Here is a 127,740-nt window from a genome sequence, read left to right on the forward strand (position 1 = left end):
AGTTCACTTGTCGATCATACTTGCATTACACAAACAGAGGCAATTCTAATTGATTGATCATCCCTTGGCTATAATCAATCAACATAACTTTTTAGAACCAATGGTAACATATTGATCAATCAATCCACAGTTCAATAAGTCACATCCTAACACAAAAAGAGTCATTATGATCGATTGATCGATCATTCACTGTATAGTGATCAATCAATCAATGGTCTGATTTTTGAAAATGAGCAAAAAATAGGTAGTTTAGATTGGGGAAGTTATAAATACTCCACCAAACCATGTATTGAAAAGTTAATGAGTATTTATTGGCAAAACCTTTGAGATTTTATCATCAAACTTGAAAAATTTGTCAAAAGTGCTTTAGAGTGAAAGAGTGAGCCTTAGCCTTGAAAAAGCACTACTCTTTCCATTCTTTTCCTTGCATTGCATACGAGACAATATCTCTCACTCCAAATTGTGCACTAAAAATGATACGAACCACGTCAACACGTGATGAAACCCAATACCAAAAATTGAAATCGACCCCAAGACCTTTCAAATTTGATGGAAACCGTGACCTGTTGCTTAGAATAGCAAGAACCTTGGTATGGTGAAAACGCTACAAACAAGTGTGGAACATCCGTTTGATAAGTCGATTTTGAACACCACAAGGAGCCCTTAATAAGTTCGAAAAAGTGAATAACTCACAATATGAATAAACATAAAAAAAATTGCCTTCCATAATCTCACGTTAGCCTTAAATAGCCGAAATTACAATGAAAATTTTGAATTTTAAAATTCCTAAAAATCCTAGAAAATATTCCTAAAATTACCTCTAAAATCCTTGGAAGGAATCCCATTTTGACTCAAGATTTCCTTCCTCCTAATCACATTTATAATGGAACTAAAATTCAAATTTTAAACTAAAACTTAAAACTAAAAAATAGGATTACAAAGAAATCAAATCTTGATCAGATCTTCTAAGCTTCTTGAATCTTGAAACCATAATCTTAGCGTAAATCTTCACCAGATCTTCTAGAAAATGTACTCTTGACTTGATTCTTATTTGAACAACACGCCCTCATTAGTTGGCAACCCCCCTTCATGTGTATCCTGGAATGGACATGCAAGTTGGCCATGCAATGGCTCAATGGACGTGTATGACTGATTGGCTCACTTTCGGACCCACTGGAACTTGAATTGGTTAATGAGTATGCCTTGATGTCCTCATCGTTCCCCCCCTCTTGAGAAGGATTTGTCCTCAAATCATCACCTACATCAAAAGACATCAAAAGGATATTCAGTCTCATTCTTTTGCTCTTTCAAGTTCTTTTGATCTCTCGGTTTCTTGTGTTCACTCAATTATTGCAACCTCACTTGATCCTCATAGACTTGTTTTGGTGTCATCTGAACTAGAGTGATTGTCCATTGATTGTGTGTGAATGAGTATTTTTTGGTGAAGCTGGCATGCTGCACACGTCGGTCAAATTGCCACGGTCTTCCTAAGAGGAGATGTCCAACTTGCATTGGTACCACATTGCACAATACCACATCCTAATATTTACCGATTCAAAATGGTACAACAACCTCCTTCGTAACCCTTACTTCACCACTATCATTCAACCATTGCAGCTTGTATGGACGAGGGTGCGTAAATGTTGTGAAACCTAGTTTTTTAACCATGGAAGTACTAGCAACATTAGTGCAACAACCGCCATCTATAATAACACTGCATACCTTGTCTTTCATGTGACAGTGAGTGTGAAAGATATTTTGCTGCTATACTTCTTTTTCTTCTTCTTTAGCTTGAACGCTTAAAGCTCACCATGCAACTAGTCGAAGCATCTCACCATGATCTGCCCCAAACTCTTCATCTCCTATGGGGGCATCCTCCAATGGTGGCATGTCATCTAGATCAATTTCGTCTAAGGAATCAATTTCACCATTTCCCCGGATCACCATAACTCGCTTGTTTAGACATTGGCTAGCTATGTATCCTCTCCCCTGAGATTTGAAACATTTAATTTTGCTAGAATGAGTCGAAATATGGGCTGATTTACCTTGAGAATCTATGGTTGTGGTGGCTGTTTTGGGTTTTGTACTTGAAGGTGGACGGATTTTCTTCTTTCGTTGGGTAGTTTGACCTCTAAGGTGCTGCACTCAAATTCTTTGGTCTTGGCCATGTACCATCCCTCTTGGGTTGCCTCTCAACTTTGGTGGCCATATGCACCAAATCCTCCAATTCCTCGATTGTGTTAGCAATCTCTAGATTTAAACCATTCAAAAATCTGGCCATTGTCTCCTCCCGATCCTCCTCCACATTGGCTCTAATCATAGCCATCTCCATTTCTTTATAATACTCATCAACGCTCCGGTTACCTTGATGGAGACCTTGCAACTTGAGGTATAGATCCCGGTAGTAGTGACTTGGTACAAATTGTCGTCTCATTACTCTCTTCATCTCTTTCCAATTTTCAATAGGACATTCTCCATTTCGCCTCCTATTGATGCACAACTAGTCCCACCACATAATAGCATAATCAGTAAATTCGATTGCAGCGTATTTTACCTTCTTTAATTCGGAGTAGTTGTGACAATCAAAAACCAACTCCATCTTCTTTTCCTACTCGAGGTATGCTTAGGGGATCACCTTTTCCTTAAAACGCAGGAATTTTCATCTTGATACTTCCCAAGTTGTTATCTATCTGGCTCCTAACTTCTCTATTCCGGCCATATCTCCTATGGCTGCCCACTGACATCCTATCAGACTCCTCCTCTAAATTGTCACCTGCAAATTCTCCCATATCCTCAACTTCCCTTCGGTGCAACCTGTTCCGCCTTGAGGTGTTCAGAACAAATAGTGGTTGCCCCCATTGTGGTCCCTCTTCTACCCTATCCAACCTCCCATGTATATCTTCTAACTCCACCCTCATCATCCGTCACATCTCCCCCATTAATGCTTGCATTTGTAGATTCAGAACAACGGGTGATGGACTTTCTTCGTTTGTGTTTTTCTCTTGATTATACGACTTGATTTTGAAATCTGCACACAAGGTTAGAATAATATGCAAAAGGAACCTCACCACACTCCCTCATGTGTTTCACTTGGAAAAACAAATAATTTCACTCCAAACCACTCGTGTTTCACTCAATCTAATTTGGCTTGTACCCTCTAATATGAGCTCACACACTCTGCCTTTTCCACTTGTATTCTTCTTGTAGTTCTTTCAAAACTAATCCAACAATAATAAGAAGGATTCAAGTAGCAAATCAAGACGAAAAACAAACCAAACGAATCAAATTTTGTCCATAGATTGTGATGATTTTTGACACTCAAGCGTGGGGTTTTGTCAAAAAGGAATCTAGAACATGAGCAAGAAGATTAAAAAAAAATTAAAAATGGTTCCCAAACTTGTTTTTTTCTTTTTCGGATCCTCTACTTTTTCTTTTGGCTTATTTTCTTTTCTTTTCGTTGATGTCACAGTAACGAGTATCAAGGAACAAGAAACAAGTGAATTCAGATTTTTAGAAACACTAGAACCCTAAATTCACGTTTCTAGGGTTCATAAACATAGTGGAATCAAACACTAATATCGAAAAAGGATAGAAATCAAGACCCAATCAGGAACGAAAAATCAAAATCAAGATTCAACTAAGAACGACAAAAGGCAACAATCTGATCAATTTTTTTTTTTTTGTTGGTCAAATTGAAAACTTAGACCTAAACGCACGACTTTGACAAGGAAGCAAAATAAACAATAAAGGGATATGAAAACCTGATGAACCAAAGCTCTAATACCAACTGATACGAACCACGTCAACACGTGATGAAACAGGATAACAAATATGGAAATCGACCCCAAGACATTTCAAGTTTGATGGAAACCACGACCCATTTCTTAGCAAAGCAAGAACCTTGGTATGGTGAATACACCACAAACGGGTGTGGAAATTCCGTTTTATAAGTCGATTTTGAACACCACAAGGAACCTTTGATAAGTTCGAAAAAGTGAATAACTCACAATATGAATAAACATAAAAAGTGTCTTCCATAATCTCACGTCAGCCTTAAATAGCTGAAATTCCAATGGAAAATTTGAATTTTAAAATTCCTAAAAATCCTCGAAAATTTTCCTAAAATCACGCCTAAAAATCCTAGGAAGGAATCCGATTTTGACTCAAGATATCCTTCCTCCTAACTAAAAAAATAGGATTACAAAGAAATCAAATTTTGATCGGATCTTCAAAGCTTCTTGAATCTTGAAAATGTAATCTTGACATAAATCATCATCCGATCTTCTAGAAAACGTAATCTTGACTTGATTCTTTGCTTGACAACATGCCCTCAATAGTTGGCAACCCCCTTGTAGGTGTATCCCAGAATGGACATGCAAGTTGTCCATGCAATGGCTCAATGGACGTGTATAGCCGATTGGCTCTCTTCCGAACCCTCTGGAACTTGAATTGGTTCATGATGTCCTCATAAAAAAAATTGGAATCTTCGATCAATCAAGGAGAAGGAACTCTCCATGTAAATGATGTAATTTTTTCCTTTCTTTAATTTCAATTTATGAAAGGTTCAACTCGAACCTATTCAATCTTAGATAGAAAGGGCCAGCTCGAGTTATACTGTAGCCAATCTCTAGGAGATATTGTTATTGTAAAAAGTGTGTATTAAACTACACGTGGCTTAAAGAGAGCCGAAATATCTTTGTGTAAATTCCAGTTATTAGAACTCAAAAATAGTAGAATTTTGAAAACATGGGTTCTTGGGAGTGAATACCAAAAGGGGAACATCGATAACATAAATTTCCATTGTCTCATTGTGTGTGAATGTTTATTTATCATTTAAATTGCGAACTTGCATGACTCTTTATTTATGTGCCTTAAATAGTTTTTAATTTGAAATACTCAATTCACCCCCTCTTGAGAAGTCACCATGGCCAACAATTAGTATCATACTAGGTCAAGCCTTTGATTGAAATCAAAATCCACTTGATTTTGGAAAAGATTAAATAAATTGTTCCTTTCTAAAGGACAATCTACCAACCGTCCACCTTTATTCAATGGAACAAATTTTGAATATTGGAAGGTAAGACTGAAATTCTTCCTTCAATCCATGGATTGAGATATATGGCATTTAACCAAGAATGACCATTTTGAGCCTCAAAAGCTTGAGAATGGCATTGTGGTTACAAAAGAATTTAGTGAACCGACTAGGGAAGATAAAGAACAGGTCAAGACAAATTCTAAGGCAATAAACTTCTTGTTATGTGCCTTAGGACCGAATGAGTTCAGTAGGGTCTCCACATGTTAGATTGCAAAGGACACTTGGGGAAAATCAGAGATCACACATGAGGGAACTACAAGAATTAAAGACTCTATACTTAGTTCATTGATTGCTCAATATGACGAATTCAAAATAAAATAGAGCGAGTCAATATCTGAGATGAACTCGAGGTTTACTCATATTATAAATGAGTTAAATATCCTAGGAGAAGAGATTTCTTTGTATGGAAAAAATGATAAGTTTGTCAAGGTACTTCCAAAGTCATGGGATATGAGGAAGACCGCTGATGTAGAATTTTAGTTACATCGGCTTTAATACCTCGCAAGCGTACGAATCGTTCATGTAATCTAGTAGTAAGCGAGGGTCATATCCACAGGGAGGATTGAATTTTTTTGTATTCTTCAGTCAACTAGCCTAACCAAATATGATGAATTAATCTGAACTAAATACTAATTATATCCTAAATTATCAAGCAATAATTTAATTAACTACTTCCTAAATTATCAAGCAATAATTTAATTAACTACTTACACAACAGGAAACGTCAACACTTGATTTTATCGTGATTCGTGCCTCTCTCGAGCGCCACGTAACCACGAATCCGGATTCTCAATCCTTGCGTCTAGCCCCTCTCGGGCGCCTAGAGTTAATGACAAAGATCAGATTAAAATACCAAAATCCAACCTCAATTATAATCTTACCCTAATTAGCTAATTTAATCAAATATCAAGAAAACAAATCTTAAATAAACCTTAATTATCAAATCAGATTCAATTAACATTCAAAACCTAAGTTCAAACCATATAAAAAATCAAATTCAATAATGACGAATTACTCCCCTTCTTCCTCCTCTCGCTCGGGCAGCAACTTGTTCTCACGGGTGCTGCGATTTCCGGAAATTGGTGGCGTCGGGTAGCAATAGTGAGTGGCCAGAGGTAGAGACGACGCCGGCGACGACGGTTAGAAGCCGACGGCCGGAGGTAATGTCCGGCGAAGAGCGAAACAGAGCTGACGTTCTCTAACCGGCTCTCTCGAGTCTCGGTTAGAGTCGGAATGGCTCCGGGACTGATCGGAATATGTAAACGACGCCGGAGGATGGTCTGAAAACGGAAGTGGCGCCGGAGAAGCCCTCTCGGATCCCCTCCCGGCCTGGCGAGCAAAGAATGGCAGCGTCGAACTCGCCGCGACGAAGACTCTCTCGAGCTCTCCTCGGGTCTGTTCTCGGTTGCCTAATGGTGGTGGACGACGGTGGACGACGGTGGCGAAAGGTCTTGGCCGGCGAACAGCGGTGGGGAACTCCTCTCGGGTCCTCCCCTGTTTCCGGTCAAAGTCCTCCCTTTTGGTCTCTACTCCTCTTCTCTTTACGCTCCCCTCTCTTCACGCCCTTCTTCTTCTTTAAATATGATTTTCTTATTTTAAAACGATTTGCCCTAGAAATTACCTCCATTTCACTAAGGGCATTTTGGTAAATATCTTCTTCTCCACCCAAATTCTCCTGAAATTCCATAATTGAATCTATAAAAAGCATTTCAGGAAGAAATAAGACTAAAAATAATGAAATATAATTCAGGAGAGAGAAATATGCAATATCGACAGTGATTAATGCCAAATTCAATAAATGCTCATTTCATTTGAAAACCGATAAGTAACTACCTATAATACAATTATAAAGGTTATTCTATTATAATTAACCTAGTTCTCATGTCAAAATATGGCATCTATCACACCCCCAAACCTAAATCTTTGCTAGTCCCTAGCAAAACAACAATCGAACCAAAATTAAGCCTAGGAAAACAAAATGCCACTTTCGTAGGGAGCACGATTGCATTTAGCGTATGCAACAAGCCGTTAAACCCCTACTCTGCAGTAGTGGACGAGTTATGTCTCGTGAGGGTTTGCATGGAATTTACCCACAAAATTCATCTAAATCAATAATATAAAAAGAAAAAAAACTGAAGAAAATTTACTCCTCATTAGCATATGACTAACACTTAGTATCGTAAAATATCTGAAATTCATATGAGATCTTGCGAAATATTAAAACCTGTGTAAAAGATAGCCTATTATCAATCCAAATACACTCATTGTTACTCCACCTGAACCAATGTGACCCATAAGCTATTACTTCAACAGAACAAAGAGGCAGCAAATAACAATAAAATCCTGGTCACATCACAATTAAGAGAAAATAGTAAAGTAAGCCTGTTGTCTTACAATCTCACCAAAGAAATATACCAATTTCAATCTTGACTTGTAACTTCTTTCAAATTACAATTCATCATCAAAGTTAAGGAAACTCATTGCTTCCAGATTTAAAACCATTTTTCGCTATTACCAGCGCACTTTTGCTATTACCAGCGTAATTTTTGTTTTTTTTTTTTTTTTGTTTTCTTCACTGAATACTTTTGGTATTACCACCATTTTGTATTCGTCTTCACTGCATATGCACTTATTTTTAATTAACCCACTGTTCCGGTGCATGTCCCTGGGTTTGCCCAGGCTGTTTCTGAAGTTATCTGTCTTTTGCAAGCAAGAGCATTTCCATTTGCATTTATACATTACAACAAGGAATTTTACTGAGGTATGAGTTCAAACAGGCATACAAGACTATTCAGACTAACATAGATCAACACTAGATTTACATGTTCTCTTTTGCAACTAAGTTCCAAGTCTAATGCAATAGGAAGCTATCCCACTGAATTCTCATGAATCACAACAAATGATATCGGATTTCTAATAGGCATATTCTACACAAATTTACGAAAATTTTTGAAAAACATTTGAGCAACTTATTTTAACTCTACTAATGTTAACCACATACTAAGAGGAGTAATTTGAAAACCACGAACAAAAATCGAACGAAAATTATTGCTAAGACATAAAAGAGTCGTTCCCCCCCCCCAAACCTAAACCTGACATTGTCCTCAATGGGGAAAAGTTAAAACACTATAACGACTACAAAAAAAATAAATAATAAAGACCCCCAGGAATGATACATAGTCTCCCTCGAAGAAGGTTTACTCGTATCAGCCGTACCCGTAGGTAATCATCCGTAGATGAAACCGCTATCCCACATCACACTTTGAAGAAATCTCCGTGTGACTGGCCACTGAAGGCAGCAGGAATCACGCACTGAACACAAGTCCTTAAGTTACTCACCATAAGGTTTTCATTCAATACTTCAAGATCGAACTGGTCAATCCCAGAACGGTTGTTTGAGTACAGACCTCTCAAACTAGGGACCAAAAGTCTGGTCATCGACTATCGGAACCATTTATGCTCTCAGCCGGTAAGAGAGTATGAATAAACCAAAAAATAAAATAAAAATAAAAATAAAAATAAAACTGTAATGTACAAAGGGATAGAAACGTGGGGATTGCCCACAGTGTGCTAAGTTTATAGTCGTAAGCAAGACTCTGACGCATTCAAGATAAAATGACAGGTTCCTCCAAGAAAATCACCATCACCTCCTCTGGTGTGGGGACATTCTCAAGATACGGTTTGAGCCTCTGACTGTTAACTTTGAAGATCGACCCATCTCCGTGATTGCGGATCTCAATAGCGCCATGAGGAAACACCTGTGTAACTTCAAATGGACCGGACCACCTGGATCTTAGCTTCCCTGGAAACAAATGCAATCGTGAGTTATAAAGTAAAACATTCTGCCCAACAGTAAAAGACTTGCGAAAATAGATTTATCATGTAAAAGCTTTGTTCGCTCCTTATACAGTTTGGCATTCTCATAAGCATCATGATGTATCTCTTCCAACTCATTCAATTGCAACTTTCTCTCCTCACCCGCTTGAGTTAAATCAAAATTTAAAGCCTTAATGGCCCAATAAGCTCTATGCTCAAGCTCAACAGGTAGATGACATGCTTTGCCGAATACTAGGCGAAATGGAGATATCCCAATAGGAGTCTTATAAGCGGTTCGATAGGCCCATAAGGCATCATCCAATCGAGTGGACCAATCTTTCCTATCAAAGCGAACCGTCTTCTCCAAAATCCGTTTGATCTCTCTATTAGAGATTTCCACTTGACCACAAGTTTGCGGGTGGTATGGAGTGGACACCCGATGAGTGATGGAATATTTCTTCAATAAGGCCTCAAATGCTCTGTTACAAAAATGAGATCCCCCATCACTGATGATCGCTCTCAGGGTACCAAATCGATTAAAGATATTTTCTTTTAAAAACTTTACCACCACTTTGTGATCGTTTGTCTTACATGATATAGCTTCAATCCATTTAGAGACATATTCAACAGCAACAAGGATGTATTGATAGCCGAACGAGACAGGAAAAGGACCCATGAAGTCAATACCCCACACATCAAACAATTCAACAATAAGAATGGGGTTAAGAGGCATCATGTTCTTCCTAGACAAACAACCAGTTCGTTGGCATTTATCACACACCTGACAAAACTCATGGGCATCTCTAAATAATGAAGGCCAATAGAAACCACATTGCAAGACTTTAGCCGCGGTCTTTCTAGCACCAAAATGTCCACCACATGCGTGGGAATGACAGAATTCAAGAATGTTGGCAAAGTCTTGCTCATGTACACAACGCCTAATGACTTGGTCAGAACACACCTTGAACAAATAAGGGTCATCCCAAAAAAAATGTTTGACTTGGGAAAAGAATTTCAATCTATCTTGTTTACTCCAATAATCAGGAATCTTATGAGTTACAAGATAGTTGACTATATCAGCAAACCAAGGCAACTGGGATACTTGGAGAAGTTGTTCATCAGGGAAGGAATCATTTAAAGGAAGGAATCCTTCCTGAGGTACTACACATATCCTAGATAGATGATCAGCAACAACATTCTCACAACCCTTCTTATCTCGAATCTCAAGGTCAAATTCTTGCAATTGCAAGATCCATCTAATCAAGCGAGGTTTAGTGTCCTTGATGGATAATAAATACTTCAAAGCAGAATGATCAGTGAACACTATAACCTTTGACCCTAACAGATATGATCTGAATTTGTTCAAGGCAAACACAACAGCTAGCAACTCCTTCTCAGTAGTAGTATAATTCAATTGAGCATCATGAAGAGTTCGGCTAGCATATTGAATGACACAGGGCATTTTATCTGTCTTTTGCCCCAAAACAACCCCCAATGCATAGTCAGAGGCATCACACATCAACTCAAAAGGCAAAGACCAAATAGGGGGTTGGACAATGGGTGCAGTGGACAAACATTTCTTCAGTGTCTCAAAAGCATGAATACAGGCATCATCAAAGGCAAAAGCAACATCTTGAGCAAGTAAATTCGTCAAAGGACGAGAAATTTTGCTAAAGTCTTTAATGAAACGCCTATAGAACCCAGCATGGCCAAGGAAAGAACGCACTCCCTTCACAGAAGTAGGTGGTGACAGATTGGTAATTAGGTCAACCTTGGCTTTGTCCACTTCTACACCCCTCTCAGACACTACATGTCCTAACACAATTCCTTCTTTCACCATGAAGTGGCATTTCTCCCAATTCAAGACTAAATTGGACTTAATGCAACGGGACAATACGAGTGAAAGATTGTACAGACATGTATCAAAACTAGAGCCAAACACAGAAAAGTCATCCATAAAGACCTCTAAAAATTCACCAATCATGACAGAAAAAATACTCATCATGCACCGTTGGAAAGTGGCGGGTGCATTGCATAAACCAAAAGGCATGCGTCTGTAAGCATGGTGCCAAACGGACACGTGAATGTGGTCTTTTCCTGGTCTTCTGGAGCAATGGGAATTTGATTGTAGCCGGAGTATCCATCTAAGAAGCAATAAAAATTGTGGCCAGCCAATCGCTCTAGTACCTGATCAATGAAAGGTAGTGGGAAGTGATCCTTCCTAGTGACGGAATTAAGTTTTCTATAGTCAATGCAGACACGCCACTTGGTGGTAGTTCTTGTGGGAATCAATTCACCACTCTCATTTTTCATTATTGTTATCCCCCCTTTCTTAGGGACAACTTGAATTGGACTCACCCAGGTGCTATCGGAAATAGGGTAAATGATTCCTGTCACAAGCAACCTAATGACTTCTTCTCTCACAACCTCCAGCATATGGGGATTTAACCTACGTTGCATCTCACGTGAGGCTTTAGTCCCCTCCTCCAAATGAATACGATGCATGCATATGGAGGGGCTAATCCCTTTTAAGGCATCAAGAGTCCACCCCAATGCCTCTCTGTGTGCTTGTAAAACTTCAGTCAATTGTTCCTCCTGCTCAATACTCAAATCAGAGGAAATAATGACTGGTAATGAGTTCATGGGTCCCAAGAACGCATACTTCAACGTGGAAGGAAGTGGCTTAAGATCTAGCTTGGAAGTTTCGAGAGGTTTGTCTAAGTCAAGAGGAAGATCCTGTGGATGATCAGTTGTGATAACCTCATAAGCTTCCTCCAACAGAGGTACAGAATTGAGTAAAGAATTAACCTCTCGGAAATATGTTGCAAGACTCAAAAGATTCAAGAGTGGATTCGTTATCAAGCATAACAGTTTCTATATTAAATGCAGGACTCAGATCATCAGACTCAAGTGGGTGGTGCCCGGCATTAAATACATTCAATGAGACCTTAAAATTTCCAAAAGACAACTCCAACTCACCACTTTTACAATGAATGATAGCATTAGATGTGGCTAAGAAGGGACGTCCTAGGATGACAGGAATTTGGTTGGTCACATTGAATACTGGTTCTGTATCAAGAACAATGAAATCAACCGGGAATAAAAATTTGTCCACTTTTATCAAAACATCTTCAACTATTCCTCGTGGTATCTTGACAGAACGGTCAGCTAGTTGAAGTGTGATGGGGGTAGGCTTCAATTCCCCCAAACCTAATTGCTGGTACACAAAGAAAGGAAGCAAATTCACACTTGCTCCTAAGTCAAGAAGAGCTCTCTGGATGGTATGTTCACCAATGACACATGAAATTGTGGGACATCCAGGATCTTTAACTTTAGGAGGAGTGTTGTGCTTCAGAATTGAGCTTACATTCTCAGTAAGAAAGACCTTTTTGTTAACATGTTGTTTTCTCTTCTGTGTACAAAGGTCTTTCAAAAATCGGGCATAGGCAGGGACTTGCCTAATAGCATCAAGAAGTGGAATGTTAATGTGAACCTTACTAAACAGTTCCAACGTTTCATGCATGCTATCTTCTTTCCTAGGTGGGCCCGATAACCTCTGCGGATAAGGAGCTAGTGGGACTTGGTTAGGGATCTGCTTGGTTGTTGGTGGAGAACTTGGAGGTTCGTCACTCAATGATGTGTCCCCATTGTCATCCTTTGACTCCTTAGACTTAGTGGTCCCTACCCCATTGTTCAACTCACGACCACTCCTAAGGGTGGTTATGGCTTTTGCTTGCTCATGGTGGGGTTTGGAACTCAACTCACTCTCATGTGTGATTTTGGGGTTAGGAATGGTTTGACTCGGGAGTCTATTTTGTGCTTGTTCACTCATGTGGCTGGCCAACTGACTCACTTGCATTTCAAGTTTGGCAATGGAGGACTGTGTATTCTGCATGAATAATTGAAGTGTATCCTCAAGTGAAGGTTTTTGTGGAATCAATGGTTGTTGGGTGAAGTGTGGGCGCGGAGCTTGGGGTTGAGTAAACCCTGGAGGACCCCCAACCTGTGGGCCCTTGGACCATGAGAAATTTGGGTGCCTAGCCCAACCCGGATTATATGTTTCTGAAAAAGGATCGTTCCGGTTTGGTCTATGAAAATTCTGGACTGCATTCAAGTCCTCAATGAGCTCTGGGTAGGATGAACTAGATGGACACATTTGTGTGGGATGAGATGAACCAGAGCATATGGCACAGACAGTAGATGGGTTAGGAGCAGGTGAACTCTTGGACACCATAAGGGCATCAATATTTCTAGTCAACCCCTCAATCTTGGCCATGAGCATAGGTGTTTCACTAACCTCGTAGAGACCCCCTCTTTTGGTTTCGTGGGATCTCCTATCAACATTAAATGACGAACCCCATTGCTGAGATTGATCACTCAACGTTTCAAAGAAGTCCCACGCCTCACTAGCACTCTTACCCATCAAACTCCCACCACTCGTTGCATCTACCATGGATCTAACCTGGGGTGTAAGACCTTGATAAAAGTATTGCACTAAATGCCATTTCTCAAACCCATGATGCGGACACCTACGAATCAAATCCTTCCATTTCTCCCAAGCCTCATAAAAGTGTTCACCCTCCTGCTGCATAAAGTTGGAGATTTCTCTCCTGAGGGCTGTAGTTCTCTGAATGGGAAAGTACTTGGACAAAAATTTTGTGCTAACGTGTCCCATGAAGTAATGCTGCCCACCTCCAAGGAATTAAGCCAAGACTTGGCCTTATCCTTAAGTGAAAATGGAAAAAGTCTTAACTGGATAGAGTCATCTGAGAAATTCTGGAATTTAAAAGTTGCACAAATATCTAAGAATTCCTTGATGTGGTAATATGGGTCCTCCTTATCCAACCCATAGAATGTAGGGAGGAGTTGGATCACACCCGGTTTCAACTCATAACTGGCGGCAGTAGTGGGTGGCAATATAATGCAAGAAGGTGATGTGAAGTGGGATGGGATAGAATAATCCCTCAGGGCTCTACGGTCACCTGCTGCAGGTAACTGTAATGGTTCGCCCTGATTGGCCATGGTAGCTCCTAACTTGACTTCGGGTATTTTCCTACAAATATGTTCTACCTCTTCAACAAAGGGAGCTAATGGTCCACCTAGGGAGCGGCGCCCGTGCATAAAAACACAAAAAGAAACAAAATGAACTATCAAATTAAGCTAACAAACTCGCTACTAAAAATATGAACTAACTAGAAGAAATAAAAATAATTTCATAAAAAATACCAAACTAAAATTAAGAAAGCAAAAAAAAATAATAAAAAATAAAAAATAAAAACAAAAATAAAATAAAATAAAATCTAACCTAAGACTATGGAGAACAAAGATATACGCTTAATACGTGCCTCCCCGGCAACGGCGCCAAAAACTTGATGTAGAATTTTAGTTACATCGGCTTTAATACCTCGCAAGCGTACGAATCGTTCATGTAATCTAGCAGTAAGCGAGGGTCATATCCACAGGGAGGATTGAATTGTTTTGTATTCTTCAGTCAACTAGCCTAACCAAATATGATGAATTAATCTGAACTAAATACTAATTATATCCTAAATTATCAAGCAATAATTTAATTAACTACTTCCTAAATTATCAAGCAATAATTTAATTAACTACTTACACAACAGGAAACGTCAACACTTGATTTTATCGTGATTCGTGCCTCTCTCAAGCGCCACGTAACCACGAATCCGGATTCTCAATCCTTGCGTCTAGCCCCTCTCGGGCGCCTAGAGTTAATGACAAAGATCGGATTAAAATACCAAAATCCAACCTCAATTATAATCTTACCCTAATTAGCTAATTTAATCAAATATCAAGAAAACAAATCTTAAATAAACCTTAATTATCAAATCAGATTCAATTAACATTCAAAACCTAAGTTCAAACCATATAAAAAATCAAATTCAATAATGACGAATTACTCCCCTTCTTCCTCCTCTCGCTCGGGCAGCAACTCATTCTCACGGGTGCTGCGATTTCCGGAAATTGGTGGCGTCGGGTAGCAATAGTGAGTGGCCGGAGGTAGAGACGACGCCGGCGACGACGGTTAGAAGCCGACGGCCGAAGGTAATGTCCGGCGAAGAGCGAAACAGAGCTGACGTTCTCTAACCGGCTCTCTCGAGTCTCGGTTAGAGTCGGAATGGCTCCGGGAATGATACATATTCCCAAAAAAACCTTTAAATAAAATCTTATTACTATTAGTGACTTATTAGAAAATTACTAGAAATATTTTAAAATTTTCTTAGGAAAGTTAAATGGACCTTTTATTGTCTATTCTAGGGAAATAAATAAAAATTAATAATCAATCTAATATATTTTTAATTAAATAAAATATCAAACACAAAATTACAATGAAAATTTCTTCATGCTAAAAGTATTACAGCATCAACTGTTAAATACTTATTCAAAAATTTTCTATACAGTTTTCTACCCCATCTTGGTACAAAAATCTTACTTAGAAAATTATATGATTTTTAATAAAAAATTTCAATTAGAAAAATATTTTTAAAAAATAAGACACTAATATTTTATAGAAACTTATTTCTATAAATTTTTTTTTTAATTTTTTCGAGAGGAAAAAAAAAGTTTTTTTACTTTATGATCTCGCACGTGCGAGATCATCTTCGCACGGGGGTGGGGGGAGATTATTTCTCCCCTGAAGTTAGGTTCTGCTTTTCTACCGAGACGATGCGGAGGGAAGGGGGTTACAGTGCCGTGGAGGACCTGTTGTCGGGGATGATGGCTGCGACGGAAGCGACGGTGACGGAAACAGAGGCGACGGCGAGGAGAGGAAGAAATCGAACCGACGGGCACAGAGACGGCCGGTGAACAGCTGCGACGACGGTAGAGGCGGCGACAAACAGCCGACGGGAGGGGCTCGACGGTGACTAGGGGAGGAAAAAATATCCCCCCTCCCTCTCGATCCTGCTCCCGCTCCCGCTCCCATGCTCCCGATACCGATTCCGACTCACCTAGAGCCGGCTCGCGAGCCGACGAACCGAACCTGGCTTCGATCGAGTTCGGCTCGTTAAGGTAAATGAGCCGATTTTGGTGCTCGAGCTCGGCTCGAGCTCGATAGATAATGAATCAAACCAAGCCAAACTCGAGCCGCTCGCAAGCTGGTTCGATTCGAAGCCAACCCTAAGCAATCCGCCGAACTCGAGTTCGATAGATAACGAATCGAACTGGATAAGTACCGAGCCCGGCTCGAGTTCGAAGCCACCCCTAGGCAATCCCTCCTCATCGTTTGGGAGTAAGGAGGAGGACAGGGTAATGGCCCTGCTCCGTTCCTATATTTACAAAGAGGAAGCTTGGTGACTCAGGAAGATTCACAGTCCATGACTGGAGCTGACAAGAGTCTCGGCAGTTCTCATCCTCCATAGACTGCAAAAGTCCGCTTTAAAAAAAATCAAGAAAGCTGTGGGATTGCTCAAAGTGAAAAGAGAATGTTTCTCCGTATACTGATTTCTCGCAGCTCTGTTTCGGCCACTGAATTCTTTCTCCTCCGCTGCTAAATGGGAATTACCAATATCACAGAAACGTTATAAATTTTTACCGAGTCGTCATCTTCACAAGCATAGGATTCTCTCGAACCTGTCCGGCCACTTTAAATAACTGCGATTTGTACCAGAAACGACGCACTTCAGTAATATGTCAGGCATGCCTGGAAGATATCTTAATAACACGGAAGGTGGCCTCATCCAATCCAATTTGCCTTCATTACTATTTCTCCGCCATTCTTTAATAATTTACAGAAAAGAAAAAGGTCTGCTTCTGCGAACGAGCAAACAGTAATTCGAGACTTATCGCTTACCAGAACGGTGGCCGCCTTTCTTGAAGGAGAAAGGTGGGCCCCATGTCCACGTGGCCGCCTTTCTTGAAGGAGAAAGGTGGGCCCCATGTCCTCGTGGCATCGGTGGTCGCCGTTATATATATCCATCTCGAACCCGGACAACGTCGAATCTCCTTTCCACGTGTGCTCTTCTAAAACGCGGAAAAGAAAAAACCCAATATCGGAAAATTGAGATCTTGCGTTGCGGAAGCGGTCCGTATTCAAACTTTTTTTCCCGCCATAGGGTCGCGGTTTTCGCGCCGGTTTTTGGTTGCGACACGCAGGCGGTGACGTCTTGCCACGTCTGCATATTCGGAGTACCCTTTCCAATCTTTTTCTGACACGTGCTAAATTTGTAAATCTAGCTGTCATCCGGTTCCGCCACACGACGTCGTAGCAGCTTCCCGAACAAGCCAAACGCGGGAAAATTGGTCTCATATTTTATGAATATTTGGGTATTTAAGAAAGAAAGACCGAGAAGGCCCGAGGAGATTCGGACTCGCTTTTGCTCGCGGCGGAAGGGGAACTGGTTCTAGTCGGTGACGAAAGCGGAAGAGAGACGCGGATACGCGGTTTAGCAGATGGAGGACGCCGTAGAGAAGATACCGGAAGGATGCGTGACGCCGAAGCACGGCGAGTGTCGGATACCGGCACTGACGATCTGTCCGCCGCCTCCAAAGAAGAAGCCTATTGTGTATGCGAAGCTGAGAGATCCGCCCAAGAACGGCTATTTCCAGCCGCCTGATCTTGAAGCGCTCTTCGCTTTAGCGCCTAGGCGGGAGGCTTGCGCTTAGGAAACAGAGCGTGCAACCAATTTACACCTAGTGTGTATATATGTACTCTAGTTTTCTGTTACCGTTTTTTTCTTTCTGTCTTGCAAATTGCCCTCTGCAAACTCTGCTGCTTGTACTTTTTAACGAGGATTACAACTTGAGATAGATAGAAATATATGATTGGATTTTTAGCTCTCTCTTCTGCTCTTCTCGCAATGGCTTTATATCTACCACCCGGTTGATCTTTGTTTTCAGTTTCTCCCTTTCGATTTGGTTTGATAGAAAGGAAAGTATCTCACCCTTTCAAGTTAAAATTTGGCGGGAAAAATGTCGTATACTCAGGATTTCAGAAAGTACGGCATAGGGTTTATGTGAATGATTAGGGAGAATCTGAGGAATAGAATACGAAACCCATCAACTTGAGCTGGCGGCAGGAAAGAACTTATCCAGCTGTGCATTGGCTGGATTTTGGGTATGTGTGCAACGTATCTGAAGCTTGAATCTGCTGCTGTCTAGCTAAGATTGTCCACCGTGGGCCAACCAATGTATCCGAACTTTGTATGGCTTTTGGCCTTCTCGGTCCTCCCGTGTTCTTCAGCTTAAAGCGAAACTCGTTCCAGTGTTGAAATGCCGAGGTCTCCACCCCTTCTTCAACACGCAAAGTAGTTTGTACTGAAAGGGTGGATAAAAACTTGGAAGGACTCGCTGGTTTAAGTAGAGCACATTGAATGCCGATTGTGGAGAACCGGAAGCAACCCACGGCAAGTAATTGCCGACGTTGGGCGGTGGTTTGTCGGTCAGGTGATGAACTAAAATGTACGCAAGTGGCAAGGCGTCCTTTTTGGAAGGAGGGGCCCCTCTTTGGACTGGTTTGGCCAATTTGAGTTGTACGTAATTGGGTTTGTCGATAGTTAATTCATTAAATTCAGGCCGAAGGGGGATTGCCCCTCTCGGGGTTCCACGGATGAAGAAAGAATGTTTTTCATCTTAAAACCTAGATTCGGTAGAAGGTTCAGAGTTATCGAACCCGTTGCTGCTGAAAGAGTTGGAGGAAAGTGGATGAAGAAGGGTGAAGTTATCGTTTTGTTTATGCGATCACTCAACAAAGAATTGGGAGGTCTCAACAGGTTAAAAATCGGACAAAGTGGGAGTATAGAACCAGTCTCAACAACAAATATCGACGGTGACCTGCTAAGAAAATGGATGGAAGGAACATATTGGAAAATTTCATATTCCACGGTCAACATTGACAGCTACGAGGAGGGCATGGGTCAATTTCCAGATGAAAAACACGGTTCGTCTCTTTCTGTCTCCTTTTTCTCTCTTTTTGTTGACCGAGTAGGGAAAAGTTGTAGAATCTTGCGCGGCTGCGCTGTGATCGAAAGAGTACAAATAAAAAGTGCTGCCAAAAGCAACGTTATTAGCTTACGATTCTGATCTTCTTCTCACTTTGAAATCCACCTGCTAAAACTAATAAATCATTGAAAAGTAAAAACTCAGATTTGCCTTTGACATTGATATGTTTGTTATCCAACTAACGAACAGGTGCTCTTCTCGCCAGGTGCCCTCCCCGGCCGGAGCAGAAAGAAGGGGGGAGGAGGGTGCTGGCACCTCTTCTTCCGCTTTGTAACTCTTGACAGAGAAGGGCAAAAAGGGCTCCCTCCTTTCATTCGTTTTTCTCAGGTAAGGGGAAGAGTCTCTGCCCTCCTACTATAGAGCCCTTTTTGTGCCTGAGCAAAAAGATAAGGGGCAGATAAATATACAGTAATATTATCTTGAACAAAATCCTTAACACTAAAACGAAGGATCGAATGAGCGGAAGTGAAAATTTAACAGTAGATGTTTCCTATCTAAATATATATGGGATTTGAATATCTTGATTCCTGGATATTTATAATAAGGAAAACTTTCTATAACCTTATAAAACTTATCAAACCATAGGAGGTTCTTTGAGTCCAAAAAAACGAGTTCTTTAGCTGATATATCTTCTCCCTCTCAACCATAAAGTCAGATGATCGTGTCACCTAGACTTCCTCATTAAGATCACCATAAAAGGAAAACATTATTGACATGCATTAATAAAGAGGCCACTTGACATTGGCAACAATAGAGAGAAAAATTCTTACCAAATTATGCTTGACAATGACCAAGAAGGTTTCTTTCTAATACATGCTATAAAATTGAGTGTAGCCTTTTGCAACTATTCATGCTTTGAGTTAAATGATGGTGCCATTTTGGATTGTGTTCAACTATGAACACCTATCTATTATACATTCGTTTCTTGCCATTCCATAGAAAAGTTAAATCTCAAGCATGGTTATTATGCATAGCTGCATTCTCTTCTTCCATGGCGGCTCTCTGCCTTGGATGTTTTAGAGACTTTTGATAGGTCATGGAAATAACTATAGACCATGACAACTCTCTCCACCTTGGATGTTTCAAAGATTTTTGATATGTCATGGGAATAACTATTGAAGATAGGGCTGTTGAAAATGAACAACAACTTAAAGAAAAATCTATAAGTGGACATAAAATTAGGAATAGGATGAGAGAATAGTTAAGAATAAGATAATCTCTAAGAAGAAGAAAAATTAGGTAGAGCGACCATTGCAAGAGCCACAATAGAATGTCCTTTCAAATGTGCAGGCAAAGTCATCTATTTGATTAGGAGAGGATGGTGATGAGATCCCATTTTCTTAAGGTCTATCAGGTAGTGAACCTATATAACTTTCACTTAAATTAGATGTGATTTCCTTCAAGTTATCTATATATAGTATTGAAATTGCTCGTTTATACAGATACTTTGGTAGTCGGACCTTTGTGTAAGCAAGGGGCATAGCCACTATGAGGTCTCATGGTTGATATGGTGCTACAAAGGAACAAGGGGTAGAAGTTCCCGGTTCTACTTTTGGATTGATACAACCTACCGATTAGGGATAATTGCAACACCAATTTTCTAGGGCACATCTTGAGAATGCATGTACAAAAGAAGTTTATGGAATTTAAAGCATACTAGGAGTATGATTTCATCGAGTTGTACACTTTAGATGAGGTAACTTTTTTTTTATTTTTTTTATTTTTTTTGGTCTTATTGTGTATACAATGGTTCTTAAGCTCGATATTGATTATGTTGTGTGTTATTTTTTGTATGCGGGAAAAAATTTAGGTAGATTGTTTCAGTGACCTATAGGGTAAAAGAATTTGTTGGGAGACCAAGGATTACTTGTTTTAGGATTACCAAAACTATATGTGTCAGTGGTTTCAATGGTTCCAATGGTTTGAGCATGTAGAGGAAGAGAAGAGGAATCCCATCAAGGGGTTTATATTGAGGATTAATGGTGGCTTTGCAAAGAGGTATTCTTATTATTGTAGTTTCAAGTAACTTTTTGTATTTTTATAATAATAACAACTATAGTGAATATTGGACTAGTCTTTTTTTTTTTTCATTTGGTTGAAAGAACGTAAGAAATAATCAATCTAACATTCATGTAGTTTGAAGTTATTCATCCAGGTAGACCATGAAATGGGATGTGTAATATTGCTGACGCAGGAAGAAATTTCAAATGAGGAAGAATTTTAGTATTTTTAGACTTTTATTTGTGTTAGAGTTGTTTAAATGGTCAAAGATTTATCTTTTAAAGTTGTATTTTGAGTATAATTGAAATATGGATAGTTTAATTTAACTCAAAATTCCATGTATGCTCACATGGAATCAGAGGATGCATATGAATTAATTCAACCCACAAAAAACAATTTTTTTTTCTTAACCATCATCTTTCTATTAGTTTAGTTTATTTAACTTTTTTATTACAAAGTCACTTTGTTAGTTTATTTCATTGGTTCCTATCTTTTAGCTCAAGTTTCAATTTTGTCCTTTAGTTCGTTGTCTTCCCCATTTCTCAAAGTCCTCTTTCTGCTCTTCTCTCATTGTAAAGAAGAAATAACAAAATGATTTACATGTCGAAGACGTGAATGCCATAAATCATAGGAAGCATGTAAATATTTATTTGTAAGAAAAGAAAGAAGGGCAGCGTTGCCATGCTTTAGCACATATAAGCCTCTATCTCTCTTACCGGTTGCCACCACCATTCCTGTGAGACGATTCTGAATTGTGAAAAGATCATTAGTAAATGTAACGGTTAAAGGAAAATTAGACATTAATTTATTGATAAAGAGAAGATTTTTTGTAAGATGTGTAACTACTAAAACATCTAACAACTAAATATGTGACGTCGGAGAGACATTACCAGTATGTGAGATAGGTAAGGAGGTACCATTCCCCACAATTATAGAGTCCTTACCCATGTATGGAGCAGACTGATCTAGGGTGGATGCATTATTGGATATATGAGTGGAAGCCCTAGTGTCCAAGAACCGGTCGGAGGGTATAGATCTAATGAGAACACATGATCCAATGAAAGCCTCATCAAGATGGGCATGCGACTCATTTGACTCATTGTGGTCATAATGTTGGTTGCATCGATCAACGTAGTGACCATCAAGATGACATATCTAATAGTGAGGAGGGCGGCGCCCTTGTCCAAAATGAGTTCGGCCCCATTGGACTCATTGTGGTCATAATGTTGGTTGCATCGATCAACGTAGTGACCATCAAGATGACATATCTAATAGTGAGGAGGGCGGTGCCCTTGTCCAAAATGAGTTCGGCCCCAGTTGACATAATGGTGGCCAGAACCATTGGTTCGGCCATGGGTTCGACTAGAGCCACAGCGGGTCGACCGGTCAGATCCATAGGATGTGGCAGTGAAAGCAACAACAGTAGAAACAAAGCTCTCGAGAGATTTTTGAAAGAGCTCAAAGCTATCGGCTCTGCAGACGAGGTCGGAGAAACGGGGCAGAGGTGTGAGTTCCATTTGTGTGACAGAGAAGGTGGAAAATTTGGTGCCCAATCCATAGAGAAACCAGTGGAGTTTGTCGGTGTTGTTGACAAGTCTGCCGATTACGTGCAGTTGATCTTAGAGACCCTTGAATATGCTTGTATAAGCAACAATGGATTGATGTCCACGCTTTAGCTGCTGGAGATCGTCTTTGAGATGGATTTCGCGAGCCTTCGACTAATGACTGAAGGCATTTTCCAACGCGAGCCAGACCTCTCGTGCAGTGGAGGTGCCAACGGCTTCGCCCATGGCCTCCTCTATGAGGGAAGAAAGGAAGAGGCTTAGAAGGCGCCGATCTATTGCTCTCCACACCAAATACTCAGCAGTAGGGGTGGTAGAATTTGTGGCGGCAAATTGAGGTGGTGGTGCGAGGGTGTCGTCCTCATAGTTGAGGAGATTTTGACTTTCCAGAAGAGGAAGAAGTTGGCTTTTCCACAGGAGGTAGGTTGTGGAGGAGAGTTTAATTGTGGTCATGTGGATTAGGGTATGAAATGGGGGAAAATGAGAAAATGATTTAGCGGCCATTGAGGTTTGACGAGATTTTTTATTTATTTTTGAATCTCTGTGAATCGGACTGGTCACAGGATTGAACCACAAGCCGATGCAAACCCGGGTTTCAAGGAGAAATGAGCCTTTGGTTGGATGGAAAAATAAACACCGCTATTTATCAAGGAACGACGATGGTCTCTCGGGCGAGGCAGCGGTGTTGCGGGAAGCGATGAGAAGTCAACGGTAAAGACAGGTTGAACACCAGGGGCCATCACGTAGGGACAAAATCTGAGAGGCAACGACTATGTTGGTGTTGGGGCTGAGAGCCAATGCGCAGAGGTGGGCAGTAGAGGAAACAGAGGAAGCTAGCTACGGGGAAGCTTCTCACTGGGAAAAATGGTTATCAGATGATGGGAGAATGTTCACCTAATAGAGGGCGGCAAGGAGAGTGACGATGGGACTGTCAACGCTACGTCGACGATGATGAGCAGCAGAACGAAAGAAGGATTCCCGTCGAGAAAAAAAAAGTGAAATCAAGAGACGGGATTGTTGAGTTGCTCTAATACCATATGAGCTTTTAAAGAGAAAGCTATATTCACCACGATTATAACTTAAAATTATAAAGGTATACACAAAATTATAACAGAAGTATTCTATTTTTGGCTCAGTGATCTGTCGGTTCCGATTGACGGAAGCCTGGTCTACAGGCTTCTGTTTCAATGTCGTTCACATTGAAGATGACATGGGTGGTGTTGGACGGAAAGCTGCCCAACCAGAAACCCCCTCCGCCGCTTCCACAATGCTGATTTTGATTGAGTTCATTTTTTTTCTTAATTTATTATTATTATTATTATTCTTTTGTTTGAGAACCTAATACTAAAATTATTCTTTCTCGGAAGCTTCTTTCCATGAGAGTTATATAAAATTCTTTCATATTTGCCCTTCAAGACGCCCTTTCAAGCCGGGGTTTGTACCTTCATGTAAGGGGAGGATCCTCCACACCTTTTTGTGCCTAAGGAAAAAGATAAGGGAGGAGAAATAAACAGTAACATTACCTTGAAAAAAATCATTAACACTAAAAGGAAGGATCAAATGAGAGGAATTGAAAATTTAATCAGGATATAGAAATAGTATTTCAATAGTAGATGTTTCCTTTCTAAATATTTATTAGATTTGAATTTATTGATTCTTGGATATTTTTAATAAGGAAAACTTTTTATAACCTTATAAAGTTTATTATACTATGCATAGGAGGTTCTTTGAGTCCGGAAAAAGGAATTCTTGAGCCGATATATCTTCTCCCTTTCAACCATAAAGTCAGATGGTTGTGTCATGTAGACTTCCTCACTAAGATCACCATTAAAGAAACATATTGACATGTATTAATAAAAGAAGCTACAATAGAGAGAAAAACTCTTACCAAATTAAGCTTGACAACAACCAAGAAAGTTTCTTTCTAATATATGCCATGAAATTGACCGTAGCCTTTTGAAACTATTCATGTTTTGAGTTAAATAATACTGCCATTTTGGATTGTGTTCGACAATGAACACCCACCTATAATCCATTGGTTTCTTGCCATTCCATAGAAAAGTCAAGTCTCAAGCATGGTTGTTATGCATAGCTGCATTCTTCTCATCCATGGCGGCTAGGGGTGGCATCGAGCCGAGCTGAGCCGAGCCCGAACCTGCTTATGTTCGAGCCGAGTCTGATTTATATATTTCGAACTTGAGCTCGAGTCGAGCCTAGCCTTGAGCCTAAAATTGTTATCGAGCTCAAGCCCAATAATTTTAACTGAATTCGAGCTGAGCTCAAGCTTCAACATTCATTTAAAACTTTTCAAAAATTACATGTCTCAAGTTCGAGCTCCAACATACATTTAATTTTTTTCAAAAAATGCATGTCAAATAAATTGTATATAAAATTATACATACATTTTAGATAAAATTGAGCATGACCTCTACTTAAAATTGAGCAGAAGGGTAGCATCGAATCCAGTTGAGCCTGAACCTTCCTATGTTCGAGCCAAGTTTGATTTAAAGATTTTGAACTCGAGCTCGAGTTGACCTAGCCTCGAGCCTAAAATTGTAATCGAGCTCGATCCTAATAATTTTAACTGAGTTTGAGTTCGAGCTCGTGGTCTAGCTGAGTTTGAGGTTAACCTACATTTAATACTCTATATAAAATATATGTCAAATAAATTATCTATAAAATTATGCCTACATTTTTTAAAAAAAGAATGATAGGGGAGGTTCGGGATTGAATCTCGATAATAGATTAGAACCCACCAATATTAATTTTTTTTACCCCAAATGTTGTCTATCTTATTTTGTAATTTTTGAATTTGGCTATAAATTTACTATGGCCTCCTTAGTGCCCTGATTGAAAATTTATATTGTAGGATACACATTTCCAAAAAAACATTTAAATAAAAGCCTATTACCACTAGAAAATTACAAGAAATATTTTAAAATTTTCTTAGGAAAGGTAAATGAACCTCTTATTGCAATTTCTAGGATAATAAATAAAAATTAACAATCAATCTAATATATTACTATACTTATCGATCCATTTTTAATCAAATAAAATGTTAGACACCAAATTGCTATGAAAATTGCCTCATGCTAAAAGTAGTATTAGACCATCAACTGTCAAATACTTATTCAAAATTTTCTATACGGTTTTCTAGCTCATCTTGGCAAGAAAATCTTACTTAGAAAATTATATGATTTTTTAATAATAATTTCTAATTAGAAAAATGTTTCCAAAAACCATGAGGCAATAATGGTCCCTATATTTCTACTAAAAATGTTTTTTCAATATTTATTGAAAAAACCACTAAAAGTCTTTAGAAACGTCTTTTTACTAATATGTCTTTTCAATTTATTCAACAGCTATTGAGGAAGAGACAAAGAGTTTTTTTTTTTACTTGTTTATGATCTCGCACGTGCGAAATCGACTTCACGCGAGGGTGGGAGAAATTATTTTCTCCCAACTTTGGTATCTCTTTGTACTCTCGTTTTCCACCGAGACGACGCAGAGCGAAGGCATGACGCCAGTGAGGACCTGTCGTCGGCGATGGAAGCGGCGGTGACGGAAACAGAGACGACGGAAACATGAGAGGCGAAGAAATTAGAGGAAGAGGAAGAGGAAGAAATCTGAGGGAAGGGGATGTAGCGGTCAGCAAGGAGCTGCCGACGGTGACAGAGGTGGGCAGAGCAGTGGACGGGAGAGGCTCAGCTTTCCCCCACCCCCCTCCCCGTGCTCTCGCTCTTGCGCTTACTCCTGCTCCCGCTCTCAATCCCAATTTCGATCCCGCGACTTACACGTTAATGAGCCGGCTCGCGAGTTTTCGAGCCGAACCTTAACTCAAACGAGCCAATTTCGGATCTCGAGCTTGTGAGATACCGAATCGAACCGAGCCGAACTCGAGCCACTCGCAAGCCGGCTCGGTTTGAAGCCACCCCTAATGGCGGCTCTCCGCCTTGGATGTTTCAGAGACTTCTAATAGGTCATGGGAATAACTATTGACCATGGTGGCTCTCTACCTTGGATGTTAGACTTCTGATAGGTCATGCGAATAACTCTTGAAGATAAGGTTGCTGAAAATGAACAACAATTAGGAATAGGATGAGAGAATAATTAAGAATAAGATAATCTCGAAGAAGAATGTTGGGTACCTAGCCAATACTACCCAAAAAACCGGCTTGTTAGGAGCGGAAGGCATAGGTACTTAACCCATGCCATAACATCACACCCCACCCGGTTTGAGCCACGACCACAGTGGCTCATTAGTCGTAGCGATAGGTCCCGCTATCCCTTCATCTCAGGATTGGGGTTTACCAAATCAAGGAGACAACACCTCCAACACCGTGGGGACTCGAAGTCGGGACGTAGCGCTTGCTTTGATACTAAATGTTGGGCACCTAGCCAATACTACCCAAAAGACCGGCCCGTTAGGAGCGGAAGGCATAGGTACTTAACCTAGACCATAACAAATTAGGTAGACTTACCATAGGTAGAGCGACCATCGGAAGAGCCACAATAGAATGTCCTTTCAAATGTGTACGCAAAGTCATCTATTAGTGTAGGAGAGGATGGTGATGTGACCCCTTCTTCATACAGTCTATCAGGTAATGAACGTATATAACTTTCACTTTAATTAGAAGTGATATCCTCCAAGTTATCTATATATAGTATTGAAATTGCTCATTTATATGGATACTTTTGTAGTTGGACCTTTGAGTAAGTGAGGGCATAGCCAATATGAGGTCTCATGGTTGATATGGTGCTACAAAGGAACAAATGGTAGAAGCTCCGGGTTCAAATTTTGGACAGCTGCAACCTACCGGTTAGGGATAATTGCAATAACGTCACCACTTTTCTAGAGCACATCTTGAGCATGCATGTACATAAGTGACAAAACAAGATCAAGGGACTGACGGAACAGTCCAAACATCCACAAGAGAGAGCGTAGCTCTCTGGTTTCACAGCGAAACGAAACACGACGACGAAATCCAGAATTCTGTCCGTTGGAGATTTTTCCCCTTTCATTAAATATATATCCTTTAGGTTTTCCTGTTACAAAATGGCCCATGGGCCCAAGACAATACCCCCTCATCCCATTAAGCCTAATCAAATAACCCTATATACATATCCCAAATTATACAACAATTATGAATATAAATTACATTGAATATACATTTTAACATATCGTAACATCCCCCCTCAAATTGATGATGGTGAGTCAACCAGCAACAATTTTCCAACCAAAAAATTATGTCGGGATTGAGACAATGCTTTGGTGAAGACATCGGCCACTTGAAGATCCGAAGAAATGTACGGTAGAGATATTACCCGGCGCTCCAAAGTATCACGGATGGAGTGACAGTCAACCTCAATATGCTTGGTACACTCATGAAAAACCGGATTGGCTGCAATCTTATAGCACTTGTATTATCTGCATGAAGCGGTGTAGAGGAGGGCTGAGAAAACTGGAGCTCAGCAAGAAGACCACGGAGCCAAATAACTTCCGAACACGCAGTAGACATAGCACGATACTCGGCCTCGGTAGATGACTTGGACACTCGATCTTGTTTCTTACATTTCCAAGAAATTAGTGCATCGCCTAAAAACATACACCAGCCTGTAGTAGATCGACGGGTATCGGGGCACCCTGCCCAATCAGCATCACTGTAGGCAACCAGATGTAGCGCAGAGCCAGTAGGAAAGAATAAACCATGAGCAGGGGAGCCGCACAGATAGCGGATGATGCGCTGAACGGCCGCAAGATGAAGATGTCGAGGAGATGCCATAAACTGACTGACCTTATGAACAGCATAGGAAATGTCCGGGCGAGTAGTAGTCAAGTAGATGAGACTCCCGACTAGACGTCGATAGATAGTCGGATCATCAAGGAGAGTCCCTTCATCTTTCCGATATTTGACATTGACCTCCATAGGGGTAGCCACCGAAGATGTGTCCTCCAACCCAGCGAGTGTGATAAGATCTTGAATATACTTATGTTGGTTTAAGAAAATACCTTTAAGTGTGTTATGGACCTCCAACCCTAAGAAGTAGGTGAGGCGTCCAAGATCCTTCATATGAAAAGTGGCAGGCAACACCTTCTGAAGCGTGGAAACCAGTCCAGAGTCAGTGCCAGTAATGATGATGTCATCCACATAAACCAAGAGAATGACCATGCCTGCAACAGACTTATGATAAAAGAGGGAGGAATCATACTGACTCTGGGTAAACCGGTGGAGAATAAGAGTGCTACGGAATTTCTCAAACCAAGCCCGAGGGGCTTGTTTAAGCCCATACAAAGGACGTCGTAGCTTGCAGACGTGATTGGGAGAGGATGTAGACATACCCGAGGGAAGCTTCATATAGACATCTTCCTGCAGATCACCGTGGAGAAAAGCATTCTTCACATCCATCTGATGCAATGGCCAAGATTGAGAGGCTGCAATGGCTAAGATAGTACGGACTGTGGTCATCTTGGCAACTGGGGCAAAAGTTTCCTCATAATCAATCCCATATTCCTGCCTGTTCCCCAGGGCCACAAGGCGGGCTTTGTACCGATCCAATGATCCATCGGAACGCAGCTTGACAGAGAAGACCCACTTACTTCCAAGAGGCCGAATAGTGGGAGGGCAAGCCACAATGTCCCAGGTGTGATTCTCCTCTAGCGCTTGTAGTTCAGTTTGGATGGCCTTTTGCCAACACGCATGTGCTATGACCTGTTTATATCTAGAAGGAATGGAAATAGAAGACAAAGTAGCTACCAGAGATACAGGGGAGGGAAAACCATATCGGTCAGGAGGGTGAGAACTACGTGTGGATCGACGAAGATGGAGGGGAGCAGAAGTAGAGGGAGGATCAGGAGCAAGCGCTAGGTCAGAAGGGGAAGAGGGCAGCGAAGCAGTGGATTGAGGCTCATCAAAGCTCGGCAAACTAAACAAAGAGGTAGACGGAAGTGTAACTTGAGATGGAAAGAAATATTGGTTTTCAAAGAAGACCACATTCCGAGAAACACGGACTCGACGTGCCTGAGGATCATAGCAAACATAGCCCTTTTGAACACCGGCATACCCAAGAAATGCACACATAACGGATTGAGCTGTAAGTTTATGTCGTTCATGATCAGGTAAATGCACAAAACAAACACAACCGAACGTCCGAAGAGCTGTGTAGGACGAAGAGTAACCGAATAATTTAACAAAGGGAGAGACATGATGCAAGACAGGCGAGGGCAGGCGGTTAATTAAATGGACGGAGGTAGAGAGAGCTTCACACCAAAACCTAGGAGGAACGGATGATTCAATGAGAAGGGTGCGGACCATATCAAGAAGGTGACGATTTTTGCGCTCAGCAACACCATTTTGTTGGGGTGTCGAGGGACAAGAACGTTGAGAGATAATGCCTTTGTTTTGAAGAAATTCTTGAAATTCTGCCGACATGTACTCGCCCCCAGAGTCAGAGCGGAGTACTTTAAGGTGAGCGGAGAACTGGGTTTCAATGAGTGCAAGAAACCTCTTAAAAACGACAAAAACGTCAGACTTAGCTCGTAGGAAGTAGACCCAGGTAAATCGACTAAAGTCATTAATAAAGGTGACAAAGTACTTAAAGCGTGCATGCGAGATAACAGGAGCAATTCCCCAAACATCACTATGAATAAGGTCAAAGCAGTGGGAAGCATGCGAGGCATGATGCGGAAATGATAAAGTTTTATTTTTGCCAAGTTTACATGATGAACAGTCAAATGACGTGTCACGAGACATACAATCTTGATTGCCTAATAAACCTGATTTAAATAATGTACGAAGTACAGCCGAGTTTGGGTGGCCTAGACGTCTATGCCACAACTTAGGGCCAGATCCAATAACATTACAAGCAAAAGAAAGTACAGGAGAATGTGGAATAACAGTGGATAGAAAGACTTTAAGTGGAAATAGCCTGCCCACTTTAGGCCCCTTCGCGATCACCTTCCCCGACGCTTGATCCTGCACAACACAGCCAAAGCGAGAAAACTGAACATTACAGTTTTTATCAACCAATTGACCAACAGACAAAAGGTTTGTCGACAGGTCAGGAGACACAAAGACATCAGCTAAAGATGGAGAGAGATCACCAACAGCACTGATAGGCAGAGTGCTGCCATCAGCAGTGTTGATGTGCAGATTGCCATCATACTTTCGGACATTCGAAAGAGATACCACATTGTTGGTCATGTGGTTAGAGGCACCAGAATCAAAATACCATGGGTGAGTAGAAAAGTTCTGTTTACCTGAGATACCAAAAGTAGAAAAGGCAGAAATGATCATCTGTTGTACCATTTCAGGAGTGAGAGTGGTGGAACTGGCAGGTGCTGGTGGAACAGGAATGATAGGGATTGAAACAGCAGGTGGCAATGTGGTAGAACTAGATGTACCAATGGATGCATGATAAGCGGTAGGCTTCCTCCGTGGAGGTCGTGTAGGGCAAACGGTGATGTGATGACCCGGCTTCTTACAGTAGCTACAGAATAGAACCAACTTCTTGGGGCAGTCCCGAACAAAGTGACCATAAGCCTTGCAGTGGAAGCACTGAACAGAACTGGTGTCCCGACCCTGAGGCCTTCCTTGTGCTACATAAGCTACAGGAGCCGAGAGATCATCCTGAACGCGAGGTGTCATGCTAGCCTGAGTAGTAAGGCGCTGCTCCTCCCGGAGAAGTTCACTCAAACAGGCATCTAGGGACGGCACCGGATGACGATTCATCAGATGTGATCGAGCAATCTCAAACTCGGGACGAAGCTTCATCAAGAATTGATCCCGTTTACTGGTGTCATGGACAACTTGCACAGCAGAGAGAGCAGCAGCAGGGACATCCTCGTAAACAATGTCAGTGTAGTTAGCCCATAGATTTTGGAAGCCCGAGAAATATTCTTCAATCGAACGACTGCCTTGGGTGAAATTTGCAAGTTCATATTCAACTTGAAATCGACGGGCCGTGCTGGTTTGACGATAAACTTTGTGGAGGTAATTCCACATATCTGCGGCAGTTTTGTAGGACCTCAGATTTGGGACTAGGTGAGGCTCAAGAAATCCAAGTATCCAAGTCATTACTCTAGCATCCATGATGATCCATTTTGACAATGCGTCAGCATCGCCAGGGGCCGGATCACTCCCATCAATATGACCCCATAAACCTCTTCCCTGAACAAATAACCGGAACTGAAATTCCCAAGTACCGTAGTTCTTGCCCGTGAACCGAATAGGAACGAAATCGGACTTATTTGCTGACATGATAAAATTGAATCTAGCAAAATTCCTGATGCACCCCCGCAAGATAAGAAATTCCAAGTAAACCCTCACTTTTCAGAAATTGCAAATAGACCCCTATACTTACAGAAATCCAAGAGTTGCCCCCAGGTTAACAGAAATTCGAATTAGGCACCCAAACTTTCAGAAATTCGAAAAGCACCCTCGTACTTTCAGAAATGCCAGAATGGCCCCCCAGCTTCCAAAAATTGCAAAGCGGCCCCCAAACTTTCATAAATTTCAAAGCGGCCCCCAAACGTGCATATATTTCATAGCGGCCCCCAAGCTTTCAGAAATGTCAAAGCGGCCCCCAATCGTTCTGAAATTTCAAAGCGGCCCCCAAAGATTTTAAAATTGCAAAATGACCATATGCCAATTAATCACCCGAAACGAACGCGCGGGAGAAAAAAAATTTACCTTCGTTCTCCCTTCCGGCGAGTTTCTGCCGAGAACGTCCGTCGCGCTGTAGCTTCTCCGGCAACGAAACCACCGATGGAGCTTTTCCGACGACGGAACCACAACGTTTCCGAGCTCGGAAAATACTTGCCGACAACCCCTTTTGTTTCCGCTTCCGGCGAGAGCCTCTACGGGTCGTTTCCCCTTCCGGCGAGAACCCCCTTTCCGGTAACGGAACCCCGTAACTCGTCCGGCAACGAAACCACCCCACAAGTATTTCTAACAGCGCCCGAAATCAATGCCGAAGTGAAGAGAAAAAAAATTGGTCGGACAACACAGGTCGTCGGACGAGAAATACGTCGGGGTTACTCTTCAGAGCTCTGATACCATGACAAAACAAGATCAAGGGACTGACGGAACAGTCCAAACATCCACAAGAGAGAGCGTAGCTCTCTGGTTTCACAGCGAAACGAAACACGACGACGAAATCCAGAATTCTGTCCGTTGGAGATTTTTCCCCTTTCATTAAATATATATCCTTTAGGTTTTCCTGTTACAAAATGGCCCATGGGCCCAAGACAATACCCCCTCATCCCATTAAGCCTAATCAAATAACCCTATATACATATCCCAAATTATACAACAATTATGAATATAAATTACATTGAATATACATTTTAACATATCGTAACAATAAGCAGGTTATGGAAGTGAAAGCATACTAGGAGTTTGATTTCATCGAGTTGTACACTTTAGCTGAGGTAACATTTTTTTTTTTTTTTTTTTGGTCTTATTGTGTATACAATATTTGTTAGGCTCGATGTTGATTATGTTGTGTGTTATTTGTTGTATGCAGAAGAAATTCTTGGTAGGTTATTTCAGTGACCTATAGGTTAAAAGAGTTTTTAGGGAGACCTAGGGTTACCAGTTTTTGGATTACCAAAACTATATGTGTTAGTCGCTCCAATGGTTTGAGCATGTAGAGGAGGTGAAGAGGAATCCCTTTCAAGGGGTTTATATCGAGGATTGATGATGGCTATGCAAGGAGGTATTCTTATAGTCTTAGTTTCAAGTAAATTTTTGTATTTTTATAATAATAACAACTATAGTGAACATAAGACTAGTATTTTTTCTTTTTCTTTTTCATTCGGTTCAAAGAATGTAAGAAAAAATCAATCTGACATTCATGTGGTTTGAAGTCATTCATCCTGGCAGACCATGAAATGGGATGTGCATTATTGTTGATACTGGAAAAGAGTCTCCCAGGAAGAAGTTTCAAATGAGGAAGAATTTTAGTTTTGTTAGACTTTTATTTGTGTTAGAGTTGTTTAAATGGTCTAAGATTTATCTTTAAAAGTTGTACTTTAGGTATAATTGGAATATGGATAATTTAATCTAACTCAAACTTCTAGTATGCTCTCATGGAATCAGAGGATGCCTATGAATTAATTCAACCCACATAAAAAAATTCTTTAACAATTTCTTTTCTTATCCATCATCTTTCTATTAGTTTAGTTTATTTAACTTTTTTTATTACAATGTCACTTTGTTAGTTTCTTTCATTGGTTCTTGTCTTTTAGATCAAGTTTTAATTTTCTCCTTTTATTTCGTTTTCCCCATTTCTCAAAGTCCTCTTTCTGCTCTTCACTCATTGTCTTTCTTCACCAAGATCGATTTTCTCCTTTATTTCATTAAACTCACAGTTACACAACCTCTTAGTTGCTCGATTGCCCAAACCTTGAGTCGTTTTAGCCACATTCTTCTACAGCTTCCATCATCTGACAACTTGTTTAAATTGAAACAGTTCCTATATCAATTTTTCTATTAGTGTTGGATGGGCATGAGCCCATCTTCCAATACTCCCCCTCAAACTGGGGTGAGAGAATATCATGAATGCCCAAATTATTGGAAATAGTGTATAATATCTTCCCGTATAAAATTGCAGTCCACCATATCTTCCGACACTCCCCCTCAAGCTGGTGGTCTCTTAGATACCCAACTAGCATAATATAAGAGAGAGTAAAATCACTCCTAGCCATAAGACATCACTCCATAATCTAGTCAAATGGTCATAGTAAAAAATATTTTCCGCTAAATTTCACAGGCAAAAAAGTTGCCCTACTGTGGGCTACAAAGGCTACTCACTTTCTCAGGGTAGATAAAAAAATACATTTTGGGTGAATAATAGACTTGACTTGTGCTGGATGTTGGACATACTCCTATACTATGTAGGTAGTGGGTCTATAGGCATTACTCAGAAGTATAGTAATTGTAGAATTTAGGATCTCATGAAAGGAACTTTAGATCAACAAGAAAGAAGAAGAAGAAGAAGAGAGAAGGAGAAGAGAAGAGAGAAGGAGAAGAGAAGAAGAAGAACGTGGAACAAGAGAGTTTGGATTAAGGGAGAAGAGGGTTGCGTCAAAAAGAAAAATGAGGGCTGGACGAATTTGTGGAAAGAGAGGAGAGTGCTTCAATGCCCTACCTCTTAGCCAATGCCTTTATTTATAGTTTTACAATACCCTTAGGGCTACAACTTGATAAAACAAAAGACATAAAAGGAACACGTATTTACACTTCTATGCCATCTTTATGGAAAGTACCATATTTTTCACATATGCCACTCCTTTGACGTGTGGGCTTCTTGTCTTGAGCTCGTGGGCTTGAGCCCATCTTCCAACACTCCCCCTTAAGCTGGAGGAGAAAAGACATCATAAATACCCAGCTTGCCACATATAAATGATAGGATTTTAGATGTAAGGGGTTTCGTGAGAATATCAGCTACTTGCTCTTGAGATGACACATGTTTGAGAGAGATTATTCCTGCTTGAAACTTCTCCCATATAAAATGACAATCCACCTCAATATGTTTAGTTCTTGCATAAAAAACTGGATTTGAAGTGATATGAATAGTTGCTTGATTATCACAATGCAAATTCATGGACCCCTTTTTATAAAAACCTAGTTCGGTAAGAAGGGTCCTAATCCATAAAAGTTCACTAACGGTATGGACCATAGCTCTGTATTCTGCTTCGGTGCTAGATCTTGCAACCATATTTTGCTTCTTACTTTTCCATGTAACCAAGTTTCCCCCATCCAGAGTACAATATCCTGATGTAGATTTTCTATAATCAGGAGATCCAACCCAATCTGCATCTGAGAAGCCTTCTATATTGAAGTGCCCATGTTTTTTATACAGCAATCCTCTTCTTGGAGTTCCTTTTAGATAACGTAATATTCTCTCTAAAGACTGCCAGTGGGTAATTTGTGGTTTGTGCATGAATTGACTCACCACACTTACAACATATGATATGTCTGGCCTAGTTACCGTGAGATAAATCAGTTTTCTCATGAGTCTTTGATATTTGCTAATATCAATATCTTCTTCATTTGTGGCACATAATTTTACATTTGTATCCATAGGTGTGTCAACTGGTCTACAACCCTTCATTCCTATTTCTTCAAGGAGATCCAAGACATATTTCCTTTGAGACAATATTATCCCATGTTTGGATTGAAGAACTTTTATACCCAAAAAATATTTAAGCATACCAAGGTCTTTAGTCTTGAATTCTTGACATATCATCTGTTTCACCTCTTGTATACTCAAAGCATCATCACCGGTTAAGATAATATCATCCACGTATACGGCCAATAATATTTTCCCTTTGACCGTATCTTTATAATATACGAAATGATCAACTGAGCACCGATGAAAACCAAACCGTAGGAGTGTTTGACTAAATTTATCAAACCAAGCCCGAGGGGACTGCTTAAGCCCATATAAAGACTTTTTTAACCGGCATACTGACTCCCCCTCAACCACATAACCAGGTGGTTGAACCATATAAATTTCCTCACTAATATCACCATTTAAAAAAGCATTTTTAACATCCAACTGATAGACGGGCCATGAGGAGTTAGCAGCAATAGATAAGATGATGCGTACCGAATTCAATTTTGCAACAGGAGAGAAGGTCTCCTCATAATCTATCCCATAGCACTGCGTATAGCCCTTAGCAACCAGTTGAGCTTTAAGCCAAGCAACCGATCCATCCGGATTATGTTTCACCGAAAAAACCCATCGACAACCAACCAGTCTTTTACCTTTCGGGAGTGATGTTAAGTATCAGGTTTGGTTTTCATATAAGGCGTGCATTTCTTCATCCATAGCCGCCTTCCATCCTAGATGTCTCAGGGCCTCCTGATACGACTGTGGAACGGAAGTAGAAGAAAGGGACACAAGAAACTGAAAACACTCGGAAGACAAGCAATGGTGAGACATAAAATTTGAGATAGGATGCGAAGTAGTACAGGAGAGGCGTTCTTTTTTAAAGCAATAGGCCGAGTATCAAATTCAGGCCCATACATAGGAGGAGAAGGACTTACCTCAGGTGGATCTGACAACTCCACAGGTGAAGGTACGGCCGGTGCATCAGGGGATGGATCCACTTCAAGATTGAACGGCACAAGCGGACAAGGAGTAGTAGAAGGACAATTCCATCCTGGAGGAGCATCATGGGAGGAGTAGAAGGGAGTGTCCTCAAAGAAAGTCACATCCCTAGAGATAAACATCCTCCGAAGGGTAGGATTATAATAGACATAACCTTTCTGGGTGCGAGAGTATCCCAAAAAAATGCACTTCATAGACCGAGGATCAAGTTTATTTTTATGTGGAGATGTAACATGAACAAAACACGCACATCCAAACACTTTCAAAGGAAGAGAAAAAGGATCTTCATCATTAAATAACACAGAGTAAGGAGTTTTATGATGAAGGACTGATGAAGGTAACCTATTAATGAGAAAGCATGCTGTAAGTATAGCATGAGGCCAATAGAAATAGGGTACCTTCATGGAGTAGAGGAGGCCCCGAGCAACTTCAAGAAGATGACGATTCTTCCTTTCAGCAACACCATTTTGTTGAGGAGTATATGCACATGATGTTTGATGAATAAGCCCATTACTCTCACAAAATGATTTGAAGTCATGAGACATGTATTCCTTAGCATTATCAGATCTAAGGGTTTGAATTTTCTTCCCAAATTGTGTCAAGACCATAGCATGAAAATTTTTAAACAAAGGAAGAATTTTGGAACACTCTTTAAATAGAAATAACCAAGTCACTCGAGTAAAATCATCAACAAAAATGACAAAATATTTAACTTGGGAAATATTTGAGACACATAAAGGGCCCCATACATTAGAATGTATTAGCTCAAACGGAGCAGTACTTATAGTTGTAAGACGAGGAGAATATGTACTCCTGACATGTTTACTTAATTAACAAACCTCACAACTGATATTAGAAAGTCCTTTTAAAGATGGAACCAAAGAATGAAGTGAAGGGGTAGATGGATGACCAAGTCGGTTGTGCCAAAGTTGGGCCTCAGATGTAGTGGACGATAATGCAGCTAATGGTGGAAGAGTGAAGTAGTACAAACCCCCCTTTTCTTGGCCGCCACCAATCACCCGCTTCGTAGTGAGATCCTGAAAGACACAAGAAGACAGTGAGAAGGTGATAGAGCAATTTAATTGTTTGGTCAATTGGCTAACCGAGAGCAAATTTAAAGGAAATTGAGGAACAAACAAAACATCTTGAAGAATAGATGAAGTAAGAGAGGAGGAACCTTTGCCAAGGACCTTGGTTTGGGTACCATCAGCAATAGTAACAAATTTATGAGGATAACAAGGAGATAAGGACTGCAACAAGTGTTTGTTACCTGATAGATGTTCGGAGGCCCTAGAGTCGATGATCCAAGAGGAAGAGGAAGAAGAGGAAGAAAGCATACCTGAGGCAATAGTTGTGGCAGCAGTAGATGATGAGGGAATAGATGATTCCATGAAGGACTTCATTTTCTGAAATGCAGCATAGTCCTCAGCCGTAAGAGTCACATTTTCGGATGATGATTCAGCCTTATCTTCATTTTTCTCAACATTAACCGAGACTAGGTTAGTTGTGGCCCAATCAGGCTTGCCATGAAGTTTCCAGCATGATGCCACAAGGTGGTTCTGATGGCCACAATAAGTGCAAAGTTGAGGCTCAGTACGAAAGGAATTTTGACCCATTCTACCACCTCTATTTTCAGCCCCTCTCATAGTTCGACCCCCTCTCATATTTCTGCCCCATCCTCGGGATGAGGAAGATGTTCCCCGATTGCATGAGAACATCACCGATGGAGCATCAATAGGAGAAGGAGGGGATGGATCCGGTATCCTAAGTAATGTAGCACTAATATTATCGAAGGATGGAAGAGCAGAAGAACTTAGAAGTTGAGTTTTGGCCACCTCAAGGTATGGTTTAATATTCGATAAGCAAATGGCTGCTACCAAAGCTTCTCTTTGTCATTCTTGAACGGCAATATCAGTGGAATATGGCTGAGCTAGTTTCCATTCTTGAAGAAGACCGCGAAACCGTGCCAAAAATTCGTGAATATTATCTCCATGTTTCGTATGCAGCATGTTTTGTAAGACTTCATATATTTTTTTTAATGAAGCAGTGCTTGAGTAATGCTTGACACAAGTGTCCCATATGTTCTTGGCGGTTTCCAAGTGGACCACATTGTTGGCCACCTGCTCTTCCATGCTATTAATGAGCCAACTTATCACCATGTTATCATCCTTAACCCACTTGTGGTAGGATGCATCTTCATCATCAATTGGAGGAGGAAAGTTAACAACGTGGCTCAAGAGGTCATGAGTAATAAGAACCCTTCGAACTGATTGTGACCAGCTCATGTAATTGGAGAGACCTCTAAGTGGAATTGTAGTAATACGAAGTATATCACTCTTATTACTATTGTATCTAATCTCCATGATGAGGCAAGTAAAATATGGAAGTCAAGGGAAAAGGCCTTCTTCAAAGAACAATTACTCTATGTAATTTGAAGAACCTGTAGACCAAATCAATCACCAACAAAAGAGAACAAGAACCAATTTCTTTCACAAGGGCAAGCACCAAATTATCAACAAATTTGTGCCTTTAGAAAGTGATAATAACATCTAGCCATCACTCAACTTGTCTTGTATTCATAAGAACAAAGAGAAGAAAGTAGATGCAACCAATTAGGCATTAATCCAAACTCCAACACAAATGAGCAATAGACAAAAATTTAGAGAAGATTTAACGACAAACCAAGACACTTGGAACAGATTTATCTTCAGCTCATGGGAGACTTCAACGCAAGAAAAAATTCAATTGTTGAAGTTAAAAAAAAAAACGGAACTACAAAGGGTAAATGACTGTTGGCATTTCATCAAACATGTAATGGGCATCCAACAACACAACACAAACCCATGAGCAACCTAAAGTAGGAGAAGATACAACAACATGTGCTGGAATTCTACCTCAAATGAGATGGATCCAAATTACATAAAGGTAATTGAATTTTACCTATCAATCTTAATAAGATGCAAACAACAAATGATCTTGATCACTCTTGTAATTGATTTACAAGGAGTCAAGATTATAACATCAATTTAGGCATAGAAATAAATCTTTACAACATATAAAGATTTATCTTGACTTGATGTGACTCAAAATTCAAGAAGTAAAGAAAAACAGTAAAAACGAGTATGTAAATAAGAAAAGGAAACAAAAAAAAACGTAAATAAGAAGATGATGAACTTATCTCTTTATGACTGAACTCCTTTTACAACTTCTTGAACAGATTTCATAATAATTCCATGAAGAGATCCTAAACTCCTTGCTCTGATACCATGTAGAGTTTAGGATCTCATGAAAGGAACTTTAGATCAACAAGAAAGAAGAAGAAGAAGAAGAAGAGAGAAGGAGAAGAGAAGAAGAAGAACGTGGAAGAAGAGAGTTTGGATTAAGGGAGAAGAGGGTTGCGTCAAAAAGAAAAATGAGGGCTGGACGAATTTGTGGAAAGAGAGGAGAGTGCTTCAATGCCCTACCTCTTAGTCAATGCCTTTATTTATAGTTTTACAATAACCTTAGGGCTACAACTTGATAAAACAAAAGACATAAAAGGAACACATATTTACACTCTATGCCATCGTTATGGAAAATACCATATTTTACATATATGCCACTCCTTTGACGTGTGGGCTTCTTGTCTTGAGCTCGTGGGCCTGAGCCCATCTTCCAACAGTAATAAACGACACCTTCACAGTGTCCCTCTACAGGGGACTGACTGACTCTCAAATGGTAGGAGTAAAAATGCCAAATAAGAGGAGGTAAAGGGTAATCACCAGAAGATAATATTTTGGGGCCACCATGTGTTTTCTTTTTCATAAGAATAACCAATGTGTTGACAACTATTAACAATAAAGAAGTCCTTCTTCAATAATAATGTCTCAGCCAAAGAGACATAGCTGAAATTGGTCTAGGCCTAAATAACATGTATCAAATAATTAAAGTCTGTAATAATGATACATAAAATAATCCTAGAGAGTCCAACCTTGAATAAGAATTTGAGTAATAAGTTACCAAAAAATCCAAGATAATAATCTTGTCGAAGACAAGAGATGAACTGTATCAGACTAATATAGCCAACTCGCTAAAGGATTGGTATATAACTCAGGACCCAGACCCGGAGGATGAAAACAAGTGGGCCGACCCAAACGCACCTCTCTTCTCGGCAGACTCGGTATTCTCGATGGGAAGTATTCTGGCTTCCCTCTACTTTCTACGGCGGAGAAAAATAAACCAATGAAGGATTAGCAATTTCTGTCAGCGATGAACCGGCAGAGAGGTAGTCAGCATGTAGGGCGGAAGATAAAACAGCGATTATATCCCGAAGAAGCAGCGAATGGAAGATTAGAACAAGAAATAATTGCAGCAACGACAATTTTAGCAACAGCCGGAGATCCTTTGGAAGAGAGATTACAGCCGACGAAAATACAAACTTTCGAAGATTGCAGAAAATCACGTCGATTCAGCAGGTTTCCGGCTGAGTTTCCTAGGAAGTCTTCCAAATCCGATAATGTTGATTCTGCAGCGAACAATTCGGGCAACTGCTCAGCCTCTTCTGGTAACTGCGCACAACGTTCCAACTGCATCAATCCGGGAAGAGAGGATCCAACTAGCGATGAAGGAAATACAATCTGGTGATAAATTGAGACAGCCAATCCGACAGAGAAGAGACTGCAACTTTTCGACAATAGGAACTCCCGACTTCCGACGAGTTTGAATTTAATCTGCCAGGTCGTCGGTCGTCATCTCCTTATGCTATTGGTTTGGATTGGGATTCTCACGCTATTGGAGTTTCCGTTGTAGGGGCCGCTGGTGAAGGCGAAGTCCTTGAGGATCACAAGGGAGAACTCCTCCGTGCCGCTTGAGACCCAGAGACGCTACGCGTGGCCGATCACATTCCCGCCTGGCGTGTCAGTGAGGAGGTCATCTCTGGCGTAGACGTTGCCGAAAGGGGTGACAAAGGGACCGGTAGGGGACTGGAGACCCTACGCGTTGCCGATCACATTCCCGCCTAGCGTGTCAGTGAGGAGGTCGTCTGTGGCGTAGACGTTGCCGAAAGGGGTGACAAAGGGACCGGTGGGTGACACAGATTGGGCCACCAGGACCGTCGTGGGTTCCTTCCCGTTGATGATATCGTTGAGCCAAAAACCAGAGAGTTGGCCTTTTTTCTCTGTTATTACTTTATGCCAGCTCGTTGGTAGGTCATGTAATCTCTTTTGTTTTGAAACTCTCTTCAAAACCTGTGACACTCTCAATTCAAGGCTGGGTTCGAGAGAGAGTTGCAAAGAAAAAAATTGAGGGAAAATATCAAAACCATTGAAAATATCAATTCAAGGCTAGGTTCGGTAACCTTGAAGAGCCGCTATTCTCTCTCTCTCTCTCTCTCTCCATAGATGGAGTAAAAAAAACGTATAGAGGAAAGTACATAATATTGAATATTTCATATACAAAGTAAGAATTCGGGTGCTGAAAAATTAGTTTATTCAAAAATAAAAAAATGGCTTACAAATAAATAACCTTATAGAGAAACAAAAAGTCAATCTGTTTAACATTTTGGAAGAAATGGTCTAAGGACTAAAAATAGTCCCGAATGAATAGTTCTTTTTAACACCTTTAACATCCTCCCTTAAATTGAATGCTTTTGCAATCAGTTTACACCTGGATCCGAACAAACACCCAACAGATAGTGTATCTTCAAGAACGTGTTAAGCTTTAAAGGGTTTGTCATTATATCTGTAACTTGCTCCTGCGTATGACACTAAACCATATTTATAATTTTATCTTTTGTTAGCTCATGAAGAAAATGAAAACAAACATCAATGTGTTTGTAACGACCATGCATCACTAGATTTTTAGAAAGCTTGATTGTTGAACTGTTATCACAGTAAACAATTGTGGAATCATGTTGAGTATGACTGGGATTTTCCAATATCCTTCTTATCCATATTGCTTGACAAACACATGAGGTTGCAACAATGAAATCGACTTCAGTAGTGGATAAAGCTATTATATGTTGTTTCTTCGAAGACCAAGACACTGCTCCTGAGCCCATGTTAGCTCATGAAGGAAATGAAAACAAACATCAATGTGTTTGCAACGACCATGCATCACTAGATTTTTAGAAAGCTTGATTGTTGAACTGTTATCATAGTAAACAATTGTGGAATCATGTTGAGTATGATTGAGATTTTCCAATATCCTTCTTATCCATATTGCTTGACAAACACATGAGGTTGCAACAATGAAATCGACTTCAGTAGTGGATAAAGCTATTATATGTTGTTTCTTCGAGGACCAAGACATTGCTACTGAGCCCATGTTAACTCACGAAGGAAATGAAAACAAACATCAATGTGTTTGCAACGACCATGCATCACTAGATTTTTAGAAAGCTTGATTGTTGAACTGTTATCACAGTAAACAATTGTGGAATCATGTTGAGTATGACTGAGATTTTCCAACATCCTTCTTATCCATATTGTTTGACAAACACATAAGGTTGCAACAATGAACTCGGCTTCAGTAGTGGATAAAACTATTATATGTTGTTTCTTCGAGGACCAAGACACTGCTCCTGAGCCCATGATAAACACATAACTTGAAGTATTTTTTTTTTCTTGTCTAAATCCCCAGCATAATCACTATTTGTGTAGGCAATCAATTCCTCACTTCCTCCCTCCTTGTAGAACACACCAAAATCAATAGTACCTTTCAAATACCTTAATATCCTCTTTGTTGTTTGGAAATGAAGTTCAGTAGGGCAATCCATGAATCTACTGATGAGACTCACCACAAATATAACATCTAGACGAGCGGCAGTCAAATACATAAGACTTCCCACAATCTGCTTATAGAAAGTACTGTCTATCCTCACTCCGTCTCCACTTTCCATAAGCTTGAATCTAGGAACCATAAGATTGCAAATTTGTTTGCACTTGTCCATGTTGAACCTCCCCAACACTTCCTATACATATTTCTTTTAACTAATAAAGATGCCATCTGATCTTTGCATCACTTCAATGCCAAGAAAGTAACTCATTTTTCCAAGATCAGTCATATCAAAATCAAGCATCATGTTTTTTTTTAAACTCAAAAAACATAAACTCATCATTCCTTGTAAATATAAGATCATTCATATAGAGACACACAATTAAGATCTTATCTCCATTTCTAGTCTTGATGAATAAAGTATGTTCGTGTGGCATTTTTCAAATCATTCTTTCATAAAATAGGACTCTATACGACTATACCAAACTCGTGGACCTTGTTTAAGTCCATACAAGGTTTTTTTTCAGCCTTAAAACCTTCTACTCATTTCCCTTCTGTTCATAGCCAAGTGGTTGCTCGATAAATACTTTTTCATTTAGTTCAACATGCAAGAAGGCTGACTTTACGTCTAATTGATAGTTTGTCCATTCCTTTATAGCTGCAAGAGAAATTACCAGTCCAATTGTATCCAACCGAGCTACAAGTGCAAAAACCTCAGTATAATCTACTCCATGCTTTTGAGTGTATCCCTTTGCGACCAATTGAGCTTTGTACTTATCTACTTCTCCATTCTCATTGAGCTTTGTCTAATAAACCCATTTTACCCCAACCTTCTTTGCTTCAGCAGGTAAGTTTGTCAACTCCCACGTATCATTTCTCTCTTTGGCTTCTATTTATACATCCATTGCCTTTCTCCACTTCATACTTTTCACAGCATCGCCAAATGAGACTGTATCACTGCCCGAAAAAAAAGTTTGATATGCAGTATTTTCTTCCTCAGAGAGACCTTCTCCACTTTTGTAATCTCTCAGTTAAACTGGTGCCTTCTGACTCTTTCTTCATTGCCATTACTCATATTTTTTTTCATTTGAATCATCTGAATGATCACCCTCTATATCTTTTGTTGAATTGTCACGGTGATCAACTTCAATGTTTCCTCCATTGTTATTTACTTGGAGAGATTCTTTGTCACTTTCTCCCCAATCCAGATCAGCTATAATAGATTCTTCATGACTCTTGCTCCAATCCCAACTGTTTTCTTCTTCAAACTCCACATCTCTACTTACTTTTATCTTATGAGAAATTGGATCATATAATTTGTATGCCTTTGATTCCTCACTAACTCCGAGTAAAATACATCTCACACTCTTGTCATCAAGCTTAGTTGGTGTAAACCTCAAGAACCAACCTCACGTTGACGTCCAAGAGGAAAAAAATGCAAACATAATCTCTCTGTTAATGAAATCTCTTCATTCTCACATCCAATAATCTTTTTTTTTGAAAATTCGGCAACTGCCTTTCTTTTTTATCTTTCCCATATATAAAGGATTACATGTGCTATAAATCATGAAATAAACTAGGAAGGGATTGCCAATGTAGCAACCGAGTCTTAGGAATAAATTAAGAAAGAATTAATCAACTTCGCAACAAAAGTTTGAAATAAATAGATAAGAATGGATAAAGATTCTAGCAATTGAATAAATCCCCATCTCCCATGATTTAAGGAGTAGTTTCCACCTGGGAGTCGTGCTCTCTATTTGCATCAATTGCCGGCCACTCAAAAGAACTTGACTTCAACAAGTTTTGACGAACATAGGCAGCAAATAAATCTGGGTGAAGTCAATTGTGTTCTGAAGCTTGTAGCCAAATGGAATCAGTCTAGGGACGATTTTTCCATTGTACTAAAAATTTGTAATAACCTCTGCGCCGCGTAGTAACAAATTGGTGATCGAGTATTGACGCAATTTCATCTCTTGGGGCTGTATTCTTTGGAACACGAATAACTGCATCTTTTTGGGTAAATAGATCCGAGGCTGCTGGCACTGGTTCCTTCGGATCATGAAATTGAGTGAGATCTTCAATGTTGAAAATAGGACTGATCCCTTAGTCAGCAGGTAACTCAATGACATAGGCGTTAGGATCCAAATTTTTAACCACCTTAAAAGGTCCTGCATGTCGAGCATGTAGCTTGTTGAAACTCCTAGGAGGAAAATATTCAAGCTTTAATCATATAAGAACCATGTCGCCAACCTGAAATTGCCTATCCTTCCGCCTAGTATTTGCAAAGGTAGAATATGCTTCCATGCTAAGGGACAGATGCCGCTTGACTTCCTCATGGATATCCTACATGTAACTAGAGAAATCCAACGCAACTTCACTGGGTCTAGAAGGCAATGTTAGAGAGTGGAGGTCCAGTGGAGTATTGGGGCGAAAACCATATACCACTTCAAATGGTGTGCCACCAGTGGAGCGATTAACAAATTTATTGAAATCAAACAGCTTGCAGTAACACGAAGTCCCAACTCGCTGCATGGTTTGCTACTAAACACCTTAATAAATTTTCCAAACTCCGGTTGGCCACTTTGGTTTGGCTATAAGTTTGAGGATAAAATGCACTGGAAAACAGTATCTTTTTCTCCATTTTTGCCCACAAAGTCTTCCAAAACTAACTCAAGAACTTAACATCTCGGTCGGACACTATGGTAGCTGGAACACCATGCAGCTGAATCACTTCTTGAAAAAATAGCGCCGCTGTTTTGGAAGCATCGTAAGTCTTGTGACAAGGAATAAAATGAGCCATCTTCGAAAAGCGATCCAACACCACCATTATGGAATTATGCTGTTGTAGTGTCTTGGGTAATCCAAGCACAAAATCCATACTAAAATGTTGCCAATGCCTATCTGGAATGGGAAGGGAGGTATAGAGACCCATTTGATGTTTGGTGCCTTTGTTTATTTGACAAACCTGACAACGAGCCACAACTTTATGCACGTCAAACGTAGTCAAGTCCAGAAGAACCTATCAGAGACCATGGCAAATGTTTTATCAACATCGAAATGCCCTACTAAGCCCCCTCCATGAAGCTCTGAAACAACAAATTCTCTAAAAGAGCCACACGGAATACATAGTCGATTGTTGTGGAACAGAAAACCATCTTTGACTGAGAATTCATTCTTAGTTGCATTCATGTTTTTCGTGAGCTGATGCCAAATAACGCCAAAGTCTGCATTTGTAGAATATTGCTGCATAAGAGTGTCGAATTCCAAAGTATTAATCGATGATATCACCAACAAATGGGGTCGTCTGCTTAAGCCGTCGGCTACGCTACTTTCCGTTCCAGACTTATGCTTGGTAACGAAGTCAAATTGCTGTAGAAAATCCATCCACTGAGCAGGCCGTGTGGTCAACTTACTTTGAGCATTTAAATATTTTAACGAATCGTGATCAATATAGAGAACGAATTCTCTATGAATCAAGTAAGGACGCCAATGTTTAAGAGTTTGAATCAAAGCATAAAATTCCATATCATACGTCGAATAGCGCCGATGGGCCTCATTGAGTTTCTTGCTATAGAAGGCGATAGGATGTCCTTCTTGCCTGAGTACTCCTCCCACACTTACATGCAATGAGTCACATGCAACTTCAAATATTTTGGAAAAATCTGGGAGCTTCAAAACGGGAGCTTCTCCTATTTCGTTTTGATCTAATTGAAGGCATTATTGGCAGATGTAGTCCACAAATTATTTTTTGACTTCAAACACTTGGTGATGAGGGCCATGATGGTACTGAACTTCCGTATAAAACTTCGATAGAATGTCGCCAGCCCATGAAAGCTCCGCATTTCAAAAAAATTGTGAGGAGCAGGCCAACTTTTAATTGCTTGAACCTTGGTAGGATCAGCTTCTATCCCTTGGTTTGAAATAATAAACCCCAAGAAATACACCCGCTTCTTCATAAAAGAACACTTGCTACAATTTACAATGAGTTGTTCTCTTTTTAGTGTTTCCAAGATTTGCTACACATGGTCTAAATGATCCTGCAAACAATGGCTAAAAATCAAAATGTCATCGAAATAAACAACTACGAATTTGCCCAAGAAAGGTTTGAGTGCTTGCGTCATGATACGCATAAAAGTGCTTGGCGTGTTGGTTAGTTCGAAAGGCATGACCAATCACTCAAATAAGCCATCTTTTGTTTTGAAAGCCGTCTTCCACTCATCTCTTGGACGGATTTGAATTTGATGACACCCGCTATGAAGATCAATTTTTGTAAAGATGGATGCTCCACTCAATAAATCTAACTTGTCGTCAAGCTGGGGAATAGGAAATCGCTACTTCACCGTTATTTTGTTACTCTCTCGGCTATCGACGCACACCCTCCAAGTATTGTCTTTCTTGGGGGTAAGTAGAATTGGTACGGTGCAAGGGCTAAGACTTTCTCGGATGAATCCACTATCAAGAAATTGCTGAATTTGTTGATTTAGTTCTCATTTTCTGTGGGACTCATCCGGTAATGTGGTAGGTTGGGCAAGGAAGAACCTGGGAGTAGATCAATGGCTTGTTGCACCTCTCGCAATGGTGGTAGCTGTCTCGGCATATCATCGGGCATGATGTCTTGGAACTTCCCTAGCATCTTCGTAAATTCGTTGAGGATAATACCATCATCTTGTTTAGCCTCTCGGTTCACCACCAACAACACTAGTTGTTCTCCTTTTAGAGCTTGAGTAAATTATCGAATGGTTAGCACTGGGACAACCTCTTCTATTTTTATTTGTTTCGGTTGTGTCTCAAACTCAGAAATTTGTAAAGGGTCCTAAAACAAATTTCTTGCCACTAAATTTAAAAGAGTAAGAATTGGCATACCCATCATACAATACCTTTCTGTCATAGAGCTAAGGTCGACCCAACAATAAGTGACAAACAGTCATAGGGACCAAATCGCACCAGGCCTCTCATCCTAGTAAAAATAATAAATTTATGTAAATAAAAAAGAGTATTTTATTTACAAAACTACTTTTATAGATTTAATTTTATAATATATTTTTATTTAACTAAAATAAAATATATTTTAACTTGTTTTAAATTAATAAATAATTGAAAGTAAATTAATATTATATAAAAATAAAGTGATTAAACAAATCCTTACTTTTATAATATCTAAATTCTGACTTTTAAAATAGTCATTAAATATAATATTAAAAATAAGGAAATTATATAAATAAAAAATAGAATTTTATTTTATAAAATTATTTTTATAGATTTAAATTTTATTTTAGATATTTTTTACTAAAATAAAATAAATTTTAACTTTTTTTAAATTAATAATTTTTTTAATATATTTTCTTATTTATATAGTTAAATATATAAAAAATAAATTAATTTAAAAAGTACTTAATTTTATTAGATTCAAATAATTAATCGAATTTTTACTTTTTTAATATCTTATTTCCCACTCTTAAATTAGAAATCAAATATAATATTTAAATTAGGAATTATATAATTAAATAGAGGGAATTTTATGATATAAAATTAATTTGATTGATTTAATTTTTATAGGATAATTTTATTTAACTATTATGTTAATAAACTAAGATAAATTTCAACTTGTTTAATTTAATAAATAATAATAAAATTAAATATTTTTTAATTTAATTAAATATTTATAATAAATAAGTTAAAGAAATACCTAATTTTATAATATCCAAATGCAATAGTGAGAGGACAAAATGAGAAGAACATGAGTGAAAGAGAGTTAGCACGTGAGTGAAAGTGAATTCTCTAACCTTAGGGAGTGATTTCGCTTTCACTCGTTTTTCTTATGAATGAGTGAAAGTGAATTACCTAAGTACTTTCACTCGCCAACTACAGTGCACACTAACATGTTTAAGGTTATTTTAGTAGTGAAAGTACTTTCATTTTCACTCTTAGATTGCACTAACAGGGCCAAGAGGGAGAAAGCAACCCAAAGGGGGGGTTAGTTAACTTGATGTAGGAGATGAACTTCAGCCGCATTGCTCAGTTCTTCTCCTAACGTCGTTAGAGAAGCACCAGTGTTCAACTCATGTAGATGAATAATATGAATCTAAAAATCATCTCCACGGTTTAATTTCGAGAATCCACTTTCCGCAATATATTGAAAATCATCTGGATGAAGCAGGAGCCGCTCTTTGACCCCTCGTCGATTTGTTTTTGGGTCTCTCTCCCCCACCCTCGCTCTCTCGGTCTCCTATTCTCTCGTCACTTCTTCCTCCTCAAATTTTTTCCTCCTTCTCTCTGAGGCCATCTCACTTATGCCCTCTCCCTCTCAGCCTCCCTTTCCCTTCTCCCTCTCGCTGTGAACGTCCTCTCGGCTTCCCTCTCTCTCCCTCACACTCGCTCTCCCTCTTGGCCTCCCGCTCGCTTCTCCCTCTCCTATCCCTCTTGGCCTCCCTCTCTTCTCCCTCGCGCCCTCCCACTTCCTCACTACTCTCTTTTTCCCCAAAATAATTTTCGATTTAATTCGATTTCCCCCATTTCGATTTAGATTTTCTTCGATTTTTGACATTTCGGTGTCGATTTCTTCTATTCTACTTCGATTCGGCTTCTATTTCCCCATTCAGTTTCTATTTCACCCTTTGGTTTTTTTTTCCCCAAATTTCAGAAGGTAAACCTAAATCCTAATTTTTTTTATTAATTTAGTGATGTATTTGATTTAATTTTAATTTCTGCGCGTGATTTGGGGATTTAGGGTTAGGGTTTATAGTATTTATGGTTCAATTTTGTCTTATAGGGTTTAATTTAGGTATTAGGGTTAGGGTTTAGTGCTTGGTATTTAAGGGTTTAGGTTATTTTTGGGTTTAGGGTTTATTTTTAGGGTTTAGGATTTTTAAAAAAAAAAATAGGGTTCTCTGTTTTGGGGTGATAGGGTTTAGGGTTTAAAGGTCTAGGGTTTAGGGTTTCAGATTTTAGGTGTTTAGTCGAGTTCAAGCAAGGTTGAGTCGCATACACCAGCGTCCATTAGCCAACGAAACCCAACCCCCATCACTGACGAGGTATAGTTCGTAGTGATTGTGAGGTAATATGGGGCTCTACCAGCGGTGTTCAGTGAATTTGGACTTGATGTGTGTGTGTTTATGCATTATTTAGTGCATATGCAATGGAAATAGTTTGATTAATTTTGAAATGTGTTAGAATGTTGTTGAAAAATTTTGAAGTGCTTAAGAATGATTTTGCCATGTGGTGAGGAGATTCATGTGTTATAAATGTCCACCACAGGGTATTTTCTTTTTTGTGTTTTTTGTTTCTGTGACAGGTTAATAGTTTTCTGAACATTTTTTCCACGAGGACCATCTCAGATTTAGATTATAAATGGCTGTAAGAAGACAACCAACTGCTCAATAATATGACATTTGGACCTTCAAAGAAGGCATCCAAATGCTCGATCTCTTAGTTGAGCTGGTCAATATAGGGAACAAGTTGCCCAATGGGGTTTGGAAGCATGAGGTATATATGGACTGTGACAATAAGTTCAATGAAGACACAATCAATAAAAAAACTGTTGAGTAGCTCAAGAATCGAACAACATCATGGAAGAAAATATACCAAACAACAACGAGTTGTCTTAACACTAGTGAGAGAACTTTTGGTGCTTTAAAAGTTTGATTTCAAATGTTAAAAGGTGCTCCTCCATTTTCTTTTGAGATGTAGACAAAACTTATAATTACTTGTTGCATATTGCACAATTATATACGTGGAGAGGATTACAATGATATATTTGAATTGGAAGATGATGATTTGGATGACGAGTTCGGTGGAGGAGGTGATGGGGTCCAATTAGGTGCAACGGATGATGACATTGATGATAGCGATGGTCTTGTGGAAGAGGATACTCAATCAACAAGCTTTCGGAGGCAGCATGCATTAAAATCCATAAGTGCCGCACAATTTCGAGATGACATAGCGACTTGCATGTGGATGAGAAATGATGATTGTATCTTAGTGCTTTTGAAGCTGCGTTGTTCTTATGTACTAAACTTGTCATTTGATGATTTTAATATTAAAAGCACGAACTCGTTATTAGAATAATTTTTCTTAGGTTATTAATGAAGTTGTATATTTATTTATATATTATTTTTATTAAATTTTATTACTATATTAAACTAGATATTTAAGTATTGTAAATAAAATATAGTTATAATATGCATTTGATCAATTAATTATTTTCAATTTTTGTGGAAATATATTATTAATTAATACCATGTAAAAATCATTCTTATGTTATTATTAAAATAATTCTTTATTTATTCATTATATTTATTTTTAAATATTGTATTATATTAGTGATTTAATAGTGGTAATTAAGATAATGTTAAATCAAGCATTTGATCAATTATTTTGGTTTATTTAACCCTTTTTTATTTAATAAAATCAATGGTTTTAAATTTAACAAAAACATATTCTTAATTAATAATGCATACAAATATATAGTGTGTTAAACTTATGATTTGATCAATTTTTCCTGTTTAATCATACTTTTTTAGGTTAAAGTATATCATATGTTATTAATAAATTAATAACTGAACTTATTACATTCGTTTATGTTATTTATAATGTTATTTATTTACTTTTTATAATTATTCATGGGTATATTTTATTGGCTCACGTAATTACTGTATTAATGTACAATAAAATACAATCATTAAATAATACAATATCTAATTTAATTAATTATTATATTAATATATTTTAATTAATCATTAAATTACTTATTCATTTAGTAATCATGCTTGTTTTAATTTGGGGTTTTATATTTTTTCTCATGTTGGGGCACTAAAACAAGAAGTTGTTTTTCAGTGCACATGAACTCGTCCACACTAGTATGAAGTTCATATAGATGAATGAAATGAATTTGAATCAGGAGTTGAAATTGAACTTAAAATTTTCGTTTTATTGACTAACGCCCTCAAAGTGTTCTTCCACCATTACAGTGCCTCTTTCTATACAAATAGAAAAGTAGAGGATCCAGATAGAAGTCTACAATGTTGAAGTTACCAAATTCTTCCTTTCAAATTTCTCTATTACATGCTGGCAATGCCCCCGAGACATTGACAACGATGCAATCAACGAAGCTCCCACAGGAAAGCTCAAATCTTCAGTGTGCATATCCATGCGACATATCCCCAAGATAGAATCAGGATGCTGTGCTTCGAGCTGACTTAGTTTGTTATGCAATATTTTGTTTTTGTTGCTAAGATTGGTAACTATCAGAGATAATTTAGTCAATATGACTAAGTATCTCTTGATTAATCCAAATCCTTTTCTCATATTGATGGTTCACCATACATCCTTTTCTCATATCGATGGTTCACCATACATCAATGCTCCTCATGGAAAAAACTTAATCCTTTTGTCAAATTTCTATGAGCCTATGATATGCTCACCATACATCGATGGTTCCTTCTTCTGCCCGTCTCAATTTCTCATTGTTGACGTAGTTTCTTCACCTAATCCGGAATACACATCATGGGTTAAACAAGATCAGCATTTAACAAGCTAGATCATGGCTACACTATCTGAACCTATTCTTGTTCAAGTTGTTGGTCCCATCTACACTTCCGCTCATTCTATCTAGAATAAATTGGAGCGACGCTTTGCATCATCCTTCAAATTCTAGATAATTCAATTGCATGGACAACTTCAAACAATGAAGAAGGGCTCCACAATAATGACTGAATACTTTCAAAATATTCAGTCCTTGGCAAATCAACTTGCCTCCATGGCCTCGCGACCCTTCGATGCTGAAATTTTTCACTACACTATTGGTGGATTGGGTCCAAACTATGAATCCTATCTCATAATAGTTTCTCTTAAGGCTGAATCTCTTCCATTTGAGGATCTTTGTAGTCTTCTTCGCAACCACGAGTTGCACCTTGCCAGCCTTTAGTCTGAAATCACTAATGTGAGAAAGCACTCAACCAAAGTTGCAAATAATTCCTCCATGCATTCTACCTTCTCAAATTCTACTTTTTCAAGTTGATAGAATGAAAATCACGGGCATGGATGAGGGTGCACTAATAAAAACTCCACATGTTCACAACAACCATATACCACTATGAATGCCTCTTCTCAAACCTGCACAATTTGTCAAATTTTCTAAAAAATTAACCATTCTACTTTGGAATATTATAATTGTCTCAACATGAGTTAAGAGGGGCATAACTAGCAGCTATGCATATTGTTGGAAAATTGATGTAATTAGGGTGACACTGATGTAATTAGTTTATGACTTATGTCTCTTATTCACTCTCACTAGGGTGAAGGGTATTCTTATAATATTAGTACTTTTGGTATCTATAAATAGAACTTAAGGGAGAGGCTTTGGACAAGTCAATAACCCTATTCTTCCTCCTCTTTTCTCCTTATCTAAATTCATCATTATTACTCTTCTCCTCCTAAACTTTCTCTCCACAACTCTTCTTCCTCTTCTCAACCCTTAGTCCTCTTAGGGATTCACTGAAGGCGTTAATTAAGCTCCACAACATATCAATTTAGGCATTGGCCCATATCCATTGCTTCTATTGTGTCTTTTTTACTGAGACACTATTATTCAAGGACTCATCGGTTGTTGACTATTGTCAACATTGATTTTTCTGATGCAGAATTTGAATTTCTTAGGAAAATAAAACACATGGTGACCTCAACATCTTATCTTCCTCATTACCCATTACGCTCTTAGTTGGCAGCCTTTCTCCTACCGTCCTTTATTTGACTTTCACTTACCCCTTTGGGCAAACCTTTTTGGAGCATTGCTTTGGTTGGTCCCTTTTATTTATATGGGTTCCTTTGAGACTTTTTATTGGTACCCATGGGTCTTTTATCACCGTCTTGTGAATGACATGCATCACCTACTCAATTTTTTATTGGTACCCTTGGGTCTTTTATTTCCATCTTGTGAATGACAGGTATTACCCACTTTAGTGATTATTATCACTATATTTGGTCGAAATTCTTTGAGGTTAGTTTCAACTTATATTTTTTCACCCACTTTTACCCTTTGAGAGTCGGTGCCCGGTGTTGGGACTCCGTGATGAAGGAGCGTATTACCACATCTATGTTATTTGGTTCAAGTTGGGACTATTGCCATTACCTCCCAGCTTGAGGGGGAGTGTTGGAATATATGATGTAATTAGGGTGGCACAGATGTAATTAATTTATGATTTATGTCTCTTATTCACTCTTACGGTGAAGGGTATTCTTGAAACATTAGTACTTTTTACATCTATAAATACAACTTAAGGGGGAGGGTTTGGATAAGTCCATAACCCTATTCTTCCTCCTCTTTTCTCCTTCTCAAAATTTGTCACTATTTCTCATCTCCTCATAAACCTTCTCTCTACAACTCTTCTTCCTCTTCTACTTTTGCATCATGGAATCTTAAGTTTCAATACATATCAATGTTGCCCCCTCAAGTGATTAGTTACCAGATACAGGCATTACACATCATGTTACTCATGACTATTCATCTAGTGTTGACTCCTTTCTTGATTTTGATGATAACAAAACTTAATTGAACTTGCAATTGCAATTCTAGCATTTGAGATGTATTTCCATCAAAAGACACTAAACTCAAATGTCTAATCAATGAATCGATACAAGCTTCTCAAAGACTTTGAGCTCCATGGAATGTTAAAGTGTTCATAAAGAAGCACCATAAAAGAAGGAAAAAATTGAATACTAGAGTTTAGGAAGTATTGAAAAATGTCAAAACTCATCCCACATAAGAGAGTAACCAATTTTTCCAAAACTTCATGTACAATATAAATTTTTGATCTTTAGGATAGATTTGCACTCAAACATGTTTTTATCAAAGTGTATAAACATTTCACACATGTTTGAATCACTTATGATCACAAAATTCCATGCTTAAAAATTCACATATTGAATTGGCAATGGAATGATCGATTAACTTTTACCACTGATTGATCAACCAGAAGTGTATAGGCCAAAAATATCAAGCATGATTGATTAACCAAGGTTGATTGATTGATCATTCAAAATATGGCCAAATTGTGCCATAACGCATGATCGATCAACCCAAGTGGTCTATTCGATCAATACTTTCCAGGCAAAGCAAGTTCTTATTGGTTGATTGATCACCTCCTGAGACTGATCAATCATACTGAAGATTGACTACTAGGGACATAAAACATGATTGATCATAGCAAAGCCATTGATGGATCATACTTGTAATGTATTGCCGACAGGAATTTTGACTGATAGATCATAGCAAAGCCATTGATGGATCATACTTGTTATGTATTGCCGATGGGAATTTTGACTGATTGATCATACCATGTACATTGATCATTCAACTAAAAAACTCAGACCCAACAAAAAGATATTACTCAATCATGTCATCGATCAATAAGTCACTTTCTAAAAATAAATATAGCCATTACACACAATTGATTGATCAATCACTTTATACCAATTGATAGATGTGAAATCAAATTTTTTTAAATGGGCAATAAAGGGGTAGTTTGCCTTGGGAAACTTATAAATATCCTATTGAACCTCCCATCAAGAAGTTAATGAGATTTTCTTGACATACCTACAACTATTCATTAGCATTCTCTTGAAATTCCTTCCTAAATTCTATTTTGAGAAAGAGAGAGTCTATTTTACAAAACTCTTCCATTCCTTTCTCACTCCAACTCCATGCACTCATATTAGTCAAACTCCTATCTATTCCATTGTGGATCAAAGGCTGCAAGTTTATCTCCCCACAATTTCAAAGGGTATAAGTTTTACCTATCTTTGTAATTTTTCATTTTCTGATAGGTTCATCTAGAACATTGTTAAATCTAGATAGAAGGCCTATTAGAGCTGGAATCCTCCTAACCTCTTGGATATATTAAGTTGTGATCATGTATTTGAGCATACATGTGGCTTGAAGGAGAGTTGAAATATCTTTCTTGTATTCCAAGCTAAAAGATCGATTATTAGTGGAATTTCCCAAGCATGGGTTCTTGGCGATGAATACCAATAGGGAACATCGATAACAAAATATTTGGTGTTCAATATTGGTGAGTGAATTTTGTCTCTTTGAGAAGCCACTTGGGCCAATAATGACTTGTCTAATCTCAACATTAACTGGAACTAGGTTGGTAGTGATCATGTAATGGTTGAAGATGGTACAAATTTTGCTATTTCTCGTACTGGGTCTTCTTAGTTTTTATCAAAAGTCAAGCAACTTCAACTCAATAATGTCTTATATGTTCTTTCCATCTCTCGCAATTTGTTGTCTATTGCCAAGTTCACAGGAGATAATAACTATTATTTTGAATTTTATCCATCTCATTTCTATTTTAAGGATATTAAGTCAAATACAGTTTTGCTCTAAGGGACATCCAGTGATGGGTTATATCCTACCTCCATCAACACAAAGTCTACTCCTTTGAGGTTTTGAATAAACACTCTATGTTTGCTGCCAGTCGACATAGTGCTTAATTGTGGCATTTACGTTGTGGTCATCCAGCTAATGACATTTTGAATCAAATAATGAAGGCCCTACATCTTCCTTTATCTTCATCAAGTGTGGCATGCATGTCCTATCATCTTGCTAAGAACATGCATCTTCCTTTTCTATCTTCAGTTGTTCGTTCTACACTGCCATTTGAACTACTTTTATGGACATATGGGGACCTTCACCTATTTTATCATGTCATGGCTTTCTCTATTATCTTTTAATAGTAGATGATTGTTCTCATTATTCTTGGTTATTCCCACTTACAAATAAATCTCAAGTATTTTCTCATTTTGTGCAATTCAAAAATTTAGTTGAAAATATGTTTTCTGCCAAAGTTAAATCTATACAAATTGATGAAGCATGTGATTTCCTTAATAGGTAGTTTCAGATTTTTTTTAGTACTAATGGAATTGGGCATCACTTCTCATGTCCATATAGTTGATATAAATCTTACACTCAGCTGATTTCTAGGGACAAGACATAAACACAAGAGATCTCAAGGGAAGGAAAGAAGAGAAGAATTCTAACTCTTAGGAGAGAGGAGAGAATAAACCAAGACAGAGAAGGAAGTGGAAAAGAGAGAGAGGTGTGTGGACGAATTTGAGCCAAGAACAAGAGGCTTGAATGCTCTATCCTATGCCTTGAAGCTATATTTATATTTGTGTGAAGGTGTTTAAAATGGCTAAAATGCCCTTAGGGCTACGTGCTCCAAAAAGAAAAATACATAAGAGGACATACACCAGCTTTCATAATTATAATTTTATGTCATCTCTATAAAAGTTCTCCTTATTTACTAGCAATGCCACCCCTACATATGTGGGTGTCTCTTAACACACTAATGTCGACTACTTCGGTTCCATGAAGCTACTGGTTTGAAGCTTTTAAAACTACCACATATTATACCACATGTACTTGATTTTATGTCACCTCATGAAAACCTCATGGGACATTCTCTTGATTATCCTATAATGAAGGTTTTTGTTAACCCCCTTGTGTAATTACACTTGCATGTCATACTCGTATTTACATTTGAGCATTTTTATACACCTATTTTTACATTTGAAATCTAATATGAAATGGCCTTAGAGCCATTTTTTCAACTCATGAAATGTATTTCTATATCTTTTTGAGTATGACAAAAAGGGGGAGAAAAAGTCATTGCCCCATTCGGCACATTAACAATCACAAATTAAAATATAAAATGTGAAATCAAATATGCATAAAATGAGGCGCTATTTCCCATACTTGCACATTTTACATAGCTCCAAGCTTATGGATGTTTTAATTTTAATTTGTCAACCTTAGGTTTTGTCATCATAAAAATGGGGAGGATTGTTAACTGGGTTTTGACTCCCTTCTTGATTTTGATGATAACAAAACTTAATTGAGCTAATAATTGTTAATCTAGTATTTTAGAAACTTTTCAAACTAGAGACATCAACTTCAAAATCGGTGCAAGCTGCACAAAGACCTCAAGCCTCATAGAATGTCAAGAACTTTTGAAGAAGCACCCTCTGAAAATGAAGAAAAAATTCAATAGTAGAATTTTAGGAATCACTAAGAAATGTCAAAAACTCAGTCTTTGTGTTGAATTTAGGATCCCTTTTCCATAATTCTAAGCAAGAGAAAGAAGAAAAGGAAAGAAGAGCTCTCAGGTAGAGAGAAGAAAAAGAAAAGAGAAAAGAGAGGTGGCGTCGAGCAAAGGGAGAGAGAGAGATTAACTCAAGAAGTAGATGTGTAACTTTTTTAACTCTGAATTACAACACCTCTATTTATAGTAGAGGAAGAGATCGAGTCCTTATACAATTAGCCTTTTAATCTCCTAATTACATTCCAACTCTAACTCTCTAAGATAAGTCTATTCAAAACAATCCACTAGATGACTAATATGATTTGAACTAGAACACTTTCTTCATTCACGTGAATATAAGGGAGGAGGCTAGCTCGTGCCCTTATCCTTGTGGGTCCCTCATGATCTTTCAACTTATCTTGATAAGGTTGCCAGCTCGTGAGATATTTGTGGGTCCCTCTTGATCCTCAAGTCTTCTAACTCAATTCATCTTGTGCTTCTTAACTCCTTAACTCTTGCTAGCTTGGGTGAGGACTCCTCTTGGTGTCCCACCATGGTGGGTCCCACATTGTAATACTCCCCCTCAAGATGGGGGTGAGAAGACATTATAAATGCCCAACTTGCTGCATATGGTAGACATAATCTTGTGAGTGACAGGCTTGGTGAGAATATTTGCAACTTGACTTTGTGATGATATATACTTTAGAGATAAGAAACCTGCTTGGAACTTTTCTCATATAAAAAGGCAATCCACTTCAATATGCTTTGTTCTTTCATGGAAGACTGGATTCGATGTAATGTGTATTACTGCTTGATTATTATAGTATAGATCTATCATAGTATAGATCTATCAGAGCTTCTTTGTAGAATCCCAATTCAGTGAGAAAAGATCTTATCCATAGGAGTTCACTAATAGTGTATGCCATGGCTCTGTATTCTACTTCTACACTAAACCGTGGTACTACATTTTGTTTTTTGTTTTTCCATGTAACCAAACTCCCTCCAACCATCATACAAAATCCCAAAATAGATTTTTTGTCCTCCGGGGATCCGACCTAGTCTGCATCTGAGAATCCTTTGATGTTGAAGTTACCATGGTTTTTACAGAGAAGCCCTCTTCTTGGAGCTCCTTTAAGATGTCGTAGTATCCTTTCAAGTGCTTGCCAATGACTGAGTTGTAGCTTGTGTATCCACTTACCACACTTACTAAATATGAAATATCTGGCCTTGTTATGCATAGGTAAATAAGTCCTCCTACTAGTCTTTGATATTTTCCAATATCTACATCTTCTTGTGTCTCCGCATAATTTTGTTTTTGAGTCCATAGGAGTGTCTGCTAGTTTGCATCCCATCATTCCTATCTCCTCTAGTAGATTAAGAGCATACTTCATTTGGGATAGCACAATCCCATGTTTGGATTGTAATACTTCAATACCCAAAAAATATTTGAATAGTCCAAGATCCTTCGTCTTGAATTCAGCACATATTTTTTCCTATGTTTTCTAGATGCCCTCAGAATCACTACCAGTTAAAATAATATCAACAGCATATATAGCCAAAATCACCTTACCTCTCGGTGTATTTTCAATAAATACTGAGTGATCTCTAGATCATCTGTAAAAGCCGGCCCATATGAAGGTTTGACTAAATTTCTCAAACCATGCTCGAGGGACTGCTTTAGACCACATTTTTTTTAGGCAGCATATTGATTCCCCCTCAACCACATACCCAGGTGGTTATTGCATATAAATTTCTTCTTTAATATCACCATTAAGAAATGCATTTTTAACATCAAGTTGATATATCAGCCATGATGAATTGGCCCCCAGAGATAATAATATACGTACCGAGTTCATTTTTACCACTGGAGAGAAGGTTTCTTCATAATCAATTCCATAACACTGAGTATAACCTTTGGCAACCGGTCGAGCCTTCATTCGTGCAATTGACCCATCCGGATTATGTTTGACAGTATAAACCTACTTGCAACCAATGGGTTTTTTATCTGTTGGAAGAAGAAATGGTGACCATGTATGATTGTCATTAAATTCCTTCATTTCTTCATCTATTGCTGCCTTCCACTCTGGATGTTGTAGAGCCTCCTAATAGGATTGTGGAACAGATATGGAGGAAATAGAAGAAAGAAATTGACAACATAAAGGTGAGAGGTGATGATGAGACAGAAAATATGAAATGGGATGAGAAGTAGAAGGTCTAGTGCATGATCTAGGTTCTTTCCTTATAGCAGTAGGACAAGTATCATATTGAGGGCCAAAAATAACTGGTGATGAAGAACTTACCTCTGTTGGATCCATTAACTCGGCAGGTGTGGTGTCGGCCACTTGCTCTAGGGGTTGAATAATCTCTGTATCACGAGGCACAACCGGTCAAGGAGAACCTAGTACTAAGGACAGACCAAGAGGAGCACTATCAGAATAAAATGAGGAGTCTTAAAAAAATATTACATCCCTGGACACAAATAAACATTGAAGAGTGGGACTATAACAAACAAAACCCTTTTGTGTGCGAGAGTATCCCAAAAAGATACTCTTGATAGATTTAGGATCAAGTTTGTTGTGTCTAGGAAATGAATTATTACAAAACATTGACATCCGAAGACTTTCAAAGGTAGTGAAAATGGATCATCATTTGGTAATAATCTAAAGTAAGGAGATTTATTACCAAGAACGGAAGATGGTAGATGATTTATAAGAAAGCAAGCAGTAAGGACTGCATGAGGCCAATAAAAGTATGGAACTTTCATGGCATATAATAAACCTCGAGCTACCTCAAGAATATGACGATTTTTCCATTTGGGTACACCATTTTTTTGAGGAGTGTAGACGCATGATGTTTGATGGATAATGCCATTTTCTTGACAAAAAGAGTCAAGGTCTTTGGAAACATATTCTTTGGCATTATCAGACCGGAGAATTTTTATTTTTTGACCAAATTGTGTGAGTACCATAGCATGAAATGACTTGAAAATAAATGTTATCTTAGAACGCTCCTTAAATATAAAAAACCAAGTGGTGCGAGTGAAATCATCAATAAATTTAATAAAATATTTTACTTGAGAAATGTTGGCGACACTAAAGGGCCCCCAAACATCAGTATGAATTAAAGAAAATGGAGTAACACTTTTGACTTCTAGATGAGGAGAGTATGTACTTCTTTGATGTTTACTCGATTGACAAACCTCACAATGAAATTCTGACCTTACTTTAAGAGAAGGAAACATATAATGAAGAGACTGTGCAGATGGATGTCCCAACCGATTATGCCATTACCGTGTCTCATTTTCAGTAGTGGAAACCATATTCATTTTTGGCATGTCCAAGTAGTAAATCCTCCTTGTTCATGGCCTCCACCAATCACCTGCTTCGTTATAAGATCCTGAAATACACATGAAGTGGGTGAGAAGGTAACAGAGTAATTAAAATATTTTGTCAGCTGACTAACAGATAATAGATTCAAAGGTAAAGTAGGAATGAAAAGAATATCAATGAGTGGAAGTGATGGTGTGACAGAAGTAGAACCTTTCAAAACTTGGAATTTGGTTTGAGAACCGTCAGCTATGGTAACAAACTTGTGTGAAAGACACGGAGATAGAGAATGTAATAAATTTTTGTGACCTGTAAGATGCTCAGAGGCTCTTGAGTCAATTATCCAGGATGAAGATGAGGCAGATAGCATACCTGAAGCGGTAGTTGCAACAATAGTTGCGGAGGAACTAGGAGAAGAACCCAACATTGTCTTCATTTTCTAAAATAGCTCATACTCTTCATCAGTAAAAAATTTCTATGCTGCTGATTTTGTGGGTTGTTCTTCTTTTGTATCACTTACAAAGGCTAGATTAGCCCTTGTCAATTCTAATTGTCCATTAGCTTTATAGCATATCTCTTTATAATGGTCATATTGTCCACAGTAACTGCATGCCTTGGAATCCTTGTAATAGCATTAATCTATAGTGTGGCCATTTTTTTAAAAATGAGTACACTCTTTCCCATCTACTCTACCAGCACCAGTCCTTCCACCTCTTCCTCTGCCTCCTCTATAACCTCCGCCTCGGCCTCGGTCGCTGTCAGATGACGATCCTCTATGATTGGAATACATAGTGGATGATACTTCAGTAGTGGAGGAAGAAGTGTCTGGAATACGAAGTAGTGTTACACATCATCAAACTTGGGGATAGCAGAAGCATTCAGTAGTTGACTCTTGGCAATCTCAAGATAGGGTTTAACATTTGCAAGGAAAATAGCAGTAATTAAGGCTTCCTTTTGCTTGTCTTGGATAGAAATATCTGTGGTTGAAGGCTAAGCTAACTTCCACTCTTGAAGAAAGCCTCTAAAGTGGGCCAAGTATTCATGGATATTTTCTCCTTGTTTAGTATTCAACATTCTTTGGAGAATGTTATATGGTCTATGTAGAGTATATGGACAAGAGTACCGTTTAGCACATGTCTCCCAAATTTTTTTAGCAGTATCAAGATGAATGACATTGCTGGAGACATGTTCTTCCTTGCTATTGATTAGCCAATTAATCACCAACGTATCATTTTTCAACCCATTTTTTATAAAAAAAAAATATCATCTTCATCAATAGGTAGTCCTCGAGTGGTGAGGTGACCAAGTAGGTCTTTTGTTATAAGGAACCTCCAAACCGATGTGGACCAAATCATAAAATTTGATACCCCACGTAAGGGTATGGTGGTAATTCTTAGTATATCACTTTTTATATTCATGTTCTCTTCAGCCATGATAGGCCCTTCTTAAAAACTTCTAATAATAATATCAAGTAGTATTCTTCAAATAACTCGATGTATGGGGAATTTTAGCATTGATGCTAAATTATCATTCTGATTTTTATTTCTCTAATACCACTCACAAGAGACTCAATAACAATCTTCTATATCAAGGGACTCTTGTTCCTACGAAAAAAAATTCCAACAATCTGATCATGGACTGGTTTCGGTTAACAGAATTTCCAAACCGACAAACCTGTTTTGATAGCTTCTTCTAGATAGAGAGGCATGCATATCCATAATATAATAAGATGAAAGAATTCACATACTCATCTTTAAATCATCTTCTAAATTAGGAAACCAGTAACATGAAGAAAAAATAATTAAGCACTTATCTCATGACTTGTGATCTTCCTTCACAAAAGAGCCTTCTTTGAGTGGTGTTGATCATTACTTTTTTAGAGCATTCCATTGATGAGGGATCCTAAATTTGATGATCATATACCATGTTGAATTTAGGATCCCTTTTCCATAATTTCGAGAAAGAGAAAGAAGAAAGAAAAAGAAGAAAACGAAAGAAGAGCTCTTGGGTAGAGAGAAGAAAAAAAAAGAGAAAAGAGAGGTGGCGCCATGCAAAGGCAGAGAGAGAGATTAACTCAAGACGGAGATGTGTAAATTTTTTAATTCCAAATTACAACACTTCTATTTATGGTAGAGGAAGAGATAGATTCCTTATACAATTAGCCTTTCAATATCCTAATTACATTCCAACTCTAACTCTCTAAGATTAGTCTATTCAAAACAATCTACTAGAAGACTAATATGAGTTGAACTAGAACTCGTTCTTCAATCACATGAATATAAGGGAGAAGGCCAGCTCGTGGCCTTATCCTTGTGGGTTCCTCATGATCTTCCAGTTTATCTTGATAAGGTTGTCAGCTTGTGAGATATTTGTGGGTCCCACTTGATCTTCAAGTCTTCTAACTCAATTCAGTTTGTGCTTCTTAACTCCTTAACTCGTGCTAGCTTGGGTGAGGACTCTTCTTGTTGTCCCACGTCCTCATGATGGGTCCCACCAGCTCGAGCACCATAGTGGGTCCCACATTGTAACACTTTGTAAGAGAGTAGTCCACTTCTTCCAAAACATGAGGTACAATGCAGCTTTGGAGCCTTAGGACATATTTTACATTCAAACATGTTGTCACAAATGCATACATACATTTTATACATGTTAAAATCACTTAGAATCATTAATTTTGGCACTTTAAAAGTCTATAAGATGAATTGGTACTGAATGATCGATCAACATCTTCTAATGATCAATCAACTAGAAGTGTATGCGCCAAAAATTTAAAGCATGATTGATCAACTAAGGCTGATTGATCGATCATCCAGAACATGACCAATTTGTGCTATAAAGTATGATCGATCAACCCATTTCCACTGATTGATCGATATTGTTCAGGCAAAGAAAATTCTCATTGATTGATTGATCGATCAACCTCTAAGACTGATCGATCATATAGAACTTTTCCAATATGGCACATAAAACATGATCAATCATAGCAAAGTCATTGATCGATCACACTTGAAATGCACTACCAATGAGAATTTTTATTGATTGATCATATCATGTAAGTTGATCGATCAACCTAAAATATCAGACCCAACGGGAAGATATTCATCGATCATACCATAGATCTATAAGTCACATTCTGACAAAAAAATAATCATTACACTCGATTGATCGATCATCCACTTTACACTGATTGGTCAATGTAAAATCAACTTTTTGCAAACAGGCAAAAAAGGGCTAGTTTGGCTTTTAGAACTTATAGATACCCCACCATACTTCATATTGAGAGGTTAATGAGCCTTTATTGGTATATCTACAAGCATTTACTTTCAATTCCTTGAAAATCTTCCTAAAGTGCTTTTTTTAGAACAAGTGAGCCAAAACTCTTGAAAATTCCTTTCTCTTTTCTCATACCATCTCCATTGCATACATATTAGTCAAGCTTCAACATTTTTCATTGAGCTACAAAGGTTGGAGGCTTGGATCTCTCAAAGGAGAAAAATTCTCTCCTATTGATAAGGGTGTAAGTTTTTACCTTCTTTTGTATATTTATTTGAGATAGGTTTATCTAGAACCTAATTAAATCTAGATAGAAAGATCCTTGCTAGAGCTAGAATCTAGCTAATCTCTTCCGAAGATTGATTTGTAAATTGTATCCTTGAACATACATGTGGCTTTAAAGAGAGCCATAATCTTTTTTATGTAAATTCCAGCTAATAGAGTTTGATTAATGGAATTTCCCAAGCATAGGTTCTTGGACAGTGAATACTAGTAGAGGAACATCGATAACAAAACATTTGGTGTCAATTCTTATGGTATATGAATTTCTACGCTTTACTTTGAATGTTTGCATGTTTTTTATTTCATGCCTTAAAACTTTAAAAATTGTAGTCATAGGTTGGTTGGTAAATAGCATGGATGAATCAATTACCAACATTTTTTATTCACTTGGATACAACCCAAGAGATTTAGGACACTTGTTCTAGACTTTATTCCTCTCCTAGCCTTCAAAAGGTTTATGACATTTTTTAGGATATGTATAAGACAAAGCATGAAGATAACCTCCATGAATATTTTGCTAGATTTTGGAGCCGACTACAAGAGTGAAAAGTTGCACAACCATATTCAACTGATATTGCCACTCATGAGAAGCAAGGAGAGGATGTTATCTCAGCCATATGTCTTGCAAACTTACAAGCCTACTTGGATTTTGCAAAATTTCAGGTACTCAGCTCTTCTACAAGACCCCTCCTTTAATGATGAGTGTGCAATCAAGCTTCGGATTTTGATGAAAGGATCCACCTCTCAACCTCACCAAACTGAAATTTCAGCAATGTTCTCCCAAGGAAGGAGCAACAACAATTATGGAAGAGACTGATGAAGAGATTGTTAGATCCTATGGCAGAGGTGGAACTGATTCAACCTCTAATCCCACAAATTTTGGTCAAAATAGGAAGTCCACTTTTTTTGTGGTTTAAATAACTATTTAGTTGACAAATGCTGAAATTTACATGGGAAACTAGATTATTTCAAGGCCAATTGAGCCTCCACCTCTACCACAACCACCAACAATGAAGTGCCTTTAATTACTCAAGAAGGGAAGACAACATTTAGCAGGAATATGGTTTTATTTAAAAAATCATATCATTCATTAATGTTTCTTCTAAGAAATTTATATACGAAAATGAAATTGAAGATGAAAGGAACAAAATCCACAAACAAATTTTATGTAGTTTAACCCTATAAGCCTAATCCACTGAAGGAAAGAGAGAGGGAATTTTTTTATTGAATTAGAATAACCTTTAAAATTAATACAGGTCTATTTATAGGCTAATGAATGATTATTTGATTCCTTAATTAAGAATTCAAATTTTCTTAATTTAAGAAATCAAAATCAATCAAGATTTTCTGTTGATTTTAGGAAATCATGACAAATCAATCTCTTGATTGATTTTCATTAATTTCCTAAATTATTACATAATTTAATTCCGAATTTTTAATTTCAAAATTAATTTAATTTCTCTCTTAACATCTTCAAGTGCACCTACAACTACAATTGCTACAACTGGTACATCTTCTTTCCCATGTATGAGTTCTTTTCCTTTGATTATTGACTTTGGAGCCATTGAAAGCCTTACTGGTAAAATTGAAACTTAGTCCTTTTTGTCTCCTTTTACTATGAACCGATTTGTATCCATTGCAGATGGGTTTCAAAAAAAGATTCATGGTACTAGTACTTCTACTATATCCTCATCTCTCTCACTTTCAATTTGTTTTTTTTGTTCCCCAATTCTTATTGAGCCTTATGTCCATGAGCCAACTAATAAAAACATTGTTTTGTCACCTTTTTTTCCTTCTCATTGTATTTTTAAGATATCAGGTGATTGGTGGCAGCTATGATAGATGATGTCTTTATTTCTTAGGATCTTCTACCCTAGCAGCAACAAAAACAAATAAAGAGGTACTCTAGTTTCATAATCGATTGGACCACCCTTCATTGTCAAGTTTAAAAATCATTAGTTCCTTCAAGTAATTCTATTTCTACATTACCTTGTGAGTTTTGTGAGACTGGGAAACATCACCCAACTATTTTTCAACCTAGGTAAAACAATGTGTCTTTTAGTTCATTCTGATGTTTAGAGACCCGTTCATGTACCAATTATGTCACATTTTAAGTATTTGTGTTATTTATGGATGATTATAGTAGAGTTATAAGATTATATTTGATGAAAGATATATCTGAAGTGTTTTTATATTTTTAGTTCCTTGTGTTATGGTTGAAACATAATTTCAAAAGAAGATTTAGCTTTTTAGGTTTGATAATGTTAAAGAAGAATTTCGTCTTAGTTTTAGAGTTTTTGTCAATAGAAGGGTATTATTCATCAATCTCCCAATGGTTACACACCTCAAATGAACGATGTTTCCGAAAGGAATAATAGACATCTCATTGAAGTGGCCAATATTCTAATGATATCTATGAATGTGCAACAATATTATCGGTCATATACTATATTTACAACTTATTTTATAATTAAATGTATGCTATCAAATGTGTTACTTGATCATAAACCATTTTCAAAATTATTATGTGATACATTTATCATACACTGTATGCAATCAACATGTTTCCTTTGACTCCTCATGTTTGTGGGTGTGTTCCATTTGTGCATACTTTGGGTCCCCAAGAAAGTCAATTTAGTCCTAGAGCAATCAAGTGTATCTTTCTAAGTTATTTGAAAAACCAAAAGAGGTATGTCTGTTGTTCCCCTAACTTGAGAAAAACCTTTGTTTTTGCTAATATTACATTCTTTGAAGACCAGCCATATTTTTGGTTAGTTCTTGTTACTTTTTATAGCCAAAAAATAAACACAAGAGATCTCTGGAGAACGAGATAGGAGATGGAATCTAGCTCTTGGGAGAGAGGAGAGAAGAAACCAAGGGAGATAAAGAAGAAAAAATAGAGAGAAAGGTGTAAGGACAAATTTGAGCCAAGAGGAAGAAGCTTGAATACTCTACTTCATATCTTGAGGCTGTATTTATAATTATTGGAAGGTGTTTCCGATGACTACCATGCCCTTAAGGCTACATGCTTTAAAAAGGAAAAATACATAAGAGGACATACACCAACTTGCATAATTAAAATTCTATGTCATTTCTATGGATGTTCTCCTTATTTACTAGCCATGCACCCCTACACATGTCGGTATCTTTTAAAAGTTTTTCTCCTAGTTTACCATCTTTTGCAAGGATGTCCAAACCGGTTATCACATTGGATCACACTATTCCACAAGAAGAAGTATCATCAACACCGAAGACTCCTCTCTCTCCTACTACAAATCACTCACCTATGGAGTCTCCAAATGTTTCTGAAGTACATTCTCCTCCTTCTCCTATTGTGTAAGGAACTCCTTATGACACTAGACCTATTGCCCTTCATATAGAATCTTTATCATATGAAAGGCAATAGGTCTAGTGTCCATAGACTAGTTGTCTTCGAGTTGTGCTTATTTTTGAGTTTTGGTTCATCGTCTAACAAACCTTCTACTTATGAAGATTCCTTGAAAGATCCAAGGTTGAATGCTCCCATGGATGAAGACATGTAAGCAATGTATAAGAATCATAGTTGGCAATTGTTTGGCAATTGTCTTCCCTTCCACCATCGAAGAAGGCAGTTAGTTGCAAATGGTTTTTCATATTGAAATATAATCTTGATGGGAAATTGCTATGTACGAGGCCGGACTGGTTGCTAAATGCTATAAACAATCATAAAAGTACTGACAAAATAAAATTCACTATGGATTCTTATTTCTCTAGGAGCGAATTTTAATTGGTCTATATATTTATTAGATGTTTAAAATGCATTTTTAAATAGTGATTTATCATAGGAGGTTTATATGATTCAACCACTTGGTTATGTAGGTGAGGGGAAGAAAGTATGCCAACTGAATAAAATAATGTATAGGTAAAAACAATTCCCTTGTGCCTAGTAGGACAAGTTTACAAAGGTTGTTATTAACCTTTGGTTCACAAGGTGTGAAAGTGAGCACCTGATATTTACAAAAACAACTACTATAGGTATGATTCTTATGGCTATATATTTTGATGACATCATTATCACAGGAAGTGACATTGGGGGGTTTCAGCAAGTGCAGAAAGATTTTAACAAAGAATTTCAAACCAAAGACCTAGGACTACTCAATATTTGATGGGTATAGAAGTTCTTCAATCCAGTTAAGGTATAATTTTGTCTCAAAAGAAGTATACTCTTGATCTATTAAAAGAAACTAGAATGCTTGGGTACAAACCAGTTGATACACCAATGGAACACAATGCTAAACTTTGTGCGGAATTAGGTGGCAATGTTGACTTTGATAGATTCCAATGATTAGTTGGAAAATTGATCTATCTCACAGTTGCAAGTCCATTTATCTCTTATCATCGGTCAATTTATGTATAAATCCCAATGGCTCATTGAATGGCTTTAAAAATAATTCTCAGGTATTTAAAGACAAATTTGGGTCAAGGATTGTTTTATAAGTCTCATGGGCTTACCAATATTGAAGGTTTTGCATATGTGAATTGGGTTGGTTCTCCCAATGATAGAAAATAAGCATCAGATTATTGTACAACTATAGGAGAAAATCTAGTCACTTGGAGAAATAAGAAAAAAAGTGTTGTGGAAAGTTCATGCTGCACATTCCTTAAAAAATTCAACTTGCAATTTTTTTACAAAGGCTATTGTTGTAAGACTTGCTCCAACCGAGAAATATTTGATGTGTTTGCATCAGCTTGAAGGGAAGTGTTAAGAAGAATTATTGGCATATCTTGAGGAAGAGTGTTTGCACCAGAAAGATCTCTTTCTACCCTAGGCATGAAACCCTAGAATATAATATTTTTTATTTTAATATTATAATTAATATCTTAGGGATATATGGAAAATTAAAAAGAATTTTTGGCCAGCTAAATATTTCATTAAAAATCTACTTTAGAGCAAAAAAAAAAAAAATTTGTAGCAAAATATACCTTTTTGCAACAAATATTTTTGTCAACATATAAAAACTCAAGCACAAGAAAGATTTCAAGATGAAAAAAGCTTCATTGGTATAAGCATCTTTTGTGACAAATTTTCATTGTTAAACATTTTTCAATGAAAATTAAATTAGTTCTAAAAGTACCTTTTAATGGATAATAATTTTCGTCATTTATTTTAACTACAAAAGTTGTTATTTAGAAGTGTCATTTAACGGGAAATCTTACCTTTGGTCATAAAAATATTTATATAGAGGTGGCATTATGATGGGGTTTTATTGTGAGAGTTATGTAAGACTCCTCCATATTTTCTCTTCAACAGAGTCTACTTTCTATACCAATATACCGTTTCTTAATCTGATCTTTCTACAAAAAGATATCCACATTGGAAGAATTAAAGGTCATGTATGTATCCTATTGCATGCGAAAATCTGAATTTAAACCAAATTTTTTTTTTCACTTTTTAAGTTGCTTATGTTGGTTAATTTTCCAATTTGTTTTCAAAATCTACTTAAGATTTTACCAATTGGACAATCTTTCCTTGAGAGAAGTTTTTCCCTATATGAGTTTAATTTACTTTTTTTAAAGTCTGAAATTTTTTAATTATAAAGTCCCATTTCCTCATTCTAAATTCCTACTATTAGTGTCTTAAATCTCCCTTATTCCAGAATTTATCTCTTGAATATTTGTTTTCAAAAATTTTCAAGTTGTGTTAAAAAGTAATTATCTTATATGAGAAGTCTTTTTTTAAGTTTTCATTATTATGTTCCATCTAAAAACTTTCTTATTGGAGATTTGTTTTTTAAGTTTCCTCAATCATCATGTTCATAAAGGAATTATTTTTTATCTCCCTCTTGTGTCATACTTGGTAAAATTTATTAATTTATTTCAATACTACCACTACAGTCACCTTCTTATTACGGTTGTAGTTATTTTCTCTTCTTTTAATCCCCATTTCCCTTTTACTTGATTGTCTTTCTCCTACCATCCTTTTCTAACTCTTGTTTACCCTCTTAGGCCAACCCCTTAGTGGTTTGCTTTTGTTGGTCTTCTTTTTATATATGGGTGTTTTTAAGTCCATTGAGACTTTTTTATTGGTTCCCTTTAGGTATTTATCAACATCTTTTGAGTGACTGGCATTTTCTTCTATAGTGATGATTATCACTATTTTGTTCGAAATCCTTTCAGGTTGGTTTCGACTCCTGCGTTATCACTTATAATTTTTACTTTTTGAGAGTATGTGTCGTATTGAGTACTTATCCTTGGGACACCTTGATGGAGGAGATAATTACTTTGATTAGTTTTTTTGTTTCAAGTTGGTAGTTGTTGAATTTAGGATCCCTTGATTAGGACCTCAAGAAAAGTAGAGCGTGAGTGGATAAGAGAAGAAGAACAAAAGAGAAAAGAGGGAAAGAGAGAGAAGAAAAGGGCATTTAGGCTTGCGAAGGGAGTTGAACGAATTGAGAGAAGGGGAGAGAACTCGATGCTCTACCCCAAGCCAAGGGCCTCTATTTATAGTTTTTGAGAGGATGTTACTATTAGGAATTAGACGCTCTAATTCTAAACTAAGGAGAACAATAATAATAATTGCGGAAGAAGGGAAAAACAAGCCTGAGAATACAAAATAAGATTTATACAGGTTCGCCTCAGAGTGAGACTACATCCTGTCTTCCGCCATTGTAGTAATCCATTATGAAGATGAAATAATTTACAAGAGAAATCATACACTTATAGGTGTTTTCTATAACATCTTTTAGGCCGCAACTGAAGATCCTTCTCTGATGATAAAACCCTAACAATTGTGCCCAAAAATATAAAGAGAAATTAGGGCATCTAAATAATTAGCTCTTTTGAAGTTTGCACACCAATTTTTCCTTTCCATGTGCTTTGAAAACCTGTGGCTACATCATATAAATTTCTTCCTCCAAATCACCATGAAGAAAGTTGTTTTTACATCCAACTGCTCTAATTAAAAGTCTTCATTTACCACTAGTCCAACCATTGTTCTAATGGAAGTCAATTTCACTACTGGAGAGAAAATCTCAGTGTAGTCAATGCCTTCTTTTTGTTTAAAGACCTTTACCACCAGTCTTGCCTTGTACGACTTGCTGCCATCGTGTTCGTCTTTTATTCGATACACCCATTTATTTTGCAAGGCCTTCTTCTCTTTTGGTAACTCGGTCGACTGCCATGTCTTATTGGATAACAATGAATCCATCTCATCCCGCATGGCTAACTCCCATTTGGTTGATTCATCAACTTGCACGACTTCCTCATAACTCTTTGGTTCACCTTTATCAGTCAAAGAAATATAATTTAGTCTAGGGGAGTACCTCTATGGTGGTCTGCTAGTTCTGGAAAATCTCCTGAGTTCAGTCATAGGAATGTTCAGATTTATTTCTGGGGGTATGTTTTCCACCTCTTCCTAACCAATATTCTCCATCTCAATAACGGGAAGATCTCTCAACTGAATCACTTCAAACTTCTTGGCTTCATCACTTGTGCTCTTAGACTTCGTTCTCAACCTGTCTTTACACAAGGCACCTTCATTGAAGATCATGTTCTTGCTCTTTATAACCTCACGATTTTGGTCATCATATAAGCGATAACCAAACTCGGTACCACCATAGCCAATAAAGAAACATATCTTAGATTTAACATCAAGTCTACCTCTATCAGTAGAATCAATACGAATATAAGAACCACAACCAAAAACTTTCAAGAAAGAAAGGTTTACCTCTTTGCCGCTCCAGATATCTTCTAGTATTTTACAATCCAATGGTGTTAAGGGACCTTTGTTGATCAAATAGGTAGCAGTGCTAATAGCCTCAGACCAGAATATCTTTGGCAATCTTGCATTTAATCTCACGCTCCTAGCACGCTCGTTCAAAGTTTTGTTTATCCTCTCAGCCACACCATTCTGTTGAGGTTTTCCAAGAATGATCTTCTTCATCTTGATTCCATTATCAGCATAGTACCGCTTGAAATCATCTTCTATTTATTTCTCCCCCTTTATCTGACTATAGACACTTCACCTTTAAATACGTCTCATTCTCAACCATTGCTCTCCATCTCTTGAAGGTATCAAAGGCATCAAATTTATTTTTCAATAATTTTTTATTTATTCTCAACCATTGCTCTCCATCTCTTGAAGGTATCATTTGTTTTAGTTCATTCTGATGTTTGGAGACCTGTTCATGTACCAAATATTTCACATTTTAAGAAGTATTTTGTGATATTTATGGATTATTACAGAAGAGTTACAAGATTAAATTTAATGAAAGATATATCTGAAGTGTTTTTATATTTTTACTTCCTTATGTGCTACGGTTGAAACATAATTTCAAAAGAAGATTCAGTTCTTTAGGTTTGATAACGTTAAAGAATATTTTTCATCTTAGTTTCAAAGTTTTCGTCAATCGAAGGGCATTATTCATCAATCTCCCTATGCCTACACACCTCAAATGAATGATGTTTCCAAACGGAATAATAGACATCTCATTGAAGTAGCCAGGATTCTAATGATATCTATGAATGTGCAACAATATTATTGGTCATATACAATATTTACAACTTATTTTCTAATTAACCATATGCCATCAAGTGTGCTACATGATCATACACCATTCTCAAAACTTTTGCGTAATACATTGATGATACAGTATGCTATCAGCATGTTTCCTTTGAGTCCTCGTGTGTGTGGGTGTGTTCCATTTGTGCATACTCAGGGTCCCCAAGAAAGAAAATTTAGTCCTAGAGCAATCAAATGTATCTTTCTGGGTTATTCAACAAAACCAAAGGGGATGTTTGTAGCTCATCTAACTTGAGGAAAACCTTAGTTTTTGCTAATATAACATTCTTTGAAGATTAGCCATATTTTTTTGGAAGGTGTTTACAATGACTACCATGCCCTTAGGGCTACATGTTTCAAAAGGAAAAATACATAAGAGGACATACACCAACTTACATAATTAAAATTCTATGCCATTTTTATGGATGTTCTCTTTATTTACTAGCCATGCACCCCTACACATGCCGATATCTTTTAAAAGTTTCGCTCCTAGCTTTCCATCTTCTGCAAGGATGTCCAAACCGGTTATCTCATTTGATCACTCTATTCCACAAGAAGAAGTATCTCATTTGAGCACCTTAGACTCCTCTCTCTCCTACTGTAGATCACTCACCTATTGAGTCTCCAAATGTTCCTGAGATACATTCTTCTTCTTCTCTTATTGTGTATGGACCTCCTTATGACACTAGACCTATTGCCCTTCATAAAAAACCTCGATCATGCATATTTCACCCTATTGCACATTTTGTATCCACACACTAGTTGTGTTCGAGTTGTGCTTCCTTTTGAGTTGTGGGATCATCGTCTAGCAAACCTTCTACTTATGAAGACTCCTCGAAAGATCCATGGTTGAATGCTCTCATGGATGAAGACATGCAAGCAATGTATAAGAATCATAGGTGGCAGTTGTATTCCCTTCCACCATCTAAGAAGGCAATTGGTTGCAAATTGTTTCATATTGAAATATAATCTTGATGGGCAATTGCGAGGTACGAGACGAGACTCGTTGTTAAATTCTATAAACAGTCATAAAAGTATTGACCATGAAGAAACCTTTTCTCTAGTGGCAAAAAAAATTCACTATGAGTTCTTATTTATCTAGCAACGAATTTTAATTGGTCTATATATTTATTAGATGTTTAAAATGCTTTTTTAAATAGTGATTTATCATAGGAGGTTTATATGATTCAACCGCTTGTTTTGTCGTTGAGAGGGAGAAGACATGCCATCTGAATAAGACTATTTATGGGTAAAAATAATTCCCTTATGCCTAGTTGGACAACTTTACAAAGGTTATTATTAACCTTCGATTCACAAAGTGTGAAAGTGATCACTCGGTATTTACAAAAACAACTACAATAAGTATGATTCTTATGGCTATATATGGTGATGACATTATTATCACAAGGAGTGAAATTGGGGGGATTCAGCAAGTGCAAAAAGATTTGAACAAAGAATTTCAAACCAAAGACCTAGGACTACTCAAATATTTGATGGGTATAGAAGTTCTTCAATCCAGTTAAGGTATAATTTTGTTTCAAAAGAAGTATACTTTTGATCTATTAAAAGAAACTAGAATTCTTGGGTACAAACCAATTGATACACCTATGGAACCCAATGCTAAACTTTGTGTTGAATCAGGTGACAATGTTGACTTTGGTAGATTCCAATGATTAGTTAGAAAATTGATCTGTCTCACGGTTGCAAGTCCATTTATCTCTTATTTTGTAAGTGTCATCAGTCAATTCGAATGACTCATTGGATGGCATTCAAAAGAATTCTAAGGTATTTAAAGAAAATTTTGGGTCAAGGATTGTTGTATAAGTCTCACGGGCTTACAAATATTGAAGGTTTTGCATATGTGAATTGGGTTGGTTCTCCCAATGATAGAAAATAAGCATCGGATTATTGTACAACTATAGGAGAAAATCTAGTCACTTGGAGAAATAAGAAACAAAGTATTGTGGAAAGATCATGCAACACATTCCTTCAAAAAATCATCTAGAAGATTTTTTACAAAGGCTATTGTAATAAGACTTGCTTCAACCGAGGAATATTCGATGTATTTGCATCAGCTTGAGGAGGATTGTTTGCACCAGCAAGATTTTTGTCTACCCTAGCCACTTTTAGGCATGAGACCCTAAAATATAATATTTTTTATTTTAATATTATAATTAATATCCTAGGGATATATGGAAAATTAAAAAGATGTTTTGGGCGGCTAAATATTTCATCAAAAATTCTCCTTTAGAGCAACAAAATGTTTTTGTTGCAAAATATACCTTTTAGCAACAAATATTTTCGTCAACATATAAAAACTCAAACACAAGAAAGATTTCAAGATGAAAAAAGCTTCATTGCTAGAAGCATCTTTAGTGACAAATTTTCATTATTAAACATTTTTCAATGAAAATTAAATTAGTTCTAAAAACACCTTTTAATGGATAATATTTTTTTGTCGTTTATTTTGACAACAAAAGTTGTTATTAGAAGTGTCATTTAACGAGAAATCTTACTTTTCGTCATAAAAATATTTATATAGTGGTGGCATTATGATGGGGTTTTATATCGGAAACCTTCCCCCTTTATGTGGACATAAAGAGAGACATATACTCACTTATTTGAGCCCACGATCCAGATATGAATCATATGGTGACAATAGACTTTACTGTTGTTGGCACTGGTTCTTTTGATGCAAAATTTGAATTTCTTAAAAAAATAAATCACATGGTCGCCTTGGCATCGTATTTTCTCTTTACCCATTACCCATTACCCTTTGGCAGTCTTTCTCCTACCATCCTTTATTTGACTCTCACTTACCCTTATTGGCCAACCCTTTTAAAGCATTGTTTTTGTTGTCCCTTTTATTCATATGGTTGTTTAAAGTCTATTGGTACCCGTGGGTCTTTTATCGTCATCTTGTGATTGACAAGCATTACCCATGTTAGTGATTATTGTCACTATATTTTTGCGAAATCCTTGAGTTTGGTTTCGACTTATGTTTTATCATTCATATTTAACCTTTGAGAGTGTGTGTCCAGTTTCGTACTTATCCTTGGGACACCGTGATGGAGGAGATTATTACTACATTTATGTTATTTGGTTTAAGTTGGGATCACTGCCATTACCTCCTAGTTTGAGGGGGGGTATTGGAATATATGATGTAATTAGGGTGGCACTGATATAATTAGTTTACATTTCCTATCTCTTCTTCACTCTTATTAGGGTGAAGGGTACGCTTGTAATATTGGTAGTTTTGATATCTATAAATATACCTTATGGGGGAGGGTTTGGATCAAGTCCATAACCTCCAATTTTCTTCCAATGGTATCTCTCCTATTTTTCTCCATGACCTAAATCATGGAGTCCTAAAAATCAACAAGAACCAGTCTCCTACTCGATGTCGGGAATTCCAGGAGATCCTCTCCAAGTCAATACAAGGCTTGTCGTCATTAGAGAAAAAAAAAGGGATTGACATTGACTTCTAGGGGCAAAGCAGATGAGTCTTCGAGTTATTCATCTATGTCACACTCGAATTGCAACTCATGATGGAGGGTTAGTGTACTTTGAAATTGAATTCCCTATTGGGGTGAATAATAGACTTAACTCACAGTGGATATTGGGCACACTCCTATCCTTTGGTGGATCAATAAGCATTGCCCAAAAGTGTAGTAATAAACTCCTCTATCATAGTGTCCCTCCATAGGGCACCAACTCTCAAATAGTAGGAGTAAAAATGCCAAATAAGGGGAGAAAAGGGTAATCAACGGAAGATAATATTTTGGGGCCACCATGTGCTTTCTTCTTCATCAGAATAACCAATGCTAACAACAATCAACAACAGAGAAATCCTACTATAATAATATCTTAGCCAAAGAAACACAATAACAGATGCTGCTATGGGTCTGGGCCCAAATAATACGTTGCAAATAATTAAAGTCCGTAATAAGGACACATAAATAATTCCCGGAGAGTCCAACCTTGATTAAGAGTTTGAGTAATAAGCTACCAAAAAATACAAGATAATAATCCAGTCGAAGACAAGAGACTAACTCGAGCCTAGTTAGGGCACAGAGACCCTCTTCCCTTCCCCCTTTACGTGGACAAAAAGAGAGACATACACTTACTTATTTGAGCCCACGATCCAGATATGAATCAAATGGTAAACCTAGAGATATATTCAGCTTCTATTACTAGCATAAGAACATGTAGGTGCTTATAAAATATACATGAACTCTCTACCTAGCCATGGAGGTCACTCGGACCTGCAACTACTTAAGACCAGATATGATTTTTTATTAGACTAGTTGCAGCGACAACTAATAATGGTAATAGTTGATGACTGACTTTCTACTCTTTACACTAATTATTCTCTCTTGTCCTTGAATTTAAGGTAATAGGTTTCAAGCCCTGTTACAGAAAGATTTTCTGTAAATCAGCTTGCCCTGGGCTCGTTGGATTGGACGTCCCTCTCTCGCACTCCCAACACCAACCAACAGCACTAACGGAAAATCTTGTCGCAGGCTGCTTGTAGTTAAAAGACTCCTTTCAATAACCTTCTAAAGGAAACCTCTTAAATTAATTGCAAGGTAATGAAGCCTACGACTTGACAAGAGAACAAGAAGAATAGAGCGCTTAAGGTTTTCGTGGCAAGAGGGCTTTCTTTCGCCGGTTGGTGAAAGTGGACGACGCCTGATGAGAGAAGTTTCTACAGTTTGAAGAGTAACGAGAAAACTTCTCCTGTGGATTGCTTTGCCTTTTTGGTTCATTTAGGACTTGGAAGATGGAGGGTACATTCCACAACCACTAAATTTCTGGTTTGTGAACCTTGGTCAATGGCATTTCCTCGTGGAATCAATAATAGCAGGAGAGGTTGTATCACTGTTCTTGTTAGTGGAGCATACAGATTTTCCTTGTTTACCAAGACAAATGCTGGCGGTGAGTAGGAAATTCCTTAGAGCTGGAGGTAGTTCCATGGATGTCGTCATCTTCAGACTTCAAGTAAGAATTAAACGTGAGATTTTACGGATATGAGCACGCACGACCCTTGTTTGGATTTTAAATTGTTTCTATGTTCCAGCTTGTTAGCTAGCTTAGATTTCCTCATTAGGCAAATACAGGTTTAAATGAAAGATGAACAGAAGCTGCAGGCGTTAATGGGGATCATGCCCTTTAAAGTAAAACTTCCTTAATAAATGGATCGATCAATGCAAGACGTATATTGGTTTTTAGCTATAAGGTATTTTAGATTAAAGTGTATGGATAGGGATTATCAGGGCTGTCATGAAATTTGATTAGTAGAATCATCTTACTTTTTCATCACTCTAAAATTCAACACGACCAACAGCATGGGCCAGAGGAGATAAGGTCACCAGCCTTACAGAAAAGTACCTATATGATTTCAAAGATTCATCACCTAATCAACGAAAGTAATATTCCGTCGTCTATATAAGCAGCAGCTGGAACACTTTTTTGGCAATCGAAGTCCCCCACATCTCATTTCCGAGGGAGCCCGTAAGGAGCGAGAGAGACAGGAAGAGAGAAATGGGTTTTCTTATTCCCTCAACTGCAACCATGGCTGCTCTGCTGTTTGCACTTGCAGCTTTGTTGTTCTCACCGGAGCTTGCACAAGCCAAGCATATCAGGAACTACAACTTCGACGTAAGTTCACCAAACCTTAATGTATTTATAGCTTCGCCTGTGAAGGATCGGAACTGGGCTTTTAATTTATCACATCTTCTCAATGATCTTATGCAGATTCGGATGAAAACTGTGACTCGACTTTGCCATACAAAAAATATCGTGACAGTCAACGGGCAGTTTCCTGGGCCGAAAATTGTCGCCAGGGAAGGTGATCAAGTCATCGTTAAAGTCACTAACCACATCTCCAACAATATAACCCTGCATTGGTATAGCTCTCCCTCTGGATAACTCTCTATGCATTGTTTTTTTGTGAGAGAAAAGTGTCTGAATAGTTCTGATACTTTAATGGCGGAAGGAGAGCAGGCATGGAGTGAGACAGCTGCAAAGTGGATGGGCAGATGGTCCAGCCTACATCACTCAGTGTCCCATACAGACCGGCCAAACCTACGTTTATAACTTCACGATCACTGGACAGAGAGGCACCCTCTTCTGGCATGCGCACATCTCATGGCTACGAGCAACCGTCTATGGCCCCATCGTAATCCTTCCCAAGCGCCATGTCCCTTACCCATTTCCCAAACCATATAAGGAAGTCACCGTCATTTTTGGTTAGTCGAGCGACTCGGATCCTAAAACGCCTCTTCAGAAACATGTTGCAGAAGTTGTTAACTGACAAGGCTTTGCATTTGAATTTGATTCTTGCAGGAGAGTGGTTCAATGCAGACCCAGAAGCAGTAATCAACCAGGCTCTTCAGACTGGAACAGGACCTAATGTCTCGGAAGCTTACACCATTAATGGCCTCCCTGGGCCCTTGTACAATTGTTCAAAAGGTACAGATACATATAAGCTGAAGGTGAAGCTAGGCAAGACCTACCTCCTTCGTTTAATCAACGCTGCAGTCAACGACGATCTCTTCTTCGGAATTGCCAACCATACGCTCACAGTTGTGGAAGTTGATGCCGTCTACGTGAAACCCTTCAACACTGGAACCCTTCTCATCACTCCCGGCCAGACCACCAATGTCCTCCTCACCACCAAACCCAGTTATCCAAATGCGAACTTCCTTATGGCAGCCAGACCCTACGCCACTGGCCTTGGAACATTTGACAATACCACCACCGCTGGGATCCTCGAGTACGAAAAACCCAATACTAATTCGTCTTCTACCACCAAACTCCCTCTGTTCAAACCAAAACTTCCAGCCCTTAACGACAGTACCTTCACTGCCAAGTTCAGTAACCAGCTTCGTAGTTTGGCGAATGCTCAGTTCCCAGCCAATGTACCTCAGAGCGTCGACAAACAGTTCTTCTTCACGGTGGGCTTGGGTGCCAACCCCTGCCCCAAGAACCAAACTTGCCAGGGTCCGAATGGCACAAAATTTTCAGCCTCCGTGAACAATGTCTCGTTCATTTTGCCGACCACTGCACTGCTGCAAGCTCACTTCTTCGGCCAATCTAAGGGAGTATACACGACTGATTTCCCTACTGTTCCACCATTTACGTTTAATTACACGGGCACTCCTCCAAACAACACCTTCGTGAGCAATGGCACCAAGGTGGTGGTGCTTCCGTTCAACACCAGAGTAGAGTTAGTGATGCAGGACACAAGCATTCTCGGGGCAGAGAGCCATCCTCTGCATCTCCATGGCTTCAATTTCTTCGTGGTTGGACAGGGGTTCGGTAACTACAACCCCAAAACAGATCCCCTCAAATTCAATCTGGTGGATCCAGTCGAGAGAAATACAGTCGCAATCCCGTCGGGAGGTTGGGTTGCTATCCGCTTTCTGGCAGACAACCCAGGTGAGCATCCTTAATTTGCTTGTTCTCCGCTCACTGCTTACGGAAAGTACTAAAAGAAATTGAATGCTCCTGGGTATATTACGAGGTAACTAACATTGTCTCGCTCCGCGGTTCCTCTGCAGGTGTCTGGTTCATGCATTGTCACTTCGAGGTTCACACGAGTTGGGGTCTGAAGATGGCATGGGTGGTGTTGGACGGAAAGCTGCCCAACCAGAAACTCCCGCCGCCGCCTTCCGATCTTCCGCAATGCTGATTTTGATCAATTTCATTTTTTTTTTCTTAATTTTTTTTATTATTATTCTTTTGTTTGAGGACGTACTTCGACAACAGGACCAGTCAGACGAATGTTGAGCTGGCCTATTGGTGTGTTTCACGGACTCTTGCCTGAAAATACAATGATTAATTTCCCAACAATTTGTCAATTTTTTTTTACAGGTTCTCCTCATATTTTAGGTGCATCAGACGCAATAAGACCTATTTATTCAAGGGAATTTTAGGTTTTACCCAAATTTTAAAACTTAATTAGATAAATGACGACCGTTTGAACTTATTTAGGAAAATACCCAACTTTGATCAGTCAACTACATATGTTTACAATCAAAGGTGACACGTAAACTTTGATCGATTATGTGTTGCCATGTCATCATGCCACATTAATACTATGTGAGTCGAATGACACGTCAACTGACGCAACATCTTACAGACACATCATCGCCCATGTAGGATGCCACATCATTACATGACAAAAAACCCACAGTTTAAAATATAACATGGCAAACCTCGTCATCATCCATGGAATACCTTTTATCATCAATTTAAAATATATATAAATTTAAAATTTTTGAAAATTTTATTTTAGATTTTAAAAATCAAGTATATCAATACACTTTTTTATTACCTTATATTTAAAATAATAAATTATAAAAAAACATATTAATTAATTAAAAAATTAACCCTTTTTAATGAAGTGGCATCTTACATGGGAGATGATGTGTCAAAAGGGTGATGTGGCAGTTGACGTGTCAATCGGCTAATCGACTGCTTATGTGCCTTGATGATGTAGCGATGCGTAATCAGTTAAAGCCTACGTGTCACCCTTGACTGTACACATGTACAATTGACCAGTCAAAGTTGGGTATTTTTCTAAATGAGTTCAAATGGTTGTCATTTATCTAATTAAGTTTTAAAAATTGGGTAAAAACCTAAAATTCTCTTTATTCAATCAGAATGGGTAGATAATCGGCCATGAACCCTAAACCCTAAACTCTAATTGAAGATTTTCATGAAAAGTATTAACTCCGTATATTTGCAACTAGTTCTATGAAGAACTCGTACATAAAGCTCTTGAGATTTAATCCAATATACTTTAAGAGTCTAAAGAAATTACGAAAAATTAAGGTCACTTCTAAAATGAAGATGAAGGGTAACGGACCTTAGATTCAAGCAAATAGTCTTTAAAAACATTCAAAAGAAGTTCTGGAAATTGAAGATAACTTCTAAAATGGAGATTCGGGCAATAGAACCCCGCATCGTGTGAGCTACATCCCATGCAATCTACTTCTAGCTTTATCTAAAATAAGAAACAATTTATATTTATCTTATTCTTTGGAAAATTTTGGCAACAAGGCGTTTAGTTTTTATAAATATTTTATTATTTTCAAATGTTTTAAAATTTTCTTTCATAAGAAGAATTTGACTGTAATCGTATAAGATCTAGGATATAAGTTACACTTCAGAAAAGATGAATAAATATGATGAATGTCAAATCAACACGAAGACAATCCGCTCCACTCATCATAGAAACTTCAGCCTCATTTTTTCCAAGCTCTTGGATTTAGAAAAGCATTGGTTAAAAATAGATTAATACATATTAATTTAGTTAAGTTCACAACTCCTAAAGATAAGTCTTATAGTAATAAAAAAAAACTCTAAAATAAATAGAAGTCGAATAATACTAAAATTATTCATTCTCTGAAGCTTCTTTCCATGAGAGTTATGTAAAATTGTTTCATATTTGCATTTCAAGGCTCCCTTTCAAGCTGGAGTTTGTAACTTCAAGTAAGGGCACCTTTTTGTGCCTTGGCAAAAAGATAAGGGAGGAGAAATATACAGTAACATTAGCTTAAAAAAATCCTTAACACTAAAAGGAAGGATCGAATAAGTGGAATTGAAAATCTAATTAGGATATAGAAATAGTATTTGAGCAGTAGATGTTTCTTATCTAAATATTTATCGGATCTGAATATCTTGATTCCTGGTATTTATAATAAGGAAAAATTTCTATAACCTTATAAAACTTATCTGACCATGCCTAGGAGGTTATTTGAGTCCGAAAAAAGGAATTCTTTAGCTGATATATCTTCTCCCTCTCAATCATAAAGTCAGATGATTGTGTCATGTAGACTTTCTCATTAAGATCACCATTAAGGAAAACATTATTAACATGCCTTAATAAAGAGGCAACAATAGAGAGAAAAACTCTTACCAAATTAAACTTGACAACGCCCAACAAAGTTTCTTTTTAATACATGCCATAAAATTGAGTGTAGCCTTTTCTAACTATTCATACTTCGAGTAACATAATGCTGCCATTTTGGATTGTGTTCAACAATGAACACCCATCTATAATCCATTGGTTTCTTGGCATTCCATAGAAAAGTTAAGTCTCAAACATGGTTATTATGCATAGCTGCATTCTTCTCGTCTAGAGAGGTGCTCCACCTTGGATGTTTCAGAGACTTCTGATAGGTCATGGGAATAACTATTGACCATAGTGGCTCTCCTCCTTGGATGTTTTTAAAGACATCCGATAGGTCATGGGAATAACAATTGAAGATAAGACAGCTGAAAATGAACAACAACTTAATGAAAAATCTACAAATGGACATAAAATTAGGAATAGGATGAGAAAGTAATTAAGAATAAGATAATCTCCAAGAAGAAGAAGAAGAAAAAATAAATTAAGTAGACTGACCATAGGTAGAGCGACCAATGCAAGATCCACAATAGAATGTCCTTTCAAATGTGGATGCAAAGTCATCTATTTGCATAGGAGAGGATGGCGATGAGACCTCTTCTTCTTACAATCTATCAAGTAATGAACTTATATAACTTTCACTTTAATTAGAAGTGATTTCCTCCAAGTTATCTATATATAGTATTGAAATTGCTCATTTATATGGATACTTTTGTAGTTGGACCTTTGCGTAAGTGAGGGCATAGCCAATATGAGGTCTCATGGTTGATATGGTGCTACAAAAGAACAAGGGGTAGAAGCTCCCGATTCAAATTTTGGATAGCTACAACCTACCAGTCAAGGATAATTGCAATAACGTCACCACTTTTCTAGGACACATCTTGAGAATGCATGTACAGAAGAAGGTTATGGTATTCAAAGCGTACTAGGAGTATGATTTCATCGAGTTGTACACTTTAGCTGACATACATAATTAATTTTTTGTCTTATTGTGTATACAATCGTTCTTAAGCTCAATATTGATTATGTTGTGTGTTATTTGTTATATGCGGAAAAAAATTTAGGTAAATTGTTTCAGTGACCTATAGGTTAAAAGAGTTTGTAGGGAGACCTAGGGTTACAAGTTTTAGGATTACCAAAATTATATGTGTGAGTGATTCCAATAGTTTGAGCATGTAGAGGAGGAGAAGAGGAATCCCTTTCAAGGGGTTTATATTGAGGATTGATGGTGGCTATGCAAGGAGGTATTCTTATTACTGTAGTTTCAAGTAACTTTTTTGTATTTTTATAATAATAACAACTATAGTGAACATGGGACGAGTCTTTTTTTGTTTTTATTTGGTTGAAAGAATGTAAGAAATAATCATTCTGACATTCATGTAGTTTGAAGTTATTCATCCAGGCAGACCATGAAATGGGATGTGTAATATTGCTGACAGAGGAAAAAAGTCTCACAGGAAGAAATTTCAAATGAGGAAGAATTTTAGTATTGTTAAACTTTTATTTTTTTTAGAGTTGTTTAAATGGTCTAACATTTATCTTTAAAAGTTGTACTATAGGTATAATTGGAATATGGATAGTTTAATTTAACTCAAAATTCCATGTATGCTCTGATGGAATCAGAGGATGCCTATGAATTAATTCAACCCACATAAACAATTTCTTTTCTTATCCATCATCTTTCTATTAGTTTAGTTTATTTAACTTTTTTATTACAATGTCACTTTGTTAGTTTCTTTCATTGGTTCCTGTCTTTTAGCTCAAGTTTTATTTTTTTCCTTTATTTCGTTGTCTTCCCCATTTCCCAAAGTCCTCTCTCTGCTCTGCCCTCAATGTTTATCATCACCGAGATCATCCAAATTAAGATCAGCACAGTTGAGCAACCTCTCAGTTGCTGGATTGCCCAGACCTTGAGTCGTTTTAGCCACATTCTACTACAGCTTCCATCATCTGGCAGCTTGTTGAAATTAAAACAGGACCTATATCCAGCACTGGGTCATTTCTGACGTCCCTGAGTATCAAGAAGATCATCTAGTAGTTAAGTCAAACTGCTACGAAGGAAGAGCTTGGTCCCTTCTCTGATTTGAAAGACTATAATGAACCAAGGACTAGAAGCTGTTAAATTTGGTCGAAGGTTCTATCCCAAAATGACTAGCCACTTAGAAAACCTTTTTCCCATCTAATGAATACAGAAATCGAAGAGAAGTTCGTGAAGGAAGCAATTCTAGCATCGTGTTTGATAGTGGTGTTGATGGATGCAAAACTTCAAAGGTCCAATAACATCGCAGAGAATATCAAGAACACCGGGCATCTATCTTAGTGACTCTGATTTTGAATATTTCCTTTGCGGTGTCTAATGAAAACAAGACAACACGCATTTGCTGCTAATTGATGTCGAGATGGATTCAGGACAAGAAACCCCAATCTATAGATAATTTTGATGGAAGCATAAACTTCATCGTCGTAGAATGCTGCAACTGCTAAACTTAAAATGGTGGGAGCTTAGGCCTGCGTCTTGACATCTATTTGCAACAATGGACACTTCCATACTCAAAAAGAGAAATCACTAACCTATCTGATTCCACTTCGGAGTGGATCAATTTAAACTATGGTGGGAAAATTCTGCGGGAGACGAAGCCAGCCTAGATGAGCAGAATAGAAGTAGTGGATTGCTAGAAAGCTCGTAGAGAACTTGCCACCGCCATTGAGTTTAAGCTTTATCTTCTTTTCAATGAGGAGAGAATTGTTAGAATTGTGGGAATATATGATGTAATTAGGATGACACTGATGTCATTAGTTTACATTTCCTGTCTTTTCTTCACTCTTATTAGGGTGAAGGGTATGCTTGTAATATTGGTAGTTTTGATATCTATCAATATACCTTATGGGGGAAGGTTTGGATCAAGTCCATAACCTCTAGTTTTCTTCCAATAGTATCTCTTTTATTTTACTCCATGACCTAAATCATGGAGTCCTAAAAATCAATATGTTATCAGAGCATTGATTTTCAGGACTGGTAGCTATGGTATTTTTTCTTTTCTGATGGTTTATTTTTCATAGTTACAACTTCATTTATTTTTTTATTTTACTACTAGTTTTACTCTGTCTTCATAAGACCTAGCTCGATGCCATCTAGTGCCTAACCCCGCTGACTGGTCGCTGCTAGTTCCATCCTGGGCAGTATCCTCTGGCCCTGAATCAGGCTCAGCTTTCTCAAACTGTTGCGGGAAGGTTCTATTTTTCTGAATAAGGTCTGTTCCTCTCATTAATCTGCTGACTCTCGTCTTTGGTCGTATTGGTTGGTGGTTGGCTGGTCATTGATCTTCATTCCCCGGTATACTTTATCCGCTGGTTTTTTGCGTCGGTAAGAGATCCAGGCAAATTTCCAGTCCAGTAACTAGCCTCGCTGGCCATTTTTTTCTGAAGAAAGTCCGGTCTCTTCTTCGCTGGATTATTTCCTTTGCCACGTTATCTTTGAAAAATTATCACTGGTTCAACGCCATGACCGCGACGATACGTCTCAGCTCTCTTTAGTTTTCCGCTCTGTTCGGAACCGGAGAAGATGACTTTGTTGTGAGACTGTCGAGCCATGTTTCTGTTCCTTGGATTATTTATTCCGTCGAGAATAGTGTTTCCGGCGAGTCCTTACTAGCGTCGGCGAGGGGAAGAAGAAGTTCATATCCCGAGCTGTTCGGCGCCGTGGGGGAGAAGGAGACGTTTCCCGATTTTACGGTTGCGATAAAAAAGTATCTTCTGACTATCTTCGAAAAGATTTTCCGGAAACTCATCATGCCGATTAATCTACCTGGAGACCGAAGCGAGTGGGGCAGAAGGAGCCGTCGGCTCTCTGCTGTTAACTGATTAACAGAAGATTTCGGAAACCCTCTAATTGCCATCTCTATTTTTCTGATGCCGTTGCATTTCCATGCCGAGAAACAGATCCCATTGATTAGCTACTTGGATTTTCTCTGTTCGTCGTGATCTCTGGTTTTTCGGCGCCGAGAAGAGGAAGATGAAACACTATTCATATATTTCATGTTTCCTAAGTTAGGTAACATGAAATAATTAGTCGGGCCACTCTGTTCTGCCAAGACCTGGACTTGCCCGAGTCGAGCCAGCAAACCAGCCAACCTGCTGACCTGAGGGTACTATTTCTGCTCTAGCCAAACCGAGTCAACTCGGTCCAACTCGGTCCGGTCAACTCGGACTGGGTCAACTCGGGTTTGGGTCAATCTGACTCGGGCGACTTATTTTATACCTCGGTATACATGTCTGGAACAAAACTTATACATATTTCTGCAGTGACTCGGATATATTGGTCTACTATTTGACTCGGTGCGATTCGGTATTTTTTCTTCGGCTGAATTATTATGTTGAGGTATTGACAACTTATTACTTGGTCAGCATATTGTTTGGTGCACAGACTTGCATCGGATTATTTTATGGGTCATTTTAAAGGATTACTTGTTAAGTGCTATTGGGCCCAGACTCATTTTAAGGCCCATTTTAACTGGTGCTATTGTATCTCTTTGATTAAGACATTATTTCTGAAGAAGAACTCCTTGGTTGCTTGCCTTGGGTTCATTATTTGCTTACTGTTGTTGGCACTGGTTCTTTTGATGCAAAATTTGAATTTCTTAAAAAAATAAATCACATGGTCGCCTTGGCATCGTATTTTCTCTTTACCCATTACCCATTACCCTTTGGCAGTCTTTCTCCTACCATCCTTTATTTGACTCTCACTTACCCTTATTGGCCAACCCTTTTAAAGCATTGTTTTTGTTGTCCCTTTTATTCATATGGGTGTTTAAAGTCTATTGGTACCCGTGGGTCTTTTATCGTCATCTTGTGATTGACAAGCATTACCCACGTTAGTGATTATTGTCACTATATTTTTGCGAAATCCTTGAGTTTGGTTTCGACTTATGTTTTATCATTCATATTTACCCTTTGAGAGTGTGTGTCCAGTTTCGTACTTATCCTTGGGACACTGTGATAGAGGAGATTATTACTACATTTATGTTATTTGGTTTAAGTTGGGATCACCGCCATTACCTCCCAGTTTGAGGGGGGGTATTGGAATATCTGATGTAATTAGGGTGGCACTGATGTAATTAGTTTACATTTCCTGTCTCTTCTTCACTCTTATTAGGGTGAAGGGTATGCTTGTAATATTGGTAGTTTTGATATCTATAAATATACCTTATGGGGGAGGGTTTGGATCACGTCCATAACCTCCAATTTTCTTCCAGTGGTATCTCTCTTATTTTTCTCCATGACCTAAATCATGGAGTCCTAAAAATCAACAAGAACCAGTCTCCTACTCGATGTCGGGAATTCCAGGAGATCCTCTCCAAGTCAATACAAGGCTTGTCGTCATTAGAGAAAAAAAAAGGGATTGACATTGACTTCTAGGGGCAAAGTAGATGAGTCTTCGAGTTATTCATCTCTGTCATACTCGAATTGCAACTCGTGATGGAGGGTTAGTGTACTTTGAAATTGAATTCCCTATTGGGGTGAATAATAGACTTAACTCACAGTGGATATTGGGCACACTCCTATCCTTTGGTGGATCAATAAGCATTGCCCAAAAGTGTAGTAATAAACTCCTCTATCATAGTGTCCCTCCATAGGGCACCAACTCTCAAATAGTAGGAGTAAAAATGCCAAATAAGGGGAGAAAAGGGTAATCAACGGAAGATAATATATTGGGGCCACCATGTGCTTTCTTCTTCATCAGAATAACCAATGCTAACAACAATCAACAACAGAGAAATCCTACTATAATAATGTCTTAGCCAAAGAAACACAATAACAGATATTGCTATGGGTCTGGGCCCAAATAATACATTGCAAATAATTAAAGTCCGTAACAAGGACACATAAATAATCCCCGGAGAGTCCAACCTTGATTAAGAGTTTGAGTAATAAGCTACCAAAAAATGCAAGATAATAATCCAGTCGAAGACAAGAGGCTAACTCGAGCCTAGTTAGGTATCAGACCAATATAGCCGAGTCGTGAAAGAATTGATTTAAAATTCAGGTCCCGGACCCATATAACAAAGACAGAAAATAAGTGGGTCGAGACAGGTTGACTCAAAAAATGAACTTCTGCCCCCCCCTGGCCGAAAGTGTAATGGAGTCTATACATTAGCTCGCTTGTTCAAAAGTAGCCCCTCTCTTCTCGGCGAACAGTATTCTAGCTTCCCTCCTGTTTCTACGGTGGAGAAAAATTAACTAGTGAAGGATCAGCAATGAATCAACATAGTGGTAGTCAGCCAACAATATGCAAGATAAAACAGCGATGATATCCCAGAGAAGCAGGGATTCGAAGATCATAACAAGAAAAAAATGCAACAATAAGAGTTTTAGGAACAACTAGAGATCCTTCAGAACAAAGATGATGAAGATGATTCAGAAAGCTTCTGGCTGAGTTTCCTCAAAAGTCATCAAAATCTGATCATGTTGAGTCAACAAACAATTCGAGCAACTGTTCAACCTCTTCTGGTAACTTCACACAACGTTCCAACAACATCAATCAGGTCTTCGAAAGGTTAGCATCAATTAAGTGGATGTCATCGGTGGTTTTTGTGGAACAAAGGATCCACTAGTGGTGAAGGAAGTACAATTTGGTGATAAATTGATACAACAAATCCGACAGAGAAGAGATTGCAACTTTTTGACAATAGGAACATCTGACTTCCTATGAGTTTGAATTTAATCTATTGGGTTGTCAGTTGTCATCTCCTTATGTTGTTGATTTGGATTGGAATTCTCACGCTATTAGAGCTTCCCTTGTAGGGGCATCTAGTGAAGCCGAAGTCCATGAGGATCACAATGGACAACTCTTCCTTCCCACTTGAGACCCAAAGACCCTGTGTATTGCCGATCACATTCCCACCTAGCGCATCAGTGAGGTGGTCATCCATGGCGTAGACGTTACTGAAAGGGGTGACAAAGGGACCGGTGGGGCAATTAGATGACCTAATTCAATACTAACGAGAGCATTAATAGTAATAGAAGAAGAAATAATCAAGCACAAAAAACACAATATTTATACAGGTTCGCCTTAAGGTGAGACTACATCCTGTTTTCTACTGCTGCAATAATTCACTATGATGATAAAGTAGTTTACAAGAGAAATAACACACACTCAAGTGTTTTTCTCTAACCTCTCTCTACAACAACTGATGATCCTCGATGATAACCCAAATAGTGGCACCCCAAACTATAAAGAGAAAACTATGGCAACCGAAATAAAAGTGTGAAATCCCCAATCTACCCTTAATGAAACAACCTTTTTTGGAGCAATGCTTTGGTTGGTGCCTTTTATTTATATGGGTGTTTTAAGTCTTTTGAGACTTTTTATTGGTACCAATGGGTCTTTCATCAGCATCTTGTGGATGACTAGCATCACCCACTCTACTTTTTATTGGTACCATTGGATCTTTTATCGCCATCTTGTGAATGATAGGCACTACCCACTTTAGTGATTATTATTACTATATTTAGCCAAAATTCTTTGAGGTTGATTTTGACTTATATTTTACACCTATTTCTACCATTTTAGAGTTGGTGCCCAGTGTTGGGACAACGTGATGGAGGAACTTATTACGACATCTATGTTATTTGGTTCAAATTGGGATCACTGCCATTACCTCCTCCTAGCTTGAGGGAGAGTGTTTGATGATATGGTGTAATTATGGTGGCACTAATGTAATTATTTTATGATATATGTCTTTAAATCACTCTTACTAGGGTTAAGGGTATTCTTGAATATTAGTACTTTTTATATCTATAAATAAAACTTAAGGGGGAGGGTTTGGACAAGTCCATAACCCTATTCCTCCTCTTTTCACCTTCTCTAAATTCGTCACTGTTACTCTTCTCCTCATAAACCATCTCTCCACAACTCTTTTTCCTCTTCTTAACCCTTAATTTCCTTCTACTTTTGCATCATGGGATCTTAAATTTCAACACATATCAATGTTGCCCCCTCCAACGATTGGTTACCAGATATTTGCACTACACATCATGTTACTCGTGAATATTGACCGAGTATTGATTCCTTTCTTGATTTTAATGATAACAAAACTTAATTGAGCATGCAATTGCAATTCTAGCATTTTAAATGTACTTCCATTGAAAGGCTTGAAACTTAAAGGTATGAGAGATGAATCGAAACAAGCTTCTCAAAGACTTCGAGCTCCATGGACTATCGAAGAGTTCATAAAGAAGCACCATAAAAAAAGAAGCAAAAAATTGAAGACTAGAGTTTAGGAGGTATTAAAAAATGTCAAAACTCAGTCCAAGTAAGAGAGCAACCCATTTTTTCCAAAACTTGAGGTACAATATAAATTTTGGAGCTTTAGGATATATTTGCAATCAAAAATGTTTTTTTCTCAAAGCATATAAACATTTCACAAATGTTAGAACAACTTAGGATCACAAAATTCCATGCTTAAATATTCACATAGTGTATTGGCAATGGAATGACCAATTAACTTCTGCCAATGATCGATCAACCAGAAGTGCATAGGCCAAAAATATAAAGCACGATTGATCAACTAAGGTCGATTAATCGATCATCCAAAATATGGCAAAATTGTGCTATAATGCATGATCGATCAACACAAGTGGTCTGATTGATCAATATTACCAGGCAAAGCAATATTTTGTTGATTGATTGATCAACCTTCTGAGACTTATCAATCATACCAAAGTTTGATAATTAAGGACATAAAACATGATCGATCATAGAAAAATCATTGATGGATCATACTTGTTATGTTAGCCAATAGGAATTTTGACTCATAATCATACCATATACAATGATCGATCAACTTAAAATGTCAAACCCAACAAGAAGATATTGATCAATCATGCCATTGATCAAGAAGGCACTTTCTAACAGAAATATAGCCATTACGCACAACTAATCGATCAATCACTTTACACTGATTGATCGATGTGAAATCGACTTTTTACAAACAGGTAAAAGGTCTAGTTTGGCCTGGGGAACTTATAAATATCCCACCAAACCTCCTATTGAGAAGTTAATGAGCTTTTCTTGGCATACCTACAACTATTCATTAGCATTCTCTTGAAATCTTCCTAAATTCTATTTTGAGAAAGACAGAGCCTATTTTGCAAAACACTTCCATTCCTTTCTCATTCCCACTCCATGAATTCATATTAGTCAAGCTCCTATCTACTCCATTGTGCATCGAAGGTTGAAAGCTTGAAACTCTCAAGGAATGGGTTATCTCTCCAAAATTTCAAACGGTATAAGTTTTACCTGTCTTTGTAGTTTTTCATTTAATGATATCTTCATCCAAAACCTTGTTAAATCTAGATTGAAAGGCCTATTAGAGTTTGAATCCATCTAATCTCTTGGAGAGATTAAGTTGTAATCGTCTATTTGAGCATACATGTGGCTTGAAGGAGATACAAAATCTCTTTCTTGTATTCCAAGTTTATAGAGAGGTTATTAGTGGAATTTCCCAAGTATGGATCCTTGGCGGCGAATTCCAATAGGGGAACATCGATAAAAATTATATTTGGTATTCAATTGTAAAATTGTAAGTTTAAAATTGTCAAAACACATTTTTATGTGTTGACTCCCTTCTTGATTTTGATGATAACAAAACTTAATTGAGGTAACAATTATAAATCTAGTATTTTAGATACTTTTTCTTCTAGAGACATCAACTTTAAAATCGATGCAAGCTTCTTAAAGACCTCAAGCCTTATGGAATGTCAAGAACTCTTAAAGAAGCACCCTTAGAAGATGAAGAAAAAATTGAAGACTAGAATTTTAGGAATGACTAAGAAATGTTAAAAACTAGGTCTATGTATGAGAGTAGTCCACTTCATGCAAAACATGAGGTACAATGCAAATTTGGAGCCTTAGGACACATTTTGCTTTCAAACATGTTTTGATAAATGCTACGTTTTATACATGTTAAAATCACTTAGGAGCATTAATTATCATGCTTTAAAAGTCTATAGGATGAGTTGGTACTGGAATGATCGATCAACATCATCCAATGATCAATCAACTAGAAGTGTACAAACCAAAAATTTAAACCATGATCGATCAACTAATGCCAATTGATCGATTATCCAAAACATGGCCGATCTGTTCTATTAAGCATGATCGATCAACCCATTTCTACTAATTGATCAATATTGTTTAGGCAAAGAAAATTCTCATTGATTGATCAATCATCCTCTGAGACTGATCAATCATACAGAACTTTTCCTTTATGGCACAAAAAACATGATCAATCATAGCACAATCATTAATCGATCACACTTGTAATGCACTACTAGTGGAATTTTAATTGATTAACCTACCATGTAAGTTGATGGATCAACTTAAAATGCCAGACCCAATGGGATATTAATCGATCATACCATAGATTAGTAATTTGCATTCTGACAGAAAAAATAATTGTTACACATGATTGATTGATCATCCACTTTACAATGATTTATCAATGTAAACATAACATTTTGCAATGGGCAAAAACTGGCTAGTTTGGCTTGTAAAACTTATAGATACCCCATCATACCTCCCTTTGAGAGATTAATGAGCCTTTATTGGTTTATCCACAAGCATTTACTCTCAATTCCTTGAAAATCTTCCTAAAGTAATTTTTTTAGAAAGAGTGAGCCAAAACTCTGGAAAATTCCTTTCTCTTTTATCATACCATCTTCATTGCATACATATTAGTCAAGCTCCATAAATTTTCATTGTGCTACAAAGGTTGGAGGTTTGGATGTCTCAAAGGAGAAGATTTCTCTCCAAATGACATGGGTGTAAGTTGTAATCTTTCTTTTGTATTTTTTTTAGATAGGATCATCTAGAACCTGATTAATTCTAGATAGATAGATCCTAGCTAGAGCTAGAATCTAGCCAATCTCTTCGACAGATTGATTTTAAAATTGTGTCCTTGTGCATACATGTGGCTTAAAAGAGAGCCATAATCTCTTTTATGTAAATTCCAACTAATAATGCTTGATTACTGGAATTTCCCAAGCATTGGTTCCTGGGTAGCGAATACCAATAGAGGAACATCAATACCAAAATATTTGGTGTCAATTCTTATGGTATGTGAATTTCTACGATTTACTTTGCATGTTTTCTTGATTTTTTATTCTACACCTTAATGCTTTTAAAATTGTAATTCTCAATCGACCCACACAACCACACACCCCTATATTCAACTGATATTGCTACTCAAGAGGGGTAAGGAGAGAATTTTGTTTAAGCCATATGTCTTGCAAACTTATAAGCCTATTTGGATGTTGCAAAATCTCAGGTACTCGCCTCTTTTGCAAGAACCTCCTTTAATGATGTGTGTGCAGCCATGCTTCGAATTCCAATGAAAGGATCCAGCACTCAACCGCACCAAACTGAAATTGCAGCAATGTTCTCCCAAGGAAGGGGGAGCAACAAGTATGGAAGAGACCGAGGAAGAGGTGTTAGATCCTATAGTAGAGGTAGGGAAAGAGATGATACTGATTCCACCTGTAATCCCAAATTTTGCTCAGAATAGGAAGTGCACTTTTTGTGGTTTAATTAACTACTTCATTGACAAGTGCTGAAATTTACATGGGAAACTAGATTATTTCAAGGCCAATTGAGCCTCTACCTCTATGACAACCACTAGCAATGAAGTGCCTTTAAATACTATTGAAGTGAAGACAACACTTAGCAGGAATATGGTTTTATTTAAAAACTTAAATCACTCATTAATGTTCATTCTGAGAAATTTCTATGCGAAAATGAAATCGAAGATGAAAGGAACAAAAACCACAAACCAATTTTACGTATTTCAACCCTATAAGCCTAATCCACGGACAGAAAGAGAGAGGGAGACATTTTATTGAATCAGAATGAATTTTATACTTATTTATAAGTGTAATGAATGATTATTAGATTCCTTAATTAAGAATTCGAATTTTCTTAATTTAAGAAATCAAAATCAATCAAGATTTTCTCTTGATTTTAGGCAATCTTGACAAATCAATCTCTTGATTGGTTTTCATTAATTTCCTAAATTATTATATAATTTAAATCCGATTTTTTAAGTTCAAAATTAATTTAATTTCTCTCTTAGCACCTTCAAGTGCACGTAAAACTACAATTGGTACAATTGGTACATTTTCTTTCCCTTGTTGGAGTTCTTCTCCTTGGATTATTGACTTTGGAGCCGCTGAAAGCCTTATAGGTAAAGTTGGAACTTATCCTCTTTCTCTCCTTTTACTAAGAACCGATTTGTATCTTTAGCAGATGGGTTTCAAACAAAGAATCATGGTATTGGTACTTCTACTATATCTTCATCTCTCTCACTTTCAATTTTTTTTTATTTTTTTTGGTTCCCTAATTCCTATTGAGCTTTATGTCCAAGTGCCAACTAACAAAAACATTGTTATGTCACTTTTTTTCCCTTCTCATTGTGTTTTTTTAGGAAATCAAGATGAAATAGGTAATTGGTGGATGCTAATAGAGATGAGGTCTTTATTTCTTAGAATCTTCTATAGTAGCAGCAACAACAAAGACTAAAGAGGCACTCTAAAGGCATAATCGACTGGACCATCCTTCATTCTAAAGTTTAAAAATCATTAATTCCTTCAATTATATCTATTTCTACATTACCTTGTGAGTTCTATGAGCGTGGGAAACATCACCCAACCATTTTTCATCCCAGGTAAAACAATGAATCGTCTACTTCATTTGCTTTAGATTATTCTAATGTTTTGAGACCTGTTCATGTACCAATTATTTCATATTTGAAGTATTTTGTGATATTTATGGATGATTACAATAGAGTTACAAGATTATATTTAATGAAAGATATATATGAAGTATTTTTATATTTTTAGTTCCTTATGTGCTATGGTTGAAACATAATTTAAAGAGAAGATTCAGTTTTTTAGGTTTGATAATGTTAAAGAATAATTTTTCAAATGTGCTACATGATCATACACCGCTCTCAAAACTATTGTTTAATACACTGATCATACACTGTATGCCATCAGCATGCTTTCTTTGAGTCCTCGTGTGTGTGGGTGTGTTCCATTTGTGCATACTTTGCGTCCCCAAGAAAGAAAATTTAGTCCTACAACAACCAAGTGTGTCTTTCTGGGTTATTCAAAAAACCAAAAGGGGTATGTCTGTTGCTTCCCTAACTTGAGGAAAACCTTTGTTTTTGCTAACATTACATTCTTTGAAGATCAACCATATTTTTTTATTAGTTCTTGTTACTTGTTATGGCCAACACATAAACAATAAGATCTCTAGGGAATGAGGCAAAAGACTAAATCTAGCTCTTAGGAAAGAGGAGAGAAGAAAAATGGGAGAGAAAGAAGAAAAATAGAGAAAGAGGTCTAAGGACAAATTTGAGCCAAAAGGAAAAGGCTTGAATCGTCTACTTTATATCTACTTTATGTCTTGAGGTTGTATTTATAGTTGTAGGAAGGTGTTTACGATGACTACCATGCCCTTAGGACTACATGCTTCAAAAGGAAAAATACATAAGAGGACATACACCAACTTGCATAATTATAAGTGTATGCTATTTATATGGATGATCTCCTTATTCACTAGCCATGCACTCCTACACATGCCAGTATCGCTCCTAGTTTTCCATCTTCTACAAGGATGTCCAAACCGGTTATCTCATCGGATCACACTATTCCACAAGAAGAAGTATCATCAACACCGAAGACTCCTCTCTCTCCTACTGCAAATCACTCACCTATGGAGTCTTCAAATGTTTCTGAAGTACATTCTCCTTCTTCTCCTATTGTGTATGGAACTCCTTATGACACTAGATTCCTTCATATAGAAATCTTCATATAGAAATCTTGATCATATGAAGGGCAATAGGTCTAGTGTCCATAGACTAGTTATCTTTGAGTTGTGCTTATTTTTGAGTTTTGGTTCATCGTCTAACAAACCTTCTACTTATGAAGATTCCTTGAAAGATCCAAGGTTGAATGCTCCCATGGATGAAGACCTGTAAGCAATGTATAAGAATCATAGTTGGCAGTTGTCTTCCCTTCCACCATCGAAGAAGGTAGTTAGTTGCAAATGGTTTTTCATATTGAAATATAATCTTGATGGGAAATTGCTATGTATGAGGCCAGACTGGTTGCTAAATGCTATAAACAGTCATAAAAGTATTGACTATGAAGAAACCTTCTCTCCAGTGGCAAAATAAAATTCACTATGGGTTCTTATTTCTCTAGAAATGAATTTTAATTGGTCTATATATTTATTAGATATTTAAAACGCATTTTTAAATAGTGATTTATCATAGGAAGTTTATATGATTCAACCACTTGGTTATGTCGTTGAGGGGGAGAAAGTATGCCAACTGAATAAAATAATTTATAGGTAAAAATAATTCCCTTGTGCCTAGTAGGACAACTTTAAAAAGGTTGTTATTAACCTTTGGTTCACAAGGTGTGAAAGTGCACTCGGTATTTACAAAAACAACTACTATAGGTATGATTCTTATGGCTATATATTTTGATGACATCATTATCACAGGAAGTGACATTGGGGGGATTCAGCAAGTGCAGAAAGATTCGAAGAAAGAATTTCAAACCAAAGACCTAGGACTAAATATTTGATGGGTATAGAAGTTCTTCAATCCAGTTAAGGTATAATTTTGTCTCAAAAGAAGTATACTCTTGATCTATTAAAAGAAACTAGAATGCTCGGGTACAAACCAGTTGATACACCAATGGAACACAATGCTAAACTTTGTGCAGAATTAGGTGGCAATGACTTTGGTAGATTCCAATGATTAGTTGGAAAATTGATCTATCTCACGGTTGCAAGTCTTATTTATCTCTTATCATCGGTCAATTTATGCATAAATCCCAAATGGCTCATTGAATGGCATTAAAAAGAATTCTCAGGTATTTGAAGAAAAATTTGGGTCAAGGATTATTTTAAAGGTCTCACGGGCTTACCAATATTGAAGGTTTTGCATATGTGAATTGGGTTGGTTCTCCCAATGATAGAAAATAAGCATCGGATTATTGTACAACTATAGGAGAAAATCTAGTCACTTGGAGAAATAAGAAACAAATTGTTGTGGAAAGATCATGCTGCACATTCCTTCAAAAAATCAACTCTCAATTTTTTTACAAAGGCTATTGTTGTAAGACTTGCTCCAACCGAGAAATATTTGATGTGTTTGCATCAGCTTGAGGGGGAGTGTTAAGAAGAATTAGTGGCATATCTCTAGGAAGAGTGCTTGCACCAGAAGGATCTCTTTCTACCCTAGCCACTTTTAGGCATGAAACCCTAGAATATAATATTTTTTATTTTAATATTATAATTAATATCTTAGGGATATATGGAAAGTAAAAAAGAAGTTTTGGGTGGCTAAATATTTCATAAAAAATCTACTTTAGAGCAAAAAAAAAAAAATTGTTGCAAAATATACCTTTTTGCAACAAATATTTTGTCAACATATAAAAACTCATGCACAAGAAAGATTTCAAGATGAAAAATGCTTCATTGGTACAAGCATCTTTTGTGACAAATTTTCATTGTTAAACATTTTTCAATGAAAATTAAATTAGTTCTAAAAGTACCTTTTAATGGATAATAATTTTCGTCATTTATTTTAACTACAAAAGTTGTTATTTAGAAGTGTCATTTAACGGGAAAACTTACCTTTCGTCATAAAAATATTTATATAGTGGTGGCATTATGATGGGGTTTTATTGTGAAAGTCATGTAAGACTCCTCCATATTTTCTCTTCAATAGAGCCTACACTCTATACCAATAAATTGTTTCTCAATCTGATCTTTCTACAGAGAGATATCCACATTGGAAGAATTAAAGGTCATGTTGCATGCGAAAAATCTGAATTTAAACCAAAAAGATTTCTTCACTTTTTAAGTTGCTAATGTTGGTTAAGTTTCCAATTTGTTTTCAAAATCTAGTTAAGATTTTACCAATTGGACAATCTTTCCTTGAGAGAAGTTTTTCCCTATATGAGTTGAATTTACTTTTCTTAAAAGTGTGAAATTTTTTAATTATAAAGTCTCATTTCCTCATTCTAAATTCCTACTATTAGTGTCTTAAAACTCCCTTATTCCAGAATTTATCTCTTGAACATTTTCTTTTCAAAAATTTCAAGTTGTGTTAAAAAGTAATTGTCTTATATGAGAAGTCTTTTTTTATGTTTTCATTATTATGTTCCATCTAAAAACTTTCTTATTGGAGATTTTGTTTTTTAAGTTTCCTCAATCATCATGTTCATAAAGGAATTATTTTTTATCTCTCTTGTGTCATACTTGGTAAAATTTATTAAGTTATTTCAATACTACCACTATAGTCACCTTCTTATTACGGTTGTAGTTATTTTCTCTTCTTTTAATCCCCATTTCCCTTTTACTTGATTGTCTTTCTCCTACCATCCTTTTCTAACTCTTGTTTACCCTCTTAGGTCAACCTCTTGGTGTTTTGCTTTTGTTGGTCCTCTTTTTATATATGGGTGTTTTTAAGTCCATTGAGACTTTTTTATTGGTACCCTTTGGGTATTTATCGACATCTTTTGAGTGACTGGCATTTTCTTCTATAGTGATGATTATCACTATTTTGTTCGAAATCCTTTCAGGTTGGTTTCGACTCCTACGTTATCACCTATATTTTTTACTTTTTGAGAGTATGTGTTGTATTGAGTACTTATCCTTGGGGCACCTTGATGGAGGAGATAATTACTATGATTAGTTTTTTTATTTCAAGTTGGTAGTTGTTGAATTTAGGATCCCTTAATTAGGACCTCGAGAAAAGTAGAGTGTGAGTGGATAAAAGAAGAAGAACATAAGAGAAAAGAGGGAAAGAGAGAGAAGAGAAGAGCCTTTAGGAGTGCAAAGGGAGTTGAACGAATTGAGAGAAGGGGAGAAAACTCGATGCTCTACCCCAAGCCAAGGGCCTCTATTTATAGTTTTTGAGAGGATGTTACTATTAGGAATTAGACGCTCTAATTCTAAACTAACGAAAGCAATAATAATAATTGCGAAAGAAGGAAAAAATAAGCCTAAGAATACAAAAAGAGATTTATACAGGTTCGCCTCAAAGTGAGACTACATCCTGTCTTCCACCATTGTAGTAATCCACTATGAAGATGAAATAATTTACAAGAGAAATCACACACTTATAGGTGTTTTCTCTAACCTCGCTCAGGTCGCAATTGAAGATCCTTCTCCGATGATAAAACCCTAACAATTGTGCCCAAAAATATAAAGAGAAAATAGGGCATCTAGATTACAAGTGTGAAATCCCCAAACAACCCTTAATGAGACAATAGTCAATATATCGGGGATCTGATAGGGGCTCGCCCCCCTTCCAACCCCCACAGCGACCTTATCGTGAAGTTCAGCCTGCGTACCTACTCAACGTAAGGCATTAATTAGGCTCCACAACTTAACAGTCTCCCTCATGGAGACTAATCCATCATCAATATCTCCTCTGCAATGAAAACATCTTCTCAATCTTCAGAGATAAATCCAACTGAAGTTGCACACAACTTCAGTTTTGAATTGTAACCGTCTTTGTCAACATATCATATGAATTCTAATTCCCTTGAATCTTCTCAAGTGCTAATACTCCATTCTCAATACCTGATCTAATGAAGCAATAACTCACCTATATGTGCTTTGTTCTGGCATGATAAACAGGGTTCTTTACTAAATGAAAAACTCTTTGACTATCACAATACAACACATTATTCCCATGCTTGAGAACTAATTCTCCCAGAAAGACTGTAACCATACCAATTCTTTGCTGGCTTCGGTCATGGCGACATATTCTACCTTAATAGTGTAAAGAGCAACTAACATGTTTGAGACCCAGATAACAATTGTACCACCCAATGACTATATATATCTAGTGGTACTCTTCCTACCATCTACATCTCCAGCCATGTTAGCATCTACATAACCCTGTAATCCCAAGTCTGACTTTCTAAAGCATAAGGTTGAGTCTGTAGAGCCTCTCAAATACCTGAGAATCCACTTCACTATTTCCAAATGTTATTTACTTGGATTACTCATATATCTGCTCACAACTCCCACTACATGAGCTATGTCTGGTCTAGTGCACACCATAACATATTTGAGACTGCCAATAACAGAAGCATAAGGCACATTGGCCATGTAGGCTCGCTCATGCCCTGTAGAAGATGATTGCTCCTTAGTTAGCCTAAAGTGACTAGCCAAAGGTGTACTTATTGGTTTTGCATCATTCATGTTAAATCCACTCAATACCTTCTTTTCATATTCTTCTTGTGACAGTTTCAAGACATCAATATCTCTAGTAATTCTCATCCCAATGATTTATTTTGCAGCACCCAAATCCTTCATTGCAAACTTCTTGGACAACTCCCTTGTCAACTTATCTATTTCCTGTTTGCAAGCACTTGCTATCAATATGTCATGAACATACAACAATAGAATGATGTAGGAGTCATCAAGCTTCTTCACATACCATCAATGACCCACCTGGCACTTCAAGAAACTATTATTACTCATAAAGGTGTCAAACTTCTTATACCATTGATTTGGAGCCTATTTAAGACCATAAAAGCTCTTTTAAAGTTTGCACACCATTTTCTCCTTTCCCTGTGCTTTGAAAACCTATGGCTGCATCATATAAATTTCTTCCTCCAAATCACCATGAAGAAAAGTTATTTTTACATCCAACTGCTCTAATTACAAATCTTCATTTGCCACTAGTCCAACCATTGTTCTAATGGTAGTCAATTTCACTATTGGAGAGAAAATCTCAATGTAGTCAATGCCTTCTTTTTGTTGAAAGACCTTTACCACCAGTCTTGCCTTGTATGACTTGCTGCCATCATGTTCGTCTTTTATTCGATACACCCATTTATTTTGCAAGGCTTTCTTCTCTTTTGGTAACTCGGTCGGCTGCCATGTCTTATTGGATAACAAATGAATCCATCTCATGCCGCATGGCTAACTCCCATTTGGTTGATTCATTAACTTGCACGACTTCCTCATAACTCTTTGGTTCACCTTTATCAGTCAAAGAAATATAATTTAGTCTAGGGGAGTACCTCTATGGTGGCCTGCTAGTTCTGGCAAATCTCCTGAGTTCAGTCATAGGAATGTTCAGATTTATTTTTGGGGGTATGTTTTCCACCTCTTCCTTACCAATATTCTCCATCTCAATAACGGGAAGATCTCTCAACCGAATCACTTCAAACTTCTTGGCTTCTTCACTTGTGCTCTTAGACTTCGTTCTCAATCTGTCTTTACACAGGGCACCTTCATTGAAGATCACATCCTTGCTCTTTATAACCTCATGATTTTGGTCATCATAGAGGCAATAACCAAACTCAATACCACCATAGCCAATAAAGAAACATATCTTAAATTTAACATCAAGTTTACTTCTATCAGTAGAATCAATATGAATATAAGAAACACAACCAAAAACTTTCAAGAAAGAAAGGCTCACCTCTTTGCCCCTCCAGATATCTTCTAGTATTTTACAATCCAATGGTGTTAAGGGACCTTTGTTGATCAAATTGGTAGCAGTGCTAATAACCTCTTATCAGAATATCTTTGGCAATCTTGCATTTAATCTCATGCTCCTAGCACGCTCGTTCAAAGTTTTGTTTATCCTCTCAGCCACACCATTCTGCTGAGGTTTTCCAAGAATGGTCTTCGTCATCTTGATTCCATTATCAGCATAGTACCACTTGAAATCATCATCTATTTATTCTCCCCCTTTATCTGACTATAGGCACTTCACCTTTAAATATGTCTCATTCTCAACCATTGCTCTCCATCTCTTGAAGGTATCAAAGGCATCAAATTTATTTTTTAATAAATTTTTATTTATTCTCAACCGTTGCTCTCCATCTCTTGAAGGTATCATTTGTTTTAGTTCATTCTGATGTTTGGAGACCTGTTCATGTACCAAATATTTCACATTTTAAGTAATTTGAAATATTTATGGATTATTACAGAAGAGTTACAAGATTATATTTAATGAAAGATATATCTGAAGTGTTTTTATATTTTTACTTCCTTATGTGCTACGATTGAAACATAATTTCAATAGAAGATTCAGTCCTTTAGGTTTGATAACGTTAAAGAATATTTTTCATCTTAGTTTCAGAGTTTTCTTCAATCGAAGGGCATTATTCATCAATCTCCCTATGCCTACACACCTCAAATGATGTTTCCAAACGGAATAATAGACATCTCATTGAAGTGGCCAGGATTCTAATGATATCTATGAATGTGCAACAATATTATTGGTCATATACTATATTTACAACTTATTTTATAATTAACCATATGCCATCAAGTGTGCTACATGATCATACACCATTCTCAAAATTTTTGCGTAAGACATTGATCATACAGTATGCTATCAGCATGTTTCCTTTGAGTCCTCGTGTGTGTGGGTGTGTTCCATTTGTGCATACTCAGGGTCCCCAAGAAAGCTAATTCAGTCCTAGAGCAATCAAATGTATCTTTCTGGGTTATTCAAAAAAACCAAAGGGGATGTCTGTAGCTCCTCTAACTTGAGGTAAACCTTTGTTTTTGATAATATAACATTCTTTGAAGATTAGCCATATTTTTTGGTTAGTTGTTGTTACTTTCTATTGCCAACACACAAACACAAGAGATCTCTAGGGAAGGACCCAAAAGTCAAAATCTAGCTCTTGGGATAGAGAAGAGAAGAAATCAAGAGAGAGAAAGAAGAAAAATAGAGAGAGGTGTAAGGACGAATTTGAGCCAAGACGAATAGGCTGGAATGCTCTACTTTATATCTTGAGGTTGTATTTATAATTTTTGGAAGGTGTTTACAATGACTACCATGCCCTTAGGGCTACATGTTTCAAAAGGAAAAATACATAAGAGGACATACACCAACTTACATAATTACAATTCTATGCCATTTTTATGGATGTTCTCTTTATTTACTAGCCATGCACCCCTACACATGTCGGTATCTTTTAAAAGTTTCGCTCCTAGCTTTCCTTCTTCTGCAAGGATGTCCAAACCAGTTATCTCATTGGATCACTCTATTCCACAAGAAGAAGTATCATCAGCACCTAAGACTCCTCTCTCTCCTACTGTAGATCACTCACCTATTGAGTCTCCAAATGTTCCTGAGATACATTCTCCTTCTTCTCTTATTGTGTATGGACCTCCTTATGACACTAGACCTATTGCCCTTATAAAGAACCTCGATCATGCATATCTCACCCTATTGCACATTTTGTATCCACACACTAGTTGTCTTCGAGTTGTGCTTCCTTTTGATTTGTGGTATCATCGTCTTGCAAACCTTCTACTTATGAAGATTCCTCGAAAGATCCATGGTTGAATGCTCTTATGGTTGAAGACATGCAAGCAATGTATAAGAATCATAGGTGGCAATTGTTTTCCCTTCCACCATCTAAGAAGACAATTGGTTGCAAATTGTTTCATATTGAAATATAATCTTGATGGGCAATTGCTAGGTATGAGACGAGACTCGTTGTTAAATTCTATAAACAGTCATAAAAGTATTGACTATGAAGAAACCTTTTCTCTAGTGGCAAAAAAAATTCACTATGAGTTCTTATTTATCTAGCAACGAATTTTAATTGGTCTAAATATTTATCAGATGTTTAAAACACTTTTTTAAATAGTGATTTATCATAGGACGTTTATATGATTCAACTGTTTGGTTTTGTCGTTGAGGGGGAGAAGGCATGCCATCTGAATAAGACTATTTATGGGTAAAGATAATTCCCTTGTGCCTAGTTGGACAACTTTACAAAGGTTGTTATTAACCTTCGGTTCAGAAAGTGTGAAAGTGATCACTGGGTATTTACAAAAACAACTACAATAAGTATAATTCTTATGGCTATATATGTTGATGACATTATTATCACAGGGAGTAAAATTGGGGGGATTCAGCAAGTGCAAAAAGATTTGAACAAAGAATTTCAAACCAAAGACCTAGGACTACTCAAATATTTGATGGGTATAAAAGTTCTTCAATCCAGTTAAGGTATAATTTTGTTTCAAAAGAAGTATACTTTTGATCTATTAAAAGAAACTAGAATTCTTGGGTACAAACCAATTGATACACCTATGGAACCCAATGCTAAACTTTGTGTTGAATCAGGTGACAATGTTGACATTGGTAAATACCAATGATTAGTTAGAAAATTGATCTATCTCACGGTTGCAAGTCCATTTATCTCTTACTTTGTATGTGTCATCAGTCAATTTATGCATAAACCCCGAATGGCTCATTGGATGGCATTAAAAAGAATTCTCAGGTATTTAAAGAAAAATTTGGGTCAAGGATTGTTGTATAAGTCTCACGGGCTTACCAACATTGAAGGTTTTGCATATGTACATTGGGTTGGTTCTCCCAATGATAGAAAATAAGCATCGGATTATTGTACAACTATAGGAGAAAAACTAGTCACTTGGAGACATAAGAAACAAAGTGTTGTGGAAAGATCATGCAACACATTCCTTCAAAAAATCATCTAGCAATTTTTTTACAAAGGCTATTGTAGTAAGACTTGCTCCAACCGACAAATATTTGATGTGTTTGCATCAGCTTGAGGAGGATTGTTTGCACCAGCAAAATCTTTGTCTACCCTAGCACCTCTTAGGCATGAGACCCTAAAATATAATATTTTTTATTTTAATATTATAATTAATATCCTAGGGATATATGGAAAATTAAAAAGAAGTTTTGGGCGGCTAAATATTTCATCGAAAAATCTCCTTTAGAGCAACAAAATATTTTTGTTGCAAAATATACCTTTTAGCAACAAATATTTTCGTCAACATATAAAAACTCAAACACAAGAAAGATTTCAAGATGAAAAAAGCTTCATTGCTAGAAACATCTTTTGTGACAAATTTTCATTGTTAAACATTTTTCAATGAAAATTAAATTAGTTCTAAAAACACCTTTTAATGGATAATATTTTTAGTCGTTTATTTTGACAACAAAAGTTGTTATTAGAAGATATTTTTAGTCGTTTATTTTGACAGCAAATTTCTAGTCCAGTAACTAGCCTCGCTGGCCATTTTTTTCTGAAGAAAGTCTGGTCTCTTCTTCGCTGGATTATTTCCTTTGCCACGTTATCTTTGAAAAATTATCACTGGTTCAACGCCATGACCGCGACGATACGTCTCAGCTCTCTTTGGTTTTCCGCTCTGTTCGGAACCGGAGAAGATGACTTTGTTGTGAGACTGTCGAACCATGTTTCTGTTCCTTGGATTATTTATTCCGTCGAGAATAGTGTTTCCGGCGAGTCCTTACTAGCGTCGGCGAGGGGAAGAAGAAGTTCATATCCCGAGCTGTTCGGCGCCGTGGGGGAGAAGGAGACGTTTCCCGATTTTACGGTTGCGATCAAAAAGTATCTTCTGACTATCTGCTAAAAGATTTTCCGGAAACTCATCATGCCGATTAATCTACCTGGAGACCGAAGCGAGTGGGGCAGAAGGAGCCGTCGGCTATCTGCTGTTAACTGATTAACAGAAGATTTCGGAAACCCTCTAATTGCCATCTCTATTTTTCTGATACCGTTGCATTTCCATGCCGAGAAACAGATCCCATTGATTAGCTACTTGGATTTTCTCTGTTCGTCGTGATCTCTGGTTTTTCGGCGCCGAGAAGACGAAGATGAAACACTATTCATATATTTCATGTTTCCTAAAGTTAGGTAACATGAAATAATTAGTCGGGCCACTCTGTTCTGCCGAGACCTGGACTTGCGCGAGTCGAGCCAGCAAACCAGCCAACCTGCTGACCTGAGGGTACTATTTCTGCTCTAGCCAAACCGAGTCAACTCGGACCAACTCGGTCCAGGTCAACTTGGACTGGGTCAACTCGGGTTTGGGTCAATCTGACTCGGGCGACTTATTTTATACCTCGGTATACATGTCTGGAACAAAACTTATACATATTTCTGCAGTGACTCGGATATATTGGTCTACTATTTGACTCGGTGCGATTCGGTATTTTTTCTCCGACTGAATTATTATGTTGAGGTATTGACAACTTATTACTTGGTAAGCATATTGTTTGGTGCACAGACTTGCATCGGATTATTTTATGGGTCATTTTAAAGGATTACTTGTTAAGTGCTATTGGGCCCAGACTCATTTTAAGGCCCATTTTAACTGGTGTTATTGTATCTTTTTGATTGAGACATTATTTCTGAAGAAGAACTCCTTGGTTGCTTGCCTTGGGTTCATTATTTGCTTACTGTTGTTGGCACTGGTTCTTTTGATGCAAAATTTGAATTTCTTATAAAAATAAATCACATGGTCGCCTTGGCATCGTATTTTCTCTTTACCCATTACCCATTACCCTTTGGCAGTCTTTCTCCTACCATCCTTTATTTGACTCTCACTTACCCTTATTGGCCAACCCTTTTAAAGCATTGTTTTTGTTGTCCCTTTTATTCATATGGGTGTTTAAAGTCTATTGGTACCCGTGGGTCTTTTATCGTCATCTTGTGATTGACAAGCATTACCCACGTTAGTGATTATTGTTACTATATTTTTGCGAAATCCTTGAGTTTGGTTTCGACTTATGTTTTATCATTCATATTTACCTTTTGAGAGTGTGTGTCCAGTTTCGTACTTATCCTTGGGACACCGTGATGGAGGAGATTATTACTACATTTATGTTATTTGGTTTAAGTTGGGATCACTGCCATTACCTCCTAGTTTGAGGGGGGGTGTTGGAATATATGTTGTAATTAGGGTGGCACTGATATAATTAGTTTACATTTCCTATCTCTTCTTCACTCTTATTAGTGTGAAGGGTACGCTTGTAATATTGGTAGTTTTGATATCTATAAATATACCTTATGGGGGAGGGTTTGGATCAAGTCCATAACCTCCAATTTTCTTCCAATGGTATCTATCTTATTTTTCTCCATGACCTAAATCATGGAGTCCTAAAAATCAACAAGAACCAGTCTCCTACTCGATGTCGGGAATTCCAGGAGATCCTCTCCAAGTCAATACAAGGCTTGTCGTCATTAGAGAAAAAAAAGGGATTGACATTGACTTCTAGGGGCACAACAGATGAGTCTTCGAGTTATTCATCTATGTCACACTCGAATTGCAACTCATGATGGAGGGTTAGTGTACTTTGAAATTGAATTCCCTATTGGGGTGAATAATAGACTTAACTCACAGTGGATATTGGGCACACTCCTATCCTTTGGTGGATCAATAAGCATTGCCCAAAAGTGTAGTAATAAACTCCTCTATCATAGTGTCCCTCCATAGGGCACCAACTCTCAAATAGTAGGAGTAAAAATGCCAAATAAGGGGAGAAAAGGGTAATCAACGGAAGATAATATATTGGGGCCACCATGTGCTTTCTTCTTCATCAGAATAACCAATGCTAACAACAATCAACAACAGAGAAATCCTACTATAATAATATCTTAGCCAAAGAAACACAATAACAGATGCTGCTATGGGTCTGGGCCCAAATAATACATTGCAAATAATTAAAGTCCGTAATAAGGACACATAAATAATTCCCAGAGAGTCCAACCTTGATTAAGAGTTTGAGTAATAAGCTACCAAAAAATACAAGATAATAATCCAGTCGAAGACAAGAGACTAACTCGAGCCTAGTTAGGTATCAGACCGATATAGCCGAGTCGCAAAAGAATTGATTTAAAATTCAGGTCCCGACCCATATAACAAAGACAGAAAATAAGTGGGTCGAGACAGGTTGACTCAAAAAAATGAACTTCTGCTCCCCCCCCCCCCCCCCCCCCCCCCTGGCCGAAAGTGTAATGGAGTATATACATTGGCTCGCTTGTTCAAAAGTAGCCCCTCTCTTCTCGGCAAACAGTATTCTTGCTTCCCTCCTGTTTCTACGGTGGAGAAAAATTAACTAGTGAAGGATCAACAATGAATCAGCATAGTGGTAGTCAGCCAGTAGTATGCAAGATAAAACAGCGATGATATCCCAGAGAAGCAGGGATTGGAATATCATAACAAGAAAAAACTGCAACAATAAGAGTTTTAGGAACAACTAGAGATCCTTCAGAACAAAGATGATGAAAGAACAAACTTCCAAATATAGTAGACAATCAAGATGATTCAGAAAGTTTCTGGCTGAGTTTCCTCGAAAGTCTTCAAAATCTGATCATGTTGAGTCAACAAACAATTCGAGCAACTGCTCAACCTCTTCTGGTAACTTCACACGAGGTTCCAACAACATCAATCAGGCCTCCGAAAGGTTAGCATCAATTAAGTGGATGTCATCGGTGGTTTTTTTGGAACAAAGGATCCAACTAGTGGTGAAGGAAGTACAATTTGGTGATAAATTGAGACAACCTATCCGACAGAGAAGAGATTGCAACTTTTTGACAATAGGAACATCTGACTTCCTACGAGTTTGAATTTAATCTATTGGGTTGTCGGTTGTCATCTCCTTATGTTGTTGATTTGGATTGGAATTCTCATGCTATTAGAGCTTCCCTTGTAGGGGCATCTAGTGAAGCCGAAGTCCATGAGGATCACAATGGACAACTCTTCCTTCCCACTTGAGACCCAAAGACCCTGTGTATTGCCGATCACATTCCCACCTAGCGCATCAGTGAGGTGGTCATCCATGGCGTAGACGTTGCTGAAAGGGGTGACAAAGGGACCGGTGGGGCAATTAGATGACCTAATTCAATACTAACGAGAGCATTAATAGTAATAGAAGAAGAAATAATCAAACACAAAAATCACAATATTTATACAGGTTCACCTTAAAGTGAGACTACATCCTGTCTTCTACTGCTGCAATAATTCACTATGATGATAAAGTAGTTTACAAGAGAAATAACACACACTCAAGTGTTTTTCTCTAACCTCTCTCTACAACAACTGATGATCCTCGATGATAACCCAAATAGTAGCACCCCAAACTATAAAGAGAAAACTATGGCAACCGAAATACAAGTGTGAAATCCCCAATCTACCCTTAATGAAACAACCTTTTTTGGAGCAATGCTTTGGTTGGTGCCTTTTATTTATATGGGTGTTTTAAGTCTTTTGAGACTTTTTATTGGTACCAATGGGTCTTTCATCAACATCTTGTGAATGACTAGCATCACCCACTCTACTTTTTATTGGTACCATTGGATCTTTTATCGCCATCTTGTGAATGATAGGCACTACCCACTTTAGTGATTATTATTACTATATTTAGCCAAAATTCTTTGAGGTTGATTTTGACTTATATTTTGCACCCATTTCTACCATTTTAGAGTTGGTGCCCAGTGTTGGGACAACATGATGGAGGAACTTATTACGACATCTATGTTATTTGATTCAAATTGGGATCACTGCCATTACCTCCTCCAAGCTTGAGGGAGAGTGTTTGATGATATGGTGTAATTATGGTGGCACTAATGTAATTATTTTATGATATATGTCTTTAAATCACTCTTACTAGGGTTAAGGGTATTCTTGATTATTAGTAATTTTTATATCTATAAATAAAACTTAAGGGGGAGGGTTTGGACAAGTCCATAACCCTATTCCTCCTCTTTTCACCTTCTCTAAATTCGTCACTGTTACTCTTCTCCTCATAAACCATCTCTCCACAACTCTTTTTCCTCTTCTTAACCCTTAATCTCCTCCTACTTTTGCATCATGGGATCTTAAATTTCAACACATACCAATGTTGCCCCCTCCAACGATTGGTTACCAGATATTTGCACTACACATCATGTTACTCGTGAATATTGACGGAGTATTGATTCCTTTCTTGATTTTAATGATAACAAAACTTAATTGAGCATGCAATTGCAATTCTAGCATTTTAAATGTACTTCCATTGAAAGGCTTGAAACTTAAAGGTATGAGAGATGAATCGAAACAAGCTTCTCAAAGACTTCGAGCTCCATGGACTATCGAAGAGTTCATAAAGAAGCACCATAAAAAAGAAGCAAAAAATTGAAGACTATAGTTTAGGTGGTATTAAAAAATGTCAAAACTCAGTCCAAGTAAGAGAGCAACCCATTTTTTCCAAAACTTGAGGTACAATATAAATTTTGGAGCTTTAGGATATATTTGCAATCAAACATGTTTTTTCTCAAAGCATATAAACATTTCACATATGTTAGAACAACTTAGGATCACAAAATTCCATGCTTAAAGATTCACATAGTGAATTGGCAATGGAATGACCAATTAACTTCTGCCAATGATCGATCAACCAGAAGTGCATAGGCCAAAAATATAAAGCACGATTGATCAACTAAGGTCAATTAATCGATCATCCAAAATATGGCAAAATTGTGCTATAACGCATGATCGATCAATGCAAGTGGTCTGATTGATCAATATTACCAGGCAAAGCAATTTTTTGTTGATTGATTGATCAACCTTCTGAGACTTATCAATCATACCAAAGTTTGATAATTAAGGACATAAAACATGATCGATCATAGAAAAATCATTGATGGATCATACTTTTTATGTTAGCCAATAGGAATTTTGACTCATAATCATACCATGTACAATGATTGATCAACTTAAAATGTCAAACCCAACAAGAAGATATTGATCAATCATGTCATTGATCAAGAAGGCACTTTCTAACAGAAATATAGCCACTACACACAACTAATCGATCAATCACTTTACACTGATTGATCGATGTGAAATCGACTTTTTACAAACAGGTAAAAGGTCTAGTTTGGCTTGGGGAACTTATAAATATCCCACCAAACCTCCTATTGAGAAGTTAATGAGCTTTTCTTGGCATACCTACAACTATTCATTAGCATTCTCTTGAAATCTTCCTAAATTGTATTTTGAGAAAGACAGAGCCTATTTTGCAAAACACTTCCATTCCTTTCTCATTCCCACTCCATGAATTCATATTAGTCAAGCTCCTATCTACTCCATTGTGCATCAAAGGTTCAAAGCTTGAAAATCTCATGGAGAAGGTTATCTCTCCAACATTTCAAACGGTATAAGTTTTACCTGTCTTTGTAGTTTTTCATTTAATGATATCTTCATCTAAAACCTTGTTAAATCTAGATTGAAAGGCCTATTAGAGTTTGAATCCATCTAATCTCTTGGAGAGATTAAGTTGTAATCGTCTATTTGAGCATACATGTGGCTTGAAGGAGATACAAAATCTCTTTCTTGTATTCCAAGCTAATAGAGAGGTTATTAGTGGAATTTCCCAAGTATGGATCCTTGGTGGCAAATTTCAATAGGGGAACAACGATAAAAATTATATTTGGTATTCAATTGTAAAATTGTAAGTTTAAAATTGCCAAAACACATTTTTATGTTTGACTCCCTTCTTGGTTTTGATGATAACAAAACTTAATTGAGGTAACAACTGTAAATCTAGTATTTTAGATACTTTTTCTTCTAGAGACATCAACTTTAAAATCGATGCAAGATTCTTAAAGACCTCAAGCCTTATGGAATGTCAAGAACTCTTAAAGAAGCATCCTCAGAAGATGAAGAAAAAATTGAAGACTAGAATTTTAGGAATGACTAAGAAATGTTAAAAACTAGGTCTATGTATGAGAGTAGTCCACTTCTTGCAAAACATGAGGTACAATGCAAATTTGGAGCCTTAGGACACATGTTGCTTTCAAACATGTTTTGATAAATGCTACATTTTATACATGTTAAAATCACTTAGGAGCATTAATTATCATGCTTTAAAAGTCTATAGGATGAGTTGGTACTGGAATGATCGATCAACATCATCCAATGATCAATCATCCAGAAGTGTACAAACCAAAAATTTAAACCATGATCGATCAACCAATGCCAATTGATCGATTATCCAAAACATGGCCGATCTGTTCTATTAAGCATGATCGATCAACCCATTTCTACTGATTGATCAATATTGTTTAGGCAAAGAAAATTCTCATTGATTGATCAATCATACAGAACTTTTTCTTTATGGCACAAAAAACATGATCAATCATAGCACAATCATTAATCGATCACACTTGGAATGCACTACCAGTGGGAATTTTAATTGATTAACCATACCATGTAAGTTGATCGATCAACTTAAAATGCCAGACCCAATGGGATATTAATCGATCATACCATAGATCAGTAATTTGCATTCTGACAGAAAAAATAATTGTTACACATGATTGATTGATCATCCACTTTACAATGATTTATCAATGTAAACATAACATTTTGCAATGGGCAAAAAATGGCTAGTTTGGCTTGTAAAACTTATAGATACCCCATCATACCTCCCTTTGAGAGATTAATGAGCCTTTATTGGTTTATCCACAAGCATTTACTCTCAATTCCTTGAAAATCTTCCTAAAGTGATTTTTTTTAGAAAGAGTGAGCCAAAACTCTGGAAAATTCCTTTCTTTTTTCTCATACCATCTTCATTGCATACATATTAGTCAATCTCCATAAATTTTCATTGTGCTACAAAGGTTGGAGGTTTGGATGTCTCAAAGGAGAAGATTTCTCTCCAAATGACATGGGTGTAAGTTGTAATCTTTCTTTTGTATTTTTTTTAGATAGGACCATCTAGAACCTGATTAATTCTAGATAGATAGATCCTAGCTAGAGCTAGAATCTAGCCAATCTCTTCGACAGATTGATTTTAAAATTGTGTCCTTGAGCATACATGTGGCTTAAAAGAGAGCCATAATCTCTTTTATGTAAATTCCAACTAATAATGCTTGATTACTGGAATTTCCCAAGCATTGGTTCCTGGGTAGCGAATACCAATAGAGGAACATCAATACCAAAATATTTGGTGTCAATTCTTATGGTATGTGAATTTCTACGATTTACTTTGCATGTTTTCTTGATTTTTTATTCTACACCTTAATGCTTTTAAAATTGTAATTCTCAATCGACCCACACAACCACACACCCCCATATTCAACTGATATTGCTACTCAAGAGGGGTAAGGAGAGAATTTTGTTTAAGCCATATGTCTTGCAAACTTACAAGCCTATTTGGATGTTGCAAAATCTCAGGTACTCGCCTCTTTTGCAAGACCCTCCTTTAATGATGTGTGTGCAGCCATGCTTCGAATTCCAATGAAAGGATCCACCACTCAACCGCACCAAACTGAAATTGCAGCAATGTTCTCCCAAGGAAGGGGGAGCAACAAGTATGGAAGAGACCGAGGAAGAGGTGTTAGATCCTATAGTAGAGGTAGGGGAAGAGATGATACTGATTCCACCTGTAATCCCAAATTTTGCTCAAAATAAGAAGTGCACTTTTTGTGGTTTAATTAACTACTTCATTGACAAGTGCTGAAATTTACATGGGAAACTACATTATTTCAAGGCCAATTGAGCCTCCACCTCTATGACAACCACTAGCAATGAAGTGCCTTTAAATACTCATGAAGTGAAGACAACACTTAGCAGGAATATGGTTTTATTTAAAAACTTAAATCACTCATTAATGTTCGTTCTGAGAAATTTCTATGCGAAAATGAAATCGAAGATGAAAGTAACAAAAACCACAAACCAATTTTACGTATTTCAACCCTATAAGCCTAATCCACGGACAGAAAGAGAGAGGGAGACATTTTATTGAATCAGAATGAATTTTATACTTATTTATAAGTGTAATAATGATTATTAGATTCCTTAATTAAGAATTCGAATTTTCTTAATTTAAGAAATCAAAATCAATCAAGATTTTCTCTTGATTTTAGGCAATCTTGACAAATCAATCTCTTGATTGGTTTTCATTAATTTCCTAAATTATTATATAATTTAAATCCGATTTTTGAAGATCAAAATTAATTTAATTTCTCTCTTAACACCTTCAAGTGCACGTAAAACTACAATTGGTACAACTGGTACATTTTCTTTCCCATGTTGGAGTTCTTCACTTTGGATTATTGACTTTGGAGCCGCTGAAAGCCTTATAGGTAAAGTTGGAACTTATCCTCTTTCTCTCCTTTTACTATGAACCGATTTGTATCTTTAGCAGATGGGTTTCAAACAAAGAATCATGGTATTGGTACTTCTACTATATCTTCATCTCTCTCACTTTCAATTTTTTTTATTTTTTTTGGTTCCCTAATTTCTATTGAGCTTTAAGTCCAGGTGCCAACTAACAAAAACATTGTTATGTCACTTTTTTTCCCTTCTCATTGTGTTTTTTTAGGAAATCAAGATGAAATAAGTGATTGGTGGATGCTAATAGAGATGAGGTCTTTATTTCTTAGAATCTTCTATAGTAGCAGCAACAACAAAGAATAAAGAGGCACTCTAAAGGCATAATCGACTGGACCATTCTTCATTCTAAAGTTTAAAAATCATTAATTCCTTCAATTATATCTATTTCTACATTACCTTGTGAGTTCTATGAGCGTGGGAAACATCACCCAACCATTTTTCATCCCAGGTAAAACAATGTATCTTCTACTTCATTTGCTTTAGATTATTCTAATGTTTTGAGACCTGTTCATGTACCAATTATTTCATATTTTAAGTATTTTGTGATATTTATGGTGATATTTATGGATGATTACAATAGAGTTACAAGATTATATTTAATGAAAGATATATATGAAGTATTTTTATATTTTTAGTTCCTTATGTGCTACGGTTGAAACATTATTTAAAGAGAAGATTCAGTTTTTTAGGTTTGATAATGTTAAAGAATAATTTTCATCTTAGTTTTAGAGTTTTTCGTCAATTGAAGGGAATTATTCATCAATCTTCCTATGCCTACACACATCAAATGAATGATGTTTCCGAAAGGAATAATAGACATCTCATTGAAGTGGCCAAGATTCTAATGATATCTATGAATGTGCAACAATATTATTGGTCATATACTATATTTATAACTTATTTTCTAATTCACCATATGCCATCAAATGTGCTACATGATCATACACCGCTCTCAAAACTATTGTTTAATACACTGATCATACACTGTATGCCATCAGCTTGCTTTCTTTGAGTCCTCGTGTGTGTGGGTGTGTTCCATTTGTGCATACTTTGCGTCCCCAAGAAAGAAAATTTAGTTATACAACAACCAAGTGTGTCTTTCTGGGTTATTCAAAAAACCAAAAGGGGTATGTCGATTGCTCCCCTAACTTGAGGAAAACCTTTGTTTTTGCTAACATTACATTCTTTGAAGATCAACCATATTTTTTTATTAGTTCTTGTTACTTGTTATGGCCAACACATAAACAATAAGATCTCTAGGGAATGAGGCAAAAGACGAAATCTAGCTCTTAGGAGAGAGGAGAGAAGAAAAATGGGAGAGAAAGAAGAAAAATAGAGAAAGAGGTCAAAGGACAAATTTGAGCCAAAAGGAAAAGGCTTGAATCGTCTACTTTATGTCTTGAGGTTGTATTTATAGTTGTAGGAAGGTGTTTACGATGACTACCATGCCTTAGGACTACATGCTTCAAAAGGAAAAATACATAAGAGGACATACACCAACTTGCATAATTACAAGTTTATGCCATTTATATGGATGATCTCCTTATTCACTAGCCATGCACTCCTACACATGCTAGTATCTTTTAAAAGTATCGCTCCTAGTTTTCCATCTTCTACAAGGATTTCCAAACCGGTTATCTCATCGGATCACACTGTTCCACAAGAAGAAGTATCATCAACACCGAAGACTCCTCTCTCTCCTACTGCAAATCACTCACCTATGGAGTCTTCAAATGTTTCTGAAGTACATTCTCCTCCTTCTCCTATTGTGTATGGAACTCCTTATGACATTAAACCTATTGCCCTTCATATAGAAATCTTGATCATATGAAGGGCAATAGGTCTAGTGTCCATAGACTAGTTATCTTTGAGTTTTGGTTCATCGTCTAACAAACCTTCTACATATGAAGATTCCTTGAAAGATCCAAGGTTGAATGCTCCCATGGATGAAGACATGTAAGCAATGTATAAGAATCATAGTTGGCAGTTGTCTTCCCTTCCACCATCTAATAAGGTAGTTGGTTGCAAATGGTTTTTCATATTGAAATATAATCCTGATGGGAAATTGCTATGTACGAGGCCAGACTGGTTGCTAAATGATATAAACAATCATAAAAGTATTGACTATGAAGAAACCTTCTCTCCAGTGGCAAAATAAAATTCACTATGGGTTCTTATTTCTCTAGAAATGAATTTTAATTGATCTATATATTTATTAGATGTTTAAAACGAATTTTTAAATAGTGATTTATCATAGGAAGTTTATATGATTCAACCACTTGGTTATGTCACTGAGGGGGAGAAAGTATGCCAACTGAATAAAATAATTTATAGGTAAAAATAATTCCCTTGTGCCTAGTAGGACAACTTTACAAAGGTTGTTATTAACCTTTGGTTCACAAGGTGTGAAAGTGCACTCGGTATTTACAAAAACAACTACTATAGGTATGATTCTTATGGCTATATATTTTGATGACATCATTATCATAGGAAGTGACATTGGGGGGATTCAGCAAGTGCAGAAAGATTCGAAGAAAGAATTTCAAACCAAAGACCTAGGACTACTCAATATTTGATGGGTATAGAAGCTCTTCAATCCAGTTAAGGTATAATTTTGTCTCAAAAGAAGTATACTCTTGATCTATTAAAAGAAACTAGAATGCTCGGGTACAAACCAGTTGATACACCAATGGAACACAATGCTAAACTTTGTGCTGAATTAGGTGGCAATGACTTTGGTAGATTCCAATGATTAGTTGGAAAATTGATCTATCTCACGGTTGCAAGTCTTATTTATCTCTTATCATCGGTCAATTTATGCATAAATCCCAAATGGCTCATTGAATGGCATTAAAAAGAATTCTCAGGTATTTGAAGAAAAATTTGGGTCAAGGATTGTTTTATAAGTCTCACGGGCTTACCAATATTGAAGGTTTTGCATATGTGAATTGGGTTGGTTCTCCCAATGATAGAAAATAAGCATTGGATTATTGTACAACTATAGGAGAAAATCTAGTCACTTGGAGAAATAAGAAACAAATTGTTGTGGAAAGATCATGCTGCACATTCCTTCAAAAAATCAACTCTCAATTTTTTTACAAAGGCTATTGTTGTAAGACTTGCTCCAACCGACAAATATTTGATGTGTTTGCATCAGCTTGAGGGGGAGTGTTAAGAAGAATTAGTGGCATATCTCTAGGAAGAGTGTTTGCACCAGAAGGATCTCTTTCTACCCTAGCCACTTTTAGGCATGAAACCCTAGAATATAATATTTTTTATTTTAATATTATAATTAATATCTTAGGGATATATGGAAAATAAAAAAGAAGTTTTGGGCGGCTAAATATTTCATAAAAAATCTACTTTAGAGCAAAAAAAAATTTTTTTTTGCAAAATATACCTTTTTGCAACAAATATTTTTGTCAACATATAAAAACTCATGCACAAGAAAGATTTCAAGATGAAAAATGCTTCATTGGTATAAGCATCTTTTGTGAAAAATTTTCATTGTTAAACATTTTTCAATGAAAATTAAATTAGTTCTAAAAGTACCTTTTAATGGAGAATAATTTTCGTCATTTATTTTAACTTCAAAAGTTGTTATTTAGAAGTGTCATTTAACGGGAAAACTTACCTTTCGTCATAAAACTATTTATATAGTGGTGGCATTATGATGGGGTTTTATTGTGAAAGTCATATAAGACTCCTCCATATTTTCTCTTCAATAGAGTCTACTCTCTATACCAATAAACTGTTTCTCAATCTGATCTTTCTACAGAGAGATATCCACATTGGAAGAATTAAAGGTCATGTTGCATGCGAAAAATCTGAATTTAAACCAAAAAAATTTCTTCACTTTTTAAATTGCTAATGTTGGTTAAGTTTCCAATTTGTTTTCAAAATCTAGTTAAGATTTTACCAATTGGACAATCTTTCCTTGAGAGAAGTTTTTCCCTATATGAGTTTAATTTAATTTTTTTAAAAGTGTGAAATTTTTTAATTATAAAGTCTCATTTCCTCATTCTGAATTCCTACTATTAGTGTCTTAAAACTCCCTTATTCCAGAATTTATCTCTTGAACATTTTGTTTTCAAATTTTTCAAGTTGTATTAAAAAGTAATTGTCGTATATGAGAAGTCTTTTTTTATGTTTTCATTATTATGTTCCATCTAAAAACTTTCTTATTGGAGATTTTGTTTTTTAAGTTTCCTCAATCATCATGTTCATAAAGGAATTATTTTTTATCTCTCTCTTGTGTCATACTTGGTAAAATTTATTAAGTTATTTCAATACTACCACTACAGTCACCTTCTTATTACGGTTGTAGTTATTTTCTCTTCTTTTAATCCCCATTTCCCTTTTACTTGATTGTCTTTCTACTACCATCCTTTTCTAACTCTTGTTTACCCTCTTAGGTCAACCCCTTGGTGTTTTGCTTTTGTTGGTCCTCTTTTTATATATGGGTGTTTTTAAGTCCATTGAGACTTTTTTATTGGTACCCTTTGGGTATTTATCGACATCTTTTGAGTGACTGGCATTTTCTTCTATAGTGATGATTATCACTATTTTGTTCGAAATCCTTTCAGGTTGGTTTCGACTCCTACGTTATCACCTATATTTTTTACTTTTTGAGAGTATGTGTTGTATTGAGTACTTATCCTTGGGACACCTTGATGGAGGAGATAATTACTATCATTAGTTTTTTTGTTTCAAGTTGGTAGTTGTTGAATTTAGGATCCCTTGATTAGGACCTCGAGAAAAGTAGAGTGTGAGTGGATAAGAGAAGAAGAACATAAGAGAAAAGAGGGAAAGAGAGAGAAGAGAAGAGCCTTTAGGCGTGCAAAGGGAGTTGAACGAATTGAGAGAAGGGGAGAAAACTCGATGCTCAACCCCAAGCCAAGGGCCTCTATTTATAGTTTTTGAGAGGATGTTACTATTAGGAATTAGACGTTCTAATTCTAAACTAACGAGAGCAATAATAATAATTGCGGAAGAAGGAAAAAACAAGCCTGAGAATACAAAACAAGATTTATACAAGTTCGCCTCAAAGTGAGACTACATCCTGTCTTCCACCATTGTAGTAATCCACTATGAAGATGAAATAATTTACAAGAGAAATCACACACTTATAGGTGTTTTCTCTAACCTCTCTCAGGTCACAATTGAAGAGCCTTCTCCGATGATAAAACCCTAACAATTGTGCCCAAAAATATAAAGAGAAAATAGGGCATCTAGATTACAAGTGTGAAATCCCCAAACAACCCTTAATGAGACAATAGTCAATATATCGGGGATCTGACAGGGGCTCGCCCCCCTTCCAACTCCCACAGCGACCTTATCGTGAAGTTCAGCCTGCGTACCTACTCAACGTAAGGCATTAATTAGGCTCCACAACTTAACAGTCTCCCTCATGGAGACTAATCCATCATCAATATCTCCTCTGCAATGAAAACATCTTCTCAATCTTCAGAGATAAATCCAACTGAAGTTGCACACAACTTCAGTTTTGAATCGTAACCGTTTTTGTCAACATATCATACGAATTCTAATTCCTTTGAATCTTCTCAAGTGCTAATACTCCATTCTCAAGACCTGATCTAATGAAGCAATAACTCACCTATATGTGCTTTGTTCTGGCATGATAAACAGGGTTCTTTACTAAATGAAAAACTCTTTAACTATCACAATACAACACATTATTCCCATGCTTGAGACCTAATTCTCCCAGAAAGACTGTAACCATACCAACTCTTTGCTGGCTTCGGTCATGGCGACATATTCTACCTCAATAGTGTAAAGAGCAACTAACATGTTTGAGACCCAGATAACTATTATACCACCCAATGACTATACATATCTAGTGGTACTCTTCCTACCATCTACATCTCCAGCCATGTCAGCATCTACATAACCCTGTAATCCCAAGTTTGACTTTCTAAAGCATAAGGTTGAGTCTGTAGAGCCTCTCAAATACCTGAGAATCCACTTCACTATTTCCAAATGTTATTTACTTGGATAACTCATATATCTGCTCACAACTCCCACTACATGAGCTATGTCTGGTCTAGTGCACACCATAACATATTTGAGACTGCCAATAGCAGAAGCATAAGGCACATTGGCCATGTAGGCTCGCTCATGCCCTGTAGAAGATGATTGCTCCTTAGTTAGCCTAAAGTGACTAGCCAAAGGAGTACTTATTGGTTTTGCATCATTCATGTTAAATCTACTCAACACCTTCTTTTCATATTCTTCTTGTGACAGTTTCAAGACATCAATATCTCTAGTAATTCTCATCCCAATGATTTATTTTGCAGCACCCAAATCCTTCATTGCAAACTTCTTGGACAACTCCCTTTTCAACTTATCTATTTCATGTTTGCAAGCACTTGCTATCAATATGTCATCAACATACAACAATAGAATGATGTAGGAGTCATCAAGCTTCTTCACATACCATCAATGACCCGCCTGGCACTTCAAGAAACTATTATTACTCATAAAGGTGTCAAACTTCTTATACCATTGACTTGGAGCCTATTTAAGACCATACAGGCTCTTTTAAAGTTTGCACACCATTTTCTCATTTCCCTGTGCTTTGAAAACCTGTGGCTTCATCATATAAATTTCTTCCTCCAAATCACCATGAAGAAAAGTTGTTTTACATCCAACTGCTCTAATTACAAGTCTTCATTTGCCACTAGTCCAACTATTGTTCTAATGGTAGTCAATTTCACTATTGGAGAGAAAATCTAAATGTTGTCAATGCCTTCTTTTTGTTGAAAGACCTTTACCACCAGTCTTGCCATGTATGACTTGCTGCCATCATGTTCGTCTTTTATTCGATACACCCATTTATTTTGCAAGGCCTTCTTCTTTTTTGGTAACTCGGTCGACTGCCATGTCTTATTGGATAACAAATGAATCCATCTCATCCCGCATGGCTTACTCCCATTTGGTTGATTCATCAACTTGCACGACTTCCTCATAACTCTTTGGTTCACCTTTATCAGTCAAAGAAATATAATTTAGTCTAGGGGAGTCCCTCTATGGTGGCCTGCTAGTTCTGGCAAATCTCCTGAGTTCAGTCATAGGAATGTTCAGATTTATTTTTGGGGGTATGTTTTCCACCTCTTCCTTACCAATATTCTCCATCTCAATAACGGGAAGATCTCTCAACCGAATCACTTCAAACTTCTTGGCTTATTCACTTGTGCTCTTAGACTTCGTTCTCAATCTCTCTTTACACAGGGCACCTTCATTGAAGATCACATCCTTGCTCTTTATAACCTCACGATTTTGGTCATCATAGAAGCGATAACCAAACTCGATACCACCATAGCCAATAAAGAAACATATCTTAGATTTAACATCAAGTTTACTTCTATCAGTTCTATCAGTAGAATCAATATGAATATAAGAAACACAACCAAAAACTTTCAAGAAAGAAAGGTTCACCTCTTTGCCCCTCCAGATATCTTCTAATATTTTACAATCCAATGGTGTTAAGGGACCTTTGTTGATCAAATAGGTAGCAGTGCTAATAGCCTCAGATCAGAATATCTTTGGCAATCTTGCTTTTAATCTCATGCTCCTAGCACGCTCGTTCAAAGTTTTGTTTATCCTCTCAGCCACACCATTCTGCTGAGGTTTTCCAAGAATGGTCTTCGTCATCTTGATTCCATTATCAGCATAGTACCACTTGAAATCATCATCTATTTATTCTCCCCCTTTATCTGACTATAGACACTTCACCTTTAAATATGTCTCATTCTCAACCATTGCTCTCCATCTCTTGAAGGTATCAAAGGCATCAAATTTATTTTTTAATAAATTTTTATTTATTCTCAACCATTGCTCTCCATCTCTTGAAGGTATCAAAGGCATCAAATTTATTTTTTAATAAATTTTTATTTATTCTCAACCATTGCTCTCCATCTCTTGAAGGTATCATTTGTTTTAGTTCATTCTGATGTTTGGAGACCTGTTCATGTACCAAATATTTCACAGTTTAAGTAATTTGAAATATTTATGGATTACTACAGAAGAGTTACAAGATTATATTTAATGAAAGATATAACTGAAGTGTTTTTATATTTTTACTTCCTTATGTGCTACGATTGAAACATAATTTCAAAAGAAGATTCAGTCCTTTAGGTTTGATAACGTTAAAGAATATTTATCATCTTAGTTTCAGAGTTTTCGTCAATCGAAGGGCATTATTCATCAATCTCCCTATGCCTACACACCTCAAATGATGTTTCCGAACGGAATAATAGACATCGCATTGAAGTGGCCAGGATTCTAATGATATCTATGAATGTGCAACAATATTATTGGTCATATACTATATTTACAACTTATTTTCTAATTAACCATATGCCATCAAGTGTGCTACATGATCATACACCATTCTCAAAACTTTTGCGTAATACATTGATCATACAGTATGCTATCAGCATGTTTCCTTTGAGTCCTCGTGTGTGTGGGTGTGTTCCATTTGTGCATACTCAGGGTCCCCAAGAAAGCTAATTTAGTCCTAGAGCAATCAAATGTATCTTTCTGGGTTATTCAACAAAACCAAAGGGGATGTTTGTAGCTCTTGAGGTAAACCTTTGCTTTTGCTAATATAACATTCTTTGAAGATTAGCCATTTTTTTCGGTTGGTTGTTGTTACTTTCTATTGCCAACACACAAACACAAGAGATCTCTAGGGAAGGAGCCAAAAGTCAAAATCTAGCTCTTGGGATAGAGGAGAGAAGAAACCAAGAGAGAGAAAGAAGAAAAATAGAGAGAGGTGTAAGGACGAATTTGAGCCAAGACGAATAGGCTGGAATGCTCTACTTTATATCTTGAGGCTGTATTTATATTTTTTGGAAGGTGTTTACAATGACTACCATGCCCTTAGGGCTACATGTTTCAAAATGAAAAATACATAAGAGGACATACACCAACTTACATAATTACAATTCTATGCCATTTTTATGGATGTTCTCTTATTTACTAGCCATGCACCCCTACACATGTCGGTATCTTTTAAAAGTTTCGCTCCTAGCTTTCCATCTTCTGCAAGGATGTCCAAACCGGTTATCTCATTGGATCACTCTATTCCACAAGAAGAAGTATCATCAGCACCTAAGACTCCTCTCTCTCCTACTGTAGATCACTCACCTATTGAGTCTCCAAATGTTCCTGAGATACATTCTCCTTCTTCTCTTATTGTGTTTGGACCTCCTTATGACACTAGACCTATTGCCCTTCATAAAGAACCTCGATCATGCATATCTCACCCTATTGCACATTTTGTATCCACACACTAGTTGTCTTCGAGTTGTGCTTCCTTTTGAGTTGTGGTATCATCGTCTTGCAAACCTTCTACTTATGAAGATTCCTCGAAAGATCCACGGTTGAATGCTCTCATGGATGAAGACATGCAAGCAATGTATAAGAATCATAGGTGGCAGTTGTCTTCCCTTCCACCATCTAAGAAGACAATTGGTTGCAAATTGTTTCATATTGAAATATAATCTTGATGGGCAATTGCTAGGTATGAGACGAGACTCGTTGTTAAATTCTATAAACAGTCATAAAAGTATTGACTATGAAGAAACCTTTTCTCTAGTGGCAAAAAAAATTCACTATGAGTTCTTATTTATCTAGCAACGAATTTTAATTGGTCTAAATATTTATTAGAAGTTTAAAACACTTTTTTAAATAGTGATTTATCATAGGAGGTTTATATGATTCAACTGTTTGGTTTTGTCGTTGAGGGGGAGAAGGCATGCCATCTGAATAAGACTATTTATGGGTAAAGATAATTCCCTTGTGCCTAGTTGGACAACTTTACAAAGGTTGTTATTAACCTTCGGTTCACAAAGTGTGAAAGTGATCACTCGGTATTTACAAAAACAACTACAATAAGTATAATTCTTATGGTTATATATGTTGATGACATTATTATCACAGGGAGTGAAATTGGGGGGATTCAGCAAGTGCAAAAAGATTTGAACAAAGAATTTCAAACCAAAGACCTAGGACTACTCGAATATTTGATGGGTATAAAAGTTCTTCAATCCAGTTAAGGTATAATTTTGTTTCAAAAGAAGTATACTTTTGATCTATTAAAAGAAACTAGAATTCTTGGGTACAAACCAATTGATACACCTATGGAACCCAATGCTAAACTTTGTGTTGAATCAGGTGACAATGTTGACTTTGGTAGATTCCAATGATTAGTTGGAAAATTGATCTGTCTCACGGTTGCAAGTCCATTTATCTCTTACTTTGTATGTGTCATCAGTCAATTTATGCATAAATCCCGAATGGCTCACTGGATGGCATTAAAAAGAATTCTCAGGTATTTAAAGAAAATTTTGGGTCAAGGATTGTTGTATAAGTCTCACGAGCTTACCAACATTGAAGGTTTTGCATATGTACATTGGGTTGGTTCTCCCAATGATAGAAAATAAGCATCAGATTATTGTACAACTATAGGAGAAAATCTAGTCACTTGGAGACATAAGAAACAAAGTGTTGTGGAAAGATCATGCAACACATTCCTTCAAAAAATCATCTAGCAATTTTTTTACAAAGGCTATTGTAGTAAGACTTGCTCCAATCGACAAATATTTGATGTGTTTGCATCAGCTTGAGGAGGATTGTTTGCACCAGCAAGATCTTTGTCTACCCTAGCACCTCTTAGGCATGAGACCCAAAATATAATATTTTTTATTTTAATATTATAATTAATATCCTAGGGATATATGGAAAATTAAAAAGAAGTTTTGGGCGGCTAAATATTTCATCGAAAAATCTCCTTTAGAGCAACAAAATATTTTTGTTGCAAAATATACCTTTTAGCAACAAATATTTTCGTCAACATATAAAAACTCAAACACAAGAAAGATTTCAAGATGAAAAAAGTTTCATTGCTAGAAACATCTTTTGTGACAAATTTTCATTGTTAAACATTTTTCAATGAAAATTAAATTAGTTCTAAAAACACCTTTTAATGGATAATATTTTTAGTCGTTTATTTTGACAACAAAAGTTGTTATTAGAAGATATTTTTAGTCGTTTATTTTGACAGCAAATTTCTAGTCCAGTAACTAGCCTCGCTGGCCATTTTTTTCAGAAGAAAGTCTGGTCTCTTCTTCGCTGGATTATTTCCTTTGCCACGTTATCTTTGAAAAATTATCACTAGTTCAACGCCATGACCGCGACGATACGTCTCTTTGGTTTTCCGCTCTGTTCGGAACCGGAGAAGATGACTTTGTTGTGAGACTGTCGAACCATGTTTCTGTTCCTTGGATTATTTATTTCGTCGAGAATAGTGTTTCCGGCGAGTCCTTACTAGCGTCGGCGAGGGGAAGAAGAAGTTCATATCCCGAGTTGTTCGGCGCCGTGGGGGAGAAGGAGACGTTTCCCGATTTTACGGTTGCGATCAAAAAGTATCTTCTGACTATCTTCGAAAAGATTTTCCGGAAACTCATCATGCCGATTAATCTACGTGGAGACCGAAGCGAGTGGGGCAGAAGGAGCCGTCGGCTCTCTGCTGTTAACTGATTAACAGAAGATTTCGGAAACCCTCTAATTGCCATCTCTATTTTTCTGATACCGTTGCATTTCCATGCCGAGAAACAGATCCCATTGATTAGCTACTTGGATTTTCTCTGTTCGTCGTGATCTCTGGTTTTTCGGCGCCGAGAAGACGAAGATGAAACACTATTCATATATTTCATGTTTCCTAAGTTAGGTAACATGAAATAATTAGTCGGGCCACTCTGTTCTGCCGAGACCTGGACTTGCCCGAGTCGAGCCAGCAAACCAGCCAACCTGCTGACCTGAGGGTACTATTTCTGCTCTAGCCAAACCGAGTAAACTCGGACCAACTCGGACTGGGTCAACTCGGGTTTGGGTCAATCTGACTCTGGCGACTTATTTTATACCTCGGTATACATGTCTGGAACAAAACTTATACATATTTCTGCAGTGACTCGGATATATTGGTC

The 127,740-nt window shown here is 37.2% G+C and overlaps 2 protein-coding genes, 1 long non-coding RNA gene and 1 other non-coding gene across 6 annotated transcripts; all 4 read left to right on the top strand.

The window, feature by feature from the left end:
- The first annotated feature begins 13,422 nt into the window (after nucleotides 1-13,422).
- Nucleotides 13,423-13,529, top strand: LOC137966793 (small nucleolar RNA R71). Its single transcript, XR_011116284.1, has one exon. It is a non-coding gene; the product is annotated as a small nucleolar RNA R71 (small nucleolar RNA).
- Nucleotides 13,530-17,245: 3,716 nt separating this feature from the next.
- Nucleotides 17,246-17,710, top strand: LOC137966694 (cyclin-dependent protein kinase inhibitor SMR4-like). Its single transcript, XM_068813382.1, has one exon. The coding sequence runs from the start codon at nucleotides 17,324-17,326 to the stop codon at nucleotides 17,534-17,536; it is 213 nt and encodes a 70-aa protein (XP_068669483.1). The 5' UTR covers nucleotides 17,246-17,323; the 3' UTR covers nucleotides 17,537-17,710.
- A 757-nt stretch (nucleotides 17,711-18,467) lies between these two features.
- Nucleotides 18,468-51,151, top strand: LOC137966643 (uncharacterized). 3 transcript variants are annotated; one of them, XR_011116228.1, is made up of 4 exons: nucleotides 18,468-18,809; nucleotides 19,077-19,198; nucleotides 20,162-20,225; nucleotides 20,314-20,780. It is a non-coding gene; the product is annotated as an uncharacterized lncRNA (long non-coding RNA). The 3 variants fall into 3 exon arrangements; XR_011116229.1 differs by lacking the exons at nucleotides 20,162-20,225; nucleotides 20,314-20,780 and adding an exon at nucleotides 51,071-51,151; XR_011116227.1 differs by lacking the exon at nucleotides 20,162-20,225.
- Nucleotides 51,152-79,346: 28,195 nt separating this feature from the next.
- LOC137965529 (laccase-17-like) lies at nucleotides 79,347-81,555 on the top strand. Its single transcript, XM_068811793.1, has 5 exons — nucleotides 79,347-79,463; nucleotides 79,560-79,711; nucleotides 79,809-80,053; nucleotides 80,151-81,245; nucleotides 81,368-81,555. Exons 1-5 carry the CDS (start codon nucleotides 79,347-79,349, stop codon nucleotides 81,496-81,498), a joined length of 1,740 nt encoding a protein of 579 aa, XP_068667894.1. The 3' UTR covers nucleotides 81,499-81,555.
- The last annotated feature ends 46,185 nt before the right edge of the window (nucleotides 81,556-127,740 follow it).

Source organism: Aristolochia californica, unplaced genomic scaffold, assembly GCF_029961685.1.
Source record: "Aristolochia californica isolate CCGP_79_NKW_82.1479 unplaced genomic scaffold, dmAriCali1.0.hap1 SCAF_5, whole genome shotgun sequence".
Classification (NCBI taxonomy): domain Eukaryota; kingdom Viridiplantae; phylum Streptophyta; class Magnoliopsida; order Piperales; family Aristolochiaceae; genus Aristolochia; species Aristolochia californica.

Excerpts from the sequence above, each read along its gene's own strand:
- LOC137966694 (XM_068813382.1), top strand. The coding sequence starts at position 17,324 with ATGGAGGACGCCGTAGAGAAGATACCGGAAGGATGCGTGACGCCGAAG.
- LOC137965529 (XM_068811793.1), top strand. The coding sequence starts at position 79,347 with ATGGGTTTTCTTATTCCCTCAACTGCAACCATGGCTGCTCTGCTGTTT. Across the intron at positions 79,464-79,559 it reads TCAGGAACTACAACTTCGAC|ATTCGGATGAAAACTGTGAC; the intron begins GTAAGTTCACCA and ends GATCTTATGCAG. Across the intron at positions 79,712-79,808 it reads AACAATATAACCCTGCATTG|GCATGGAGTGAGACAGCTGC; the intron begins GTATAGCTCTCC and ends GAAGGAGAGCAG.